The 105882-nt window shown below is 38.3% G+C and overlaps 1 protein-coding gene across 2 annotated transcripts; it reads right to left on the reverse strand.

The window, feature by feature from the left end:
* Positions 1 to 251: 251 nt before the first annotated feature.
* Positions 252 to 79902, reverse strand: SLC2A9 (solute carrier family 2 member 9). 2 transcript variants are annotated; one of them, XM_021554339.3, is made up of 12 exons: positions 79813 to 79902; positions 76180 to 76278; positions 71176 to 71336; positions 67307 to 67431; positions 66054 to 66199; positions 51564 to 51696; positions 43489 to 43676; positions 39983 to 40093; positions 31453 to 31554; positions 28861 to 28936; positions 13034 to 13161; positions 252 to 3684 (listed from the first exon to the last, which is right to left on the reverse strand). In XM_021554339.3, the coding sequence occupies exons 1-12, from the start codon at positions 79888 to 79890 to the stop codon at positions 3427 to 3429; spliced, it is 1605 nt and encodes a 534-aa protein (XP_021410014.2). In that variant the 5' UTR covers positions 79891 to 79902; the 3' UTR covers positions 252 to 3426. The 2 variants fall into 2 exon arrangements, with proteins under 2 accessions (XP_021410014.2, XP_077638889.1); XM_077782763.1 differs by lacking the exon at positions 13034 to 13161 and having other exon boundaries at positions 3501 to 3684.
* Between the last annotated feature and the right edge of the window lie 25980 nt (positions 79903 to 105882).

The raw sequence follows: 105882 nt of genomic DNA on the forward strand, positions 1-105882 counted from the left end.
AACATGTGCATGTGGAGGTTCAGATTTACCCAGAACAAAATCCACATCATTTAAATTTTATTCCAAAGGTTTATTTTGCAATCACTGTGCATGGACATAGTTGATCACACAGACTTGTGGTACCCATACAAACCCCAGCTCACAGTACCTCACCCCAGTGTCAGACAGGAAGAGGGAATGTGGCACCACACAACACTTGCTGACAAACACACAGGCTACAGACAATTAGATACATTCAACAGGAAAAAAAAATAAACTATAAGTTGCTGATATTTTCTATGTTGTCCTCTCATTGCTGGAAAAATTATAGCAGCGTAACAATGGAAAAAACCTGTATGGAACAACTTCAAGAACAACACAAAACTCTCATTAGGGTCAGAGATGAGAAAAATAATGAAATACTGGCACATCTGAAACTTCCACAGCCCAAGGCAGAGGACACTTCCTTGGCCAGTGAACAAAGCACTATCTTGGCCTGGAATTGCTTTGAACATTGGATGGCAAGAAAAATCTGGTGAGATGTGGAACTCCCATCCCACACTGTACCACCTGTAGCAGCTCTTTGCAGTCACACAGAAAGTGTGTGCCCATCTCAGGCAGGACAAGACAGGGCAAGTGGGACTGCAGAAATGAAAACATGAGCCCTTATGTTAATGCTGTACAAGGCCCCCGAGCTGTGATAGGAAATTCCTTTAGACATCTCTACCTATGTATTCAGATCTGGGCTCCAAATGCAACTGTAGGCAAATGTAAGATGATTTTATTTTTGTTGCAGAAGTCCTGATTTCTGATACAACTGTTGTATCAGGTCAGCATGATATTTAATTGAAGTTATCCAATGGCAACATTTTCAACAGTGTCTATAATGTGCGTTGATAACAGCACTAAGTGTTAAATTCTGCTCATTCTAATAATATTGGTTTCCAATCTTGCCACCTTGGCTAAAAGCAGATCTCATCATACCATGTTAGCAGCCCTAATTACAAAGAAAAGTAATTCCCAGTCTGAAGGAGTTGGTCTGAATTTGCCAGTCTTGCCCTGCAGGCAAAAAAGGAGTAAATTTTTCATAAAATTTTCTGGAGGGCTGACATTCACACTCAGTGTTCAATAGCCATTCACTTAGCAAGCCTCATGTAACCCTTGGAATAGGGGGCTAAAGGCACTGAAAGGTAATATTTTCATTTATATATAATTTTACAAGTGGTTATTACAATAATATTTTTCTCTACATTATTTAATTACCTTCCATTTATGACTGTCAGTTGGAATAATCCTGCTTCACTCTCTTTCTTAATAGTAGCACCAAACACATGCATTTTTTATTTTTCTCATATATATTTCATTTTCTTGATGTACTTCTATTCCAGTGGAAAAAAACCCCATAAAGTCTGGCATAAAAGCACCCATCAATTTTTTGTTAATTATCTAGTAATGAAATTGCCCTATTAGGTCAGCTTACAATGTCTGTGGTAAATATGCCATATACAAATAAATCACAGCGTAAAAATATATACATAAATTAGTAGTAACAGCTGAACATTAAGATCTCTGATTTTAATTTATAGTGTAATTTACAGTGTAGAACAAGACAAAAAACAGCTTATCACTTGGAGAAATACAAACAACCTTCCCAGATACTGGAAAATAATTATCCATTGTGTGTGTGTATATATGAATATAAATCACAGAATCAGAGAAGAGCCTGGGTTGGAAGGCACCTTAAAGATCATCTTGTTCCAATCCCCCACCATGGGCAAGGACACCTTCCACTAGACCAAGCCCCATCCAAACTGAACTTGAACAATTCCGGGGATGGGGCAGCCACAGCTTCTCTGGGCAACCTCTTCCAGTGCCTCATCACCCTCACAGTAAAGAATTTCTTTCTAATATCCAATCTCTATCTACCCTCTTTCACATTAAAGCCACTAATACTAAGCCATTGAATATTAATATATAGTCTATATTTGGAATAGATGTATATTCATATATGCATAGATATATGAATATATATGCACATTTTCTCACAAAAATGCTCCAAATACATGAATTTCTAGATTAGTAAATATAAATTGGGGAAGCAGTTGACTCTACCTACATGCTGCACTTTCTTCTTGTGTCTTACTCCTAACTGAGAGCAGCTCAAAGGCTTACTGACTTTTCATATAAAACAGGTTTTTAATTCTAAAATTCTTGTTACCCATCAACATCCAGGTACCTTGAGGGATCAAGAAAAACTGTTATTGAAATTACAAACTGTAAAGATGATGTTCATTAAGAAGAAAAACCCTTTAATTGTTTGCTGAACCCCTGAGAACCTGCTCAATCTTTCTCTCATTAAATCAAGCAGTTTTACAAAGCTTTAGACAGCTTAGAAACTTGCATTAATATGAACTAGGCCTGGTTTCTTCAGAATCTAATGCCCAAATAAAAGTTAGTGTTTAAGAAAGTAATAGGCAACCAAATTCCTAAGCAGAGATCTGAGTGCTAAGAACTAAGTTATCAGGTCTCAGGGAAATTTGGGCTCCTAAGACTTGTTTTAAAAGGAATTTGAAAAGAAAAACAATAAATAAACAGAACAATTAAAAACCCCCAACCCTTGCAACACTTCATGTCTGAATTCTTGTTTCAATACTATGCCCTACACATACCATCAGAGTTCTATCACTTCCCCATGAAGTTTAGTTTTCCTTTCATATTAAACCTTTTAAGTTTAAAAATTAAAATTATGTAAATACATATATTCAGAGAAATGCAGTGCCAGCAAACCCAGAAACTAGAGACAACTCTATTAGTAGTGAATCAGGATTTGCAAGTGAGACAAGGAAACTCATCAGGACCCAGAGCTGCCCATTTGTGGGAAGGTGGGAGATGTTCAAACAATGCAACTGAAAGTCAAAATAGCTAGAAAAGGAATGGGAGCTCAGGGAAACGTCATTTCATTCTCATGGGCAGCTTGAATGACATCTTGGGAAGCATGGAGAAAAACATTCTGGTGCTATTTCAGGTTTGCTTCTCAGCAGACCCCCACTGGGATCTCTTCCCTCGTTCCTGCCTCCTCCTCCTCCTCTTGGAGGGAGCATGTACCCCTCCCTGTGAGCATACAGGGGTGCTCAGCCAGCTGCTGCTCAAAACCCTGGCTCCCCACTGCCACTTCACATCTCCAAGTCTATATTACCCATCCCACTCACTGCATCACTTGCTTCACAGGTGCCAAGGAAACTTCATCTCATTTATTTTATCAGTTGCCTCTCCTCCCACCCCTCATTGTCTCAACTGTTACCCCAGCTGCTAATGAGTTCACCCATACTCACTTAGAACATTTTCAAGGGAAAAGCAGTTCATGATGTTCATAAAATATACAGGTTGTGTGCTGCTATAAATGAAAAGAGCACGCTTTCCCCCATCGCCTGAAAGAACATCCTGGGCTTACACAATCCCTTTTATGGCTTCCCCATTGTCCACTGAAGATGTGAAGTTTGATTCTTGTTCTTCACTTGGTTTCCTCTCCCCTGGGTAGTGGTTCATCTCTTGCATTTCTAAAGTTGCTTTATTCCTTTTGGCAAATGCTTGGCTGATCTCATGAAATGTCTTATTTTTTGTTTCAGGCAGGACAAAAAACAGGTAGGCCGCTCCTGCAAAGCAGATGCCAGCAAACACTAGGAAGCAGTAGGTCTGTAAACCAGCCTGTGAAAACAGAGATGGTCATTACAAAAGAGAAAAAAATCAGACGAAAGGCAGGAATGGTTTGAAAGAAAAAATGGGGCGTATGGAGCAATTTTAACCAAGTACAGTACAAGCTGGCACCCAATGCTTGTTGCAGTGCTGAGAAGTTCATAAAAATGCATTAAATTTTGGTTCTTCCAACATTGCCTGTGGCCTGTCGACAGCAAAGCAGGTTCCTGGCACAGAAGCACAGAGCTGCAATTTGGGCAGTGCTGGGAGACACCAGCCTGAGCTGGGGAGAGCAGGGGAGAGCAGGGGAGAGCAGTGGCAGCAGGAATCCTGCACTGTGCTCATCCAAGCCTGGCGCTGCCCCGGGATTCTGGAAATGAGGCAGGTGTTCCACTGGGTGGTTCTGCATGCTCCTCCCAGGTCCTAGGTACTGCTTTAGCAGTGCTGTGCACCTCGACAAAACCCATGGAAAAACTGCCATAGCCAGGGGCATCTTCATCACAGCTTTGAGTTACAGGCTTTGAGATTTGCAAAATAAATGAGGAAAAACCACAAATAGCTCACATTTGTTATCACTCTTATGGTTCTGGGAGTTCACAGCAGGAAAGAAAAATCCATAAAATGCATTTCTTTTCATGCTAGAAAGTGTAAGAGTTAGTTAAGGGAATGCAAAGTACAGACTATATTTGAATGTTATGGATTTTCTTCACTGCAAAAACAGTCAATGTAAAGAAGTTAATTTATAAATTGATTATAAAGGCTCCAACCACCCAGTATGAGTTTTACTTCACTGAAACCTAACTATTTCTTGCCTGGTGATTATTAGATCATTTAGCAGCTACCAATTACCTTTCAGCAGTACAGTTGTGAAAATCATTTGATAAATAGCACGTTGCCATCTGAACTTTGTTGAACTTGAAACAGGTTTGCTATTATGGCTCCACAGAAGGAACATGCAACATTTGAGGAAACCTCCCTTCCTCCTCTATTGATTTACACTCTCAAAAACCCAATGTACCCATATTTTTCTAATTGCTTTTATTAATAAGGTTGAATTAAACCAGAAAGGGTATCTCCAACTCCAAAAATAAGGCAACATTTCTGCAGTGCCTCATTTGAGAACATGAACAGCAAACCCAAGGAGAGCCTCACACATCACCTCAGGTGCTGCAAGGCTGAGGTTACCCCAGGGAAAACCACTCAGGACAGAAGAAGCAGACCTGTCTTCCTCAACACACATATTTATAGATGTTGTTAAAGGTATGTAACTGAAACAAGTAAGATAGAGCCAGTAACCTTCCTTTTACACATTTTTTGTAATAGACTCTCATCACTGTTAGTCACACCAGTCCTACACTGCAGGCTGGTTTAACTCCCTGCTTTGGGTGCTCAAGGGGTGTGCAATCCTTAGCACTGTTTTTATGTTTCACTTGCTCATTATGCATCATGTGTGGTGTGCTAGAAGAACATTAATTCCTGCGTGGAACAAAAGAAGAAATGGATAAAACCCTTTCCTGCAGCTGCTTTTTAATACCATGGCTGATTTCCAGCCTGCCTAGTCACAGTGTTCTCTGTTTCTGTGGATAATTCATTACCTAGTTCAGTGCTTCAAATCCTGCCTGTAATAGGAAAAGCTAGCAAGTGCATTCTCTGATATTGCCTATGGACTCTAGAGATCATCAATGCTTTTTCATTAAATCCTAGAAGCATGAAGTCCTGAGCAAGCTGACAATCAGAAGCCAAACAGTGTGAGTAACACAGAGGAGAAATATTCCAGCAAATAACAAATAGAACTTAATAGAACAAATAGCTTATACATAGGCAGAGGAAAACGGATAGAGTAGACAGAAGAAAATAATTTTTCACTGCCTCATAAATCATCCTGACATGCTAAGAATTTAAATTTTACATCTGGATCTTCTGCATTTGTAATTGTTCTTCAGCTGAATGGCAGAATTTCAACCTAGAGTCATGTTTTTCACTTTTTAAAATTTCACTGAATTAAATATTTTCCATGATGAAAGTGAACTGTTAATATCTCATATAAATAAATATGGCAACTAAATAATAACAGGTAATAAGTAACTTGTATCTCTTGGTAGTGCAGCCACAACTTTGTCCCCCCTTTCTAATTCCTCTTTATTTCTTTGCTGTCCATGAGCTAAATAAATTAGTGCTTATTGTCTTTGATTCATATCTAAGTAAACCTCTTCTAATTGAACTAAACACTCATGACTGCATGTTTTATTTGCAATTATTTTATGTAATTTATTTATATTTATTTGTAATAATCATATTCTTCTTAATTTCTGCAATCCCTTAAGAAGTAGCCCTCAAGAACCTCCAACTGAATTTTCACAGAGAATAAGCTAAAAATTAAATTTTGTTATAAATCCTATAAGTGGGTTTTGTAGGGTTTATTGCATCTTGCAGGATTTGTCCAACAGGCCCATAATTCCCAGGCCGGAGGAACAATGCAGGTGACCACAAAAGGCCCTTTCATCACCAGCCATTCTTCAGTTATAATATTTTCTTAAAGCTGGTTATTATTTTACACTCACAGCAAAGAAAACCACTCATTCGTAAACCTTTTATGTCATCCAGAGTTCAATTTATTTCACCCAAACCTGCATTTGGCACAGAACATAACATACTAATTAAATTACTCATTATAAACATGAAACCTTCTATATGCACTGCATGCTGATAAAGGTTGTAAGACAGAAATACAGGGTAAAGGGGGAGGAAAATGTTAAATCACAAATCCCAACTCAGTAAAAACCTTTAGTGGGACATAGGTGGGATATAGCGCAGCCTAGATGTTGAATTAATTTTTATATGTTTCTGATGTATTTTGAATTACTTGGTGCTGGAGGAAAGATCTGAGGGGTGAAACAATAGGTGGCCTAAATATGTCTGATGTTCCCATCAGAGAACCTAGAAGGTGAGATAATGTGGTGAAAAAGCAGTAAATGCTGAGCTATTGAGCAATGGCTACTACAGGAAAGGATACTGAGAGAGAGATCTGCCAGGAAACAGGATCTTTGCTCCATGAGATTTGTGTAATTTATTGATTTCTTCACCCCACGTTGGGCCCCTCCCTGGGGGTTCCCTTGTTGCAGGGAAACCCTCCTGGAGTGGTTCTGTGTCAGGGAAAGGAGATGCACAGGACTTTTTTGGGCTTCAGCTTCTTGTTTATTGTTATCTTATCTAAAGTTTTGCACGCTGTCTATACCAGACTCTGCACTCTGCAAAAGCACTGCAGAAGACTGTTGGCCATTTTTGCAGTGCTTTTGCAGAGTGCAGAGTCTGGTATAAATGGCCAACAGTCTCTTGTTACAAGGTCTTTAAGACCAGACTATCCAATTAAGAAATGACACCTAGATTATTTTCTCTTTTAACCCAATAACTGATCCCTCAAATCCCACAATGTGGACTTTTCTGCCCAATTACAAGGTATCGCCCAAACCCATGAAGAAGGACGAAGGCCAAGAAGAACAACCTGCCTCTGCCCTAAAACCTCCATCTTGTTCCCATCTGCAACATACTAAAAATCTTAAAACCTAAATTTCTACCCAAGTGACATGCCATACTACTCTTTCACACTTTTGTGGACTCTTGTCTATCTAGAAATCTTGAAAACTTTCTTCATGAATGAGGGTCAAAGTCAGTGCTTCTCTGGGGGTCAGGTCCCCTCAGAGCAGACAGAGAAATATTCCCTGTGCCCTGGGTTCCCACAGACTTTCTTTTATTTATATTGGGTATTATTTATGTCCATGAAACCCACGTACATCACTGACTAATTGTAACCACCATAGTCTCCTAACTAACCCGTAGTTCCTCTCTTGTTTTACTCCTTCCAATGTGCTAGAGGTGAGCCTGCTGCTGCTACTGTAGAAGTTAAGCCACAGACTATTGCTTGTCCTGGGCTGGTGTGGGAGTAAAAATCTGAGGAAGAACTTCAGTTAAAGTCTTTTGTGACAAAGCATGGACTCTCTGCAGCTCTGGGTGTTTGAGCCTACAGACATAGATGGCCTCAAGATTCTCCACTGACATGTGCGTTTTCAATGATACAAGAAGAATGACAATATATAAGATGAAATTGAAAAGGCGAATCCTTTTTCTATGCTTTGTGACAGTATTTCATCTGCTATATGGAGTAGAAGCCCCAGTGTTCAAAAAATTGAGTAGTTGTATCCACCAGAAGAGTATCTTGACTCCTTAGCAAAACATACCACCTCTGAACAGCCAGAAGGGGCAGGTAAAAGAGGAAGGGAGCATCAGAGGAAGAAGTAAAAGCAAAATAATTCTGAATGGAAATTCTAAGCAAATAGAAAAAATTCAAGGAAAGAGTGTGGTTTCTGCAGCTCTGCATTTCCTCACGTAAGGACAGGTTACTGCCTCGCACTCTGCTCCAAGCAGCAGCAGCAGCAGCAGCAGCAGAACTGGGAACAACAGCAGCAGCAGCAGCAGCAGCAGCAGCAGCAGCAGCAGCAGCAGCAGCAGCAGCAGCCCTGGGCATGCAGGAAGCACCAAGGCAGCCCCGTCCATATCCCACACACCCACTCGTGCTGCTCTCTTGACACTGCCTGCACGTACTGCTCAGGTTCAGCACACGCTGCACCTTTTCAGAACAAAGCTGCTTCTCCTCCCCCACCAGCAGGCAGCCCTGCCAGAGCTAGGGGCATGTTTTCCCAGCAGTACCTGAAGCCAGGCTTCTACGCCCATGGTTAGAAACCCAAAGGTCAGAAGGAGATCAGAGCAAAGCTCTACAACAGCCTGTGCTTGGCAGCTGTTTTCCCTTAGCATTTCCCTAAGCCTAATCTGCAGGAACACCCAAGGTTCAAGGGTGAGCAGAGTTTCAGGTGTTTTCCCAAATAGCAGCAGTGCTGTCTCCTGCTAGATATCCATCCAGAGCCAAGGGCAGATGCACAGTGAGGATCCTTGAAGGGCCAGGCTTTCTGGGGTTACTCAGGGTCACCTGCCCTATCAGGTGTGCAGGGGAGAGCAAAGGAACAGCAGGCACACTTATTGATGCAATTTCCTGAGGGAAGCACCTACTAAGTCAGCAGACTAATAAAACCTCTTCAAAGCAGTATTTACATTGGATTTTTTGAGGCTGGCAAGGGCTATTGCTATACAGGATATTTAATAGTTAAACATAAACTTTTAAATGCATCACCTTCTATTTTAATACCAGCTTTCTAATGAAGTATTTTGAAAAACAGCATTTCTACAAATTCTGGATAGCTGAATCCCGAATTACTCATTTTTGTCTTTTCTTTTCTGCACATGATCAAGGCTTTGTATTTGTGAAAAAAAAAAAAAAAAAAAAAAAAAAAAAAAAAAAAAAGGAAAGCCAAGAAATCATTTACCTAAGACACATGCAATTACTACAAAAAAGAATCAAAGTTGAGGTACTCAGGCAATTCCCCCAAATCAGATCCCAGGCATAACAAGCAATCAGGCCTGACTTTGAGGATGAGATACAGCTGCATAAGCAACATATATGAATAAGTAGGTGCAGCTTTGCCACGTTTTCTTAAGCAAAAAGGTGAACAAACCTTCCCCCAGCTTGTGATGGGCTGCTATACACATTAGAGAGAATGTATAGGCATTTCCCCCACCTCCCTTTAAATACAATACTAAAGAATACTTAATTTTTAGCATTATGAATTGACTTTAAGTGCCAAAAATGAATGAGCAAAAGAGCTAATTTTTTAAAAGCTAAAAAGGAAACTTAAACAAATAAAAACCCTAACATTGAAATGATCGGAATTCTGGTTTTAATTAAAAAACCTGCACAATATGCTACTTTTGAAGCAGTCTAGCTGAGAAAAGTCTTCCTGTTAATAGCTTGCATGCTGTGAACACCATACTCTGAAGGAATCTAAAAGCAGTTGAGAGGATCATTACGTGCTATTTAACAATGGTTGCTTACTGACTTAACACAGTCTGTAGCAAAAGTTAAATTCTAAGCAGGACTATGATACTGGAAACAGGAAAATATATATTCTAGGGCAGATACAGCAAAGTAAATAGCAAAAGAAAAAATTCTGAATTAATTTAACAAACGTAACACATTAATATTTTTAAAACAAAACTTTTGACTCTTCCCAGCAAATGCCAAATATGACTCTAAATTCTCAACTTCCAAAGTCACAGCCCCTGTCACTAGCAAAGGGTTCTTGCATTTGGAAGTTTCCATGAAGATTAGTGTCATGAGATGTGGGTCAAACTGGATTTTGAAGTGGGGAGGTCAAGTGATAATGGTTTGATGTCTTACAAAATTGATCAGCAGAAAAACTGTTATTCATTTAGACATTTGACTTCACTTTGCTTCAAATTGATATAATGCAGTGAAACAAATGGAAAAGGGCTAGTGTCCTTTACCCTTTGTCCTTCTTCTGTTCCAGACATAATTTAAGGTTCTGCTGAAAGTGCAGGACAATGAAGAAGGACAGAGCACTGAAGTATAATGCTCATGAAATGTAATTCCTAGGTAAAAAATAAAGACATTTTTAGACATGAACTACAGTTTCAACCATGACCTTCACACACTTCACTCTCTTCACAAAAATGTAACAGATCCTTATATTGTATCCCTGAAGTGGGTTGCTTCTAATTAAGATAAGCACATCTAACCCTCTGATAGCCCACATTTCATTTTCTCATCTTTGAGGGGAATTTTAACCATTTCCCTTAATACGGGACACTGTCACTACATGAAACATGCAATGTGTTTGAAGAAGTTTAAAACAGCTTAGCTGAGGGAAACTACCCATAACTCTCTGTGCATACCTGTTATTGAAATCCTTGTGCTGAGCAATAGAAAGAGTCAAGGGATACTATTACACAATAAGGAAATGATAACGACAAACAAAAGACAATCTTGCTGAGTAAATGAATCTTGAGGCATGAGAATGAAAATCTCTGGTGTAAAACTAAGGAAGAAATAAAGTAGGTGTAAAATAGAACCTCCAGAAACCAGTATATATGACTCAGAAGTACTTTTTCACAGGCACAAATAAATTAGTTTCTGAAAGGAGGAAAATAAACATACATACAGGTCTTGGCATTGTACTAACAGGCAATCTGAACTAAGGATTCAAGGCTTGAAGCACCTTTATCCCATGTGATACTGAGCTCCTTCTGGATCACAGATCCAAGCAGATTATTTTGGTCATACCCCAGATAAGAGTCAAATCCGTTTTCCATATAGCAGTTCCCTAATCATATATAGGATATTCCTCTGCATTCCTCAGCTATTGGAAACTTTTGTATTAGGAGGAAAGTCTGAAGATGAGCTGTTCTTGTAAATTAAAAATATAAAATATATAGAAATTTAAATATTTCTTGAATATGTCCTAAATATACAATGTGAGTTTGACGTCAAAAAAAGACTCTGCACAGTTTTCTAGAAAGAGAAACTATTATGACAGAAAACTTCTGGAGAAATCTGGTACATTTTCCTTCAGTATATTACTAATTTACTATGTAGTCTTTAAGTGCCTCATAACAATCTAATAGCACAACATGAAATGTGAAATAAAAATGCATCAGCATGTAATGGAAATAGCGTGTTGGGAAATTATTTGATAAATATTGATGTTTAGTAATCCTCTGTATTTATGCAATGCATTACAAAAAATGAACAGAAACTTTTTCTAGATAACATGTAATTTAAGGTCCTGCTACACCATTGGATTACTGAAGTCTATCCCTGCAAACTTATTGCTAATGAAGAGTATTTCTTTATCACAAGAAGCCTAATCTATGGCACCAGAAGTTTTTGGCCCTTTATAATTTTCTGCTGTTTTTTTTTGTTCCCTGTGCCTGCTTCAGCTTATTTCACTCATTTCCACATATATATACATTCTAATTTCTGATGTACTGGGTCCCTGTTCACATTGCAGCACCTCAAATAAGCAGTGATGAGACCTGGAAGAGAAGCCAACTTCAATTTTTTTTTTTTTTATTTGTCAAAAAGTCATTTGTATAGTAGCTTTTAAATTCCATCCATATATTTTAATGTATTACTCAAGCCACTCTTTGATTATATTTATCTACAGATGGTTGAAGGGCAAAAATCGAGTCATTCAAATTAGTTAATTCGTGACATTTGGAAAACTATGGTTGATTTTTTTAGTAACCCTAAACTTAACAGATTTGTTTCCCAAATGTTTGGAATAATTTTGTAGAAGCACACCAAGGATCAAAAAAAGTAGCTGCTATTTCTCAAGCAATCAGGTTAGTATTTAAATACACAGACAGGATTATGCATTCATCCTGTGAAGATGCATTGAAGATTTTTTTTCCTGGTTAAGGTTTATAAAATGAGCTAGGAAGAAGATACTGCCTTTATGTGAAGAAAGTGGTGACTCATAAACTGAATTTTGAGAATAAGGTTGATTGAAATAGGAAAAAAGTTAAAGCCTGGGAAAGAGGAGATGTTCTAGTTTGATCTTGTGAAAAAGCTTTAAAAATCAAAGTCTGAGTAACACTGCTTTCATCTTTAGGTACAAACTCTAAGCTTTTTCCTCTTTTTATTGCTCTCTTCTTTAAAAGAAAAAAAATCCCCCAAAAAAACCTTCAAGCTGGAAATACAATTTATCTTCATTAAAACTAAACTGGATAATTTTCTAATCACACAACTGGATATTTTTATGACACATAATGATAAATTCCCCAAGGCTACAGCAAACTTCATATGGATGCATACTAAATCACTCAAAAAGCTTTAATATGCAGGTGGAAAATTATAGAACGCAGTTTGCCAGTTTGCCTTTAATTTGAATTTACTGAGGCTTTTTTGAACAGTTTTCACCAGGTGATATGTTAAGTAGCATTAGCAGAACAAGTAGGGATTGTTCTAAGTTGCATGAATGTAAATCTGACAGCTAAGCAGAGCTCAGGGTTATCCCCAGTTTTCTGCAGGAGGCAGAAATTACAATTTTGAGAAATGTGTCTGGATAATTTAAAGAAACAGAACAACAACAACAAAAAAAATAACCCCACCCAAAAAAAACCGAAACCAAAACCAAACCCTAACCCAAATAAAAGTATTCTGAGTAAATGCTCCTAGATTTGGGATCTTGCTCTGTGTCCCTGCCCAGCTGCCATGGATGCAGGTGGCAGAACCAGAAGTGTCTGACCAGCTGGGCTGGAAGGGAGGATTTAATGCTGACAAAAGCAGTCACTCCTCATTTTCTGAAAGTAAAACCTATTAAACCACACAGAAACATCCATTCACTGGATGAGTTGGGGCTGTCCTGTGGACTAGATCAGGTTTTCAAAACCTCAAGGGAATTGTCTACAGCAGTGATATCACAGCATATCGATTACCAAGGATGCTGAGTACCTGGATGAAAGGGAAGAGCAGTCCCACTGTGAAGTTGCAGAGCCAGTTGACTGTCCCAGCTATCATGAATGCAGCTGGCCTCTGTGACTGCTGGAAAAGCTCTCCAGTGAGGACAAAGGGAATGCCACCTGAAAGAAGGTCCAACAAGGAAGTGATTTTAGTGAAGTCCCCCACCCATCAGCACAGATGAACAAGCTTCGTGACGCACGCCTCCATGACCAGCACTGCTCTGCAGCTCTCTGCAGGGCCTTCTGAAACACATCTCTCAAAATCATATTTTAGAGAAGTGACACTCCTTTCTTTCATGCCATCACATCTCCTGCTTTACATTCTTTCCAGGAATGACAAGCAGGTAACAGAGCAGCAAATCCACACAACAGCTTCCAGAGCATTATGTGATGAACTGTTCATTCAAAATAAGAATGATTGTTTCTACTACAATGCTTGAAATTCTGAAAATTCAGAGATTTCCCAAAATACTTTTAGATCTTAACAGTTGGAAAGATGGCTCCAAAGAGACTAACTCCTATTTTTTTTATAATTATTACCCACTTTATTTTAGCAATAAAAAAGACAAAGCTTTTGCTTCACTATGAGTATACTTGTCACTGATGCTTATTTAATACATTCTCTTACCATATTCTGCTAGCACTTCTGGCGAGGTCTATTTCTCCCATCAGCCAAGGACTCTGACCTCCATAATAACAACTGAAGTTGAATACCACACTTGTGACATGTGTTTCCTTCCACTTAGGCAGTGGACTATTTTGTACAGCACTGGCATATTGCTGGCCTGACAGTAACCTCCAAGGAGTAGCTGTCTAGTAGCTGAAAGTCTCAATTTATGATCTTTGGCTTCCTTCATTACTATTGGCTATTTCCATAGAAATATTTCTATTTTTAGAGAATAAAACCTGGATTTTATTTGTTGATCAGCAACATAATTCAGTTATGTTACACATTAGACATATATCTACTTTCAGAATTATTTCATTACAGTTTGAAGACCTGTACAACTAGTACCATCAGTATTCTGCTCTTACCAGTTTCTGTCTCTAGGTCCTCAAGTGTGCTGGTATTACCTGTCTCACTATTCAGCTTTGTAGGCAAGACCCATATACACTGTGTAAGACAATGTAAGTTTTTCCTCAGTTTTAAGCCTTTTAATAAGATAGTGTAAACAACCAAAACTATATTTATAGACATATTTACTTTCAAAAATGTCTATAGCAATACTGACCTCCAAAAGATTTATAAATTAATAAGAAAACACCAATACAGACTTATTTATCCACTGGGTTTTCTCCTTGCACATATTTTCTTGGTCTATGTGTTAATCTTTTGCTCTACCTTTACCCTTAGACATTTGTGAATACATCTCTATGTGCATCATAGGGCTACATCCTTAGGTAGCCCTGTGTGCTCAATGGCCCTGAGCTTAAACATTTGCACCAGAAGCTCCTGTGAGCCGTGTGAGATGGGGGCTTGCAAACACATAACATGACAGGCAGATGACACGTGTTGTCAGACATTCTTCCAGATGCAGAAGCCATGAATATGTGCACAAAAGAAAGGCAATGTGATGCAGCAAAGAGCTACTCTCCATCATGAGTTAATGTGGCTTTTTGTGAGAGCATATCTGAAGTGGTACCAAAACCTTCAACTGAACTTTCTGTGCCAAAGAGTGCCAGTATAAATTACACCAAAAAAATAAAGAATAAATGCATTTATTTACTCCTACTTTATACGTAGGAAACTGAGATATGGAGAGTTTAAGTCATCCAAACTGCAGCTTTGTATCTTTCTACAAGACATATGTAGTACCGGAGTTCTGTGATTAAACAAAGTAACCTGTCCTAGCAGCAGTTTGAACATGTAGAATAACTATCTGAACACCCAAAACTTAACAAAATTCCAGCAACTTGGGGTCTACCAATGCTTGATGGCTTCCAGTGGCCATTCTATCATACCCTTAGGATTTGGGTTCAAATGGCAGCAATCACATCTGTTCTGTCAGCATCTGGTTTGGGTCTTAAATACCCTATGAGGCTGCAGTTTGCCAGGACACTTGCCCCTTGGAGAGAGGAAGATGTAAGATGAGTTATTTATGATCATTTATTCTGTCATGCCTTTGCTGTAGGACAATCTGCAGAGGTGTTGCTGTTCTTGTCAGTAAAATAAAAAAGGCCGTTGGAAGCAGCATTTGGAAAAATACATATTGTATAAGAGAAAAAAGCCAGAGGCAAAAAAAAAAAAAAAAGTACAAAAGGACAGAAACCTATCAGAAAACATAAGTGTAATGGAAATAAAAATGCATGGGCACTATCTTGGAAACAGGTTCCTTGAAATTCCAATTTAATTTCTAAGAACATATCAACTATCACCAACTTTCAAAAATTCTGTGGAGGAATGGGAAGGGTAGCACAGACAGACCTCTCATCTTTCTCATGGTCTAGAGAAGTATATTCACAGCATCACAAAACAGAAAGTCAGCTTCTGCAGAGGGATGACCTAAAAGAATTGTAAGGAGGAACCAGGGAGCCTGAAAAGGGAGCTGAACCAAGGAACCAAGGAGCTGAAGGAAAACTGTAAAATCTTAAAGACAGTCAGTGAAGGCACCTGAGATGAGCTGAACCTACAGCCCCAGGATCCCATCCTCAGTCATTTCAAGGGTATCAGAGCTGTGCTCTAGGGCTCCCTTTCTCCAGGAACTCAGTGTTCTTTGAGATACAAATCTGAGTGCCCGGGGCTGAAGGAAACTTTATTATGCTTTGGCTACATAAGCTGGGTCTGAGCAGAGATCACAATACTGTGGCACCTTACCAAGCACTTCTCAGAGTCAGCCTCTGCTAGGTACCCTACATAATCATTGGCCAGATGGGTCTGTGCTAGCCTGTGCTCAAACAGGGAAGCTTAGAAACTGCTGTCAAAAGCCATCCAACAAACCATGGAAATTTTGGAATAGTCTATAAACGCTTTGTCATGAGTTTTGCAATTTTAGCATGTATTTGAATGTGGGTGAAATAATTCACCAAAAAGCTACCTAATGATCTTTCTCATGGAGGATGAACCTGGCATTGTATTTTCCCCTGGAAGATTTTCCATACAGTTTTCAGTGAAGCAGCTTTATTTTAGCTCTGATCATAAAACAAAAAAATGTCTATTAGGATTTCCTGTAGGAGTTTTTCAGCAAGGTAGCTTCCAAACATGAATTTAAATAGATAATGCATTGACCACATAATTACAGTGATTAGTTTCTAATACTTTGTTCTTTTTAGCATTGCAGTGAACATAATAAAAAGATTCTTAACATACTGCAGTGCTTGTAAAGAAAGATTGTTATACTTGTTAGGATTCTACATCTATTGGAAACTACAACTGTCTTACTGCAGGACATGTATATCAATAAGCTGTTTAATAAAACAAGATTAAACCCACATGAAACAATTAGATATGCATAAATAATTCTGTTTCTGTGTTCTTTATTAATTTATCTTTGTAATTAGTCCAGGTACACATAGAATCAATGCCATGGTAAAAACCCAGACTCTCAATCCAGTACTCTTTTATGCATGAAATTGGAATGCTACAACAGAAAAAAAAAAAAGTCTTGGTATCCATGGTATAGATTTTCAAATATATATTTAAATTTACACAAGTATCAATGTGTTTTCTTATGAAAAATTAGGTGCAAATATTTACTGTTTTTTTCAGTGAGCAGTTATGAATATTGCTTAGCAGAAGTCACATGAGTCAGTGCAAAAACCTGAATACAGAAAATGTGAGAAAGGAAGGAAAATGCTGAACTTCTCATTCTGTTTTTATCCAGTACCTGACTGGGAATTTATGTTGTGGCTATCTATAGGATTTATGAAATGAGACTGTTACAAGAATAAATAGAATTATACAAATTGTAGAATACGGTACAACACAATTTGCCCAATACAAATCAGGGAGATTTATTACAGTGGTAAATCACCTCTAAAGCTGACAGAAATTTTGTGCCCTAAGAAACCCTAAAGAGAAAGGAACTCCCCCTGAGCTAGCAGCTCATCCTTCAATGCCCACCCAAGCCGAGCCCTGGTGTGTTCAGGCAGTGGCCCCAAGGCAACCCGAGGGTTTCCAGCCCCACCAGGACAACCCATGGCCACCCAGCCTGGTGACTTCCTGCAGGTCTCAGCTCTCCAAATTCTGCCCATACAAGGGGGAGTCTGGGAATCCCCAAAGGCTGGTTAGGGCAAGAGCCCCCAGACTTTCCAACTCCACGCTTTGAGACAAAGAGGTTTCGAAGTTTTGAGAAAACAGACAACTACCTCACAACAATATTGTGTTTTGGGGGGAAGAGATATCTGTGGAGCTCCAGACATGATCAAGCAAAATGACTTTTTCTGCAAGGCAAGGCATGTAGGGAAGACTGATCTATCATAATAGGGTTGGGAGACAAAGCAGTGTCCCAGTGAAAGGTTTTGCTATTTGCAAGTCGAGAACCCTCTAGAGAGCTCTGCAAGAGAAGCAGTGGAAGTGAGACAAAACTCCTGGAAGATAACTGCTGGAAAAACAACCCAGTGTTCTTCAGAGGGAGAGCAAAAGGCTGTTAGTTTCTACCCAGACTTTAGTTATTTAAAACCTACAAACAAACCTCAACTTAACCAATGAACAAAACCCCCCAAAATGTGCAACAAAACCCATGGGAAAATATCCTTCAGTAATACTGCTAGGGAGAGATGCAATGCAGGTACTGGGTTTCTTCCATTTGTGTAGGTCTACAGATAGAAAAGAATTTTGCAAAATAGATATCTCAATCTTTATAAAGGTGTTCTGTCACCTGTTAGATTATTTTAACTTGCACTTTGCATTTGATTGAATAATACCCCACCAAATATGACATTACAGATATGACAGCTGTACTCCCAGCTAATCCTGCTGAGAGAACTGGGAACAGAAGGTGTGACAAGGGTGTACTGAGTCACAGCTTCATGCTACAGACTTTTCTAGCTGTCTGCAGCTCTTCTCCATGGGATAATTAAGTAAAACAGGCACTTTGTTTGTAGAAAATGGTGTAGTTCATTAACCACATTAATTTGTACCATTTGAGTATTTTCTGCCTTAGATTAAAGGCCACTAGAGTAAAACACTCAAAAGATTTAAAGCAGTCAGTCTATGGCAAACAAAAAGTGCAAATGCTAAGACCAAACTAAAACACACAAATAATACAAAAGCTTGCAAACTCTGATATTATAATAAATAGTATTTATAATTATTAAGGACTAGATTTTAATGCAGTGTTGTGTGAAAGACTTTTTTGCATTGATTAACTGGTCTTTTGTTTAGCATCTGTATAAAACCTGCTATTCCAACAGCATTTAGAAAGCCATTTCTGGAGGTATTCTGAACTTTGTTGGTGCAAGGAAACCCATATAATTCAGGGCAAATAAAACAAACTAAGCAATGGTGCAGAACAAAAATATTGATTCACTCTGTTCTAACCTCAGTAGTAGAAATGCTATTTCTTGGTTCCAATCAGGTAATTTACATTAAAATGGTTGACATACAACAACAAAGCTATTACATAAAATATAATAAATCACAAAAAAATCTTTCAAGGTCCATTTAGGTAACTAGTTCTACAACAGATATTCTGTGCAAAAAACCACAATACCCTTATCTGAACCACCTGATAATTTCCTCTTCAGTGAATTCTCCCCCTCTTGAATATTAATTTGTGTATTTTCCTATAATTTTTACTTCCATAAGTCAGTGCACTCAAGCATAATTTTATGAGCAATGTTTTACTGACTGAATAATTCTTCTCTGAAAATTTTTTCAACAAAATAGTTATCATATGAATCAAAATATGCTCAGTACTTTAAAGATATTTTTCTTTAGATGAGTTCTAACAATTCCCTTTGAAATACAAATGTTGGCTGTAAATATGAGGAATATATTTAATCTTGAATTTATTTTAATTTATTAATTTAATGTAATATTTTTTTTTTGCCTCTTTTATTGTAGGAAAAACCAGCAGTATGTAGGCCATTCTGAAGAAAATTAATACATTGTTTTTTTTGTTTTTTTGGTAACAATTTCAATATATTGGGATATTTGGTAAGTTTTAATTTTTTTTTTTGTTATTAATGCTGTTTCATTTTTTTTTGGACTTGTCTTTTGTTTGTAGAAACTGATCATTGACATTAAATTTCTCCTCTGGTTCTTGGCAACATTTCTTTTTGTTTCACAATTATAATGCTGCATAGTTACTAAAGAATAAAATGCAATTAAAAAAATACACTCAACTTACATCTATATAAACAGTTAATAGTCTTAAACATTTCCGCCATATATTCAGATCCACCTTATAACATCACAAATCTAATTATAGCCCAACTTTCTGTTCTACTTGAATGTGAAGAACATCTTTTTACTGAGCTATGAGACTATATAATAGAATTAAATTCATAATTATTCTCAGTAACAATGATGATTAGGCACTTCTGTTCATATTAAATTGTTAAAATCAATTATCTCAATTATGAGAACAATGATGAAAGAGTTTTTACTATAATAAAAGCACAAAAGTGTCCCTTGTATATTCATCCACTATACAGATAGAGGTAGTGTGGGAATACCCAAATTAAAAACTCCTGTTCAGTCCTAGGTAAGAGAAATATTCATAGAGTCCCATCACTGTATGAGGACTGAAAAGAAGAAAAAAGCCAACCCCTATCTATTCTAGTCTTATTACTTCTATGATAATCTTCTGAAAGAAATATAAAACCATCAGACATGATTTCCTGTTAGGAATTCAAATTGAGAGACCATTAGCACAAAATGCTGCTGGTTGTGAACCTGCAAGCTAAAGAAATCTTGTGAAGTCAGTATATTTTAACAAACAAATTATTCATGCTAGCAGTGCACATTTATGTAATTGTATAGCTGCATTCATCCTGAAGGATGCCAACAGTAAAAATAGTGGGCTAAATTTTCAGAGAAGCTGGGACTGAATTGTTCTCCCTGTCCTTCTCATCTTTAAGATGGGTAATAGACAATGTCTGTTTATGATTTCAAGAAACTGTTGAAGTTTTTAGGATACATGGCCTCAAATGCCAGTAATTGAAGAAATTGGTTGCTGCTACAGAATGGTGGACAAGGTATGAGGAGCAGTAGTTGTAGAACTAATGAATGTAAGACAAATAACAAAAAAATATTTTCCTTACTGTGATCAATAACCAAAGCAAATATAGCAAATTGCAGCACTTCCTTGCTAACAAAGAGAAAGGAAAAGGAAGAGATTCAGAAGATGTACTTTGACTAGAAGTATCAGGTGAAGACAGTAACAATCCTGCTGTGATGAAGAGTACAAGCCTTCTTTCTGATGAAACTCAGAAAGAGGTCACATAAGCCATAATTCAGTACTTCCAAATTAGTGAATTTTCTGGAGGAGGGCAGATAACATCTGGAGATTTAAAGGAAACAACTGCTTTGACTGTTTGCTTGGTCAAACTGGCACTGACTACCCTTGTTCATGCAGTTCTCCTGACCTATTTTTTCCCTCTGAAAGTCTGATACTGGTGTTTATTAATCTTTCTGTGTAGTACGTTGGCTGCTAAGAAACACTGTCTGGACTCTAAAGCAGTGCTCATTGCAACATCAAACTAATAAACTTTTGCATTTAGATTTTAGCCATGGAGATTAGTCAGAAATAGATGAGATGAACACAAAACTTTGCTGTGCATTGTGCCTGGGAATATGGGAAATAAGAATATTTTAATTGCCTTACATTCATTAATTCAACATCTTCTGTTCTATGTATTTATTAGTTTGCACTTTTGCAAGTATAACTATTTTATACGAATTCACAGAAAAAAACAGTAATTTTTTTTTACTAGGCTTTCCATATCCAGTCCCTATTCATGTGGATAATGTACCTAGGTCACTTATGCAGCTTTTGAAGAAATGTTTTATTTCATAGTTACATGGACCTCTGAAACACATGGGTGCATTTTTGCACCAGTACATTTCTTCAGGGTTGGAGTTGTGAGCCATCAGCAACTAATTAATGATCATTCAGGAAAAGCTGCTAGTTCAGGTAGGAGGAGTGCTGTCAAGTGTCAAAGTATTCACATTTTGAAAGCTTCAATTAAGATAATTTTTAAAATCCATTGTTAGCGGGATAAAGTTCATAAGTTTTCCTGCTGCTGAGAACTCCAGGTGTCACCTTCAGAAATTCCTTTATTCAGCAGATACAATTACCTTTCAAATACTAGGGGTTCATTTTTCTTTAGAGCTGCCACTAATTATAAAGAATTTAAATCGCTTTTGCTGCAGAACCATTAAAAGCTACACATTTTCTCTATGCTGCTTTTTAAGAGAGAAGAATTCAAACAAAAACTAAAACAGGCATTAATGCCAAAATATATGTTGAATGACACTGTATTTAATATATTCAAGGGACATGTTATCCTCTCGCCCAATATAAATTTAATGAATACTGAAAGCAATTCTAGTTTTATTTCTTAACAGCCTAAAAATATCGGTTTGTTCACTCAAAGGCAATCACAAGATAAATTCTCAACTACTTGACTTGTTGGAAGTAGCTGACAGTACTCCTGCCCCCAGGGGTAGGCAGCACCTTTTCCAGGGAAGGCAAGGTAAGTGAGCCTCCTGCAGCTGTGCTGCACAGCCCACAGCTGGTACATGGCTTTGACCCAGCCTTTTCCTAAAATCCTGGGAAAACTAAAGGTATTTCTGCACAAATACCTTCCATATCCAATGCAGGAACTACTTGGTATTATCTGCTGGGAAGACTATAAATGCTTTTAGTTTATAGAATAATAATAAAAAAAATTGAAAAGTAACTGAACCTTTCAAATCTACAACTTTTTAACTAAATATAGAACAGTATGGGTTTATTTATCCTTTATCACAGCATACACTTTTTTGGTACAGAGAGTGGTATTCTTTTTGCACTCAAGCAAGCTCAAACTCTTTCTCAAAGTGGACTGGCATAATGCCTCTGTGGGAGGCCATGTGTGTTAGAAGTTCTTACATCCCACTGTAAGTGGAGAAGCTAAAATATCACACAATGCTTCTCTAAATGCCTATTTCAGGCAATAATACTGATGCTGCCTTTCATTGCAGTACTTTTATACCTACATGTGTGCTATCACACCTTTGGTTGTTTCAGATCCAAGAGCTGATTTCTGTCTTCTTCACTCATGACATTTCAGGCTGAACAAACCACATCACTTTCAAAGTGACCCTTTTATGACAACAGCTCTGCTTTCCATACAGCTGCACACTGGCATTCAGAGTGAGAGCATAGGCTGATTTAAACTTTAAATACCAAAGTATCTTTGCTATGCCTCAGGGCACAGTAATGATTGCCTCTGAGTTTTCTTTTGTTTACCTCGTAATGTCAATTTAAAATGGTATTCAATTGTATTCATTTTATTCAGCTGTGATAGGGAAGACTTCACTCACCTTCTATAAACCATGACAAATATCATAAAACTCTCAAAAAGAGACAAGCATAGGTGGAATATTTTTCTGGAACGGCCTGGTTTGTTGATATTTCTCAGCTGTGTTTAAAAATGCAATTACCATAAAAAGTAACAACTGAAAAATTAAGATCTTGCTACCATAAAATTACTATTTTTTTCAAATGCATCTGAGTTTCAATTTTACTGATTTCTCTTTCCTGTAATCACAGTGTGACTGGAAACACACCACTGATCTGGTTTTTTCATCCTTATGCATACTAAATGCATAAATGCATTTTAAAAGTAGGAATTTAAGTAAAATCATATAGACTCAAGTTTGAGCATAATAAATTCAGCCTTATCTGTTCTACACTGAACTCAGCAGGACTTCCATGGGGGAGTACTACTCATCCACAGAAATACTCACAGGATTCAAGACCAGAATAACAACTTCTAAGACATTGCATAAGACTATAAAGCCAAAATGCCTGAAGCCACTGTGTATGACTTAGCCAGAGACTCCTGCTTTCCTCTCTCTGGTGCCACTGATTTAAAAATAGCAGCTAATGACAGAAATAAAGTCAGGGGCTGCATTTTGTTGCAGTGACCAGCTAGAAAATCCCTCTGGCTACATGTACATCTTTGCAGATACCAAGGGCTTTAGACAGGTAGAAACAAGGTATGACTTTATACAGACGATGGAGCATTTCACTTAGAGATAAATAAAAAACCCAGGATTTGAAGATAGAGTCCAGGATCATATTAAATCATCTGGTTCAAATACAATCCTTTCAGGTACTATTTAATTCTCAACCTTTTCTGTGAGACACTATGAAGTTATTCTGCATCTTTTCATATATAAGTCTATTTTCTTCACCTTCATGGTTTCTTCAGCTTTGCAGCCCTTCTTTGCTAACTGATGCCTGAGCAGTTTTGTGCTCCAACATTCAGCTCTAAGTCATCTCAAAAACAATGGCATGATGCCTGACAGCACAATGAGCATTTTTCACATTACAATATAGTGAGACAAGGCATGACAATATGATGTATTAGGCCTTTAAGAAAGCATGTAAAAGAATGTGCATACAGAGTGTTCATATAAAACCATTTTGAAATTACTTAGATAAAATATAATCTTAGATAAAATATAATCTGCTATGTGGAAGTCTTCCATGTATACTTAGAGATATTATTCTTATATTTTTCCTTAGCTAACTGGCATTTTTTAGACATCCTTAAATCCCCACCCGAGGAGTCTGAGTGTCCAAGCCTTTTTCTCTCCAGGTCATACAGGCATAATTGTCCCATTCTTATAAATCAGCAAAATGCAAAAGATTTCAAGAAAATCACTAATTTCAAACTTGAAGTATCACCAAAATAACACAGATTTCTGGCACAAAGATTGCTTGAGTTATCATGATGAGGCAATTGATATAAAATCAACTTCTCCAATTTTTGGAACTTCCATGAGTGTTACTGTTTGTTGCAATAAAAGGTAATTTTTCTTTTCTTTCCAAAGTACTCCTAGGAGCTCTTTGGAAGAAGGAGCATTACCATGTGCCTTTCTGTGCACATATATGTCTGATCTTCCTCCCAGACAGAGTGGTCAAAGGTTGGGTAACACACTTGTGCTATATGAACAGCTTTTACAGATCTTGCTGCCACAATTAAGGTCTGGGGTTATTTCTACGTTATTTCCAGTGGCAAAATAAGTCCAGTGCTTCAGTGCACCATGTTTCCAGAGCCAGAAAATTTGCAGAGATTTGAAAGCAACAATACTTGCTCAGTTTCTGAAGGAAGGTGTTAAAATAAGGTGTTTTAAAGCTGGGTATTTTATCAAAACAATGTACCTCCTCCCACCTCCTCCCATCCTTGCATTTAGTTAAAGACAGGCATCATGCCTAACCCCAGGCAGCATGGTTTCCTCTCCCTTCTCTGCAGCAGAGCCTTCCCCACTTATCAAAATTGGATGGAAAGGTGTTACACTTAAACAGAATACACTTCTCAGGAAGAAATACCAATAAATCACTTCCTACAAAGATAATGCATGGAAATGCTTTAGGCCAGGTTTCCAAGTTCTCAAGGTCTTGACTGTCTTTTTGTTACACTTATTTTCACTAGGAAGGTTATCTGGAAGTTCATGCCAATGTTTCTGCAATCCCCAGTTAATCAGTTGATCAGGTTTTTTCTTGACATGTTCCACTATCTGACACATCTTGACAGGTGGCAGAAATGCTATTCTCTGGTTCAGAGGATGAACACATAATTATTTTATGTGAGTGGGAAAAACTTCAACAACAAAACCTGCAAGTCCCTCATCAAAAATGCATGACAGACTCACTGACAAATGGGGTCAACATCCCTGCAGACAAATCAGGAAACTGAATGGAATATATTCTGTGTCAGTTTTTGGGTGTTCAGTTCTTTTTAAAAATATTTGGCTGGTGGGAAAAGGGAACAATCTGCAGCAGGTTTTCTAAAACTACAATGCACATTTTTCAATTTTCCCAGAAAAAGCAGAAATCACTTGCTGGCACAGCAACTGTTGTAAAGGTACAATGGGTGAATGAGGAGTTAAAGAAAATAGCTAAAAAAAAGCAGAACCTTCTCTTTTTTCTGTTTAAGTCAGATTTTAGACCATCTTTCCTTAAATAGATTCTGCAGGCACAGTAGAACATGAGGTTTCAGTCCATGAAAAGGTTTCCACACAGGTTTAACTGAAAAAGTGGGAATAAATCTTAGTTTTCCTTTTCCTTAAATATTAACTAAAGCAAAGTTAAAGAAGGAAGACATTTCACATGCACTTAAATCTGTCTATCCAAATTTCCAAAAATCTGCACATTATTTACCCATTCTGTAAAGGAATTACAAATCAATACACTTGCTCATGATGCATAACCTGAGCAGCACAAATGCTCTCTGCAGATCCTGAAAATGTTCTTTTACTTTTTTTCTTTGATTTGTTTTTCTCAGCTTCAATTCCCTCAGTTTTTTCCATTTACTTTTTGCTTGATGACAATTCTTTGTGTGTATCCTATTCTTTGAAACAATTCTTTGAAATGTATCCTATACTTATTTCAGGTCCAGCAAATAACTTGTGTAAACTTAACCAAATAGGCACAATGAAGCAACTGTCTGGGGCAGCATGGCTCCCTAATCTATAGAAAAATAAACTATTTTCTTTCAGATCACACATAGATTGTATTGAGCATAAGGGCCCCTTTAATTTTTAGAAAGTATAAGCTTTTTGCTATTTGTCTTTTGACAGAAATGAAGTTCCAAACCACACACATGCCTGAACATACCTGTTGCTAGCATTACAGTCCTCAAAAATATCTGCAAACTGAAAAGCCGAGTTCAGAAAAATGAAACAAATGAACACCCTCCACAGTTTACAGTAACAGCTGATCCTCACTGTAAAGGAGCAGATGGGACTCATGCATATGCTATCAGAAAATGGTTTACACAACATCTAAGCTATCAAGAAGGTATTAGATGTTCTAATAAGAGAGAAAATATTGTACATGTAAAGGCAATTTTATTCTCTAGAAAGATAATGCAGTATTTTTTATAAAATCAATTCCCTATGTTATTTGTTGTCTTTAGATGGGATAATTTTTCCAAGTACCAATAGCTCAATGAACATAAGCTTAATTGATCCTAGCTTAAGATTTGTGCCTATGGAATCTTTACAAATTGTTTTTGTAGTGTAATTACAGGAGGAATTAAGATACTGAGGATTAATTTATAATTGTCCCTGTTTAACCAATAAATGAATGGCAAAAGCTCTACAGAAGGCTAGAAGTATGAAAAATATGTAGCTTTATAATAAAGAATAGATATTAATTTTCTTGGGGGAAACCCTTTTTACTACCAGAAAGGTGGGAAAGTTATTCTTGAACTTCAGTCTTGTCTCATTAAACCATCAGAGAGCTACAAAAGAATACCAAAGTGTGACATTTTCCTGCTAAGGGAGTGTCATAAAATATCACAGAGAAGGTGACAATGAGAAATAGTTGTTTATTCCAGAAAAGTTTGTATTGATTAGGTAAAAGTTTACAAGATCACAATAAAGTTGAAAAGGAGGAAGAGGATCACTTGCTCTGTTTCTGCAAGAGCTAGAGGGTAGCACACAAAGACTAACAAAGGATATAGGCATGAAAGGTGGTACACATGTAGTTTTCTTTGCCAAAGAATGCTAAAATTCTGCTCTTTCAGACAGAGATTTAACAAGTCCATGGGAGACTATGAAAGTGTTAGAAGCTATGCCTCAGAAAGACCCTAAGCTGGAAAAAAAAGTGTACTGGTTCTCTAAAAATGTCTCACCTGCATGCCCTGTTTGTATTTTGCTCTGGACACTTCCCTACAACCACTGCAATGGAGAAAAAGAGAAGTACAAGCTATTCAGTTTTGATCTTTGTGTAGTAATTAAGGACTCAGTATCCTTGGTAACCTGCTCAACTGCCTAGAATCAAAAAGCTTTTCCTTACAGTCTCTCTGCATCTTTCTTGTTTTCACACTTGCATTCTGCCTCTCAAGCACCTCACCAACAGGAGACTGGCTCTGCCATTGCAACACCATTCTCATAGGCAGTGGCACTGCTTTTAGGTCCCCAAAGCTGTCTCTTCTCAGGCTGGACAAATCCAGTTCACCCAGTCCCTTCTCACAGGTCTCCTGACACTGACATGGTGACTCTCCAGTGGATTTGTCACAGGCTATTGATGTCTTTCTTGTACAAGGAAAGGAGGACAAAACTTGACACAGTAATTGCACTCTATTTTTGAGTTGTGCTTTGTGATACAAAAAGCAAAGGATGTAATGTGGACTTCCTGGTAATAATTTCTTTGTTCAGAAAAAATACATATCCTCACTTCTTATTCAATCATCTTAAAACATTGCTAATAATGGAAGTTGCCCAGCTAAAAGGCAGTAAAGTAGTTCAGATTTCATAAGCTCCTTTCAAGAGAACAGAGAAGCTTCATTGAAGATGAATTGGTTTCCATCAAAGTCAGCTAAAATATTGCTATTGATTTGCCGAGATATCAGAATATAATTGTTCATAGCTTCTTCTCAACAGCTGAAGAGTCAATTACAGAGATGTTCATTAAAAGCAATTCAGTGTTAAGTACTACCCAGATATTCCCGCTATTATCAGATATGACAAATATTTGAACACACAGAGGAAAGGTGGAGAGCCCAGCTAAGCATATTCTTTGGCTTTAACAGCACTGAGCACAGTGAAAAACACAACAGAAGTTTTAATTCTAATGAATTTCCGTAGAAGCAAGCAAGAAATCCTGTAAAAAAGCAAGAAATAGAAAACAAAGTAAGGAAGCAATTTATAAGAATAGTTGTTTGTCCTGGATGTATCTGCACACACTTAGTTGCAAAGAAATTGTGAATTGCACACAAATCATGAGTAACATCAGTAAACAGAATGAATCTAAATGAAGAATTCTAGAACCCATTTTGAAGAATGGTGAGGTGAAGAAGAAAAGCTGAGGATTTATCTTCATATGCTGGAAATATAACACATAAGAACACATTGATTTGCAACTTCTAAAAATTTGTTGAACATATCTTTAATATAGAAAAAACTTCAGTTTGTTTCAACTGAGATTTTAAAAATCCCAATGGTAGATACTGCAAGTAGATGCACTTAAACCCTCTGAGCTACATAAAACACCAGAAGGGACATTTTAAAGAGGTTTCAAGTCAACATTTGATATTCCCAAGGTATTTAAAATTCAAGAAAAGTTCTAATCCACAGAATTCATTAACACCCATCCCCCAGATCTAAGTCTAAGAAACATATGTCAGCAGTACAGTGGACTTAGCTGAACCTGAGATTTGTCCTTACAGAAGGACAAAGAGATTGCTAATTTTTTTCAGTATTTTCACAGTATTTTGCACAGAAATTAGTGACAAACCTTTTTCCCAGAAACAAGGGTAAAATAAATATCTTGGTCTTCTCATTTTTCTCTAAAGCAGTATATTTTTTCTCATCTTTTCAAAAGAAGATCGATGGAATTACAGCAGTATTTCATTAGAGTCACATCAAACATCAGCAACTCTTCCCCAAATAAACCACAATCAATCAATTAGACCACTTCAGTGGTGAAGATGTATAAACAGCTGATTAATGTTTAATGTCAAACTCCTTACAAAGAAAAAGAGGTAATAAATAGTGCATAAAAAACCTCCAAAAGCTCAAGGGAACAAAAGCTTTACTTTCTGGTTTACTGCCAAAGTGAAGTTTTGTACAACTGATTTGCTAGCATTATGCCAGTGCAAAAATACCTGTTCTCAGATGTACAAAGAAACATGAAAAGATAGATATAGACTTACCTGGTCCAATGCAGAACGATGCAATGATTGCAAGGATACAAAATATACTGAGGTAAGGAAGCCAATGCACAGAGTTCTGGGTAGATAAAAGATATTAATTTTTAATATATTGAACATACCACAAATATTTTTAAAAACTTGCAGATAATAGATACTGTTTTCCATGATTCTTGATCTATTTCAGAATTTAGTCTGGGGTTACTTTAGAAAATCACAGCATTTCTGTAGCACACAGCATTTCACCTTATTAGATAATTTGTATTTAAAGGCCTTGGTCTCTGTGAAATCCCTGTAGAGAAACACTAGATAAGCTATGTACCATAGAGTCAGAACTCTAAAAAATCACAGTTTCTTGTGGTAAAGCTCAAGTCAACCTGGAACACTGAACACATTCAGCACCTCCATCCACCTCAGGTACTTCAGTCATGTTTAAAAAGAGCATCTAGGATGGCCCATAGAGCTTCAGAGTTCACCAGTCCAAGGCTTGGCTGAAGACTGTACACAACAGGCTGACATGTGGTAGGACAAGCAGGGATCTGAACCTTGGCAAAGCCACAGTCCAGGGCTTTTCAGCTGTAATCTGATTTTGCAGACAAGGAAGGCCATATATGCTATCTTTCCTCTACTTCTAAGTATATTTTTCTCTACTAAGAACTCTATATATATCAGGAACTTGAAATACGAAGAGCAATTCGTGTGCAGCTTGCAGGACGCTGTTTCTTAATCATATATGTGAATGATTGATTCTAATACTAATAGATGAGAAAAACCCATGGATGCCCATTTCTTTCTCTCCAACAGGTGGAGTTTTACTGCAGCAAAGTGTGAATGATATTTTTATTAGAACTTTGCTATTTTTGAGAAGTTTGTTAACATACATGTAAGTGTACTGTCACCACTTTGAGTGGCACTGTAAAAATACCCTTGCTAAAGGAAGTAATTATTTTCTCAGTCTTAATGGAAGGCTCCCATTTTCTGATGTTTTCTTCTCTTTTAGTCTGGGTTATTTCCTTTGTTATGTGGAAACCATGTGGAAACCATGGTCTCCTGGATATTAACCAAAAGGGTTGTAGATATATCAAAATTGTACAACCTAAGGTTCTAGTCTGGAAGCAAACCAAAGGTTTCTGAGAAAGAGAAGGTGCAAATACGGAGTAGATATAAATTTCTCTGAGATTAAGCCTATTTGTAATGTGTTCCTTTGTTCAAAGCAAATCAATAATACTTTAAGAGCCTTTTGAAAGGAGGTAAAACTGAAAGGCATTCAGACTTCAGGGATTTTAAATAGCTGAAAGTCCTCACACATCCAACTTGGCTTTAAAAGATCTGGAAGGGAATTTTCACTCAGCATACCAAATATGCAATAGCATCTCTCTTCAGGAGGAGAGCTGTCTTACAGCTGTTTTGGCAGGTGTGTGAAGTAAAGCTTTATTGAGATGTACATACAGGTAAATCAAATAAAACTGCAGTGGTGTGGCACAAACCTGCCAGTCTACCTGACATACTGACTCCCTTCAAACAAAAAATGAGATTTGGAAGTCAGAATAATGGCACCACAGAGGAATCAAAACCAGCAGAAAAACACCTTGATGAAACACCACCCAAACCCATGCCATTGCAAATGTCAGTTTTACTTCTCTAAGGACCTTAGGAACATAAACAAACCACATTATTACATAGATGGAAGCCAAACAAGAAAAACCATACAGGGCCAGAGTTTAAACTGATTTAATAAATAAACTATGATAATTTGAAACACCTGGGGAACTGAGTGCTAATAACATCTGATAAGTTAGAACCATATAATCATAGAAATGTATTGATTGAAAGAGACCCTTAAAGCTCATCTAGTTCCAATCTCCCTGCAATGAGCAAAGACATCTTCAATCAAATCAGTTTGTTCAGGGTCCTGTCCAACCTAGCCATGAATGTTTCCAGAGATGGGCCATCAAACATTTCTCTGGACAACCTGTTCCAACATTTTACCACACTCATTGCAAAACACTTCTTCCTTTCCTTATACCTAGTCTAAACTGACCCTGGTTTACTTTAAAATTATTACACCTTGTCCTATCACAAAAAGCCCTGCTAAAAAGTCTATTCCCATCTTTCTTCTAAGGCCAAAGGTTCTCCAAAGAATAGGTCTTTATATTGACTATACAAATACCAGAGAAGTAACTTAAAAGAAACATCAAACATGGAAATTTTTCACAAAAAAAATTTCCAAACCTAAAATAGGAATGACATATACAGCATGAAAGAAATCTCAGAGAGAGTGAATTACAAAGGTACACCCACAGAATATAGGTAAACAGTTTATTCAGCTATAGGTAAAACTGTCTTCATAATAGGTCATCATATGCATGAACCTTTGAATTAAAGAATGTGAGAATGTGAGAAAGTCCCTATAGCTTTTTTAATGCAAAACTTTGGAGCAAACAGACTCATAAATTAGTGTAAGAGACCTTTCACTCCTTATGCCAAACTGATTAAAATGATTGGTTTATGCAGGAATGTTGAGACAAACCAGTATCAAGCATGTTTAAAATAGGTAAAAGAGACAGTAAAAATCTGCAGTGATGCCAGTGTTACCTGTAAAGTCAGGGAGACAGTGAGTACTCCAAAGAAGATGATCATCAACCCAAAACCTCCAATGAGGAGAGGTCTGCGCCCAAGCCGTTCAATAACTAAGCCCTGGAAAACAAAAAATGGCATTTGACCCTCTTGAGAAAACACTGAAGGACTTGGATCATGAAATATGTTCTCCAAGTAAACATGAAGATCAAAACAATTTCCACCCATCCATGAGGGTGGATTTTACACTATTCATAAGCTATGACATTCATAATTTTCCTCACAATTATATTTACAAAACTTAACATGCTTGAAAAAACAATTCAGCATGGTATCCTTATCTGAGAACACTGAAAAAAATGTTCATTGTTTGAACAGCTTGTAAATATGCACTAAATTTCTATGACAATGTTCTTACAAAACATAATTTTTAAATGTCAGTATGGTGAAGTGAACTATAGTCTCTTGCTCTTGCATTTTGAATTTCTTAATTACAACATCTCCCTGAATTTAAGCTTAAAACTTTTACAATTTGATATTTAAATCTTTTTAGCATAAATTAAATCTTAATTAAAACAAAATTTATTTTAAATGTATTTTCTTCTCAAATATAGAATAAGCATTTAGTTGTTATTTTGGATAATTGATGTAATTAGAATATCCAAACAAAAGAAATCCACGTAGCAGAAAACTTTGCTCAGCCACGTGATTTTAACACTGATACTAGTGCAGTTGCACCCCTTTTGAATTTATATTTAACATTTGAGTATAAATCACAAAATATGAATATTTATCTGCTAGAGAAAAACACAATGAAGAATTTCTTAAAAAGCTGTAACTTGAAACTCTGCTAGTCTGACTCATTAAAATAGGCTAATATGTATTTTTTCATAACAGCTGATGTACTTTTCATGTTGGTAACTACTAAAATTACCAATTACACTTGGCTTACTTATAAGAAAAATAAGAGGATTTTCTGAAGATTAAAATGTACCACTTCAAATAAGTTTAAGTCAGAATCACTAAACTGTTTGCCATATCATTATTTACAGGCGACTGAATGCCATCTTCCACACATCTTTTGAGGAAAAAATAAGATAGGCAATTAAAATGAAATCTGGAGTAAAACCCTTAATTCTGGGAAACAACACACATCACTCCACTGCGAGCATCTAGAAGAGATGTGTTAAAGCAAAGTACAGAGACACCCACGGATGAAATGCCTTGAGAGACAAGTGCTTCTCCCTCAGTCTGGAGTTCAGCAGTGGATTTTGGGGCAGGTTTGTCTGTCCTAAACACACGTTGATGTTTCACCCTGAGCTGAACTTCCCAACCAGAGATATGCTCTGTGGTGCTACAGATCACTGAAAGCAGCTCTGTGGCAAGATTTTTAGTTCTTTATTGCTTCAAATGGTGAAATATAATAATTTGGACAATTCCCACAGCTTCCATAATAGAATTATGGAATATTAAAAAGACCTACACTGATATTAATAAGATCATATGAAGTCCAAATATTTCAAAACTGCAATTGCTTCACTGTCAAAACCTCTACAAGGTGGCAGCTATTTCCCATTATGATTAATAAATCCATCTTGCAAGCACACATGACCATAGACACTGAACCAAAAGACAACTTTAATGGCTTTGAGGGCTAAAAAATTATTTGATAGGTCTGTAAGACCCATCTTCTGCAATTTTTGCAAGAGACTTCTGTTTTATATGTAATTTGGAGTGGATTATATGTTCAGCAATAAATGTTGCACATGTAATTTGACATACTATGCAATTTCTCTTCTTTTTTTTTCAATGCTGGATTGATGGTAATGATCAATAAATGTTGGTGTTACAGAGTTGGGGGATTTTGTATTAAAACTGGATCAGGGATGACGCTTCTCTTAGAGGAAAAAGTTCATAGATGCCTCTCATACAAAACATGGGAAAAATGTGATATATTTTTCACTTTTAAAACTCAAAGCAAAACAAATTCCAGTAAGGAAGGACAGTCTGGACTTGGACTTCCATAACAGCAAATTTTCCTGGTGAAAGCAATGCTGGTTTTGAGGTTGTAAACAGACAACAACTTAATTTTTTAGCTATGATTTAGTTATGATTATACAAATCCAAAACTTGTTCACTTGCAAAACCCACTAAGATGCCTATGACTCACAAGAAGTGGAAGATGATTCACCAGTTTCCAAGTATTTATAGTTCTGAATGCTCCACTACTATGTACTGGTAACTGTTACCTATTGAAGATCTATAGCAAGTCAAAATACACTGTACAGTAGAATAAATGAAATAACAAGACATCCAGTGCATGCTCAAGTACAGACAACAGAAAAACATTAGAACAGTTTTCTGTGATAACACCTGAGTTATGTGCCAGGCTGTGTAGGCTGATACTTGTTTCTGTGTGATCATAAACATGTGTTTGTAGAAACCTGTACCCAGTCATGATGGTTAACACAGCTGAAATTACTGAAAATGTGTAAAAAATATTGCAACCAAAATTCTCACAACACAAATGTTTTGTGATAAAAAGACAACTGATATACAAACTACATTAACAGTTCACACAGCTTACTTCTGTCTGTCAGGAAACACTTGTGAATAAAGTTAAAGAAGCAAATGTCAACCTTTTCACTTGAGTCAGCTGCAGATACTAGGGCTGACATAATGAAAGCAAAGTGCATTAAAATAGATCAGACAAGCTTCCTTGGATAAAATGAATGTGCAAGCAAGTCCTGCAGTCCAAACAGGAGGTTGCTGCTTACTATTCCCTACTTATATCCTGGCCCTAAATTGTACTAAGCAAACCCTGTCAGGTTTTCTTGATGTCTCAGCTCTGTAAAGAAGTTTGCTCTATAAGTTAATGTCAAGAATAGCCACACTTTCTTTTTCATGTATTTTGGATAAAGGTCTGAGTAAGACTCTATGACTAGACTCAGACTTAACACAGCAAATTAACACTTGTGTTATTTCCATTTTAAATATTAGGGTTAAAATAGATAACCTCATTTATATTACTCTATGACACAATGTGTAATATCTTGTACCCAGGAAAAGGAGAGGAACAGCAGACTGAGAATTATAAATTGGGGTTTTTGATTCATACTTGGATGCATATCCATTAGTCTAAAATTAATTATTAATTTTGAAACAAAAAAAAGGACTATTTTATTTAAGTACCTAAGCTGGAATTTAGAGTCTGGCATCAACTTTGACCACATAAGCACAGGCCTTGAATAAATGTCTGTCTGCAAGGTTCTCACATCAATTTTCCAGTATTTGTATAAAAACCATGGCAGGACCTTATACAACTTCTGCAGGTACCTGTCCAAAGATTACTCTCAGTAAAACATGGAATTGATCCCTACATTTCTAAGCTCAGTCTGAAGTATTTTGCAGTGAGGCATCCTTAACCAGCTTCACTTGGCTGTGAAATTTCTGTTTACTAAAGATGCTCTCCATACTCGACACCTGCCAAGACCAGCAAAGCCAAGACATTGCCCATGCAAGGACTTATCTTAGCCAGCCACTTTTGCCCCAGCAGTGCTTGGCAATAGCACCTAGGGCAGCACAAAAACACTCATTTCCTTATTCCTATTCTATCCCTTCAGTAAACTGTAGATATTTCTGAAGAAAAGATCCTTCTAGTGATGATTCAGTTGTTAAAAGTGTTAAGCTATCAAATTTATGCTATAAAAGCCAGACTAGATCTCAACCTTGATCTGGGACAACTTATTGTGGCTGATACTTTATTTTCTAATGATGGTATTTGAATGCCCTGATGCAGATCATCCTAAACAGACTGATAAAAGGATTACTCAAACCCAATGCTTTTAATCCTCAGCAGCAGGAGATACACCTTGAAAACTTTCAGTTTCTGAATATATCCTACAAAAGAATTTGTATTACTCAAATACAGCCTTTAACCATGTGCATCTTGGGTCTTAGGAGTGGTGATGTAAGGCAGACCTTCATGATGAGGCTTTTTCTTCTGGAAGCCACTACACGTTTACTTCAACACATGTAGACCTAATCTATTCAAAAGTCCATGTGTATTAAAGCAATTAAAAAAGAATAATGTCTTTACCTAAAAGCAATCAATAATGTCTTCACCTAAAAGCAATCCTGCTGATCACTGGTGGGCTAAGGCAGTGTGCGTTAACACAGTCTCTCTCTGCAGCCCACCCTGCAGAGAAAATAAGCCCAAATGCCTCTGGCCTTTGACAAACACCATTATCTGAGGTGCTGCTTGCCCAGTTTCTCTTCTACTGCTGTCTCTATCTAGTCTACTACAGTCCAAGATATCACCTTCAAATTCTGGTAATCTTTGAGCAACAGCTTGTCAGGGTGAGGGGAGAAATAGGGGGAGATGTCATGTTTGCCCCATTCTTGCCCTCTCTACTTAGATCCTACTGGGAATTATTGGTATGTGAAGGCTGATTCTGACTTAGTGTAAGCAAAGTCACATTACAAGACTTACAAAAATTCAGGTTCTAAGAGAACTTCCTAGGAACCTTCGAGATTATAGTATTTTTCACCTCATTTTTTTCACTTGCTAAGACTGGCTGTTACTTGAACATATCTCTTTCTCTTCTGACCACAGTGGACCCAGAGTTTTAGTGGAGATATCTTGCATCATCCTGTGGAAATCATGATGGAAATGTACTGGAGATGAGAACACCTATGAAAGTGTCTGGAATACCCTTTAGTTGAGATGTGCCATGCCCTGAGTAGGGAATACTTCCTTCTATATTGAGATCTAGTAACAGTAAAAGAAACAAAGAACAAGTCAAAGAGCCCTTTCTCATGACATTCTAAAGCAGATTAAAATCATCTTGCTAAAGAAAGCTGCTGTCTCTGACTTCTGTGTGATACTGCAAATGATTTCCTACATTCTTTTATGGTCTAGTACTGCAATGTATTTTAACTCATTCCAGGCTTCACAGAGTTTGTCTCTGTCACAGGCTTTTAGTAACACCTTCATGCATCATCCTGTGGGAAATACTTAGGCCACAGTCTTCTCAATATAGTCACATCTAGACTCTTTCTGTGAACATTATAAGAAAACCAAATTTGGTGCCACAGATGGCAAAACTGGATGTGGGATGCTTCATTTGAATAACATTCTCTTTTATTCTATGCTGGCTTCATGGAGGAGGGAAGGAATTTTTTCAGACATTTCCTTCTGTCTCCCTTTCCATTCACCCTGTTGCTGTGCTAAAAAAAGGCACTAGAAAATTGCTCTCTTTACCCATGAAGAGTAAAGACAACAACTAAAATTAACCTGAATTACTAAAAATTAGAAAAGAGCAACAGTAATCAATCTTACTGAAGAATAACAAAGTTCATGGTATGCCACTTTATAAGTTATAGAAGACACTTCTGTTCTATAAACACAGGGAATTATTTAGGTGTATTCCATCCTGCTTCAAAGAATTACATCAGGTTAGGTAATTTACTTCTGTAACAAGTGGTAAATCTATTCAGTATTTCATTCCAGAGGATACAAAACTTCAGAAACAAACTGAAAATAGTAATTGTCTAACCAGTCCTCTAAATCAAATCTGTGTTAAGTACAATGGGTGGGATTCTCTATCATTAACCAAAAAATATACAGAAAATTTATATTTTCTCCCTAGAGAGAAGCCAGGGCATCAGGTATGCAATGCTATACATATTTCATGAAGTAAATTAGGAAGTGTCTGTGTAAGCAGAAGTTGCAGCCAAAATATGTGAATGAAAAGAAAATTATGATTAATGTCTTATCTTTCAACGTCTTTCAATGTTTATATGGCTTTTGCTAGTAAGGAAGAGGGATTAAACTGTAGGAAAATCATGCTACAAGTGGGCATATCAAGGGATCTGAGGCAATACAGAGTTATGAAAAGGATGGAATATTAATTGTCTTTCCTCATGGACCACATCAACATTATTACTGTTGTGCTGTGGCTCCCAAGAGATGCATTAAAGAGAGACTTTCAAAGTTTTTCACAGTTTCAGCATTTTATCTCCTAAATATTGCTTTGCTTCTCCATGAAGTACATCTCTCTTTCACTGTTTTCCTTTGGTATTCATAAGGGTATCATCAATACCCAAGTATTCTTACTGAGGTTCAATCTCATGACCACCTAATTTATGCATAATGATCAGAGATGATATGTGATTTCTAGTGGACATTTCCAATTACTATTTCATTCAAGAGGACAGAAAGGATGCCTCTATAACTGATTACCTTTACTGATTTATTGTGAGTAAAATCTAGTTTCTGCTAGCAAATGCAACAGATTAAAAAATACCAGGAAAATTGAGTTCTCTTCTTGTTTTCTTCTGTTTCTTCCCTGAGTAGTATAAAAGGCATGCACCTGATTTAACATTTAAGGATGTGAAGGGGATTTTTTAAAAAATGTCAAAAGGAGATATTGGGAGAAGTTGAGAGTGGGAGGAATCCCCTGTCCTCAGCGCTAGGCATGGGAACTTACTCGAATAAAGAAGCTGCAAAATCTTCAATGGAAAAACTAAATTCATGCTATTGTTCTTTTAAACAACAGAAATGAAACATTTATGAAGATTAAGGAAATTAAATTCAGGCTAAAAATCAGTGTGTCTTGAACTGAGAAACTGGAAGGGATCAGGTATATTGGTACATCAGCATTTCCTGAGGGACAGCAGGTAGTATTGACAGAAAAAATATTAAAAAAAACCTCCTCTTGAGTGCAGAAAGTTAAAACACATACCAGGAGCACACCCATCCACCTCATTATGTATGAAGAGTGTGCTCTGAAGAAGCCCCACAATCTGACAGCACAGAAGGAACTGAAAAATAACACTCTATTTATAAAATAGCTTTAATATCATGGAATCATCTCCATGTAATTATCATCTGTTTTCACATAAAAGAGGTGTATTCTTCACTTAAATCAGTGGTAGATGTATCATTATTATTTTTCCATATATCTTAAACAAAGAACAATGTATGCACTATCACACAAAGAAACTGTAAGAAGTAGGCACTTTCATATGTCTCTATTTCTACCTATTAAAATGAATCCTAAAATAAAAGTCTCTTTAATAAAAAAATTAGCGAAAAACAGATTTGTGGAAATTCATAAACATCAGAAGGCTATTTGTGACCCTGTAGAGTCCTTATGTCCTAGACTATAAGAAAACATACCTGATAGCTGGATTTAGTTTAATATTTTGTAGGTCACAAACAGTTACTCTGCCACTGAAAAGGATTCTTTTTCCAAAACCATTCTTCTGACATTTAAAAATGCTTTCTGCCGTGTTCAGTATTGCTCAAGTGGAGTTGGTATAGAATATATGAAGAAAAAATTCTAACAAAGAAAGGACTACTGGCTTGTTTGCAGCTTTCCATTCCAAAGACTTGTCCCATTGCTTCTTATTATTGCAGTGTAAACATAAATGTATTTCCTTTAGCAATTAATTGTGTAATCACCTACTAAAACTTGAAGTTTTAGGTTGCTCTTTTAATGTATTTTTTCCCTAGTCCTAGTCCTGTGCATGGATGAGTTTTTCTATTAACATCTCCCTCTACATTCAGAGCAGAGCAAAGGACCTGCTCTGGAGCTCATGAATTAGGAAAGGATGCCTGTTTGTCCTGAGTAAGGCAGCAGAATTGAACACCACGTGGGATTCCCTTGTTCTAGCAGGCTGGTGTGGTATTCACATGCCCTCTGAACAGACTTAGCTTTCTCAGGATTTCTCCTGAGAGAAGCTGTGAGAGAAGCAGAGAAAAGAGAATCAAAACAATTCTTGTTTCATTCGCTGCTCCTGTTTGTGCTCATGTGGAATGTGGTATGGAGATTGCTTACCCAAGGTGATTACTTGATTGGATTCTGGTGATGGTTGTTTAGATTCATTGATTATTATTAATAACATAATTAGTTAATAATAATTATTATTAGTATAATATAATACAGCTATAATATAATATAGTATAAGAAAATAATTAATTAGCCTTCTAAAAGCATTAGAATTCAAACACCATTCTTCCCACATCAAACATCCCAACACCGACAGTCTGGCCTTACTGTTCCACCTCCCTGGGTGCTCTTTCTGCCAGCCCCACTGAACACCTGTAGCTGGGCTGTGCCTGAGCCTTCTCCAGACAGCATCACAGCTGCCCAGCAGGCACACGAGAAAACTGAGATCTGAATAAACTGCTACCAGGTAAGGTTGTTCTACCAGGTGAACTAATTTATGAGTCATCAGTTAATATAATTTGTCCCTTGCTGTTTCTGCCTTCTTCCTCTTCATACATACAAAGCACTGCAGGATATACCAACCTTTTCTGTTCCTTTTATGGATCTAAAATTAAAGAGCATCTTAAAAAAATATTCCAAGGAAAAAAAACTTGGTTTAGAATTAAAATTAGAAATAATATTTTGAATTGCATTATCAACCATCACACTTAATTAACCTTCTATTCTTTTTATATTTTAAGCTGTATAAGAAAATAAAATCTAATAATATTGAAATATCAAGCATGCTAATGGATTTTTATAACCATACTTACAGAAAAAACAGCAGCCAGAGTCTCAACACCACCAGTACTTAGTGTAACATAAGGGATTGTTTCATGCTTGATCCCAGATTCACTAAAGATGTTGTTTGTATAGTACCAGATCTGTATCAGAGAAAATAAAATGAGTTATTTTTCATTATAGGTTGAACTACAATATATTGGTAATCAGTTCAGCCATCTAATCTGCTTGAGGCTAGACTTGTTAAAACTCTGAGCAGTCCCAGGTCACCGAGAGCCAAACAGGACAACAGATGTAGGGCAAGTGCAAATTCCAGGTGGATTGGGCACTCCACTGCTGTAGTTCCACTTGCAGACCCAGGCTTACAAACAGCTTCAACTCAATTTAGCTTAATTCACTTTAGGAGTAAATCGAAGAAACTCAATTTATGCTTGAACAACAGGATACAAATAGGTTTTGTGTGGCTCACAAAGCAAGCTCCTGTAGCTTTATGGAATACTTCAATAGCATGTAACAACAGAGGAGAGAGCAGGAGAGAGATGTTGTGAGGCACTGAAGATGTTGCTCATTTTTGGACAGAAGGAGTGAGGTGTTATTTCTGCTTTAACCTTACTGGAGTCAAGCCATCCCCCCAGTCTCTCTTTATTATCCATGAAAGGAAAGATACTTTTACAATTAGAGTTGCTTGGGGAAAAGTACTATGCTGTTTTAATCATAGGCTTGAAGTAGCTGTCACTAATGGACAGAAATACAGGTTGTATGACTTAGAGGAAGTCAATCACATTTAGTCAGAAAAACCATATCCAGCAGTGACAATATCCAGACAGAGAATACATAGTGGGAACATTCTAAAATAGCAAGTCTGGTAAGCATCAGAGTCCCATTCACATCAACTTCCCACTTTGGGAAAGACTCCCTTAGAGCAGTATGTCATACAATGTATTCCTTGGTATGAAAAAGTACAACCTTCACCAGTGAAACTTCACCATAGTTTTGTGACTTCTTTAGAACTGAGATAAAATGGTAGAGGATAAATAAATTTATTATGATAAATGTTAACAGAGTAGAAGAGACTAATAGGAAATAATTTATGTCAGTTTAGGTCAGGCTGTCTGGTATTTTGTTATAATTGAAAGCATTAACATGATCGGAACTTCACCATGATTTCTGTTCCATGTGGAAATAAACAAATGTACTGTTTTAAGCAAAACAAATTTTTGTTTGAAGTAAAATCCTTAAAAAGAAGCAAGTGTTCTCAGGTGCCAGCAGGATGATTACAGAAATCTGCCAGTTGGCAGTTTCCCTGGAGAATGACCTGGGATTCTTGCCTGAAGGAATCCCAACTTTCCCATATGCCCTGTCCAGATGGTAGCTGTGGAAAAGACCAGACTGGCTAACAGGGCACTACAGACAAACAGATGAGTTAGAAGGAGCCTTCCCTGCCAGCAAAGCCTGGTTGGTGCTGGCTCACACCCAGCAGGTTGGTTAGATGCACTCAGGCAAACCAAGACCCAGGTTCACCAATATCTGTCACACCTGGACCTGTCCTCTCTTCTTGGAGCTTCAGATGACTGGAACAGCATCAGCCAGGAAAGCCAAGCAAAAGAGACAAGCTTTTGAGGCCTGGTCCCTTAATCAAGTGGTCCAGCTATTTCTCTTGACCTGTCTCTTAATTTTCCTGGTTTTCCTATTAACTGTTACTAATAACTGTTTAAATAATCCATTTCAGAACACAGTTTTTGTATGAATAATTTTCTTTTCATGTTTGGTGACATTGCGTGAGAGGAGAAACAGAGTAATAATAAAAAGGAAAGACCTGAAATAGCCAACTCAACACACAGGTTCCCTGACAAAGACAGTTTTTCTGAGGCATATTTTCAGAAAGTAGCCATACAATGACACTTTTAAGTAACTCTGGCATTCATTTTGGACTGGACATGTCTGACTATCCACCCACATCCTCACTTAAGCCATGAGAGTGTGGCTTTGTTCTGCCACAGAATACTGGACAATTTCCATCAACTATTAAGTATCCTCAAAGTCACAAAACTCTTCCATTTCCCCTGAAAATTTAGCTGTGTCCTTTTCTTATAGACAATGTTCTTCATTATTTGAGCAGTCTGTTTGCTACTATAAGTGTCATTTTTTTCTCTTGTGTGTTGATAAATCTTAAAAAGACTGGATGACAAGATAATTCCGGGGTTTTTTTTCTCAAAAATGTATCCACAATGAGGAATAAAATAACCTGCCATTAGCACTGAAATACTACCATTAGAAGAAAACACCACCTATACAAACATTATTGTAGTTTACTCTACAGGATGAAAAAATGCTTTTAATTCCCTCCTAGTATTTTCAAAAAGAGCTCCAATTGCATTAATCTTTCAAATGGTCTTGGACAAATTACTTTTATTTGGAGTCTTAAAGCTATAGAGATACCTGAGATAAGCCTGAGCTAGTGTTCACAGATACTAAAGCACACAGACTTATTAGCCCTGGGGGGAAAATCTAGCTGGAGTGTGCTTCAGAGCACAGTGGGAATTCCTTGCAGCAGTGAGAATAGTGCTTTTCATATATTTAAACAAGTATGCCTCTGAATTATGACAAAAAACCCTTTCCCTTTGAGGTGCTTCATGAGAATATTTGTTTTGTGTAGCATCTAAGCCAGATGCCACAAGCTGCAGCAAGGATAGTTCTGGCTGGATATAAAGAAAACAGTTTTCACAGTGTAAGTAGTATAAACACCTGGCAGAGGTTGCCCAGGAGGATTATGGGCTCTTCACCCTTGAATATGCTTAAAACTCAACTGCACAAGGCCCTCAGTAGCCTGAGACAACCCTGAACTCATTCCTGCTCTAACCAAGGGCTTGGACCAGGTGGAGGGATCTTCTGACCTAAACTGTCCTGTGACCTCCTCATATAGGCTCAGATAGGTGGTGATAGAGACTTCTGATATCCATTAACCTCAGACAGATTAATGGTCAATAGGATTCACTATTTGATGTCTTTTCCCTCTTTTGCTTCACTTTCCCAGACCCCAAACAAATAAACAAACAAACAAACAAACAAACCACCAAAAAAACCAAAACAAAACCCACAAAAAACCAGTGTGACCTTTTAAAATCACTTATAGGAAGTTTTGATGTAAGCAGAAGTTTTTTTCTGTAAGTACTGAACTGAATGAAGCCAAGCTGAAATGTCTACTGAAAAACTCTGAATGAGCATGGGGCATACTCAGAAAAAGAAAATTTGAGTGTCAGAAGTGAAAGTTGCATGCTCTTTGCTGATCTTTTCTACTTTTTCATGTATTCCTTCAAGGTTAACACAACATGGTTTTCCTCAAACTTTTTTGTTTGAAAAGCCCCCAAGCAGTAGAGATCTCTGTGGATCTTCCCACACACTGCTCTCACAGAGTCATTACTAATAAGAAACGGCAAAAAAGGGAATTCATAGAGGTTGGTAAATAGTGTAATCCAAACCTTGCTATAAAGGAAAGGAGCTCCCCAGGAGGTGCCATGGCCTGAGGAAGGACACTTACAGCATTTAGCCCACAGAGCTGGTAGCAGCCCATGGTGACGACCACGGTCAGGATCTGCCATCGCACCGCGCGGGTTCTCAGGAGCTGAACAACCGACACCAGCTTGGTGTTCCTTTGGGCTCGAGACTCTGCCAAAACTTCTTCTATTTCCTGAGACACATCATCTTTCCCGAGAAATCTCTGAAATGCTGCAAAGAGAGGACATGTACTTTAGGCCAGACATTTGGCACTGTGTGCATTTATAACTGTCTTGCTTCTTTAAAATGGAAATGCTTGGCACAAACAGGAGGCATACATAGTCTACAACTTAATTATTCTGCCAACAATATCATTCTGCTCTGGATGTGATCTGGTTTATCCTTGCTATTGGGCTCAAAAACTGAAACAAAGTCATAAATTGTCTCCCTACAAGATCTCTCTTGTGTTATTTCATATATAATACAGCCTAAGGTCCAGGGAAGAGTGTAAACCTTGTATGACTTGAAATTTTTTAAACCAAAGCATCTCTGAGCATTATTTAATTTGGCTACTTCTGCAGCCTAACAGTGTAGCTGGCTTTGTTGCAGGAGATAGATTGGATAGAGAAGTAGTTAAATGTAAAAATTGGATAGAGAAGTAGTTAAATGTAAAAATGCTTATAAGTCTGGTAAACCAGGAAAAGGCAGACATTGAAAAGGAATAGCTACTACTCTTCATATTACCTCTTGTTTTTACTAGCCTATAGACAAGAATTCACTTTGTCAAGGTGATTCATATTAGAAATACTTACCCAGAGCAATTTAAAACTTTATATTTTTCAATGCTGGAGACATGGGAACAAATTTACATGGCCAGTGTAAGCAAGCAACCAACCTCATCTCCCCAGAAACACACCATTTATTATTGAACACTGATGCCTAACTGAAATATCCTTCCACTGTGAATAATGCAGGTTTTCCACGTCACACCTCCTCCAGGACAGAGACACCTCTGACTGGATGTGATGTGTCTCCACCTTGTTTGACAGATACTGTCTGTGCAGGTAGCACTTTTGTCTCAATCTAATGAACCTACCCAGGGGTTGGCATTTTAAGAGATGTTTAAAATGCTCATCACCTCAGAGTGACGGGAGAGAAACAATGACATTACAAACAGCCCTGCAACAAGGCTTCACCACCCAGTAGGATGCTAACACTCAAAACAATCCTTTACACAGCAGGTCACTTAAAATTGCTATTTTTATTAAATGAATAAGTTAATTTAGTTCACCTAAGAGCCAAATCATTTTTTCATAACCACAGCTTTGCGTAACACTGCCTATAAACAAATGACCATATATGTGAGTATGTTTACACACCTTTGGATCATTAAAAGCACTTTGATGGTCAAGAAAACTAGATATACTGAACTTTATTTAGATTTTGAAGGTACAAAATTTTATCTTCACCCAGGTGAAAAGGCCAATTAGTGGCATTTCATTGTTATGAGGGAGAGGTCACACAAATGAACTGGTGGCCTCCCAAATTATCCCTCTCTGACACTTTGGTGAATGCACAAGGCTGCACATTCTGCCTGCTCATGGTCTGGCAGTGGAGGGAACTACAGCTCTGGGCCAAGTTTTTCTGAGGCACTTAGCACTTGCATTTTAATGGGTCCCACCTGATTCTGCTAACAAGAAGGATGATTTTTTTAAGGGATGAACCAGCTCTGGGTGTTGAGTAAATTCATAACATCCATATATTCTGATAACCAGTTTCTCTCTTGTGAGATTAGAGGTCAGAATTTTTAAATCTCTCAGTATGAGACTTATCTTTTCACACAGGCTGTACAATCAGAAATTAATTAAAAAATTGAGATCTCAGAACTAAAACTTTAAGCTGCTCAGTTTTGTCCTTCGTTATTGCCCATTTTTTAATAAATAACATGCTAAACACTCATTTTAATGAGTGTAATGTTTTAAAGACAGTGATAAGAAATGTAAAATTAGATCAATGTGTGCCTACAGTATGTTTAAGTGAATGTCTCATGCTGAAATTACATTTTCCTCACTACTATTACAATGTTGATCAAAAAATTTCTGGTAAAGATAAGAACAACCAGACATACTATCAAACAACAACATCACCATAGTCTTCCATGAAAGGATTCTCTCAGATTTTTAAGCATCTGGTTTATCAGTGTAAATTAGGTCAGTGCACAATTTTGTTTATTTTTCCTGTCCTTAGAATCCTCAGCATTACTTTAGGTCACACAAGTCAAAAATGTAGGTACAGTCAAGTAAAAATATAGCAATCTGTCTTTTTTGCACAAGGGAGTTTGATGTATTTCTAGAGGGACGAGGAACGAAAAAACTGCAATTACCAAAATTGTCAAGTACAAGGCAGGAAAAAACATAGACACCCAATTTCTTTCCTTCATGGCATTAAGAAAACAGATATAAATGCCACTAGGCAACTGTGATGGATATTTAAAATTACCAACAAGTCAAGAAATACTAAGAAATTACTATGGTATACATGTATAGTTTTGAATAGACATCACAAATGTTTTTCTTGGAAAAACATTTTCCTGCTACTCAATGTCTTTAATTTTCTTCCATTACCAGCTTTTCAGTACCATAAGAATCACAATTTTATATATAAATAATATGGAAATAAATTCTGCATTAGCAGGGAGATAAGGGAAATCAAAAGGCTTTCAATGTGTGATGCTCAATTTATTAGTTTTACATTCTAAACCCTGGCATTACTGGCACTGAGAAGCACAGAAGTCGTTCCTCTCCTCCCTGCAATGACTCATTTCCCTCCATGATGGGCTGCTTCTCGCTGTAGGGAAGCTTTATTTTCATGAAACATTTAACACATCCAAGGAGTTGCAGTTCTAGAACCTTTTAAAACTTTCCAGATTCTTATTTCATTCTCTTGGATCAGGTTTTACAAGCTCAGCCTCCAAAAGTTGGAATACTGCCTTTATAAATAGGAAAAGAACTGGATGGTTCCAGTCAAGGGGAAAGAAGCCAGGAAGCCCTTCCATTTACTCCAGTTTTTATTTATCTCACTTAATGAAGGTGAAACAACTGAAAGAGGTTCAAAGATCTGAAAAAAGTCAGTTGGTACCATCTCTAAAAACAATCAGGCCTTTAAATTAACTCAAGATGGGCACTCAACATCTCAGCTACATAGGGAATTACTAATTCTTTTCCTACTATGGTACTTCCAGGACTGTGCAAAGAAAGTTGTTATCAACAGAATTAGCATGTGAACTTTGAGAAGAAATATTAAAATATCAAAATGCCATTGAATGGTTTACAGTATAAGGCCAGCACCAGGCAAAGGGGGGCAGAAAAAGAGAGAAGTGGTCAAAGTTTGGGCTTATCCTTTGAAAAGAAACAGACAAAAATTAAAATAAGCTGCAGGAGTATTATTGTCATCTGTTTCCCACAGACACATTCACTTCCCTGATGATTAATTATATTAAATCCAGTGTCACACTGTCTCACACATCTTTGTCTAAATTCTGCTTAAACAGCATCTTATTTGGCCATTGTTGAAGGTAGTAGAAATTTCCCTGTAATAACTCCATGTTACCACAGAAATAGTTCATGAAATGAACTAAGAGTTATTTCATATAAACTAATTTTATTTGAGTACTGAAGATCCAGAAGCATAACTCATTTGTATCTTCCTAGAAGAGATATAATAATGCTATTTAAATCTAGAAAAATATAGATTATCTACTAGCATGCAGCATAGCAAAATTTAAGAAAAAAATCTCAGGCAATATAACTGCAGGCAACTGACCTTAGGCTTTTCTTATATGTCACCTCCCTCTTCTTCTAAGTAAAGAACACATAGATCTTTTTTGAGTTATTATCCAGTGAAGGATTATATCTTTGCCTGTTTGTATGTGTGGTTTTACATGCATCAATAGGCCTGTTTCAGGTTCCCCTGAAACTAGCCAAAACAAAACATATACACACCACCCTAAAATAACACAGGAATTGGTAAACAGGGTTGTATTAAAGGTTTAATGACCTAATATCCTTTCTAAAAGATAGGAGGCTTAAGAAAAGTTTAAAAACAAATCAGACACACCACAATCACTCCAGCTTTTGGCAGGGAAACATCTGAGATTAAGCCAGCAAGCAAGTGTGGTAGTCATGGCTATCTCTTCCTTTCTTATTCCAGTAAGAATAGTTTATAATCCTTTCAGATATACAAAACACACAGAGAAAGAAAAATAAATCATATATGTGCTTGTTGTCAGTCATAACAACTTATTTTAATCACTGGATTTGTAGTAACTTGTTCCTGTTGTTAAAGTTTGGGTTTAACATTTCTCCAGTCCATGTGGGTCCCCTGAAGGACTTTGAAAAAAATTGACTGCCTGCTTTTTTAAATCAGGATTGGCCTTGCTCTTTTGTAACATGAAAAGTTATCAACCCTAATCCATCTTTCTACAAATTTAAATCTATGCTTCTCATTATACCTATTGTAATGCTTCTTTCATAACCATGGGACTTGTAACATATGACTGAACATACTAGATGAACAGATTTTCTATGTCACCAACAGATGTTGCTGTGATATTTTATGCAAGTTGTTTGACCCTTAAGACATAACAATATTCTTTTCTCTGGCAAGCTGGGATACCAGCTGAATTCCATTACTGATTTACATGACCTGCTCTTGTCACTGCACAGAAAATGGAAAATGCAAGATTCCTCCCTGTAACAGTGGACTTCAAAAAAGACACCTCAACTATCCAATTGCAAGTGTTAATAACCTATGTTGTTAGTCATAAAAAATGTTCCATTTTATCACTACTACTGATTTTATTTACATTACATCATTGTGATACTCACAGATCAGGGGTGCACTTGGCATGTAACTAATAGGCAGCTAATGTGAAATCCCTGTCTTACTGTCCTAGAACTTGGATGGTAAACTGATGTAATTATAGCAACAGGTTTTTCTTTTTCTTTCTGTTTCTATCCCTATAGTTCTTCATCTTCACAATCTCCTTCCAAAGTCCTTCTCTTCAACCACTTGGGTAGCCATTTCTCCTCTGCTGTCTGGCCTTGATTAAGAAGAAGGATCACACCAGCCAAATGTTAGGCAATTTCTTCTCTTCTATTCTTATCAAATGAGCAGAAGATTAGTTATGGGACCTGGGAGAGGAGCTGGGATGGTTCTGCCCTTGCTCCATTACCAGACTTAGTTTCTTGGGCAAAGCAGGTTTACAGATTACGTTGCTGTTCCAGTGGACTGTTCTCTCCCCAGAACACATGGATCAGCTCTCCCACGTTCAGCAGTGAGACAGGAATACGAGAGATAATTCAGTTCCTTTGGGTCTCAGGGAGTAGGATACAGGTTGGTGACATCCAGGAAGATAAGCCAAGCCCATCAGTCAGGGCTGCTTTTGGCAGCAGACAGCAGCAAGTCAGACACGGTGTCCGTGTGTCCGACGTCCGCCTGCGCTGCTGCGAAGGGGAAAGCTAAAACCCTGCTAGTGGGGCTCAGAGCTCACTCATCAGAGGCACTGCTGCCCCTGTGCCCCAAAAAATAGCTTCTTTCATGGTGGAGTGGTTGAGGCTTGCACATAATGCCTTTCTACTCTAACCCTCTACCCTCATTCCTTCATTTTTCATTGTTCACACAACGTGTTTTAGTCCTTCACCTTCTCTCAGTCTCTTCTTTGCCCCTTAAAGACATCTGCCAGAAAAGAGGTTGACACCACTAGTATTTTGGTAATTATAGACTGGTTGTCTCCTGAGACAGAGAAGAAAAGGAGGGGATGAAAGCAGGGGCAAAACTGTGGAAACTCAATGACCTAATTTATCTCATTGGATATTATTGCTCTTAAATAATTAGGAAGATTAATGTTGTCGGTTCAATTTTAGGAGCTTTGACATACATGCATACTTTAGAGTACTTCATAAAGACTAACATAGTAATCTGCTTTAAATACAGCAGACCTTTTGCAAATAATAGTTTTTTATCTTTCTGACAAGGTATAATCCACAGTGAAATATATATGTGCATGAAAAGCCTTGATCCATTAAGGAAAAGAAAAGGGATTTAGTCAGTAGAATGAGTTGCAAATTTCCAATATTAATATGCAGATTTAAGCTAAGAGGCAAATAATTTAAAAGCATTACTGTAGTCATCATTAAAATGAAGAATTCTGCTTTGTCATTATATGACTTGCAAGCAGAAGGGTATTTTAATAAGTCACAGATCCTCCAGTCTCCTTAATACTTAGACTTTTCCTCCCCGATTTCTGCTGATAATGCAAATGTCCAGATGATTTGTCTCAATTGTTGATTCCTATTTTTTTAATTCCACTGTAGACTACACTCAAAATGAGTTACATTGTGGACTACAACATATCTACAACATAAGAATTGAGTATTTTCTTTTATAATTAATAAAATCCAAAAGCATATATTCATGTGCAGTTTCTTTGAAAAAAAAATTATATGTTTTCCCTTTTTTTCCCAGAATATCTAAATTTATAATCCTTAGGGTGGCTCATGAAAGCCATCTTCTTGTAATCAGCAAACCATCAACTAAAGCTCATTTCCCCAGGCAACTGCTCTCCTGATACCTTCTACTCCAAACCCTACCTCCAATGCCTCTGGATTAGATTTAAAATTATTTTCAGAACATGTATGCTGAAAGCATCCCAGAGTGCAGTTGGTACATTACTAGCAACAGTAAATGGTGCGAATTTCAAGGCAGGTGGCATTATTTAACTGCCATGTTTTATAATTTTTAAACTTTACCTATGAGAAGTCCAGTTTCATTGTCAGTGCTGAGGTCTCCAGGTACTGTAGCAGGATTTTCAATAGTTCCTCATAGCAAGTTAACACTATGCAATAGCCTTGCAGATGCAGAATCTTTGCCAGCCACAGCACAGCTGGCAGGGCAGCCCTTTCCTTCATGGACCTTGGAAAAGCTGCTCTGCCTCCTCAAAACTCTGCTGACTCTGAGAAGCTTAAGAACACTTTCCAAAACCTTGTTGCTTTAGTGCTCCTTTTTTTTTTTAACTGTATCTCTGAGTGTCTGAGGCTCCAACCTTTACAGAATTCTTCACTCAACACCAAATTGAGACAACATGGGAGTCTCTTCATTAGTGTGCTATTTCTTTTTCAGAGGACTCTTCAGAACAAAAGAGGCCAATTTTTAGTTTCAAAATAGAAGAAACTGGACAGAGTTGCATGAATTTCATGTTAAAAGATAATTAAATTTATATTTCAGATATTTATACACACTTTACAAGTAATTTTGCAAGCAACTAATTCATGACTGAAAATGTTAAGGGTCATATTCAAACAAAGTTTTTAAGAGTAGTTTGTGAAGCACTTATGTTTGGTATTTTGGTATTATAAACAGACTCCTTTTTTATAGACTCCTGTTTTTCATATGTTCCTATAATAAGTTAACTAAATTTTTTAACATTCTCTCACCTATATTGGGATCATAGTAAATTTACTGGGGTGGAGAATGCAGCAACTGTGATCATGCAAGCAAATAGTTTTATACCTGGAACCTGAAGTAAGGACAAAATATTCTGTGTCTGTGAAGCAAAAAGAATATGGAAGTGCTGGAATTTTTCAGTTAAACAGATGTATGGGGTTTTTTTATTAGATCAACAAAAGTTATTGAATTACAGAACACGGGTCAAACACAGCAACTACTGGGGGGAGAAAAAGCAGCAACAGAATCTGTATTTTTATTAGACAAAGTACAAAGACTTTTTAAGGGAGAATCACAATGAAACCACCTTTTACTTTCAAATGAACCCTGCACAGAGTGGCTGGCACACAACAGCAGGATGATTTGGTTAGATCTGTGTCACCATGTGTAATGTTATACAAGTTACCTTGCTGGAGAATTTAACTTAAAAAAACTTTAAAGCTACAGCTGTATTTACATATGTATTTACAGAGACAAACAAAAAACGTGAGAAAAATTATTGCAGAGATTGTCTCCTATGAGAATATTCTGCTTCTAGTGTGGTATCAGAGTCAGGTATCTCACCTGAATCCCTACAATAAACACACTTTTTTGCAAAAAGTAACATTATCATACCTTTTTCTGCCTTGCTCCTGTTATGCTTTTCGAGTAGGAGGTACCGAGGACTTTCAGGAAGAAAAGGCAGAATCATGACTTGTATCAATGATGGAACAATGATTACTCCAAATAAGAAAGGCCACCGAGATTCCTGCAAATGAATACAAAGTCAGTAATACAAGTCAGTAATACTCTCCCAATGTGACACTTGGAAGAAAAATAGCTTTGATAGGAAACACTGTGATTTTTCATCACTCAAAGTATTGTGTTCACCACCAGAGTGACGTGTTCCTCCTAAGCTTAGTAAGTGGTTTAAACACTTCCCTTTCAGATCACCTTGCTCAAATGGGCCAAGCTCCCAAGCTATTTTCCATTGTCAGTTTTTATTTTACATTCTTTCACTTCAGCAAGGCCTGAAGCACCACGTTCTGCATGGTATGAGATGTAATCCACACCTCAAACCTAAAACAGGGCCCAAGATAACCAAATAACTCCCAGAAATAATGGGTAGGGTATCTCCTAATCAAACTTTTCACTTGCCCTTTTAGGTAAGAGAAATGGTTTTTAAAAATTCTCCTGAGATGGGAAAACAACTTGAGTAAGTGTTTTTTCAAACAGTTTAACTCTTGAGGTAATCACTTACCCTAAGAGCCTGCATTACCATGAAGGCTTCAAGATCCTATTTCTTCATTGCTGTTTTCTTTTTTTTCCACTTGAGTGGAAAACTTCATGTAAAGTAGGTAAACCAAAAGTGGTTAATACTGTTTATGGACAAACAAGTCTGGATCTTATTTTAAAAACTAGAAAGCTAAGGTTACGTCTTTAAAACAAGTCAATAATCACATAACCAAAATGGGTACTGGTTTGTAAAAAGTAACTTAGGAAAACAAGTAGTATAACTTGTCACCTTCATTCCATGTCTGCCTGGAATAATTTCCTGTACCATAAAGCTGTTTGCTATGTACCATATAAAAATTATAGGGTGTTAGAAGTTTTGACAATGCCTCCAGATAAAAATCTTACTCTTGATCAGCACATCATATTTTCTGTAGGTTTTTTCCCTCCATGTCAAGGACAATTCTTAAAGGGAAAAAAAAGTATTCTTTGTATACTGTTATTATCAGCACTCTGCCTACCTATGGAGACTTCCATGGAATAAACTTACACTCCTTTTAAAGTCTCCTATAATGTATGGTTTATAAGTCGATCACATTTATCGCAAATATCTCTTCTTGAAAGCACTATTTTGAAAAAGTTATGAACAAACTCTGAACTTACCCTTCACAATAAATAGCAAAGCCTGCTACTATAATGAAAAGCCTTTTATTTTTACCACATAAGACACTGAGTTTCCTTTATTTCCTCTATTAAAGATTTCTGTTGTACTCTTTATCATGCTAACTTTTAAAACCTTAAGGTAAACTCATAAATATTCATAAATGCTCATAAATATGCTCCCACTTGCCATTTTGGCATTAATTGATCAGAAAGTCACTGAAGCCAGTGGAAACTTTTCCATCCATTTAAAAAGATTTCATGTCTATTCAACATTATGGACTGTATGTTCTACTTGTTTTTCTCTTAATTTACATTATACAACCTTAACTCTTTCCTTCTACTACAGAAAATAAATAGTAGGATTAATATAAGTTTAAAGGATTCATTAAAATTGCTGGAAATCAGGTTGAACTAGACCCTATAAAGAAAATTAAGAGAAGAAGGCAAAAGGAGGGTTTCATAACCTCTTTAAGAAGGAATAGAATAGGACATATACTGGGACAGTGCTCAGAAGCAGTAATAGGCTAAAGGCAAAAGACATTGTAGGTGACTTAGAAGACATTTAAAACACTTTACCTCAATTGTTAGCAGTAAGGAGAAGCACACAGGCACTGCTGGGAGAAATGAAAACAACTACATCCCACTTTATTTCAGGGAAAACTTAAAAGAGCATGAAATGTTTTAATTACAGGGGACCTGATTTCATCACCCGCTCAGAATTGGTACAAATAACCTGTCGAGATGGTAAAATTTTCATTTTAAACTGTCACATTATGGATATTTGCTTAGGCTGAAGCATGAAAAACCTGGCTTTGATGTATTAAAAAAAGACAGTTAAACAGTAGAGCAAGTTTGACAACCACAGACTCATTCAAAGTTTGATGGAATAAAGTGCAAAACTGCAGAGATAGAAGATTGGGTGGAAGGGAGGGAGATAAAGTATGGCATGGATTTATCAGCTGCAAATGAAACAAGATTATGATGCACTGAAATACAGTAAAGAAAATGTTGCCATGTCAGAAAATCATCAGCTAAAATACAGAAAATGGAACTTATTCTAATCAAAAGGTGGAAAAGTGGCATGGGAAGATGTCAACAGGCACTGCTGACAGCTGAACTATCCCTATCAAACTCAATAACCTATTTAAGCACCAGTGATATTCAGTATTCTCAGCAATTAGGACGATTTTGATAAAATGTGAAGACACTCTCAACACAGACCAGGTAAACAATATACTAAATACATTTTAAAGGGAGAATTGTTAACAGAATAGAACATTGTTAACACAATATAATTGTTAACAAGGTCATGCAACAGAGGTGAGAAGAAGTGCTGTGGTGCCCTGGACATGGGCATCCATTTTTTTGTGGCAAATTAAATAACCCAGTATGAGATGGGTAGCAGGATCAAAAAGATTGAGTAAGGAAATATGCAACTGTGACAGGCTTCACTCTCTCTGTTTCTCTCTAAATAATTTCACAGAAACGGAGAAACATAGAATGGTTTGGAAGGGATCTCTAAGATCATCTTGTTCCAGTACCCTGCCATGGGCAGAGACACCTTCTACTATCCCAGGTTCCTCAGAGCCCCATCCAGCCTGGCCTTGAACACTTCCAGGGCTGGGACATCCAGAGTTTCTCTGGGCAGTCTGGTCCAGTGCCTCACCACTCTCATAGTGAAGGATTTCTTCCTAACTTCTAAGCTAAACCTCTCCTCTTTTAGTTTAATGAATAGATTTAAATTACTTATTTATCCATTAATTTTAAAAGCATAATCTGGACATAGATTATGCTCACAACTCAACCACTACTGCACAGTCAGGGTCCTCGTTTGCTCTCTGCCCAGAGTTTGGGTTTCTGTGCTGTGGAGATCCCCATGTCCCATTGAGCATCCTGACCCCAGCTGCTCCCAGGCAAGCTTCCCACATCCTGCCTCCTGTCCTTTCTAGAGCCACAGGGAAATGCCCCTACCCCAAACACCTTCTCCTAGGCTCAGGCTGGGCATGGGGTAGCACAGGGCACTCCCCAGCCCTGCTCTGCATCCCTGTGCAGCCACCATGCTGCCTCACAGAACTGTCAAGGGCTCAGCTACCTCTACTGCTTGAAACGTGCAGGAGATGGTATCAAAATAAATACTCTTTCCCCTTTGTTAGCATTCAGTGCACAGGATGAACTGTGATCTCTCAGTGAGCAAATCCATTTACCAGACACTATTAACTAGTCACCATTTATTTATTCTGGAATTAATTCCTTGGGGATGGGGTTGTAATGGATTTACTACAGTTCTTAACAACTTATAAACAGAAATGACCTTTTTATGTAATTTTCCTGTGTAAAATGACATTTTATCCATTTTGTATGTGGGGAACAAAGAGACAAAAACCTCTGGCATCCAATGCAAGATACTGAAAATGTCCAGGAAATAGTGATTTGGTAGTCTCTTCTTTTTAATTTTCTATGAAAAGCAGGAACACTTTTAAAATTTTAGTTTTGCAAAATGTAATCACACACACAGACAGAAAGAATTACATCTATTTTAATTTTTAGATGCCCTGAAGCATCTTGCCTCAGCCTCCTGCTGCAGATACAGAAGGATGCAGCTCTCTGTGATATTCTGTGTCACATCTGCCTGTCTCACAGGGACACCTAAAGTACCATAGGGCATCAAGATGATACTACCTGATTCAAGCAATTAAATTTTGTCCTTTCTTGTACAGACTTGGCACAAGAAATGCATATAAAAATATTCAATTTTCCCAGCAAAAATAAAAAAAAATTGTATCCCTGCTCAGAACAGACTGGGTAAACCTAGGTATGCAAAGCCCAGAATACTGCACAAGTTCAGCCTTTCTCTGTTAATCTGCTACCACACCACATAAAACACTCCTAAAAGTAAAGGACATCCACGCTGGCCTGGGGCCAAGGACTGAAAAAGCACTGAGGTGGAACTAATTTCTTAGCATTAGAACTATCTTTTCTTCCTTTAGTCAAGGGTATGGCACAGTGGTGATGATCATGTGGCAGCTGAGAAAAGAGAACTTCTACATTTCAAGCTTCAGAGCAGCTACTCAAGTAAGGTGCAAAACAACTGCCTTCCTCTTACCTTCTTTGTACCACTCCAATCACAGCTCTACCATCTCCTCTGGCTGCAGAGGGTGCTAATCTCAGTGACATCCCTGCTGGACACAATCTTCTCTTTGCATGACCATTTCTGTGACCCAATTAGTCAAAACTTATTTCAATAAGAGAGTTACAAATTGCTTACCTCCCTGTTTAAAACAGAGGCAACTCAGATATGTGTATTTCATATCTGTTCTGCACCCAGATGTGTATTTTTACAGGTCACTACTACAGCTATAGCTCTGACAAGAAGATTACTCAAGTATCAGTATCTTCCCAGGTAATAATCAGTACAGAAAGTCACAGACTTAAGGCTGTACCAGTCTGATGTAAAATTCACAGAAATCAGCAGGAGATTTTTGTTACTGAGTAAGTGGCCTCTGGATGAGAACTTAAAACAGCTTTGAAAGTGTCCAGTGTCTGCTTCTCTGTTCACTAAATGGTATGTTAGATCATGGACTATTGAGAGGGAGAACTAAAGTATCTTTACAAGCTCCCCAGATGTTTTTTTTTTGGTCCAGCTTTTTATTGGAGTAATAACTAACCTTTTACTGCACACTTATATGCCAAAATTTGTCTTCATTTCTTACTCATCTCCAAGAGAGGCAAAAATTTCAGAGAAAAGCAATGGGAAATGGGAAGCTTTCACATGGGATTATTATCAGCAGCCAGCATATATATTTGAGCTTCTTTAGGAAGAAATATTAGAGGTATGCTGGAGCTAAGCAAAATTTCTGACATAACTTCCTTTCAGCGATGCATTTAGACTCAGGTTAGCATCCATAAATAACAAAATATAAAAATAGTAAATTAAAATAATTGAGGAGGATAAGACTCAGTTTTTCAAACATGAGAACATACTATCATTCTCATGCCCTGGGGTACCTCAGATATCCCTGTGGGACTGGAAGATGTGGCACATAGAACTCCAGAGACCTGCATCCTTTTGGGACTGTAGTGGGAGATGAAGAGAAGTGCTCCAGGGCATCTATAAATTGCATTAGACGCAAATATTTTCTTATGTGATTATATTTTGCCAAACTGAAGTTGTGAAAGTTCAGTATATCAAGGTATATCAAGGTTAAGAGAAGAACAAACATTAAAATACCCAAAGCACATTTGCTGTTTTAAAAACAGCAAGTGGTTGAATATATAATTTTAACAATTTTTAAATGAAAAAAAATCTGGTTTGGATTTTAAAGAAAACAAAACCCAATTCATTTTAACTTGACATTTACTTCAAATTTTTAAAAATCCCTTAAAATATTAATCAAGAATAGACCTCCAATTTTTTCCCTTTTGCCAGAAGTTTCAAAAGCAAACACACTCAAGAGTAGAAAACACACCATCCTACTCAATATGATGACTGCATGCTATCTTACAGTACTTGAGCAATTTACCATGGCATTAATACCTAATCTGTAAAGGATAAATTTACATATTAGGACAAGAATTTGCAATAATAGGTAGTTTTACAATGTATAATAGAAAGTAAAACTGAAATGTTAATCTTAAAAATTAAGTGGTGATTATCTCCCCAGTGTGTGAAACACACTTGGAAGGAAGCCACAGGTAAAATTGATTTACATTTATTGCTTAATGACAGATTTGTAAATATTATTAAATACTCAAGCACTAAGGAAAGAGGAAAATCTGAAATGTTCACTTGCTCCTCTGCATTTGAAGCAGAGTCCAACTTACACAGGATGAGTTTTATAGACAGACAGGTCAGCTACAGTAAGTGAAAAAACTCACCTTTTTAAGTCTGATAAAGTAGCAGGAAGTCATAATTTAAACAATAGTAGAAACAAATGCTCTAAGTTTAGTTACATGTGTTAACTATGTTTCAGTGGATAAGGAGAAAATTATAACCAACTGCTATCAGCCTCCATGGTGTTTTGATGTCTTTCTTTCCTTCACATCTTTTGAAGAATATCTTTCCAGGAAAGCTTGTCTACTGCTTTTCCAACTGACCTAATTAAGCAGAGAACAGCTACACAGAAATCTTCTCAAGAGTCAGGTGAGCACTGTTTCACTCTCTGTGAGCAGCAGCCCTCACTGATGATAAACTTTCATCCCAGCATTGGATGCTCTGCAGTTAAGTATATTCATTTTTGAGTCTAAATTATGTGTCTATCTCCATAGTGCTCTTGTTTCCATAACCACACTTCCACTTTCAGACAACTCCTCTCCTGTAAGATGTTCTCCTTCCCAAATGCAAAACTGCAACATTGCAGTATTACAAATGGCCAATCAGCCATATGTTGCTAAAACTTTGGGAATTGAAACCTCACAGCACAACTTTAATGGACTGAAACTCATTTTCAAACATGAAGACACACAGCTGTTTTCCCATGCATTACTTAATGAGTTCTGTACAGAAAAGGGATGAATAAATACCGTTGTGTCTGTCTTGGGAAACCAATAAAAAGTTGATTTATAATCTCCAGTAAATATATAATCTCAGCTGATCCACAATAAATACAAACAAAGTACCTCACTTAATGTCTCTATTAGCAATATATCAACACGTACAACATCCCCCAGCAGGGCTGGTAAAACAGCCTCTTTCCATGGCTCTTACTGAACTATGAATATGCAACAACCCAGAGGGTCCTGGCAGCATTTCTTTACTTTTATCAGACCCATAAAGATTGTGACTGGTGCCTGCACAGCATCTTCCCTTGGCTGGATCAGCCAACCCTTGGGTGAGGTGGTATTTATGTCCCTGATCAGCAACTCACAGCTTGTATTGAAGTGCTTGTGTCTTGATAAAAGACTTGGAAATTGCTTCAGCAGTAACAAACTTAGTGCCTTATGTGTTACTGTGAAAAGAGGATGGAAATGTCATACTGCTAGAAAAAGAAAGGAACTGAGAATATTTGAAAAAGTATTGCAACCTTCAAAATCACCGCCTCAAGTAATTCTTAATTGGCATATCTGGTAGTAGTTTGCAGGAAGTGCAGACAGACATCAAACACCTGTTGAAATTAGTGACTAGCTGAACAAGCACTGAAGCATTTTTGGCCTCTTCCTCTTCCTCTTCCTCTTCCTCTTCCTCTTCCTCTTCCTCTTCCTCTTCCTCTTCCTCTTCCTCTTCCTCTTCCTCTTCCTCTTCCTCTTCCTCCCTTTCTTCCTCCTTCCCTTTCTTTCTAAGGGTCTTTCTCTGAGTCATTCTTAGTGACATCATCCCCTTAAAGGATTTGAACAGCCACTTATAAGCACAAATGTGTCTCCTGTATCCTTAGCAGAAGTTTTAAAGCACTCTTCAGGGAAGGCTTTAGCTTTTCATTCAGAGTTTTGCATTTTACTACATGAATATAAAGCAGTTTTGCTTCTGTGTTTTTAAGAAAAACTGTACAAGCTCAGCAGTCCAGTGAATTGGCAGGGACCAGGTTAACTTGGAGTCACCTTTTGCAAGCCTGGCTCAACAGAAGGATGGTTTCCAGGTACTGTGAAACCTCAAACTCTTACTCTAAACTTAGACAAATCCTGACCAAAAACCCCCACAACTGGGAACCAGACCTGATGAAAAAAATTCCTGTGTTATTTTCCCCAAGTTTTACACTAATCTTTGCTCTTAAGAACTCACTAAGAATTAGCAATTCATATACTAAAACAGACTCCACAAAGCAGCATTATCCACAGACACAAACAGCTCCACCATCATCCAGGTCATTAATGAAGATACTGAACAGGAGTGGAACTCTGGGCCACACCACTAATTACTGACTTCCAATCTAGACTTTCCTTCAGTTCACTATATTTTCAGAATATAACTAGGCAGAGTGAAGATGTTATAGGATTTTTTTATTCTATGTAGCCAGATGTTTGAAATTATTTCAAAGAGGACATTTTAGGATTTCAAGTGATGCTGGAAAATGCTAAAGTGGTGGAAGCATTTGTCCTACTCTAATGGAAAGTACAAACACCTTTTTGTATTCTGTAGACAGCATAAGGCATAAGCTGCTTTAATTTCCAACACTCTGCATGAAGCTGCAAGAGTTCACCTGTCACAAGAGCTATTTGTTCTATACTCTCACATTTCCACTTGTATTTTAAAGAATAATATCTTTATCATGGCTCAAAAAGAAGATAAACATACAGAACAAAAGAGTTCATAGAAAAAATACTCAGAAACTGCTCGATTCATATCTTGTGTTATCACACTAATGTGTCAGATTCATTTCAAGAGCATCTCCAACATACCATTTTGCCATTGGTATCCACCTGCAGGCTTCAGGTCCTTAGAGTGATTTGGAACTGCTTTCTCTACTCATCTATAATTTACTGACAGTTTTTAAGGAATCCTTGAATCTGAGTCAAGAGTCATAGGAAGAAGGATCAGTTTAAAAAAGAAAAAGAAGAAAAACAAAGCAAAATCATACTGAAAATGAAGCTTTGACAAGTAAAATCAAAGCTTATTTTCAACTGCACAGGCTGTACAACCTGTTCCATCACTGCCTATTTTTGTGAAAGTGAAGGAGTGCTTTTAAAAGATCTTGGTAGAGCAAAATGAAACATTCCTAGATAAACTTTCCTAAATACACAATTATCTATTGCATCAAATTCATAATTTAAAAACAGTCTGGTAAAGAAAATTAGAGTGTAACACAGCATCTACAGAAGTTTTTAGTTTAATCACAACTATTCCTCAGCAAGGTTTCCTTGTGTAAAAAACTAACTTGAAAGGAACTCATCACAGAGATGTTCCCTTACTAGACATATAGTACAGCGTATATGGAGTTCATTGGTCCTTTTGATCTAGCTCAATTTGCTGCAGAAATTGATACTGGTATTTATATCAGTAGCAGAATTTCTTTGCTAAAATTATGAGTTGTGGGGAGGACAGTTTGGCCAGTGTCATCATATATCACAAACCTATTTCCAGCTAAATACCTTTTTAAAAACAGGTATTCTCTAGCCAAATATGCATTAAAGCTGCTAAAAATCATCAAAAAATGTAATTAGACTAATTAACATGTCTTCTATGACAAAGACAACATCCAGTTAATAAAGTTTGTAACTCTAACCATGTACACAAGATTTTTGCAATAAATTCCAAGTGCTTTTAAAGAAAGATCAAGAAGAGTCTAGAAAATACAGAATGTAAATTCAAAATAAATTCTAAACCTTCTCTGTTATGCTTTGTTTCTGATGCACTCATGCTTTGAGTGTTCCCCCAGCATGGAGTTACCCATAAGAGCTGTTTAACCCAAATTTTTCTCCTCAAAAAGCCACTTCCCAAATCTGATCACTGTTGCTCACTCCTGCACCTTGTGCTTCTTGATTACATTCTTTTTAAAACAGAATGACCAAACCTACTCTACTTGCAACATTCAAGAGATGGACACATCAGGAACTTTTTTTTTTTCCTCTTGAAACACTAACACAGCAATAGGATTCATTCAGAAAGTGTTCCCCTGATGCGGCTTAAGAGGAAAGCAAAGCGAAATTTTTAGAGTAACATACTATCCACTAGGAAACAATGCAAACAATGCAAACATGTAGTTAGGCAAGCTCCTGCATGCATGACCTAGAAACTATCGAAGCTTTTAAAGTTGGGTTGCTGAAATAAACAGGCAAAAAATAAATTCTATTTGTCCTTTGGTGTAGCAATGGAAAGAAGCTGTTCACTTAGAGAAGCAGCCAGAGCTGGCCAGCCACCAGAGCAACTCCAGGGAAAACAGCAGCAGCCTGGCAAAGCCTGACAAACACCACACAGGAAAAGGGGCTCAAAGGCGAGGTCTGAGGAAAGAGTGGCAAAGGCAACTGTTTCAGCTTTACCTGTCCTGAATAAATATACACACTGTGAAACTTTTTCTTCTCTCTGATATTGATACACAGATGAAAGAGATACCCAAACTCAATGTATATTGAAAATGAGAACACTGTGACTACTGCAAATGTGTTCAGAAACTAAATCCTATATAATTTAGGGAAAGCTTAAAGCCCACCTTCATTAAATAACATGGAGCCGTAGAATAGACAGTCTGACAGTTTACAATGTTTAGAAGATATTACCATGCTAAGGAAAATTGTGGAGCAGGACATTATCTACAAGAGGAACTAGATGAGTTAGCTACAGAGATACCTAAAGTTACATGGAATATGTCAGAATCAGGTCAGACAATATTTCCCCAAGACAGTAAGTGTAAATTTGAACTTTCAAAACTGAAGCTGACAGTGTGCTGGCCTTTGCTTTGCAGGAGCAATCTGTCAGGAGAAATAGGCTGGGTGATTCAATTGCAGAATCACAGAAACAGAGAGAACAGAAATACCTGAAGGGCAGTGTTTGAAGAAGTGACAGGTCTGAGGTAGTTTGTCCTTATCTTATTATCTGTTTTTTTTCCTTCAGTCAGATACATGGAAAACTGCACATGCTGTACAACAAAAAATGGCCTGAATTAAATAATTGTGTAGCCAGTAGCAATAATTCAGTGCCCACATTACAGCTGATAACATCATTGCACACCCGTGGGCCTGCACCAAGCTGTCATCTACAGATGCCATGGCTTCCTGAAGAATTAGGGACTCTGGCTTACAGAACACAAGATGCCAGCACGTGAAAATAAGCACACAGCTCTCAGCAGCTGGGGTGCTGTGGAGGAGCAGGTCACCAGCACACGGAGCCACTGTGCTCTGTACTCTGACCACCAGCCCACTTTACCATGGTGGAATTTCTCAAACCTCAGGAATTTCCCAGACCTGTAAGAATCAGAATATTGAATAAAAAGCATAGCTGTGATTTGTTGGATGGGAGGCAATTAGAACTGTGGAAAGCAAGTAAGATTATCAAGTCACTGCAGTTGAGGACTCTTGTCACAACTGCAGCTTTTCTCCTTCAAACAATCACTCTTGGTAAGAACCATGTACTGAAGAAACACATTCTAAAATTAGTGACTTTGGAGACAAATATGATAAAGTTTTATATATATCCAGAATAATAAAAAATAGCCTGTGTTTAGGTGTTTCAGTCTTTATAAGATTTTAAATTTTTTGTTCCATTTGCTCTTTTATACTATAATTGGACATAGTAATATTTGTCTAGTTGATATCAATATGGCACAGAAAAGAATTAAAAGCATTTGTGCAATACTCCAGACAAAACATTTCCAGGAAACCCAGGAAATATTAGATGTATTTCTGTTTTTTTAAAGTATTATTTCATCTGGGTTAGCTATAGAATCTTGTTCTCCTAGGTTGGAGTTTAAACCAGGAACTATTTAAGATAATGACTTACAGGGTGAGAAAGAGATTAAAGGGCTTGTGTTACTAGAGGAGGTGAAGTTTAACCTGAAACACAAAGATTATAAGTGATAGGAGGAGGAGAGAAGAAGCACACTGTAGAAGGTGGTAAAGAAAAAAATGAAACAGAAAGTACTAAGGAATAAATAAGAGTTGATCAAAAGAATAATGAGAATAAGTGGACAGAACTGACATGAAAAGGTATTAGAAGGAAATGAGAAGATTGTCAATCCTCAGCACTTCCAGTAGAAAGCTTGGGAAGATGGAAGTAATAGCCAGTAACCCAGCCAGAAACAGCCAGTAACCCAGCCAGAGCTGACCACTGCCCCTCTGCTCTGCACCTGGGGCTGCCCACATGCCTCCTGCTGCACCCTGACCAATCTTGACAAAAGAAAGAATCCTTAAAAATCAATTTAGGGCTCCCTAACATACTTGATACAAAAAGCAGTAAGAACTTTTGAATTGCCTCAAGTAATACTCATTGCTTTAGAGCTATTTTTATCACAATTTCACATTTAAAGGAACACTTTTGCATTTGATAACAGAGGAAATCATCACTTAGGTTGTTAATAAATGCTTGTCAACACTGTGCCCCACAGCCAACATAAATGCTTTCCTTTTCTGCTAAGAGACTTCTACAGAACCACTGAAGGCAACAACCTTATATAATCCACATAAATGCATCAAACTCCAATTTAAAATTTTAATTTTCTGCTCAAGTTACTTCAGCCAGGAGTCTGTTCCAAACATCACTCTGATGAATTTCAGCATGCAATTATTCACACAATATTTATAAAAAGTCATTCTTGTAGCCATATTGTCTTTGAGATTAAACCACTCTATTCCTTCTTTCTTGTGTTACCAAGGTGCAGTCAACTCCTCTCCCTTTCCTCTGTTTGCCTGACCACACAAGCAATGTTGCTGTTACCTCCTCTTGCAGGAACCTCAGACATGCTGACAGTCATTCTTATGTCCATCCCTTTTTCAAAGAGTCTCTTCTAGCAGGCCAATCATCTCTGGTTTTGTCCCTCCTTTCTTCAAAACCATCAATGCTCAATAACCTCTTAGATATTTGCTCAATTTACAAGCAATAGACACGTAACAGATCTCAGCAGAAAACTTATGAAATGGGGACAGAAGACAAGTATTTGTAACTAGTATTATTTACAACAAATTCTCATAAGAAACAAACAACTACAGAGCAGCAAAATAAAAACTACCTCCCACTGAAGGAGTTTCAATGGGGACTCCATAAACCTAGGGAAAAAAAAATCCTGGCTTGACTGAAAACAAGAGAAACTAAAAGAAAAAAACCTACCCACATACCCAACTAGAATACTCAAGCTGCCTCAAATAAAGTGGTTGGAAATATTGTGATTCACATCAGGTAAAACTTTGTTTTTTTATATGCTGATGTTATCCATCTTGAGCAAAATAATTTTATAGATAAAGCATATTTCTTTTTACATATTGTCTGTCTTTAATGGTGCAATATTAATTAACTTCATACTAAAGCAGGTTGTAGAAACAGAAACACTACCTCTGTAATTTGGTAGTGGCAACAACAGTGATGAAAGGAAGGCAAGAAGAGAAATAAAACCAGCAAAAATGAGCTGAAATCAAGGAATAAGCATTTGCATGACACCTTATCTTAAAATTGTATGCATGTTTCAAAAGCCCATATTAAAAAACCTGCTACATAAAGGCTGCCATCCTCTAAGAAATCAAATTGGCCTCTTGAAATTTCATACACTTGTTTGTAATAGACTTGCTTCCAAGGTAAGAGAACAGGCACCTGTTGAAACCACACAATAAAAGCCATTTAAATTTTTTTCCAAAAATCTGTTGCTTTGGATGGGCAGGGGAGAAATCTATCCTTCAATAAAGGGTAAATTGAATTAAATAATTTTCCATCAGGAGAGCTGAACAGAATAAAGGGACAGAATAAGAAAGCTGGTCAGGCAAAAATAAAAGTGTCAGTGCATGTATCGACAAAGGAGTTGCCTTTGTGTGGACAGAAAAGGACAAGCTCCCCTCACTTTCCAACTCCTGACTACTTTTTCTGGCTGTCAGAAGGGAGTCAGTGTTCAAGTTTCACTGTGAGAGGATTGCTGCAGACCTTTCCTCCACACTGCCTTCAAGAATCATCTCTGAATGGAAAGCACCTGGTCAGATCAGATGACCACAGTAGCTCCTTCCAACCTTACCCGTTGTGTGATTCTGTATTTCCAATTGCCAGCCTGAACAAAGCTCAAGTTCATTTATTCAGAGTAATGATGACATCCAGTGGCCACCAAGTTAATCTCAGCCTATGACAGCAAGACAACCTCTTATCTGAATAGATAATTTTCCCATAAAGGTGTATGTTAACTCTGCTCTTACATCACTTCATCTAAAAGCTGGGCAAGTAAGGTTTGCATTAAAAGGAACACTATAATCACTAGGCAAGAGTCTTTCTATTCAGGTTCTCATAATAACTCTAACCAAGCCTTTTTCAACTCTATCTCATATTGAAAAATTAGAGATCAAAAATGTAAAAACCCTTAAGCATTTCCATGGTGTCCAAAGAAACTAAAAACTAAAAAAAATAGATGTACATCAGAAAGGGGGAGAAGGAGATCTGCATATGGGCACACACAAGCCACTCAAGCTGTTGAAACTGCTGTCCACATCTACAAACTTAGCCATGATTTTAGTACCTGATTTTAGAAGACGTGGAGGAAACTACTTTTCAAAGTGCCTCAAAATGAAAAAGAAATATTTCTGTTTTCCACTTTTGTGAAGAAGCCAGTCAAAATATGAAAATATGACACTTAGAGCATGCTTGTATTCTTTGGTATAAAAGGTCTGTTAAATACTTACTTGCCCAAATATTTCTGGCACCCCCAAAGCTTGACCAGTGAAAACACCAATGCAAATGAAAATCGCTGTGACCTGACCCAGTGAACCACGGATTTCCTTAGGAGATATTTCACTCAAATACATGGGGAGGGCACTTAATGAAATGCCTACAAAAGAAGAACAAAACCCATACATTAAGTCAAAATATATTTATTATGTCAGGTATGCAACAAATTTGTATTGAAAGGAGCCTGAGTGATAATCCGCTCACAAGGGTGGCATAAAAATATGCAAGGAACAGAAGTCTATCCATACATAACATGAATTATTTTCCCTGCATCTCTAATTACTCTCACACCATTTAATAACTATGGAATTGATTATCTGTTACAGATCTACACCGGCGTGCTTAGGCTGCTTGTTGATATGGAGCACCAAAGGTTACTCAGAGATGAGAATCTCCAGGAGAACAGATTTTATGTTTTAAATTTGCTCATCCCAAAGCGAGCAAAATAATGTTAACACTGATGTGGGTAAGGGAAAAAAACCCAATGCATCGGTCAGACAGAGCAGATATTTTCACATGAAGTATTTTCACTGTAAACAGTATTAGCAGATGTTCCTCTCAATATAGGCTTATAGCTGCAATGAACTCTTCACAATAGGCATAAAATAAGATTTGGAATGCTATTTAAACCAAAAAACAGCACATGACCCTGGTCAGTACAATGGCAATGTTTGCACAGATCCAGAAAATTTGGTTGCTTGATGGTAATCTGGGATAAAAATTAGCAGAAACCCTTCCTTCTAGCTGCAAGATTATTCTGGTGCTGCAGTGCTTCCATGGTTTACTTTCAAACTGGGAAGACCATATTACTAGGAACAACTGGTGAAGTACCAAACCTTCCCTAGTCCTGCAGGTATTAACACGGGATCCAACAACTGCAAAACACAGCAAAAAGCAGTGTTAATAACAGAACACTCTCTCCAAGGCAAGGGGTTTTCATGGCATGGAAACAAATGCACTCCACCATGGCTGGAAGAGGAAAGGTGGGGAAACAACAGTGTTGTTAGCAGTGGTGAGCATCCATTTCAATGTCTCCTCCAAACAACAGATCCTCCAGCCCTTGGTGTGCCATTTTGTCCCAGTGAAATCAGTGTGGCTACAGCTAGTCCCTGGAACACATCTTTGATGTAAAGCAGATTCTGACCAGGGAAGAGAAGAAGGAGTGTGCACAAGCATCTCAGACGTGTAGAGTGTGGCCAAAGCTTACCTCCATCCACACCCATGATAACACGGCCCAGGATGAGCATTTCAAAGGAGCCCGCCAGCAAGGACAGGGACATCAACAGTGCAGCTGCCACTGCAAACACGTTTTTGAGCACCAGTGTGCATTTCCTAAAAGGCAAAGGCGGTTTAGGTAGAAACCAGCATCATGGCAGCTAAATCTAGTTCTATTAGAAACTAGTTTCTATTAGAAAATTTAACTAAGATTTATTCTTAAATATCTGTAAATAAAAAGTGCCTAACAAACACTGCCTCTTACATGTGTAGAGTTCTGACTAATGTGGATACAGTTTCAAACCTACAGCACAGTTTAAAAAAAAAACATAACATAGATAGCTAAAGAGCTGTACTTCAAAAGCACAGCAAGGAGCCAGCTTATGCATCCAAAAACCCAAGTGCCAGGCCTGAGGCCCTGCACATGAATATAAATAAGCGTACTCTGGATAGATCTGTATGGAGAACCCAAAGAATATTCTTCAAATAGCAAGAAGCTGATATAACTACAGGCACTTTAAAGTTACATAAAGTTCTTGACACTTCAAGAACTTCCCAACTGTGACATCATTTGTGTCATTATAATTCATCCTTGAATTCTTGATATTAAAACCATACATTGAGGAAAATTACTTCCTATTGTAGAGTTAGAAAAAACATTTAGGCTCATTCAAGTAATAAAAATCAACCCCTTTCTAAAAATTGTTTGAATTATACAAAATACAGGTTTACATATTTCTTCCCCTCTTCATTGTATAGCAGTTAAATCAAAAATTAATTTTTTTTCAAATAAAAGAAATACTCTTTATGGCAAATTATTATTTTGTTAAAAAACATGAACCAAATCACAAAAATGTATTTTAAAATTTTCAAAACATCTAACCTTTTCATTTACCAACAATCTATTTCCTTTTAGTTTTCATCTCTCAGAACTTTTTGCTTAAGTTTGAGGGATTAATTAAAAAGGAGTGACCAGGAAAAGTGTCTATCCCTTTCCTTTCTAGAGCAGGTGACAAACTGTACCACCAGTTCTAATTTTTTCAATATGTAAGTATCAAGAGGAAATTTCACACCCATTGAAAAAGTCACCCAACTTCTCACAACAGATGCATATGTTTTTTAAAGGAAATATTTTTAACACTTATATTTTTAATCATGCTTCCTGCCTTCTAGTGAGTTTTGAACGCTGAATGGATAACATGGCTTGAAGATAGAAAAATAAGGTACAATTCATTTAAAGTCTATACAACACAACCAACTGTTGTATAGAATCTGTTCTAAACTGTAACTGTTTAGAACAGATTTTTCAGATGGATATACACTCTGAGGTGGCTGAAGTGATACAAATAATGACAGATATGGAAAGAAAATGTTCATTCAGGTAAAAAAGTCTCATACATTCATCAGAAGATACTGCTTTTTCATCCTTTAATTTAAATAAAAACTACAAAATACATATTTTTTGTGAAAAAGTTGGCCAGCAAACCCTTATCCTATGCAGCTGAGAAAAGAAAAGCACAGCCTAACTAAACATGATAAAAACAAAGACTTTGGCAGAATGAAAAGGAAATGAAAACAAGAAAACAATTTATTTAGGGTGTTAGTATGGAAGGTAGTGTCTGTGGCAGGGTTTTGGAAGAGCTGGGGCTGCAGGGGTGGCTTTGTGGGGAGGTGGAGCGAGGGTGTAACAAGGTCAGTGGAGGAGAGGCTGAGCCAGGCCTGAGCAGGGACATCCCCAGAGGGACCATGGGTCCATGGGGACCCACACTGGGGCACAGGAGGAGTGAGGAGCAAGGAGTGGCACAGAGGAGCTGCTGCACACTCACCCCAGCCCCTTGCACGAGGCACTGAGTGTCACCACTGGCTGTGGTACCAAGAACAAGGAGAGGAGCCCAGTGTGATGCTCAGCCTCTCCCTTCTAGGGAGACCCTAGAAGTGACCTAAACAATCCCTTGAGCATATTGGTCTGAGTGCTCAGCTTAAACAACAGCAGACCTCTTCATTAGAAGAGGAGAATTTAAGAGTCAAAGCCATATCTGATCTTGGGAATAATGTTTATGTGGATGAAGGTTCCCTTTCAAAAAATTACATGTCTGTTGAAGTAAATAGAGCCTAGGAATCTAGGCTCAGTGATTTGGAATTTATGTTTCTAACCTTACAACAATATGATTCAAAAGTGTTCTGTTAAAGTCATACATTATTTCTGACTAGTGCTTTTAATCCCCCTTAGCTCATTATTCTGTGTCAGTGTAAATGGAGCTCAGCTTTATCATAGATACAACTCTCCAACCTACACTTGAGCAATTTAACAGCAAAGTATTTTATTGTTCTGTCAACACTTCACTGTGTGCTCCTCAATTACCATAATGACATGTCAGTCTGGGTTCCTAGACCAGACAAACACACTGCAGCAAACTCAAGAACCACTCTTAGGTGAGCAGCCTTTATTCCCACAGCCCCTTCCAATCTCTGCCCCAGCACTCATCCACTGTATCTGTAACAGAGGTGTTTTCATGGCTTACTGGAGATAAACATAATAAACAGGCAGAGTCTGCAAGTGAAAAGGTCTGCCCTGGAAACCTGACCAGCTCCAGTGGCAGTGGTGTATCTACGACAGAGATCAGCCAGCATTTTAACAAACCTGCACACAATGCTGTTCCACTCTTCACTGAAATTTCTAGCCTTCTCTGAAACCATTTTACTTCACTTTATTTTAATAAAGACTTAACAATATTTTGAGAATTAATCAGTCTGAGTCAGGCACAGTTTCATATTTCTAACAAGTAAAGCCAAATGTATGATTTGGCAGAAGAAATTGAAAACCTAAAAAACTAAATAATGTAACTATGGAAAATATTTAAAAATTGAAAACCAAGTGCTGAAGTGACAAAATAAATTCATGAAGAATACTGATTTGCTGTACGCATGAAATGGAAGAACCTGAAAATACATGGTTGAGATGAAAAATGACATATGGATAAGTTGGGAGAATGAAAAATAGACCTAGGAAAGTACAATCTAATGGAAATAGTCAAAATGTAAAACAGGAAAGTAAGAACAATGGAAGTTTACACTTATTTTTAAACCTCCATGATGATGTTCTCCTGTGATTTAACTGACTAAAAGATATTGAATAATATTGAATTTACAATTAAGAAAAATCCAAATAAGCAGTTATGATGAATGCCACAATTATGTTTTTTTTCATGCCCTTCTAAATATAGTTACATTATAAATTACATTTCAAATTCTATTTGAAAGACTGTATGACACAAAAATTTGACATAAATACCTAGATAATACCTGCAGCAAAAATGCAGACACACACCAATAAAAACATTCTGAAAATACTCATATTCTCTATGGTCAAGACTTAGTCAAATATTGCATTGTACAGTATGGATGGCATACCCCCTTCTTGGGGAAGGCCATACAGGAACTTCATCCTAGTCCAGTTCTTCAAACTGTTTTTTAAGTTGACACAAGGATTGAAAAAAGAGTACATTTTTATTACCATATGACAGCTAATGCTGTTAAAAAGCAAATTAAATATGTTGATAGCTTTGTTTGTTTACAGTAAGATACTCAGTAAACTCATGAAACAAGACTCTGCCAGTCCTTTGTGAAATCAGTTCTATTTTATGGTATTTTCCTTTGGCATACTTGCAAGTCACATTTCTTGACATCTCAACCCACTGCCCATTCAGAGCAAATGGCTTCTGTGACTCAAATGATGCACAGTAAGTTTTCAGAATTTAAAGATTTGTTTTGGTTTGGTTTGGTTTTTAATAGAAGTAAAAGCTTCTAGAGAGACTAAGTGAGAAACTACTTTACAAAATGCAAGCTTTATGAAACACTTACCTTCCAAAGAATTTCACAATTGGGGTAACAATAATGGCACCCACAAGGCCACCAATGGCAAAAATGGAAACTGTTATGGACCAGAGGAGTGTCAGCGTGCCTTCATCCATTGAGAAGCCATATCTCCTTTCCCAAGTTTCATTGTAAAACTTCTTGATATACTGAAAGAAAATACATCATAACAACATGTGAGGAAAAAAATCACACTTTAAGAATACAACTGAGAGAAACAGAATTAAAAACATAGAAAATCCCCAGCAGATTTCTTACAGGAATACTTCTTGCTCTTCTGTCTCCCTCCTCCAAAAACTGGGGCCTCATTTATAGATAAAACTACAATAAAACTAACTGAATCCGTCCAAGCATAAATACATATAACTACAAGGGGGTACCGAACCAGGTGGGGAAAAAACTCCACAGGTAGACAAGAATGCCCAGGACAAGGTCACTCTTCATCCTTTAACATGCCAAAGTTTACACTCTTCCTCTGCTTTCCTCTCATGAGCATAACCACAGGTTTTTGAAGGATGCTTTCTAACAACTTCCCTAATGTTCAATTAGACAAAGTTCTTAATCTTTTTAAAATTTAAGTTCTCATATCTCCAGGACAGCATTTTAACACAGTCTCTGTATTGCCTGCAGAGACATTTTCTGTTTACTTTCTCTTCATCCAAGCTTTCTTGCTTTTATGCTGCTCAAAACCAAGGAAATGCCACCATGGTTCCTGATACTCTGGTGAGGATACAGTACCAGGAAGCTGCAGTCACTACAGCAGAAGGGCAAAACACACTTGGGAAAAGCTCTCAAGATCTACAGTATCAAAAGTTTAATCTTGTATCTTTAATTACTTATTCCCAGTTTCTTCTCTGATTTTCTTCAGAATATAACAGCTCCTAAACTATCATGGGACAGGACCCAGCATAATAAGCCATTATATTTTTCCTGTTCAAACTAGAAACTTCAAATTTTACTCAAAATCTGGCCTTGGACTCATGAAATATTCTATTTGAGGGCTTTTAGTTTGAATCATCACCTCTCCATCTATAAAATACCTAAGAAGGGTGAAGGTAGAATATAAATTTTGTGTCTCCCATCTATCAAATTTCTAAACTTCTTGTGTCCTGAATTAAAAGGAGAACAGGATTATTTCTCCCATCCTATCTTAAACAGACAGGAAAAAATATTTAAAAATAATTTTTAAAATAAAAATAAAGAAGACAAGTAATTTTGGTGCTTGAATAATTTAGAAGTCTCACAGTAAGATTCTAAATGAATCTGCCATTAAATCAAGTATTAACATCTTAGTTCTTTAACACCAATACTCGGATTATATTTAGATTCAGACATCTTGTTGTCTATTTGAAATTAATTTCTGCTAGTAATGAATACTAAGAGAAAACGCTTTTAGAACACTATTAGCATTTCATGTTAATGATAATGGCTAAAAATAGTCTGTAAATTATTCTCCCCTTGTGTTATGACTAATTTTCTCAGCATAGCTTAGTTATTTACAAGGAGACATCAAATAACTGCAAATCTTCAAGAAAAGGAAGCACAAACTAAAACACTCACTAGCAACAGATAGATGGATGCTCTGACATGTACTAGCACCTCTCTCTGGACTCCCATTGCCAATAAATAGGAAGCTAATAAAACCCAGTGGTTTTCAGGAGAGATACATTAAACAAAACAAACCTGGTAGAAAGAAAATCCATTGGATTTGAATCCATTGAATTCTATGTAAAAGCTCCTTGGGTATTTTGATCAGGTGTCTCAATAACAAAAACGATACAAAAATTTTAGCCCCTAAACAAAGCCTAAAACAAATGGTGCCTGACTGATATCAGTATCTTATTTTCTCAACTGCCTCAGTTCATTATGATAGTAGTGCTGGGATGATAAAGAAAAGAGGAATACAAGGAATATATAAATATTTATATATATATGAACCTAATGGATATATTTTTAAAACAAGAGAAACATTTTCCTTGTCTTACCCATAGTTACAGGGGTCATTCACACACTTCTGAGCCAGCTGTCACAGCAGGCTGTGTTTGTGCCATAGGAACTCAGAGCTGCAGCCTCCTGCAGGAGAAGGGCAAGGGCTGCAGAGCAGAAAGTAGCAGGGACTTTGCTTCCCTCACAGAGCACAAAGCACATCATTGTTTCACAGGCATTGCCCACAATCAGTCCATGAAATGAACTGTAGAAATTCAGCTCAAAAGCAGACAGCTTCATCTTGTATTCAATTAAATCTTTTGTCTCCCTATTGTCAAATGCTCCCATATGTTTTTAATAAATTCTGGTAACTCTTTGAACAAGCCGATGCAAACTTGTAATTCTGGGTTTCTCAGTGGATCATACCTGTGATGGGCCATGCTCTTTCCCACAGAACTACAGGGCACTGAGTGGGAAGCAATCTCAGCTCTGAAAAGAGCTTATTTCCCCCTTGCAACAATCAGGAAGTTAGACTAACTCTGCCTCACGAGATGACCTGAAGTAAAGCCCACCAGTGGGAACTGAACTAGAATTCCCCTGTGGTTTGATGAGCTGACACAATTTGTGGCACTGAAAGGAAATGGACACAAGAATTTACATATAGTTCTTCAACACTTCAGTCTTAAATTAACTTCCTTCATCCCATCAGCTCCTGCTGACATCCTGCTGGCATGCTCAGTTCAAGGACCCATGGAAACATTCTGTGTTTTAGTCATAATCAAGCCTTTTTTTACTACTTCTCAAAAGATTGTACAGTCTTCCTCTGAGGCTAGAGGGCTTCAGCATCAAGAGGAATTGTACTGAAGTAAACAAGGGCAGAAGATGCCCAGCATCCTATGGAAAGAAGGACAATCTGACAATATCAGCTGTAAGCTGTATGTCACCACAAGAAATTACTCTTCCTAAGTTTATAAAAGGAACACAGCTTACAACTTGTAGGAATAATTGCACTCCCAGTATAACCTCTTACAAAGCTGCTTTTATGTACAGCTACAAGATGCTCAGCTTTGCTGTTTCTCAGTCATCTCACATCAGTATTCCCAAAGGGCCACATTGCAGCAGACTGATTTAGATGCAGAATAAAACAGATGGGGCAAAGGTTCCTTTTCTTGTGCTGCAAGAAGCACAGCTTTGATATGGCTCACTGTTGCCCACCATGGCTGTGACCTCAGCCTATGCTCCTCCCTTCATCCCTGCAGCTCCAGGGACAGGAAAGTGGTCTGTCATAGGCAAATGGATGCACACTAATCCTGGAGCTAGAGAGAGGGCCAAAGGACAGAGTGGTATTTTCTTCCTGAACTACACAGCTTCCTTGTCAGTAGTACTAGTCCTTAACTGTAGCCAATGCATGGCTTAACATGAATAAGAAAGTTATGAAGTTCTCAATCAAACACTGAATACCAAGGGAGACTTCATGCACACCTGTAATGGTATGACCAAAGCCATCAGCACAGTGCCCAGTTTCAGCAAAAAAGCCACACTAAAAATTTCAAACAAAATGAGACAATCCTGGAAGCATTATTAAGTACAAAACCTGGAATTTAGCATTTGTCACAGGGTTGCATCTTTAACCTCCCCACCCACACCACTGCAATCTATTGCATGATTCAAAGAGAACTTTCTGAGTGCTGCCAAGGAGCACATCCCATTATCCTTTCTTTCCCTTACTCCTGCAGAAAGTGACAGAAAGCTCTGACTACCAGGGCAGTCCATTTTTAAAATGGTACTTAAAAGTTTAAAAATTGGCCCATTCTCACTGCTCGATTGACAGCCCCAAGGCAGTGCAGGAAAGATTTTTCCATCAGGACAATCAATACCATTGCTCACAGAATTACAGCTTCCTGCTGATTTTTTCTAAGTTGGGTTTATCCTCTGATGACTGCAAGGTGAAGTGATGCCTGGACATGTCATGGTAACATCCAATTTATCCAGCCTTGAATAACCAATATATAAAATACAGGAACTTGAAGAAAACTCCCAGAAGTTATGAAGTGAGAAATTAAAAATTTCTCTAGGCTGAGTCTCTTCTTAGTCCTTTGGGTCAAGAGTTTCCCAAATAAAATCCACATATAGACCATAAAAATTAAAAAATGCTTTTTTTTGTTATTTGCATAAATTTTGCATCCATCTTTGATATGAAAAACCTGTTTAGGTGGAAATCTAGCCACATATTTTAATGGCAGATTTTCATACAGGAAGGAACTTCACTTTGGAAAGCAAGTATTTTGAGATGGATTGTCCACAATATTTTTCCCAATATCTACTAGATACTTTTCAAAATAATGTTGCTTAGAACTCCACTGAATTGCTTCCTTCTGTGCTTGACTGAATAGAGGGTCTCTAGACAGCCAGTGTAAAAACAAAATATTCAGATTTCCATTTGTAATAACTGATATTTTAATGAAATTGCCACAAATTTTGTATATTGATTTTGCAGTGCTCTATTCCTTAAATCTATCCCACATGTTGCAGCCAATATATGAAGAAGTTTAGAATTCAGAACCAAACAAGACATCATGACAAAACACAGAAGAGGAGGCCCATTAAGAGGAAACGAGAGGCAATTAAGAGGAAATCAGAGGCATTATTTATAATATCAGTACTGTGGGAATGAAATGTTGTGCAACCCTCTAGAACTGAATGACGTGAACAGAATTTGCTGAACACATGCATGCAGCTACTGAATACTCACCAGTCTGATATTAAAAATATCACATAAAATTGTGCAAGAAGATTCATGATTAGCCTGGACCCGGGAGAACGAGAAGCAAAGCATGTGCACCTGTTCACCTCAATAACAGCATTCAGCTCTCTGAGAGTTACTGAATTCATGTGAAAACCTCATGGGAAGCAGAAAGAAAGTTTTGGGCAAAGGAACGTTACTATATGAGGCTTAATCCCCTTCTAGTATGTAATCAGGAGTATAAAGGCAGGATGCTGAGGAGACAATAGCTGGACAAGGCTGCCCTCTACTGATGTGAATTTTCACTTTAGTCAGTCACTTACCCCTGAGGGAGCGTTCACCACCGACAGATTGTAACCGTAAAGAAAAGACGACCCAAAAGCACCAGTTAAGGAGGCTACAATAAGACTCCCAGACCAATTCTGAAAAACAAAGAAAAGATGAGGCCATTGTTAATACACTCAAAATTAATGTACCTTAGGTTGTAAACACTCCTTAGCTATCTTGCATAGCTCCTACAGGCAAATGTCCTTGCTGCAGAATAATAGCCTGAAACACTTCCCCTTGCTCAATCACATTATATTGGAAGTGACAGCATGTCACTTAACATCTATGGAGGCACAAGTGAACATTTGAACTCCTTTCAACCTCACAGAGTTCTGGTGCAAGCCTTCTAGCATCTCCCACACCAAAAAGTAATAAAATGCTGGGGAAGCATAATCTCAGCAAAGGAAACTGTTGACAGTATATTGCTAACACAGTGAAGTAAGGTATAACATATATGTGACACAACAGGTCTGTGGGTAGATCAGACTTGGCTGAAAACTCATGAGATGGTGTGCACACGCCCCCCTCCCCCCAAGGGATTAAAGAAATTGTGACCAGAAACATTAAAATTATGCCTACAAACTAGGTTTTCTAATCTGAATGCAAGTTTCCAACAGTAACTTTTTGCCACACACACTCTCCTGTGCCCTTTTTCCCAGTGGCACATCTGTACTTCTTCCTCCTCAGCTCTTCTCTCATCCTCCTCATACTTTTATTAGCCCAAATCCGCAATTTCTGCTTCCACATCAGCTGTTGAATAAAAGTTAGAACTGCTTTGATTTGAGAGATTTTGCATTTGCATTCCTTTTCCCCAGTGTTACTTTCTGCCATTCACTTCTCCTTCTGGGTCACAGAATGTGGCAGAAGAGATCATTCTCAGCCAAGAGACATTGAGGTTACTGTTTAGGTGGCTGGTCAATTGCAAATGTCATTGTGTAGATAATGAAAGACAACTCTGAATTTGTTAAAATTGATGTATTTTAAACACCTTTTCAATTTTAAAACCAGTTGTGATAAGAATATAGAATTTTAGGCAGAGTTCATTGCTATTTATGCCCAGCATCTTCATTCACTGAAGCCTCAATCCTTTCAAAAGGAGGAAGAGCTGCTTAAGCTCTTAAAAAACTCAGCTTCAGTTATATCACTCGCCACGCCACAACAGGTTAATGAGTGACTATATTCTGCACAGAGCTGCGTGTTCACTTTGGAAAACGCAGGTCCTGAGCATGAGGGAGGTTTGTGTAGCTGGCACACAGCATAGCTGCAGTGACAGTGGCCTGGAACGAGCTCCACCAGCCTTGTGGGCACAGCAGTGCAGGTGAGCACACCGTGGCCATGGGCATGTGCCAGAGCTCCTGTGCCACGCTGGTGTGACACACTCCTGTGTCACCCTGTGAGCTGTGGAGAAGGGATGAGACACCCAGGTGCCAGGGTGGGGAGCACAGTGTACAACCCAGCACGTGTGGGGTCTGCCACGCTTGTAGCTGCCAACTCTGAGCGTTCAAAATAAACCCTGCGGGACAGCTGAGTGTTTTTAACTTCTTCCACATGATGTGGGAACCTTTTAAGAGATTACACAGTTCATTAACCAGCCTGCTTTTGGTCAGGTCAGGAGGAAGTGCGCAGGGGGTGAAAAGCCTTGTGTAGGAAATATATCCCATTGAGATCATTACATAAGCCAAACACAATTTATTATTACAAGCCAGCTTCTTAAAATGAGCCTGCCACATGCACAGTTTGCACCATTATTTGTTAACAAAATGTAGAAACTTGACATAAGGCTTTATTTAACTTCTGATGATAACACTTCATATTGTGTGCTTATTATTTCTCTGCTATGCACAAGCATTCCTGCACTTAGAAGAAATTGTTACTACTCTGAATGAATGATGCTGGGGAAAATATTTCTTGTGGTCTACCAAAGGGTTCACAAGCAATAAGTGTGAGTTCCCAAGTGTTATGCAGTAATCTTGATGCAATATTTCTAAAGGACTCTAAAAACATTAGATACATCAGAAAAATACTACAAGAAAATTATTTGGAACATATAGCCTAATGGTTATTAAAAATCAATGAATGAACAAAAATTTCAGTACAAGCAAATTATATGCATGTGAGGCTAAGTGGAAGATACTGCAGGGCAAATCACAGAAGTGCATAGAAAATCTCACACTGTGATAACTGGGTTTAGAAACTTATTCAATGCAATGGATTTTTAAGTATACAGGCTGCTGTAGAAAACCTCAGACTCACTCAATTCAGAGGTTTTGGAATTTGGAACATGAACTTCAACTTCTCCACGGCCTGTCTCTTCATTCACAATTTTAAATATTTGCTGAGGTTTCAGCAACACCAGATAAAGACGAAAGCACAATGAAGCAAGAATGCAAAAAAAAAAAAAAAAACCAAAAAAAACCACCACCACCCAACTGTTGCTCGAAACAAAAATTTACCTTCTGGCAACACTAGTAAAAGGACAGGAAAGATAAACACAACCCCCAGTGTCTTTTAAAATGGCCAGGAAACAAGAAGGCAACCACGCCTCCTTCACAGGTGTTCCTTGGTTTCACGGTCGTGCGTCGCTGCTGTCAGCCCAGGGGCAGGAGCGTGTCCCCAGCACCACAGCAAGAAGAGCTCAGTCAGGAAAGCTGCATGTCAGTTCGCAGCAAAGACCTGCAGATACCCGAGGAGTGCTTACACGTGAAATCCCACATTTTTGGTCTAATCACAGATCCTAGTGCACTGTGGTCTGCAAATGCTTTTCTTAACTCCACTCCTTGTTCAGTATAGAGTGAAATATTTGTGCTGGCTACCATGAGTCTCAAGTTTTCTTTTCGGTTTTTTTTTTTTTTTTCATTTACTGCATGACAGTTTGCACTTCAGTTTTCAAAACACAGTTTAGCTATAGCCCCCTCCTCAGACTAAAATTAATCAATTGTTAATGGTGAACATTGCATTCCTGCATAAAGAAGTTTAATATTTTTAAACAGATCATGCTAATGGGCACAGGAAAGCTGGACTCTGGAGCACCACACTGGGGAGCCCCCGGTCCGGCGCGGGCCAGGCGCTCCCGGCAGGTGCCGCGGACCCGGCGCCCTCCGGCTGCTCTGCCCGGGGGCTGCGGGCGATGAACGGAAGCCTCCGTCCCTCTCCCCGTGGCTCTGCCCGTGCCCTGAGAGCTCGCCGCAGGATGGTCCTGGGGAGCAGCGAGGAAGCAGCAGCAGCGCCCTCGCCTCGCTCAGCCCTCGCCGTCCGGCGCTTCCCCGGCCTGGCACCCACCGGCCCCGCGCTGCCCCCCGCCCATCCTCCGGGGCCCGGCTCGGCGGCTGCCGTGTTTTTAGCTCTGCCCTGCGCCGGCACCAACAGCTTCCCGAGCGGAGAAGCGCTGCGCAGCCCGAGCTCCGCCGGCTCTCGGGAAGCCCGGGGCTGTTACTCCGGCTCCCGCAGCCTCCGTGCGCCACGCTCCCCACCACGCCAGAGAGGATCGAATCACCCCCTCTCCCGTTATTCTCCTCGAGGCGCGGGCATCACAGGCCGAGCTTCCTCGCCGCACCGGCGGGCTCGCTCCCGCTCCGCGCTAAGGGCTGCGGGCATTCCCGCAGCACGGAAAGCTGCCCCGCGCTACTTACGCCCCGGCGGGCGCGGCCGCCGCCCCCCGCTCCCCGCTCGACCAGCGCGTCCGCCTCGGGCTCCGCCGCTCCGTCCATGCCGCCGCCGCACGCGCGCAGCGGCCGCGCATCGCCGGGGCAGCGCGGGGCAGCGCGGGGCGCGGCCGCGGGGCGGCGGCGGCCGGGGGGCCGCGCCGGGCCTCGGGGGCGCCCTGGGCCCCGGCAGCCCTGCCCCTGTCCCTGCCCCTAACCCTGTCCTTCTCCCTGCCCCGCCCCTGCCCCTGTCCCTGCTCCTGCCCCTGCCCCTGCCCCTGTCCCTGCTCCTGTCCCTGTCCCTGTCCTTGTCCCTGTCCCTGCCCCTGCTCCTGTCCCTGCCCCTGTCCCTGTCCTTCTCCCTGCCCCGCCCCTGCCCCTGTCCCTGCCCCTGCCCCTGTCCCTGTCCCTGCTCCTGTCCCTGTCCTTGTCCCTGTCCCTGTCCCTGTCCCTGCTCCTGTCCCTGCCCCTGTCCCTGTCCTTCTCCCTGCCCCTGCCCCTGTCCTTGTCCCTGTCCCTGCTCCTGCCCCTGCCCCTGCCCGTCCCTTTTCCTGTCCCTGCCCCTGCTCTTGCCCCTGCCCTTGTCCCTGCCCCTAACCCTGTCCTTCTCCCTGCCCCTGCCCCTTCCCCTGCTCCTGCCCCTGTCCCTGCCCCTGTCCCTGTCCCTGTCCCTGTCCCTGTCCCTGCCCCTGTCCCTGTCCCTGCCCCTAACCCTGTCCTTGTCCCTGTCCCTGTCCCTGCCCCTGTCCCTGTCCCTGTCCCTTCCCCTGCCCTGGCCGCGCAGTGCGGCCGCGGGAGGACGCGGCTCTCGGAGGGGACAGAGCCGCTGCCCGGGGCTGCGGGCAGGACTCGAGCGATGGGGAACACGAGCTCGCTTCTGTGCGTGCTCGCACATCACTTAGGAGAAAGTGCCCGCCCGCCGCCGTGCCTGGGGCTGCCCGACAGGCCCCGTCCCCCCGCGGGGATTTACCCAGCGGAGCAGGTAGGGCAGGGGAATGTCACCCCTCGGTGCCCATCGCGGCCCCGCTGCTGAGTGGCAGCGGGGCTGGGGAACCACGGCTTGCAGGAGTCCCTGCCGCGGTCCCGACTGGAGATCTGGGCAGCCTTTCTGTGAGCAAGACAGACTAAGGCGGGGAAGTCTTCCCGTGTTACCTTGTAAAGGTACCACAAGACTTGTCGCCAACTAAGATGTCAAGGATGTTTCCACAGCCTTAGGACGTTTGTATCTTACATGCCACACTACTGCTGTGTTAAGGATGGGGATTAGACATGCCACCTGGGGAAGATAAAAGCTTTCAGCTATTATATTTGAAGGTACCTACTTGTACGCACAGAATTTTGAACTGCTAAGAGTTAAATGTCACGTTCTAGTTGGCAATGATGAGTATTAAGTTCATCTGGGAATTGTCCCCAAGTGACTGTTACTGATATTGGTGTAAATCTGAGCTGTTTTCACTTCTGGTATGTTACACACCCCAAAACTATCTTAGAGCTCTCAAAGACACAGTAAGTAATGCCATTGAGCTATGCAGGCTGGGAAACGGTTTATGATGCAGCAACTTCGAGGTGTCATTGGCTCAGATCAAGATGCCTGGTGTTTGAACAGAAAGCCAGATGCTACTCATGAATGTGTACAATTTGTACATGTTGATGGAAAATCTGGGCAACATTTCTCATCTCTTTGAATTGGTGTAAGAGTCAAAAAAAAAAAAAAAAAAAAAAGAAAAGATGAGTCAAGTTAGGAGAATCAAGCCCCTGGAATATACAGAGTGTATTTGAGATGAATTGGACCCCTGTGTTTTGTTTTGTTTAATGCTAAATAGCAGTGCAAGTAGTTCAGTTCATACTCAAATACAAATACCATGGCTACATGTGATTAATATGTACATAATTTCTCACATTAACACACTTACAATTTTGTACCCTTTCCAACCACTGTTGGATAGTTACTAAATATATGCTACTCAAAAAAAGAGAGTAAGTATTCATATAGATTCCAAATAATTATTTTATAATTATTTTCTGCCTCCAGTCTCCAATTAGCAAACAAATGCCTTGACAGAAGATTTGATGAATTCACTCACCACTTTTTTCTTTACTGCATTATTTTCTTTCGTCACGCTGTTGCTTTGCTGTTTGTTCTCCATTCTGTTACCTTGTGAAATAATAGCTGAGGAAGAAAAGAGGGAAAGTTGTGCTACTGTTCAGAAGGGAAAACACATACAGTCTCTTCAGTAGCCCTGCCGTCACTATTAATAGAGGGACATCAGACTTACTGCAACTACAAAAGAAGTTTAGTCAGTCAGGTTGAACTACATTACTATGGCTGGGTTGCAGCCAGGACACTTGGTTTAATTGTTGGTGTGATTCTAATGATTATTAGACCTATACTAGCTATGTCATTGTGCATTTGCAAAGGAGGAGCCCATTTATTTACTGTTCTGTCAAGAAAATTCTTGCCTGTATGTCACCATATGTACTTAAATAATGTTAAAGTGCATTTTAATCTTAATTTATGATGAAACTAAACTTGTTTCAGAGAGAATCTGATATTTACATGGTGCTTCATTGTATGATCTTGAGCAGTCTGCCAGTTTGTTCAGTTAATTTGGAACATGGATTATTCTGTTATTCTGCTTCAACATCTTGAGATGATAATACATTTCAAGATTTTGGCTTTCATGGCTATTATAGTAATGATAGATCCAGTCCTGAATACAAGTTGTCTTCCAGACAGGAGTCTACAAGACCACGAGACATAGGGAGTAACAGGCAGTTTGGTGAAGCAGCACACTGTATTTTTGAGGCCATCACACTTACAAGAGGCTTTCAGAATGAAACCACTCCTATGAGATATTGGCAGTACTGGGGTCATATATCAGATGGTTCCAAGCAATTAGTCTGAGCTTTTAAGTAAGAGAAACCACAGAGGTAACAACATCCTAGAAGCACTAAAGCCAGAAAAGTTACCTTCTTCCCTCTCTAGTTACCAGTGCAGTTAATACCAGCAACCTGCAAACAACCTCCTTTTCCTCTGCTTCAAGGGGCCTTAGGCAATTTCTGCTAAATTGTTCCTCAAAAAGAGCTTTCATGGAAATGTATTTCACTTTATAGGAGAGAGCCTTAGTCTCATCAAACAGTTCTCCCTCCCATGCCACATTTAACAAGTACATGAAAAATAATGTAATGACCTATTCACTGAAGCTCCCACATCCCATAGAGGTTTCATATATGGACACGGTAGATAATTAAATTAATGAAGGTTCTGACAGAGCACAAACAAAGCATCATCAAACTGGAATTTAAGAGCTGACAAGATAAAGAGTATATGGGTCATAGCACTGAAACAGAAACAACAAAGTCAGAAACAATCTTCTAATCATCTAAGGAGACATAACCTCACAGCTAAGCCAGTAGCAGGATAACTTGTGTCCACTTTCCCTCATTGAACTTATTTTTATGTGACTGAATATTTTTCAGAACATCTTTAAAACATTTTAAGCTTTATTTGTTGTATCTGGAAAGTTTAATTGCTAGCAATGCACCATCAGTGTAAGTGTTAAGATTGAGCTATCCTTCCTATATTTCAGGTAAACATCTTTTCCTTTATTAAGATATCAACGTGACTGTAGCAAAAGGAATGTTACCATATCCAGAACATTCTAGTTGATGCAAAAAATAAGAAATCTGGACTGGGGATGGAAGGGCTAGAGGGATAGATAGAAGTCACTGAAATCCTGCATGGATTTATCTATGTTAGTTTTGCATCTTACTGACCTGTGTGCAGGGAAAAGAAGCATGATTACAGCAAGCAAAAATCTGATCTTCAGATTGCAGAGTCTGACAAAATCTAAGGAAGTGATGATCCACTTAGGGGAATGAAATGCTCATATTTGGTCTGATGCTGCTGTCAGTCACTCACTGAAAAATTTTAGTCCATAATGTGAAAAAATATTCCTTCCCTCTGAAGTTCATATTGTTAGTACCAGGTAAAATTGCTGAAGTCGTTGATCCAAAGATATTAATTCAATATTTTTTGTTTGTCACAACAGATTAGATTTTTCTGCTCCATAGCTTGTACAGTTAGTCAGGAGGTGGCTCACAAATCAGGAAAGGCTCATTTATGTCAGGCCCAGGACATCTTCCATTTCAGCTACAGTTTGCTTATCTATTTATCCAACAATTTATTTGGTGATGTATGTGTTGAGTTCACTAATAGGACATGGAATCCAACTGAGTCCTATGAATTGTTAGCTTTGGCAAGGAAGGCTCAGCAGTCCACAAAAAAGGAACATTATGACTGGCACAGCAAACTGACTTGGGAGAGGTATGAATAAACCTACTGTAATCCAGGTTTAATTTTGAACTTCTATTGAACATTCAACTTTCACTTGCTGACTGCTAGTCAGGAAGAAGAAAAGCTGTTGGAAAGCTGTTCAGAAAAAGCAAATATGCAAAGGGAGCAGTTCAGGTGAACTAATATTCTAAACAGCCATATTTGCTAAGTTAGATAATGAAATCACCAAGGAGATGACCACCTCAGAAGAGCTGAGTTAAAGGACACAGATGGTAAAAAAAACCAAGGAGACCAAGCCAGACTAAGAAGTGCATAAAACCTGGACTGGATCGATTATTGTTGTCCAGTGTGAGCACAAGGCTCAGTGGCCTTTGAGGGCCCATGTCCCATCTTCATCCGATGAGCGTGGACTAACACCAAGGTCCCGGTCACTCCACCCAAAGCAGAACACAAACCAGCTTCAGGCAGTTTATGTGTGATATAAAATATTCTCCTGTCACAAATTCCTCATGATGGGCCTGCGAAGCTTCCCTGTCTGTGTCCCAGGTACAAAATTATACTATCTCCATAGAACCATAATGTCTGTGTCAACACTGCCCTATTATGGACAGGAGAAATGTGGAAGAGCAGCCTCCAGCTGACAAAATTCACCTATAATTATAAACTAGTATGACCTCTCAGGGATGTAAAGGGCTTTTTACCCCTCAGGACACATCTCTCTCAACTGTAGCACAGAATAATTTGCTTTCTTTTAAAAGCAGGAAAAAGAAGCACCAAGAGAGACAACACCACAGAAAGGTGTGAATGACAAAGCTTTGGAAAACACTGGTGTAAAAATAACCCCAACAGACTCAGTAAGTGTTATTGTCCATGATATACTGATGTTTAATAATTTTTGCCTTTGAGAGGCAAAATTGCCCAACTTAATTACTTTGGTTTGCTATGCTTTGTACTGGAAATAAGTCCATGTTTCAAAAACACCTTTATTTTTTTTTTTGGATTCAGCTATAAAACTCTTGCAAAAGTGCATGGAGGAGAAAAGTTTTGCATCTCACTCTTATTCCACAACTTGTGTGCTGCTATCTTTTTTCTACTCGGCTATAGCAGAAGTTTTCTATGGCTGAGTGCTTTTGCCTTTCAAAAATGGATCTGTTCTTACAGTGTAGGACATGCAGGCTGAGGACTTGCCTGTGCTTCAGGACAGATGCCTCTGCCCCTAGTTTATGGTGTGGACTGCAATTAATGTGCTCCTCTCCCTGCACACATACACACTCACATAGAAGAAATACACCATCAATTGATTAAAAGACTGATTAATTAGAGCATCCAATGTGAAGAGCGCATTCTGAGTGTCTGTGTCCCCACAGCAGTAACAGTTTGTGTAATAGATTCTGATAAGTGACATAACTATCTGGTTAAATGGAAATCCATTAAAAACTGAAGGGACTATTTTCTTCTCAAGTGGTTTTGTTAATCTAGGTCTATTCTGACTCTAGTGAGAATGTACAAGCCAATGTTTCCTATACTGTTTACGAAAAATATCTCATAGTCCCAATATTAAAATACCATTGATGGAATCAGATGGGGTATGACTTTAATTAGACACAGAGCATTCCTATGGTCCTGAACTACTTAGAAAAAGTTATTCTCAAATACTGTAGACACTTCAGCTCCCAGAAATACCTGTCTTTTAAGTAATTAGTTAATAGAGTGACAAAAACCACATCTATCTTTTCTTCCTGTACCTGTAGTATCCATCCTAAAGTACCTTTGCAAAATGAATTATTTTGTTTGCATTTCAATACTTCATAAAAGTCACAATCTGATCTCTTATATTGAGAAGTGGAAAGATTGAGTTTCTATCTCAAAGTGAAATATTCTGTTGTGGGGTTTTTTGGGATTTTGGAGGATTTTCTTCTAAAAAATCCTGGTGAAAATTAAAACTATTTTCCATAGAAATGTGTTGTACTAGGATAGAAAGACAGATTTCAGAGTTAATGACTAGTTACATAGAAGCTGAGTATTTGGCTAGCACAGGAAATTATTTGTTTATAAAGTTCAAAACTTTGGTTTATACCAAGATAAGTCGATTCTTCCCTCCCCAAGTCAACCCCTTGAGAACATTGTCAAATTTGCTGCAAAGTGTCAAGTCCAACTTCAAGGTGCTACTCACCACTTAACTGAAGTATTCTTCTCTTCCAGTGAAGTTCAGTGCAGTTCAGAAGCAGCCCCCTTCAGAATTGCTGCTGCTGACTTCTCTAGAATAGGGACAGCTAAGTCACTGAGTTAAATGTAAAGCCAGATTTAACTCTTTTATACCATTTCAGAAGTAATAAATAATTAACAGCAAAAACAAAGAATCGTATGACGCTTCAGCTGGAATTCATGCAATGTTTCTTTTTTGCCCAATAGAAAACAAACTGCCTTGTATAGCTGTGACACCCTACAAGAATTCTTTGTTTCAGATACCACAAACCGTGAAAAAGCTTTGCTTCCGGAATTTGAACCAGACATTAGACATTTGAAATGCAAGTGCCTAAGGCTAAGACTTGCATTCTTATACTTTTACATGATTACAAGTGACTACACTTACATGCTATAAATAGCTTTAAACAGTGGCCAGTAGCTGAGCATGTGTGTGGTACTTGTGAGGATTCACCTTTTGCAAGACTATGGAAGGCTGGGACAGTAGAGTACAGAACATACTGTACAGTAATTAACCTTTCAGTAGTTAGCAAAAAAGATTTACCTTGTCTGCTGTTCTGGCTTTGCACCATAGATAGGTGCTCCATATCAGCAGTAGTTTAAAAATTGAACAAAATATGGATCGGGATAAGGGTGTAGCAGTTTTGACTTTGTTATAAATTCCTTACATCCCAAAGCTAAGAGAGATAAGAACACTCCATTGTAAAAAGGTGCTATCTGCTTTGGCTTTTCCCTGCTCCTACAGGTATTGCTCTCTTGGAAAATTCAAGGTATGTTAAATTAGTCTCATCAGCATTTTTCTAAGGACCTGATAGGTAATTTAGTTGGATTATTCCTAAATTTGCAGATGTTAAGGTATCCAATATATGTTAGGTAGAGAAGCAGCTGTACAGAGGTGAGTTGGCTGAAACTGTAAACTCTGGCTGGGATTTGAAGTAACCTTGTTCTTTTGGAGAAAGTGGGATTATTGAGCATGTGGTACTTGGTTTGCATTTCAGGTTGTGATTGTTCTGGCAGCTCCTACGGATCACCTCTGACCCTGTTACATAAACCTTGCTGAGGTTCTCAAAAGATATTAGCATCAGATTTTCATCTTAACATAGGCATCCTTCTTGAGTTGCAGGATGTTAATCAATGAAAAAACCACTTTTGAGCAAAAGGAAAGAAATTCTCTTTAAGATCCCCTAGCATTTTTTATGTAAAAATATCTTTAGACTTGGAATCCAATATCTTACAATTATCAGGAAATACAGTCTTGTAATTTAGCTCTATGTAACATGGTGGCTAAAAGAAAATAAGAGATGCATTCTCTGGAGTAAGAATGAGGGAGCAAACAGGTGAATTTCAAACAAATCTTATATCTCAGCTACAAGGGAGAGATTATGCCTTCCAGACTTGTATACATTTAATTTTCATTTCAAATAATCTACATTTTAACTCAAATTTTTACAACTTTAATCCAAAGTTATCAGGTTATGAAAACTAAAACCAAGATGCTCTACTGCCTAGTAGTATCTGCCACTACTGGAAAGGACTTGTTGCTCAGCATGTCCCATGATTAGCATAAGGACAGGAAAATAAGCAAGAAGGGCTATAAAGCTGGGACTGCTACATTATAAGACAAGTTTTACGTAGTTACGTATGCTTTGTTCAAAGAACATTAATTCAATGATCATTGAAGCTTGTTCTATGATAAAACTAATCCTTTCAAACTACACAAACTACCTCTTTGATCCAAGTTTTCCTCAACTATAGATTCAGATTTATTAGTTTGCCTTGTTTCATCTTGAGCAAGAATACAAAGAAACCATCTCAAGGGCAACTTGCACAGACATGGCCAAGAAATAGCATAACCAAAGCATGAACTTCTATGTTAAATACCACACAAAAGAGAAAACATAAACAAAACAGAAAAATTAGAGTATTACAAGCAAGCCTATGTTAAAAGCTTACAAAGTGACAATTCAAACTGTGAAAATGTTAATGTTTGTGATGCTTTTTTTCATTGTTAGGAAATTGGAAACATGAATGCTAGAGAAAATTGTGATAACTAGAAGATGTACAGTGTCTGCAACTATGTGTGTGAGTGCTCATTCACACATAAAGATGGATAGGTCTCTTTGGAAATGCAGGCTCAAACTGATGCTATGATTTTTGGGTCTACAAAAATGTTCTGATCGAGCAAAGGAGTAGCATACAGTTTAGTTTTAAGCTAATTCCATATAAAAATTAACCATATCCATAAATACTTTGCTAGTGAAAGAGAATATCTAGCTTCTAACTTTGTCAAACCAAAAACTGAAATTTGGTGTCTTCTTATGGCAGCATGTTGTTGATGAAATGCACTGCTTCCTGCACTGCTAAAACCACAGTTTTGAGAGAAGAGCCAGGACACTAACAATTTTTATTTAGTTGTCCTTTCATCTTAAAAAGCTCAAAATTCCAAATCCTTATGCTTCTGTACAAGGAGATCTGGGGAGAACAAAACAAGAATATTGAATATTTTAAAATAGCTTTTTGTTGATTTCATAGGATAAGCTACAGCAGCGTATTTTCCAGCTGTTTTGCAAGAAAAACTGGTTAATAATTACTCTTTGCTGTGTTGACCATTAGCATTGTTTTACCCATTTTTTCTTATGTACACATGCAAGTCTGGTGTGTCATCATTTAGGAAAAATCTTATGAGCCATGAGTTTAATGTTTTTTTATTATGTTAGGGTTATTTCCAACATTATCCTCCATGTAGAGTAAAGCTAGTTAAATCTTTGCAAAGTTATTACCAGTGAAATCAGCCTAACATCTATGTACCATCTAGTAAATGTCAAATTAAATATTGACAAGTGAAGGCTTTTATGTTGTGAGGTCATGCCCTAAGTTAAGACCAGAGCTGCTGCTCTGTACAGGTTCACACGAGCTGGAAAGGAAACACTTTGAAAGTAATTTGTGTTATAAAAAGGATAATGCCACAAAATTAAGCCCTCCCAGGATGGGAAATTTGGACTCAATTCTGAAGGCAGAGTACCCAGTATCTCAGTTCCTTTTGGTTGAACATCAAAGAATATTTCAAAATTTCTGAGACCAGTACATTTGAACAGTGCTATTACACTCAGGAATTGTTTACTACTTCTCAAAATCTTCAAAGAACTGGTGATCTTTTTGAAAGATCACTTGAATTGCTGACCCTACAGACCAAGCTCTCTGCTCTGACTCAAGGATGATCCCCATTGATATAATGACTTCTTCTAGCCTTAGACACTACTCTTGATCTCTGTGGAGAGGGAAGAATCAAAATGCCTTTGCATGAATTGCAACCTCAGCCAGTCACGATCTTGCTCAGATCTTGAGTTGCAAGGCTCCAGTCCCCTGAGAGCAGCAAGCACTGCTGGATCCTGGAGTACACACATTCCTCTCAAGGCTGAACGTGCCTAAAAAGGATGCAGAACAAGCCTAGGGTAGAAATATACACTCATGTTACTTTCTTATGAAAGTCAGTCCTGGAAATCAAGCTAGGAAAATAAACTTTGCCAAACTTTGCCCTACCCAACCTGTCCAGCTATTTTAAATAACCCCAATCACAGCTTTGCTTTGAGCTAAGTCAAAACCTTTTAGTTTGTCTAGCTGTAGTTTTAGGTTTGAAGTTTCATTTTTCTTCATCTAGGGACTAAAAATAATCAGAAATATTTGTGTAACAAAATATTCTCCCATTCTCAGATTCATGAAGCCTGGCAAGCAGTGGTTCACCATTTATTCTCTTGAAGGTTAAGAGATATTATCAAAGTATTCTCCTCTAAAAGTGGGGGTAGGTAATGTAATGCAAAAAAAGGCTTCAATATATCACTACCTTGATTTGTATCATTAAATCTTGATATGTAAATATGGCAAAATTTTGCATGTTTTGGACATATGTGTTTTTCTCCCACTTTGAGGAACTGGGGAATGAAAGAAAAAGCTAGTAAGGTAGGTCCTCCCTCCTCGCTCAAGCTTACCTGTGATTTCCAGAGGCATTTAAATGTCTTTTGTTATAGTTTAAAAAATGGTACAAAACATGCTTTGTCACACTCAGTAAGTTTCAACTACATGAACGTCAAGATGCGAAACTCCCTTACAGTGCCAAGGCTTATGAAACACTGGAAGGGCCGGTGGCCGAGTGCCTGCTTTGCATTTCAAAAGCCCTTGGGATCAAAGTCTGTTAGTTATTACCACCTTCAGCGGCTCCTGGCAGCCAGCGGTGAGGGGACTGCCTCACCTGCCTCGGGAGAGCACCAAGGGACAGCCCTGTCCTCAGGCCAGGTGAAGCTGAGCTTTGCCCTGACAGTGGGCACCGACAGTGGGCACGGCTGTCTCACACCTGCCTTGGCACTCTGGACTTGCCTGTTGGTGCCAGGGCTGTGTCTGCCCTGGCTCGGTGGCTTCAGTTCACACCTGAGCCCCAGACCTGCTGCAGCACCAGGGCAGCCTGGGCTTCTGGCCGAGCCTGATCACTGCTACCAGGTGACTGCCAGTCAGACAGAGGAATCGTTAAAGAAATCGTATCAGACACGCATAAAAGACACAATTATATAATAAATTCAGAAGCTGTGGAGTTGCAGGCAAAAGAAAAAAAAACCAAAGGACTTGGAGGTGCAGGTGAATTGTCGTAACCCACCCCCCACCAGGGTGAAACCATCAGTCTTGGGAGGAGCAGGGCATGGATGAGGGTAATGCCAGGGACAGGAGCAGGATCTGAGCATGTGGGGTAACACTGCTGAGTCACTGTTCTCCTTTCTCTGTAATAAGTAGATCTGGACTAATAGAGACTCTTAAAATCTCAATTATAGAAACAGGCCCACAGTTAACAATAAATTCATAATAGATCTAAGGTGTGTTTCCCCTTTGACAATAAAAAAAATGCTTTGGGCAGTGTTTCTGTTCCATGTTTTTCTGCTCTGAAAGCCTGTCATTTGAACTTTGAAGTCCAGTATCTTTATTTGACTAAAGCAGGAGTCTCTCAGCTGTTGAGCACTAGTGATAGTAAAAGGAATTCTCCATAAAAGATCATATTTGCTTCAGTTGCAGTTGAATTGCAAAATAATTTTTCTGCAGTATACTCCATTGCCAATCTTTGTTTTGGATTGTAACTAATACTTTTTAACCAACTAATTCTTTTGGTAGTCTAATCATTCGTAGAAGTAATTATGTAAGCAGAACAGCATATCCTAGGAAGGTGTTAGAAATTAAATTAATGCCACTATAATTTTGAATGAATAAGATATCATTTTTCTCATTTTATAAAATAAAAGGATATTGACAGAAGGCCATTGTTATGGGTCCAGACTTTCCTATGAAGAAAAAGATTAGGTCTAGAGCAGGGATCACGCCCCTCAGTTCAGGAAGGATATTGAGGTGCTGGAGCAAGTTCAGAGAAAGGTAAAGGAGCTGATGAAGGGGCAGGGGCTCCTCTTATGAGGAGCAGCTGAGGGAACAGGGGTTGTTTAGCCTGGAGAAAAGGAGGCTCAGGAGGGACCTTATCTCTCTTAGGTCTTTTCCAAACAAAATGATTCTATAATTTTGTGATAGCCTACTCTGGAACTGCACAGGTATCCAGATAGAAGTATGCTATGCACAGCTTCTTAAGCAACACAAAATTCTCAAGTCATAAATTCATATGACATCCAATGGCTCAATATCCTCTGTTTGTGTTGCTACTGACAGCTTCTGTATTCCAGCTTTTCAGTTTCCCTTGTACTCAAATATTTTCCACTGTAGCAACCTTTTGGTCTCTTCAGTCTTAAGTACTGCATTAAAGTTCAGTCACAGTTGACCTCTGCCCACTCTTGCTATTAAAGGTTTGAAAATTGAACAAGCTACTGTAATTTCATGGTGTAAACTAGGGTGTGAAAGCAAGAACACTGACATAAGGGGAGTCACTAACACTGAGATTGTTCCTAGTTTTATTGTCAATTATATGAACAGGCTGTGATAGTGTCTGAATTATGTCCAAGTGCATGACTAATACCCTGTATGGCAAAAAAATCCTGTAACAACACTATGTTATTACATTCCAGTTTGCTGTTGGTTCAAGGAGCACCACTTTCATGTTAAGACTTATGTTGTCAATTAATGAAACATTTACCTGAGACCAGAAATAGGAATCTATAGGTAGCACACACTAAGCCAAAAGGAATACTCAGAGTAGTCATCTTATTCCACAAGCCATTATTGAAATTACTAGTGGCTGCACAGCAGAGTTTTGTTTATAGGTCCCTTTATCTCCCATTTATGGTTGTAATGAAAATCAGGATTTTAAATACTTCCTGTGACTTTGATACTTGAAAGGTCATTCTCTGTTCCAGACTAGTATAGGATGCGAGTAAATGCTATCTAAGCACACAAGTTATGCAAGTGCTAAAGCACCTTGCTAAACTGGATCTTGGTCATACTACTGAATTGAGCTGGTTCTGTATCAAATTAATTCCATTAAATGAAAGAACAACACACAATAATACGGCTGAGAATCGTATTGCTCAACCTATCATTTATTTCAATAAGGAGGGCAAATGTAAGGAGAAAGTTCGTATAAAAGTGTACTAGAGACCATCAAATCTAAGGTTGATTGCAAAGAACTGTAGAAAGTCACTTTATGGACTAACTGGCAGATAAAATTGATTGCTTTACATACATATTAATGTAGAAAAAGCCTTAATAAATACGCAGAAATGGACTCACGTGTAGCTATTTTGGGGAAGATCCTGAAACCATCATGAATAGTCTCAGAAAGCTGACAGTTGAGCTCTCTGAGACAGAAAAAAACAAGAAAAACAATAAAATGAATCTTAATAAAGGAGTCCTTAGGCTGATAGTGTTACAGACTGTAGCCAGGAGTAGATCCTGTAACGGGCCTTTACTCTCACAGAAGATACAGAGGACAGAAATTATGGATGTTGGACTAAGTATGCTAACTTAGAAGGGAGATGGGTCCTTTTCCTCAAGTTGTCCCTTCCTTGCAGAGCCTTTGCAAGGTATAGACAATTACACAAAGAATCTCACTTCTGCAAAATTTGCCAGTGCTGTCTTTGGTCCAGCCCTGGCTGGGACTGACTATTCAAGCAATGAGAAACAAAGAAAGTTTATGTATGCAGATTCTGGTAATAGTTTTCTTAACAACTTCCTAAATTAGAGTATGTATTTGGATCCACTTTCCAATCCTCTGTGTCACTTGCCCAATTTACTTATATTGTTTGTGCAAGCTTCCTGTGACAATGAGTTTGACAGGGTTCATACATCAAGTTGTCAATTTTAACTTCTATTCTGATTACTTATCTGGAATTTCCCTAATTATTGTGTTGTGAGATTTATCAGCCATACCCTAAGTGAAGTTGTGCAGGTTTACCTGCACCTACTTGCATTATCAGTTCCCTGGACACACTCCTATTGTGCTACATTAAGCAATTATATCTCACAGGCTGTATTTATATTAGTCACTAAAATAGTTCTCATTTTCCTAAACTTTACAAGACATCCAGTTCACATGCTTCAAGACTACTTTGCCTCACAAACCAGAACATATCTTGGTTTACTAGAATTCAAACAAAAACACTACTGTGGTCACACCATAATCTCCCCAGTGTGCCCAAAGAATATCCCTTCATATAATGCTGTAACAGACAACCTCAACCTTAATTTTCTCCTCTGCCAGGAGTGTTGTGGTGTGTTTATTTTCAAAAGGAATTGCTATGGACAGGAAATATCTGTTTTGGCAAAATTCTTCACTTCTTTTTCTGAGCTACTGCAGTAGTGCCAGGAACTGGTGCAAGAGAACACTCAGAGCACAGGCAAACCTGAGCTGGAGCCTGATGCTCCAGGACAGGGAAAAGCAGGGCATCAGAAGCAAAGAAGAATTATCAACAAAATGGATCACTGCAGCCTACAGAGGCAGTCTAGAGTCCTCAATGTGAATGGTCTCTTAGAGCAAGAGGCTGAGAAAAAGAAGTAAAGGGCAGAGGTAGTCAATCGCACAGAAGACTGGACTTCTATCAGACTACTTTGAGTTATTAGTTTGCCTTTGGGACAATATTTTTTTTCTCCATATTTTTCATCCTCTCAAGATTCCTGGAAAAAAATTCCTTGCTCAGTTGTTTATTTCCTTTTCAGAAAAGGTTTAATTAAAGTTCTCGCCCCTTCACTCCCATCTTATTAGACGACTCCTTATGCTCTTTCTTCTTCACATGTGATACAACAGGTTTGTAGTGCCTTTAGAAGAGAGGGGCACAGGTTTCTGACCATCTATTCCTAAAGTCCTGGAAAAAGAAATATTGTAGTTAAGCAAAAATATAGAGATTCTTGTACTTGCATGGTTTTGTTGCTGAGGAATACAACCCATCAGGGTGCTATATACCACCAGTGTCTGACATGCCTGCTCCCTCTTTCCCCCTGCCCAGCCCCTCTCCAAGAGGACAGTGTGCATGTCAGGCTTTCAGAGTGGTTTTTGTTCAGTGACATTGCACAGCAAAGGTTTGTGCATGTTGTGAGAGTTGAGTGTGCCCTGGAGCCCCTCAAATTGCTGCAATACCATGACTCACAAATCTCACTATGGAGGGGCACAAGGCAACTCATTAACCTTTTTGCTTTCATTTATTTTATAAAATAGAGTGGGTTCTCAATTAGTGAGACTAAGTCTGGTCAAAAACAAGAGATCAGCCAGGCAGAAACCTGTAGTAGCAGAAACAGACGTGTCTTATAGGAACTATTGAGAGCTTTTAGCGATAGATATAGGAAAATCCTTTTCTTATGCATATTTGCTCTTCTTCTTCTCCTCACCCTCCTGACAGCTGAACTGTGGACATAAAACTGTCTGAAATGCAACTGTGAGATCTGCTCCATAGATGGTTCATTCTAAAACAGTTTGTTGATGTTCCATAATACGTCATGTATCAATTAGTGAGATGCAGACAACATGATTAATCCTGTCCCTGAAAGAATCTTCTGAGTGGCATTCAAGTGCTAGATGAAACAATTTAATAAGCATAATATGGTGTTCTGCAGAAGTAGTGAGAGCAAATATCCACCCTGTATTTTAATAACTGATTATCAGCAAAGAGTATGACATTTAAATAGAACCATTACTGTTTTATCAGCTGCATGAGAGCAAGCTAATAATCTGCAAGCAAACATGATAATAATGCGACAGCATTCAGTTTTTCCAACTTTGTACTCAAGATTTTAACAGACATTGGAGAGAAAAATCACCATGGAAGAGGGAAACACCATGCATTTGTATAAATTGAAAGTCATGATGGTGTTTCCATAGTTATTACAGACTCTGTTTGATATTTCCCCTTCTTCAAAAAAACAATTCACATGCAGTTAACTAAGAGCTGTAAACTTGCCTATTGTTTCATTAGACTGCAAAAAACATAACCCAGGGAAGCAGGAGCACTAAAAAACTGACTTGTGTAATTGCTGTTGCAAAAGAGCTTGCAGCTTCTATCCAGCCTGTGAGAAACAGCTGGTGTGCTGATGTGCTACATTTAATGTAGTCTCTCTTACTCCTGTTTGAATTACTATCTCAAAGGAAGGAAATGATGATGTACCATAGTAACTTTTCTCTCTGCAGGACCTGCCACCAAAGCTGCATTGGGTGGACACATAAGCTCATACCCTACAAACATATATGCTCTTTTCATGGAACACCCTGCATATATCTCACTGTTTGAAATGGTTAAATCCTGGTGTCAGTTGTAGTTTGATATGTTCTCAACAGTCCTCAAGGCATCAAGGTCTGATAAATGCTATATTTTTCAGGTATAAGAGATTTTGCATTTCTCTTGGAACAGAAGTTTGGAAAATTTTAATTATTTTCTCCATTCATTCTCCTGTTCTTCTGTTACTATAATTTCCTGTCTACCCCTCAAATGATTTAGTTAAAGCATGAAATTCATTCATGAAGCACCCTAAGCTGCTGTCCCCATCTTGCCTTTCCTCCTATCTCTGTAAGATCATAATATGGTGTTATCTGAGGCTCAGTATTGCTGCATGGCTCCCCCCAGCCTTGATAATTTTGATGAATATTTTTTTCCCTCCAGGTGCAAAGCACTGCCCCAATATCCTGCTGTCTGCAATTATCACAGCTTCGATTCTGTTTGAAACCGTAGCTTTAACTCTTCAACTCCTTTCTCTGTGTGTAAGTAATTTAATTCCTGCTGGAATTAATCAATATTATGCTGTTCCTGGTCTCTTTATGGGGACATAACCATATGCTGATTCTTTACCTCAAAATCCACAACAGATATAACAGCCAAAGTCTGTGTGCCATACCAGGCCCTATGGCATTCATTAGTGATCTCTGTTCTGACCTACATCAGCTGATTAAGGTCTAGTATCCTTTGTGGGTAGGATATATCAAGGACAAGTTAATCTCCCAGATCAGAGGTTGGATTGCACCACACTGCCATGCACATCTTTGCTCTGATTCATGCCTGAACACATAGTTACATGGAAGCCACAGCCCTCTCTGGCCTAATCAGGACTTGTTTGTGTCTTGTTCGTCGGTCTCTGACTAACCACAGATTTTAGAGACAGCAGATTACATGTGATGTTACTTCTCAGGTCTTACTCTCAGATCTTACTCACATCTTACTACTTCTGTTGTGATAAGCTTTAGGTGAAAGCAAACATGGAGAAGATTCCAACTGCATTTGGACACTAACCATCTAAACCCATCCTTATATACTATTGCCTCTAAGCTGAAATGATCTGAACTACTGATACAAATTCTTCTACCCAAATTCCCAAATGATATGAACTACTGATACAAATTCTTCTACCCAAATTCCCAAGGAAATTCTTGGAGTTCAAAGTAAGGGATCTCAACGATATGAACACAGTGACAGGGATAATGTGACAACTGCAAGCAGCTGTGGAGACTGAGAAGATCTCACAGCTTTAGATCACATGTGACTTAACTTTTGTTTTCGAAAGTCCAAGGAGGGAGGAATCTGGCTGTGACTGTCTTTCAAGTTGCCCTTTTCTCTACATGTTCTTTCATGTTTTCAGGTTTTGCCTTGAAATACTGACAGCTTGGCAGACAAAACATTATATTAACTACAATTTCTCCTCTTCAAGGTTACTTCCAAGTGTTTTAGCATGAAATTAAATGATTTGGTTTCTGTAGCAGTGTAGACTCAAGCTCTTTCTCCAAGTCTAAGAGTTGATATAATTCCCTTAAAATTTTCCTGGCTCTGTGTTATGATCTCATTCTATCTGCTTCACTTGCTCAAGAGCTCAAATAGGGTTTTCTTTTTTAATCCTTTTAAAAACAGTTTGCAATCATAAAGATTTGTACTGAAATAGCTTCCTATTGCAGAATCTGAAGGTTTGTTTGGTTTTTTTTTTTGGCTAGAAATCCTGGTAGCTTCCAGTATTACCTATGTGTTCTTCCTTTTAAACTTAAATTACAATGTATCATTGTTGTATGACCACAAAAGACTCTTGACAACTTGTAAACTAAGAAGCAGGAATAAAGTAATGGAACAGTAATAAACATCTTCTCCAAACTTTGTGCCATACCTCAAAATCCTTCTGCAATTAGAGAAAGTTGATTTGACAGCTCTGTAAACAAATCTCTACTATTTTTCCTTCTACCTATTGTCTATGATGTTTGTTCATAAAATTTCTTCCTAGTAAAATTCTAGTAAGGGCCAAAAGCTTCATTGCCTCTCATTGTTGCACACAGTTTAGGAATGAGGAACAACTTCTGTCTGCTAAAACAAAGCCAAGAGAAAGCCATATCCTTTGGTAGGATTCCTCTGTTTCAGTGCAGTGGAGAAAAGAAGGAAAACCCTTTGCTCCATTACTTGTCCATTTTCTTCCTTCTCATTCATGGACTAGTTTTATTTGACTGGAAATCCAGAAATAGAGATTAACTGTGTTTAAGCAGTTTGGGTTATAGACTGGTGGGCAGAAATAAGTAGTTAATTTATATTTCTTATCAGCCTAATTTTTTATTATGAAGAAGGACTGAAGATTATTCTTCAATGATTTGCTGTACCCATATATATGTAAAAATGATAGAACCTATAATTTGACTTTTTGTTTCTATAATATGAGACTCACTGAGAAACACACATCCCTGGAGTACAGAGAGATAACCAGGATTTTAGGATGTGGCAATGGATAGGGAAGGCTTCTCCATATTTCAGCATAGTGCTATTTAGAAAACTTTGTTTTGGAAACCAAAACAGAACAAAACAAACCAATTACCACCACCACCACCACACATACCCCAGGTTATGAGAACTGAGAAGCAGATTTTTTTCCCTTTTTTTCTCCATAGAGCCATTAGCTTCCTCCTTTTCTACCCCTGCCCTCTCAGCACTGTGAAACACTGAGAAACAGAGCAAATCTCACCTACAGGCAGAGGAACAAAACCCTTCCTCACATGAGGAGCAGAGGAAGGGACGAATGAGAAATATGAGGTTAGTGAGACTGGAACAGGGGCTTATAGGGAGAGAATCAATCCTGTCTGGACTAGGAGCCTGGGAGATATCAAGTTGCTTCAGGAGCAAACAGGGCAGCATGCAGACCCTGGTATCAGCTGGGACTGACAGTGGGACTGAGTGAGTCTGACCAACCATCACAGGTATTTGAGATGAAAGGATTTGGATTTTATACACATTTTGTATTCATTTTGATTGATCCTCTTATGATTAGCATGAAATACACTCACTAGGAGAGTCTACCAGTAGGAGGGGGAGGTAGCCAGTGTCAAACCAGGTTCTTGACCTGCCTAACTGACAGTTTTTCAGCCTTAGAGTTTTGAACTGTGTGACTTAGTGGAAGTGGAATTTCCAAGTAAAGAATTTTGGTGATTTAGCCATAATGTTGCACTCAGAAAGACTGTGGACAGCCCATTAGACCATAGAGCATTAGAACCATTAGAACAGAAACACAGAACCAAAATTCAAAGCAATCAGGTAAGAAAGTCTGTGACATTGCCAGTTTTTGTCTCCTACCTCTGAGGATAGATGATCCAAAAAGTGCTTGCAGGAGGAAAGTATTTTACAGGTGTTGGGTATTGTTCTTAAAAATCTTGAAGATTTACTCCAAATCAGTTAATACTGAAGATTATTAAAAAGAGATGGGTTTGTTCTTTTGATGTTCTTGACAGACTTGAGGCAGTCTGTGATTTTTGCTTGCCTTTCACACTCTGTGCCTAAGCAAAGGGTGCTTTTTCTGATTGACTTTCTTCTACCTTTGGACTCAAAACGATAATGGATAAAAAAAGATACCAGATCACAACCTCAGCTTAAGTGTACAGTACTTTTCAATGTCTTCAGGAGATCAGTGTAAATCTTTGCCCCCTAAATTGCCTCACCATAAGTAATATATGTAAAACAGAATTAGGACCGTTGGCTGAGTAAGGAATGTCTTATTTTGTTTTTTTGTAAAGAAGAATGCAAGGAAAATATCCTTCACAATTCTCAAAATGTATTTAGACTCAGAGTAGATCCCATAAGATTGAGTGAAAAAATTCCCATCAACATAAATATTTGATCAGCCCTCTTAAATACAAACAAAAAAGGATACAGGAGTCCCTATTTATCTGTTATGAGTTTCCACATAAATTACTACACACTCTAAGAAACCATCATACCTTCTCTTTGGATCTTATTGCTGCAAGATTGTTTCCCTGTATATTGGTTAGAAGGCTTATGTCAGACCCCAAGTTTAGAGCTAAGAATTTGTGCCATGGAGCTGAAACTCCCCATGAATTTTTGTTTTCTTTTTATAATGAGCTTTTTACTATTTCTTTTATAATGAGCTCTACTGCTGGAAGACAGAAATGATTTTTAATAAAGCCACTTGCCAAGTTAGCATATGATTAATCTATATTTACATCAATTAAAGAAAGCACTAAAGAATACTTTTGCCTCCAAGGAATGCCATAGTTACAGAACAGTTCCTCCAGAAGATAAAAGCTGGGACATTACATGCACAGACTCCTCTCAGTCAGAAGATTCCCCATAAAAACAAACCTTTTGTGAATCAGTAAAGAGATGGGGGGTTGCTGGGCATCCTCTGCCGTGCTGGTACTCAAGAGAAAGGATGGCAAAAAGAAGAAGCTCTTCTTTCCCTCCCAGTGAGCAGAAAGGACAGCCAACCTCTCTGCCTGCAAGTTGAATTTCAATCCCTGCAAGGCTGATGGGAGCAGGGGAGGCGTGACTGCTCTCCCTGCTCAGGCTCACTCTGTCCCTCTTGTGTACAGTGACCAAGTGCATCACAAGACACACCTCTCTGCTCCCCAAAACGCTCTTACTGTGTCCTGCACATTCCCCCTGCACTGGGCTGATAAGTACCTAGCCTTAAGTCCCTCAGGAGGGGAGAAACTAAATAGTATGTAAGGAACAAAGTCAGCTGGTGGGGGAAGAAATACACAGCAGATAAAATAATCTGTTGCCTTAATATTAAGTCATTAATTGTTGTAGAATAAAGTGAAAGAAAAAAAATCAGTGAGTTGATTCCTCAGAGAAAACAAGCATGTTTTTCCTTCATTTCATTGGTTTTCATGTCAGTCTATTTCACTGCAACAAAAGCCTTAGAAAGACAGTAACACTTAGGAAGCTTTTGAGCTAAGAAAAAAAAAAAAAAAAAGGAACAGGCATTTTAAATTAGGCATTAATAAAATAATACAGAATTGTTATTCATTGAAATACCCAATTTTGTACTTGCTGTTTTTCATTCAATCTTCCCTTACAGAGCATTCTGAAGAAGACACAAGCTGAATAGTTAAAGAGTTTGTACATCTAAGAAATTTTGCATTTTTCAGCTTTAGTCAAATGGATGCTAATAAATTTAGTACATTTGAAGCTGACTCCAGAATATAGTTGTTTTTCTCAGAACTCTTTTCAAACCAATATCTTTCTCTGCCTGAACTTTACTGGAATTCAACCTTGGGCCCACAATTATAACAGCAACTTCCTCAGACTCAGCACCAACCTGTCAAAGGGACCACACAGCGCTTGAATAGGGACTGACAGAGGACAGACTGTTGTGTTTACATTAGTGCCTCAATTAAGGGTCTAAGTGTGTTTCCTCTAGCACCTGCCAGATCTCCTGGCTTGGATCCAGGAGTCTGTAATAGCAATGCCAGTAACAATTATGGGTGATATACCCTTTATTCCCAAAGAACCATTATCGTTGGTATTAAATATTTACACAGTAGTGGCTACAAACGCCAGGTTTGGCATTCTGCTTCACTATCCAGCAGATAAAGAGCTTCTTCATAGGGAGTTCACTGCACTTGGGGTGAAGAAAATAATATGAGAAAAGCAAACAAAAGAAGACAGGGCAAGTCCCAGTAAGTCAGTCATCTTATTCTGCTGGAACTTTCTGACCAGCATAGTACAGGATTATTCTAAAACATCAGTGAGGTATTTCAGAAAGTATGGAAGAGTTGGTAGTTTTCAAGACTGTGGCTGAGCCACGAGGAGTTTTCTGAGGAGTTTTCATCTCAGGACTATGCAAATGTTGTAAAGACAAGCATATACCATGGACAATGAGTCACAGAGTGTGCTGCTGGGTTTGTCTCTCATAACCACGACATATGTATAGTTTCAGAGATTTACAGCTCAGAAACCTGCTGGGACGACAATACCAGCAGCCATTCTTTGTGGCAACAGACTAACACCAACTGCCTGTTTGTTTTTCCCCTAAAAAATTAGGGCGTTAACATTTCTAGCAATGCCACTATAATCCCCTGTAACAGCATCAGGAAGTGGGGAACTTTGCTTCAGTCTCTTCTTACTCAGCATAAGGAGACTGAGTCCCATTCCTCCAGTTCCTATAGATCAGGCTCAGACTACTGGAGACCTGGAAGAGCACTGCCATGACCTGTCTGGAAAAAATGGTACCGAGTGTGCAGCAATGAAGAGGAGGTTCACTAGGGAAAAAGCACAGCCAAAGGAAAGCTTGAGGCTGCAGCATAGCTGTCCATGGCACTCCAGTACAGAGCCAGGTTCAGAGCCTTGGAGTCACTCTCACCACACAGAGTTAAAGAAATACTACTTTTGTGTGACTTTTGTAGAGTGGTGCAGTCCTAATCCCTTCAGCCAGTCCAGAGCAGCCAACAGCCTGTGTCTTGGGGTAAGCAAGCCTTTGAAAGTCACTGGAGTGAAGAGGTCACTGAAGCTGCTCCTCCTGCTCATATCCACTGGCTGCCTCTTTATGTCAGGTCTGCTCCTAGCTGCTGCATTGAGATATGCAGTGGATGCACCTGGTTAGAGAGCTTTTCAGTGTGCTCAGAGCAGATTTCTGCCTGATAATATTTCTATCACCTCACCCCAAACTGAGCACTATGGCTACTGCAGAAACATCAGAAAACTACAGAGTTTTTTACTATGTTTATGGCTATCCAGTTCACACAACTGAGTTTAAAATAAAATTTGGCTTGACTTTATAAAGTCAGTTTTGAATCTTCCAATTCCACCCAAGTCCTGTGTTGAATTTAACCTAATATGCCAAATAAACCCCCATATAATCTTTCTAATCTGCAGCCACCAAGTGATCCTCATTCCACCCTGGAGCCGGATTTACAGGAGATTAGGGTGGAGAGTCTCCAAGCTGGCTCAGAGACAAAAGGCAGTCAGTGTTAGGCAGCCCACAGGAGCCCTGTGTCCACCGAGCTGCACGTGGGGCAGGGCACAGGACAGAACCTGACCTGAGACCCCACCAGAACCACACGGGGCTGGGGGCTGTACCAGCTCACTGTGTGGGTGCAGAAGCCCCACCACTGTGCTCCTACAGGCACTGCAGAAGTAGCTGCAGGTTGGAAAAAATAGGCTGTGGACAGATTGCACTGAAATAAACCTTAAGGGGTTTTCCTATTGACAAGACAATATGGTGAAAATGTTGAGCTAGTAGGGTAAGGATCAAGGGTTGCTAAACCCACATGGGTCAAGTTAAGCTGTGCTTAGACATATCCTGGAAGGACACAAGACACAGCTAAAAAATATCAGGTATTTAACCCAGTGATTAATCTCTGATCTTGAGAGACAGCGTGCTCATGTACATGATGACTCCTGTACCAGAATTACTTCTCTGGGGAAATGCAGAAGAACTTAATCCAGGGAAAAAATTTTGATGAAATTAAGAAATTTCATGGACTTCAATATGCACTCAAATATGTTTACAGTCCAGCCACATGTTCTTATTTTCCACAGGGAATCTTTTTATGCATATATCTGAAACTTAGGCTGAACCAGAACAAGCCATACTTAATCCTGGAGCACAGACCAAGGAGATGAAGATAACTAGAAACCCTGGAAGATAAGTAAAAACCCACACTTGTTTTCAGTGTATATTTATACTTTGAACTATTGAAGACTTGGCCTTTAAAAGTAACTTGGTTTCTATTTCAATAATCATATTAACTATGCACAAATGCTTACTTGAAAATACTAAAAGGACAAGCTACAGACATTATTTCATAACGCTATATCAGTTTAACAGATATTTCTGCTCCAATTAGTATTTGTATTGTTTGGGTTTTTTTTCTTCTTCTTAGGAAGCACATCCACCCCTAAAGTTTAGTCTTGCATGAGAAATTCCTTTCTAACAGTCCTCTCTGATCCTACTAAATACATGCTAATGTGAGAGGTACAGCACTAGACTAGTCTATGTTAATAAATATGCTCCGCTGTGCACCATGTAATGAACTAATATTTTGTGAAATACAAATATGCCCCTGGGATTTTAAGGCAATTGTTAAGTTTTATTAAAGAATAAATTGTAGTTAATTATCTGTCTCAAAGGATAGCAGTTCTGGGGTTCTTATGGCTAATTCAAACAACTGTAATATCAGTTATTCAGCAGCTATAGTAATTAGAAAGATATTCAAAGGAAAAAAATCCTTCCTGGAAGTTGTTCTGTAGGCAGGTCAAGGAACATAAACTTTCCACAGTTTTAAGGTATTTTATAAATAAAATAAAATAAAATAAAATAAAAAATAAAATAAAATAAATTTACAAACACTTAACATTATTTTTTTTTACCTGGAAGCTATATCCTGAGTTATTTGAACAGAATGATGGATTAATGGATGTGAATATGGAAATGGGAGAAATACCTGGAATTTGATGTGTGCCAAGATATTTGTAGTTGATAGGTTATAAAAATATGCAAATCCAATAAATTAACCCAATAAAATTAAAGACAAAAATATATATATGGAGAAATCCAAGTGATTATAAGAAGACAGTATTAGTCAGCTCATAAGGAGTCTGGTCACACAAGCTTTAAACAGATCACGATCTATGCAACATACATATATATATATATGTGTATATTTGTATATATATATATATGTATATAGACATATATATATTATTTATATATATATATATATATACTGCATTTATACACAAGTGAAAAGGGCACAAAATAAAGATGCCACAAACCACCCACCTTCCCCTGGCACACATACACTCTTCTTTTAACTAGTTCAGAATGCCCCAGTTCAACATCCCAGCTTGTATATGGGTATGGGTAAAAACTAAGGAGTTTTTAGATATATTATTCTACTTACTAAGGTCTTATTTCAGGATGAAATGTATTCTCTTACTCATTCTTTCAATATATCTTCAGTTTTTCCTCTTCATCATTGCCAATGCTCTTTTATACTGTTTGTTCTAAGAGTGTTAGTCCATCCTTAATTCAGATAAACTGACTAATTAAGCAAAGCTGTTCAGCTGCATTCCTCTGCTCCTGTTGTTCCTGTAAGGGGAAGAGCTCAACCCCATTCTGCGAGAAATGCTCACACTTTTGTGGGTCTTGGGAAAAATGGAACAATTTCCTTGAGCATTTTCCTATGAATATTTCTCTTAAAAAAACCCATATTAATTATTTTCAATTTAAAGGACAAAAACCAGCATAAGATTCTGCCTTTTATTTGGTATTTTCAAAAGTTCTCTGATTCCAAACAGAGAAAATTAGGCAAAAAGCCCTACAAGAAATGGTTTGTGATTTCTTTAGAAACATGATAAATTAATCCTGGTTTCATTCATAATACCTCTTATATTTCAGCATTACTCTAGGGTAGAGATTTAGCTACTCTGAGATATACATACAGATCTTTAAACTCACACAATCTAAAGAAATTCCCAAATTAGATTTTCAAAGAAAAATTATATCTCTGAAATCCTTTCAGTTATTTGTTATATTAATTCTTTAGTATTCAAAGAGATTTCTATATGAGCGAGAGTTGGTTTTAAAAAGTGATTACAGGACTAATGGCAGCCCCAGCAGTAAGTCAAAGGGACATGGTAATGGATGATTTGGCATTTGCAGAGCTGCCTCTGCAATACCTGGCCAAGCTCTGGGTCCCTGGGGATGAGAGAGAGATGTGCAGATGGACGAGAGCTCAGGAGCTGCTCAGGGCACTGGAACATCCAACACCAAGGCAGAGTCTGAAGGAGTTCAGTCTGGAGAAGTGGAGGCTCAGGAGTGAATTTAATTACTGTCTTCCACTTCATGAGGTAGGGGGAGGTGATAAAGGACAAGAGCAAACTCTTCTTTGAAGCAGA

This window comes from Lonchura striata, chromosome 4 (genome assembly GCF_046129695.1).
Source record: "Lonchura striata isolate bLonStr1 chromosome 4, bLonStr1.mat, whole genome shotgun sequence".
Classification (NCBI taxonomy): domain Eukaryota; kingdom Metazoa; phylum Chordata; class Aves; order Passeriformes; family Estrildidae; genus Lonchura; species Lonchura striata.

Coding starts and splice junctions, on each gene's coding strand:
- SLC2A9 (XM_021554339.3), bottom strand. CDS start 79,890: ATGGACGGAGCGGCGGAGCCCGAGGCGGACGCGCTGGTCGAGCGGGGA. Junction 71,337..76,179: donor TGGTGAACGCTCCCTCAGGG/GTAAGTGACTGA, acceptor ATTTTCTTTCAG/TATATCAAGAAGTTTTACAA. Junction 67,432..71,175: donor ATTGTGAAATTCTTTGGAAG/GTAAGTGTTTCA, acceptor TTTGCCTTTTAG/GAAATGCACACTGGTGCTCA.